Source organism: Enoplosus armatus, chromosome 2 (assembly GCF_043641665.1).
Source record: "Enoplosus armatus isolate fEnoArm2 chromosome 2, fEnoArm2.hap1, whole genome shotgun sequence".
Lineage (NCBI taxonomy): Eukaryota > Metazoa > Chordata > Actinopteri > Centrarchiformes > Enoplosidae > Enoplosus > Enoplosus armatus.
This window is the reverse complement of record NC_092181.1, coordinates 6372806-6494701: the sequence shown is the minus strand read 5'-3', so window position 1 is coordinate 6494701 and position 121896 is coordinate 6372806. Positions and strand designations below refer to the sequence as shown.

The 121896-nt window shown below is 43.3% G+C and overlaps 6 protein-coding genes across 7 annotated transcripts; 3 read left to right on the top strand and 3 right to left on the bottom strand.

Annotated features, from left to right (window-relative positions):
* The first annotated feature begins 4831 nt into the window (after window positions 1-4831).
* rasal3 (RAS protein activator like 3) lies at window positions 4832-11945 on the top strand. Its single transcript, XM_070915425.1, has 17 exons — window positions 4832-4943; window positions 5508-5575; window positions 5685-5764; window positions 6286-6415; window positions 6621-6719; window positions 6808-7482; window positions 7642-7786; window positions 7880-8024; window positions 8158-8394; window positions 8562-8763; window positions 8991-9082; window positions 9185-9298; window positions 9772-9958; window positions 10191-10301; window positions 10389-10579; window positions 10907-10991; window positions 11581-11945. The coding sequence occupies exons 1-17, from the start codon at window positions 4901-4903 to the stop codon at window positions 11689-11691; spliced, it is 2715 nt and encodes a 904-aa protein (XP_070771526.1). The 5' UTR covers window positions 4832-4900; the 3' UTR covers window positions 11692-11945.
* A 724-nt stretch (window positions 11946-12669) lies between these two features.
* trim25 (tripartite motif containing 25) lies at window positions 12670-32283 on the top strand. Its single transcript, XM_070926975.1, has 19 exons — window positions 12670-12721; window positions 13023-13626; window positions 15041-15136; window positions 15355-15588; window positions 16758-16926; window positions 17398-17463; window positions 17746-17895; window positions 18377-18472; window positions 18848-18979; window positions 19555-19614; window positions 19713-20242; window positions 24216-24500; window positions 25831-25926; window positions 26062-26295; window positions 26733-26901; window positions 27374-27439; window positions 27682-27873; window positions 29690-29725; window positions 31504-32283. The coding sequence occupies exons 2-19, from the start codon at window positions 13030-13032 to the stop codon at window positions 31644-31646; spliced, it is 3351 nt and encodes a 1116-aa protein (XP_070783076.1). The 5' UTR covers window positions 12670-12721; window positions 13023-13029; the 3' UTR covers window positions 31647-32283.
* A 2856-nt stretch (window positions 32284-35139) lies between these two features.
* On the bottom strand, window positions 35140-40512 carry dgke (diacylglycerol kinase, epsilon). The gene is made up of 11 exons (XM_070925292.1): window positions 40061-40512; window positions 39655-39814; window positions 39406-39525; window positions 39125-39268; window positions 38875-39032; window positions 38074-38122; window positions 37863-37976; window positions 37632-37703; window positions 37111-37238; window positions 36856-36967; window positions 35140-35394 (listed from the first exon to the last, which is right to left on the bottom strand). Exons 1-11 carry the CDS (start codon window positions 40510-40512, stop codon window positions 35173-35175), a joined length of 1731 nt encoding a protein of 576 aa, XP_070781393.1. The 3' UTR covers window positions 35140-35172.
* Window positions 40513-43366: 2854 nt separating this feature from the next.
* On the top strand, window positions 43367-47319 carry c2h17orf67 (chromosome 2 C17orf67 homolog). 2 transcript variants are annotated; one of them, XM_070925473.1, is made up of 4 exons: window positions 43367-43475; window positions 44608-44708; window positions 46159-46280; window positions 47131-47319. In XM_070925473.1, exons 1-3 carry the CDS (start codon window positions 43421-43423, stop codon window positions 46273-46275), a joined length of 273 nt encoding a protein of 90 aa, XP_070781574.1. In that variant the 5' UTR covers window positions 43367-43420; the 3' UTR covers window positions 46276-46280; window positions 47131-47319. The 2 variants fall into 2 exon arrangements, with proteins under 2 accessions (XP_070781574.1, XP_070781584.1); XM_070925483.1 differs by having other exon boundaries at window positions 46159-46292.
* A 1330-nt stretch (window positions 47320-48649) lies between these two features.
* On the bottom strand, window positions 48650-52134 carry cbx8b (chromobox homolog 8b). Its single transcript, XM_070919130.1, has 5 exons — window positions 51987-52134; window positions 51808-51851; window positions 51474-51539; window positions 51265-51331; window positions 48650-50309 (listed from the first exon to the last, which is right to left on the bottom strand). The coding sequence occupies exons 1-5, from the start codon at window positions 52053-52055 to the stop codon at window positions 49434-49436; spliced, it is 1122 nt and encodes a 373-aa protein (XP_070775231.1). The 5' UTR covers window positions 52056-52134; the 3' UTR covers window positions 48650-49433.
* A 6371-nt stretch (window positions 52135-58505) lies between these two features.
* Window positions 58506-65507, bottom strand: LOC139300163 (E3 SUMO-protein ligase CBX4-like). Its single transcript, XM_070923172.1, has 5 exons — window positions 65268-65507; window positions 65017-65060; window positions 64361-64426; window positions 62299-62365; window positions 58506-61183 (listed from the first exon to the last, which is right to left on the bottom strand). The coding sequence occupies exons 1-5, from the start codon at window positions 65334-65336 to the stop codon at window positions 59723-59725; spliced, it is 1707 nt and encodes a 568-aa protein (XP_070779273.1). The 5' UTR covers window positions 65337-65507; the 3' UTR covers window positions 58506-59722.
* Window positions 65508-121896: the final 56389 nt, after the last annotated feature.

Here is a 121896-nt window from a genome sequence, read left to right as displayed (position 1 = left end):
CCTTCAAGCTCCGTCATTCAAATTTACTCAGAATGTAAAACCACATTTCTCACACTCATACTGCAACAGACTGAATGACTCAAGAACTGAGAGATGAACAGGTTTCAGATGAAGTTGGAGCTGATAACTACCTACAGCAAGCCTACATCAGATCACACTTTGAAAAAAAAAAGCATGCGTGTGCTGTTCTGCGAGTTTGGTTGCTGCGCAAGTAAAAGGCTGATTTCTTCAAGACATCCTGGGTCATGTGTTTGAGAGGGCATCAGGGAGAGTCTCATTTGGAGGAAAACCTTAGACATAAAAGCAGAACAGGAAGTGAGGACGAAGGGAAGTATTAAATGAAAACATTACTGTGTGAGAATAAATTTGCTGTAAATAGGTGAACTTCTCTCTGCCATTTCATGAGGAAGAAAGCGGCCCGTGAGTAAGACGAGTTGGGCGCTGCAGCAAAGCAACCACAGTCAGAGCAGCTTGTTGCATGTTGTTGCCGGATGACATTTTGCAAGACAGGAAACGAGAGAAGCAGTGAGATAGAACCGGAGAAGGAACGGGCTACTTTGTCATCCTTAGCAGTTACAACAATCTCCAAGATAGAAGTGAATCAGAAGGGAAGCCGGCAAGGTCTCTTATGAAGGTATTTGAATTTAGTTTGATGCATCCTTGAGAGGAGAGACAAAACAGGAGCGTCACACACCCTTACAAAATCTGAAATGGGCACTGAGGAGAAACATTCAGAGCCTACAGCTCAACAACCACCGAAGGAGCAGGGATCACCTGAGAAGGAAAAGGAATCTGCTGTGGAGCCTCCTCAAGGACAAACATCTGAGATCCCCGACCCCCTCAACACATACAAGTGGCATACCGGCTCCAAGGGAACGCTCAATGAGGTGAAAGAAGAAGAAGGAGCAGCTTCTTCCACGTCTACAATCGATAAGATTCAGAAGGCCTCCACCAACAAATGGAGCAAGATGCAAAACTGGCGCAAGGCCCTGAGCGAGGACCCCGGAGACAAAAATTCATCCAGTGGGAAAGGTGGAGAGGGAGCCAAGTCGGACAAAGGCGCCGGAGGAACCAAAAAGAACCCGTTTAAGAGAGCCCTGTCCGAGCCTCCAGGATCCCTGTTTGCAGCCCTGTCTCCTTCCTCCAACTCTGCCAGCTCCGCTCATGCAGTTTCATCAGCAGCAGAGGCCTCAGGGGTCTCCTCCACAGACGCTTCACAGAAAGGAGGCGGAGGGGCACTCCTAAAAAAGTACCTGAGGACTGTGTCCCAGAAGCTCAAGAGGCCCAGGCTACAGAGTCGGAGCAGCACTCCGAACTTACTGCCAGGTAATGCAGCGTAATCAATCTAAATCAACTTTATTACACTTCCAGTTTCATGTTAAACACATCAAATGTTGAATCCCTGCAAAATGGCTACCCCATGTGGTTCAAGCATGATTTCCTTTTACTGTATGTAGGATCGTTCAGGAGGGGTGTGTGTGACCTTCTTCACAATGACACATCATAAATACAGCTGTATTACTGTCAGTCAGACTGTCAGAGTCTTTCAGCATTTAGTGGCATTTTAGACAAACTCAGTATTAAAAACTCAACCAAAGAGAACAAAAGACAACTTTAAAATAAGACCTTAACGGCATCAAGGAGGAACTTAAAGAGAGAAAGTATCAAAGGTATCAAAGTTAAAAGAACAAAAATAGAACAATATCTACACAATTAGAAATTAATTGAAGACTGAACTTGGAACTTCTTTATCTATCAATAAATGTTAGAGTGAGGTGAAACTTCAAAATTAGAGCTTGAAAAACAGCATTTGTATTTGTAATGGCATCTTAAACAACTTTTACCAGCAGAAAACGTTCAACTGAATATCATAAAGTTTATCAAAGTAGGTTTCCCCCGTAAGTTGAGGTGAAAGTGTGATCACACAAATCTGAGCCCGACGACTGTACAGATAACTGAAGATTTATAGACTTCAAGATATAAACACTGGAAACACAGAGTTCTGTTTAAATTTGTGAAGCAAGAGTGGAGGCGTTAAGCATGGCTGCTCCCATTTTCAAATGTATGTAAATTAACATTACCAGACCTACAGTCTCGACAACGGCTGGTCTCACTTTTTTAGACACAGACAAAGACCAAAGCCACTTTCCAAAAAAGGTCAAAACTGCCTCCAGAGGTTTAATGTAGCTGTAACTGAAGAACAACAAACCACTACCTACACTTACATAGACTTTACAAACCACTCCCTCTGGAAACGTCTGTTCTGCTGAGGAGGAACTCAAAGGTAAAGCAATACAGGTTTACTATTTACATTCTGAGACGGGCATGGAGCAAGAAAACGTAATTAGTTCCAGTTGCACTGTATGACACAGAGTGTAGAAAGAAAAAACAATAATTCAGGGCTGAATTAGGACAATATTTTCTAATTCTAATTCTAAGCAACCCTAACCCCTACCCATAAAATATTTATGTATATGAATTTATCATATTTAAGAGAGTTACCCTACTTCTTGTCTGCCACAACAATAGATAAAAATAAAAGAGGGGGCTGGTTGACATTTCATCTAGTGACATCAGAAACCTCGGCCAACTTCAGAGAATTTTACAAAGTTTACAACAAAAACGAAATACATATTTGGGCCTGAGCTGACATTATCCTTCAGCAGACCACCAGAACACAGAAACCGAGAGAAACATTGGCAACACACAGACTGGGCAACAATCATCCAACTGTACTAGAGATGTTATTTGGATTATGAAAATTGATTAAGGAGAAAACCTCATTCATTATATAAAATGTCACTTTGTGCCACCATCTTTTTATCTTTCCTTTCATCTCCCCCATATAAGAGAAACTCCTACACTGCTCATAGCTTTCATTTAATTGCTACTTGCAGTTACTTAACTGTTAGTTATTTACAGTCTATACATTATTTTACTTTAGCAAAACACCATGTAAATAAATGTTGAAAGACCAGTACATCAAGAAAAAACTACAGATAAACCACAGGATGTGCGCAGCTCATGTCATGAAAAGAGAGCGATAGCATCAGTAGCCCCGGCAACCCCACAAATGGGAGTGGCCAAGTGCTGTGGGAGATAAGTGCCATCATGCCATAATTACCAAAAAATGAAAAAACAAACAAGGGCCAGCATGTGTCTGCAATTATAGTCCTGCAATATTCATACTCATTTAACTATATAGTTGGTTCTCCAGAGTGAGAGAAATTATATCTGTTATTCATTTTTGCCAAATGTGTTTGTATGGTGTGGATAGACTGCTGGCAACTGTGTTTATCTGTGAGCTGTGTGGTGATGAACATCAGTGTGTTTGTTTGTGTGTGCACATGTCTGCTTGTGTAGCTGATGTAGGTGAACCAACACCAGCTGGACCCAGTGAACTCCCAAGACTACAATGGGTCCCACCTCAGGAGGTCCCATTATGGGACATTAGCAACTGTATCCTTGAAGACGGACAAATTCTCATTTCTCCAGAGGAAGAGGTACCGACACACACATACACACCACTCACCAACTCCCCATGGTTAATCAAAAGTCTATTACACCTGCAGACACAGTGTGAACATGAAAGAATTTAAATCAACTGAAAGGGGGTAGCACTACACTTCCACTAAAAAGAGAAAAAACATTTTAAAGTCTTCAGAGTCATTTTATTTTGAAAGAGTGATAAAAATATGTGTGTGTGTGTGTGTGTGGGTCTTTCTCAGCCAACGATGTGGACCCGAAACCGTGTCAGCAGCAACTTGTCCAACCTCAGCATGCAGAACCTCGTAGATATCGACCAAGGTTAATACATCACCCACCCATACACATACATACACGCAGATGTGTTTCCATCACTTTTGGGGACATTATATTGACTTACATTCATTCCCTGGAGACTTACCCTAAACCCTAACCATAACCAATATTTATATACAGTGCTTAACAAATTTATTAGACCACCTGTCATAAAAATGAGAAAACAATATTTGAGAAAACAATATTTTAGAAATCTGTCAAAAACTTGTTTCAAACTAAAAATTGTATTGCTATTTATTAGGCAAATAACAAACTGGAACAACTAAATAGTCCTTATTCACATATATTAACCAAAAATCTTAATATTTTGTATGACCTCCTTTGGCCCTGATAACAGCTTGCATTCTTGCAACCACAAAACAAATGTTTCTGTTCAGGAATGCAAGTAAATAACTGTAATTTGGCATCTCAATCAAAAAATTGTAATGTGCTTTACAATTTTTTTCAGCTTTTTTGTAAAACAGTAAATTTGAGAATTCATGGATAACAACAATAATTATATATTAGCATTAATGATATCATTTTAATTAAAGAGCTTGGCTTGCACATACTGGTGGATTAACCATTACAGAAACATCAAATATTTTGGTAATCAGCAGTACTGTTAATTTAGGGCAGCGGTGGCAAACACCTTACACTGGGTGGTGGTCTACTAAATTTGTTAAGCACTGTATATATATATATATATATATATATACCAAAGAAAATAAACAACAAATTCATGTATTTCAATTTTAACACTAAGCAAAACCATCAGGAATTTGGGCAAGTATGACCAGAATAATAGCTACTGACATCCCCTATGACATCAAGTATGATTCTGCAGACAGTCATAGAGGAAATAGCTGAATGTTTATGCGTGCGAGTGACTGTCAAATTGCTTCCTCTACTTTTTCTGGGGAAGATAGCATCGCGCCTGGGCGTTCTAGCAGTCCAATGAAAGCTAGTAGAGAGAGAGAGAGAGAGAGAGAGAGGGCATAGTCAGTGTCTTCCATCAACATATGTTAATGAAGACAGGAGGGAAATGTTAAAGGGTCAGAGATCGAAGTAAAAAGACTGTGGCACACCTCTGGACTAAATGATGGGATTTAGACGCTGGATTGTTTGTGGTGGGGCTCTGGGTAAGCAAAAAAAGAGAAAATCTTCTACATTCACATATTTGACTCTAAAGATATCATAAACCTTATAACTGAAGGGTTAAAAAAAGCGACACTGACGAGACCAATCCAGGGAATCATGGATTCAGAATGTGATTTTCTAATTCTGCAAAGCTTGAAATGCTTTTCAATAATAAGAATGTTTGCTTGCAAAGTATACACAATTAGTAAACGTAGATGGCTGAAGCTCCAGCTGAAAACCACATCCTGTATGGCCTAATCTGAAAGTATTTGCTAATATTACAACCTTGACTAATGTTTTGAGTCTTTAGTCTTTCTTCAGTGGAAGTGCAGAAATTAGTGTTGGTGGTGCTTTTGGGAGTGACAATCAAAAATGTGGTTTGGATATTTGATGCCTGGAAGTAAATTACTCATAAAAACATAATTAAAATTGGCCACAAACAAAATATTTCCATGTATATAATTGCCCAACACTAACAAGCATGTTTGAATGTTGAAAAAGATTGACATAAAAATGACATTTTCTGTCCATTGTCAATATCAAAGTAATTTCTTTCTGACACTTAGAATGTAGCCCTGACCATGTGGGTCTGCAGGGTGGTCCTCGACCAAAGAACCAAGATGGCGGTGTGAGGGTGAGTATTTTACACACCAGAGATAACAATCCTTCAGCTAACCCAACATTTCCTGTTGATGTAATACTTAATTGCTCTCATACACCATGCTTGCCTTCTTCACCCTTAGGCACTGATCAAGCGACGTCTTGAGAACAGGGCTAAGAAGAATGGCAACACCCAACAAAACCCAATAGGACTAAGAAGCAGGTAAAGTTCACTGAAATGTTTGTGAGGGCAAAGACACGTGTAGTCCATAAGTACTCCTCCTGCACTGTCCAAAACTTGGTGCATGTATAGCAAGAGTCATGCCAACAGGCTCACAATGACAACATTCTGATGTCTAGCTGGTATCATATTTACCATACTCCCCATCTTAGTGTGGCATGTTAGCATGCTAACATTTGTAAGTACAATTGAGCAAGATGGGAATGTCAGAAAAGTCCACAGGCTCCATCCTCTGGTCAATGTGATCTCTACAAGCCGTTCTTTTTGAAACTTACCACAATGACAAGAAGTGATTCTAATCTATCAATACATATGTAATATACATACATTCATAGTACCAGCTGTCTGTGAAAGTTCTACATAGAACTAGTGTCCCATGGCCGTAGCAATGGGTTGTAAAAGGTTAAAGAAAATGTTATTACCCTTGACAAATCACATAATCTAACACTTAACATTTTTGTCATTTCCATTTTGACTGATTCTTTCTACTCTTTATTTCGAAGGCACTATGGTTCCCGGGAGTCTGTGTCAATTCCAGTCAGTCCAGTGGGGAGTCTAGATCTGAGTGCAGACGCCAGCACTGTTGTCAGGCCGGTCCACAGCTCAATTTTGGGGGAGAAGTACTGCTTTGAGGTACACATTTTGTGTAATTTCCCCCCCGGGAATCAATAAAGTATTTCTGATTCTGATTCTGATACACTTCAAAATGTGCATTCTGTGTATGATGCTCCTTCAGCCTTCTCAAGGAGCATCATACAGTGCCCTCCATTGTGTCAGAAAAAAAGAAACCTGTCCCAGTAAGGCTAACATGGTCCTGTTGGTTTCAATGCACTTATAGGTGATAAACTCTGAGAACACCCACTGCTTTGGCTGCTCCTCAGCTGCTGAACGTGATCGCTGGATTGAAGACCTGAGACGGGCCGCCCAGCCCAATAAGGTAAGCCATTAGCCATTTGCTCCAAAAAAAACGTGTCATGCAAAATTAAAATGCTAATAAAATGAGCTAAATGCATCATTGTTCACAGGATAACATCGAGCGCACAGAGAACTCCCTGAGTCTGTGGGTAAATGAAGCTAAGGACCTGCCACCCAAACGGTCTTATTACTGCGAGGTACACCTGGACGGGACCCTGTTCGCCCGCACCAGCAGCCGAGTTGTCGGCAAGCCGTCTAACCGCTCCAGCCTGGCAGGGGACAGCTCTACTGGGTCTTTAGGAGGCCTTGGGGCCAGTGGAGGTGTGGCTGGAGGGTGTCAGCTATTCTGGGGGGAATTCTTTGAGCTAGACAACCTGCCCTGCGTCTCTCAAATCACCCTGCACCTCTTCCGCGAAGAAGACCCCAAGAAAAAGCGCCACTCCCGAGACGAGTCCAGCCTGCACCCACTGGGCAGCGTGGCCATACCTCTAGCTGAGATCCAAGGGAGGACCTATCAGGAGAAGTGGTATCCCATCACTCCACACAAGGCCTCAGGCACAGCTGGGAGCAAAGAACTGCTGGGGCAACAGGCTTCACTTCGTATCAAGGCCCGTTTCCAGAATTTGCAAGTGCTGCCCATGGAGAAATACAAAGAGTTTGCGGAGTATGTCACGGTGGATTATGTGGAAATGTGCAGAAGCCTGGAGCCACTTCTGAATGTGAAGGAGAAGGAAGAGCTGGCAGGAGCTCTGGTCCACGTACTGCAGAGTATTGGCAAGGCCAAGGTGGAGAATGAGTCTCATAGAAAACCCATATAAGCTAACTGCATCATAGTTTTGAAATCCCACAATGGGAAAACATAATCTGATTTTAATAATACAACAAAAAGGAATAATAAGACATGTTTTCTTAATTGAGTGTGTATTGAATGTGTATGCTTTCAGGAGTTCCTCATTGATTTGGGCAGTGCAGAGGTGGAGCGTCTTGGAGAGAAGGAGGCACTGATCTTCAGAGAGAACACACTGGCCACTAAAGCCATAGATGATTATATGAAGCTGGTTGGCCAGAAGTACCTCATTGACACGCTGGGTAAGGTGGTTCAGGGGTAAATGTGGCTTCTTGTAATTTGTATGGGTTGTTGCTTTGTGTTCACTGAACTTTGTCCTTTCTTTTTCACTGCAGGCGACTTTATCAACCGTCTTTACACCTCGGTGGAGAACTGTGAAGTTGACCCTCGTAAATGCCCTGCGTCTGAACTGTCAAACAACCAGAGGCACTTGAGGGAAACCTGTGAGGAGGTGGTGCAAAAGATTGTTGAGATCCATGGGTGAGAGAGGAGAGGTCATTATAGAGAAAGACATGAAATGACAAATATTAAATGTTCAGGCCAGTAGTGATATTTGAGCTGATGAAAAAGCCAAATTCACAGAGCTGATGCTTGATACGTTTCTTGCCTTCAGACCCTTCCCAGAAGAGTTAAACAAGATCTTCACCAGCTGGGTGGAGCTGTGTGAAGACCAGGGCAGACCAGAGATTGGCCAGCGTCTCATCTCTGCTTCCCTCTTCCTTCGCTTCTTATGTCCTGCTGTCCTCAGTCCTTCTCTTTTTGGTCTGACACAGCCTTATCCAGAGCCAAACACCCTGCGTACCCTCACCTTAACTGCCAAAGTCATCCAGAACCTGGCCAACTTCACCCTGTGAGTGGCCTCTTATCTGCTTGGACAAAATCAAATACATCACTTTTGTGCATTTATACCATCTTTTGACATACTGATAAACAAGTATTCTATGAATGAGAATAAAGACATCCTCTTAATTTACCTGAAGTGAACTTTAGTAAATGAAATCTTGTGTCCTGATTCAGATTTGGAGAGAAGGAGGAATACATGCTCTTTATGAACGAATTTCTGCAGCAGCACTGGGACGGAATGAGGGGCTTTCTACAAACAGTGTCCAATTTAGACACCGAAATCCCAATGACTTCCTTCGATGGTTATGTGGACCTGCCTCTGCGCTTGGCTGTGCTGCATGGCCTGCTAGTAGACATCATCCATCAGAGAGACCAGGTTCAGATCAGACCAGATCAGTTGTATGAACTTGAACGTTAAGCTTGTGTTAAGCATACCGTATAGTTTCCAGTGTCAATGAGTCAGTCACAGCAGACTAAATTCTGATTGATGTTTGCATGTACAGCTTGCCCTAATGGCATTTTAATCATCCATATCAAGATATTGACTACATGTTTACAGAGTATACTAAATGGAACCTAACATGCAGCTTGTTTCTTCCTCAGAACACAATTGACAAGCTGCACCCTCTGCCTTCAATTTTGAACCAGATAACTGAGTCACTGGGCCCTCAAGCACCTCGGATCATAGTTAGTAGGTATGTTTAAGGCCTATATTTTATTTAACTTGTCAGCAACTTATTATTATATATTACAAACTTGTGTTGCTATATGTTACTTAAGCATGGTCTTTCTTGTAGCCAAATGGGCCAAGCCAAGCCAATGTACATTCCTCCGAAAGACTTGGGCAAGTACAGCCCTCACCAATCATCCCTCCAGCAGCTTCTTGTGGACTCCAAAAGCCCACGAGACGGGTATGATAGTTGTATGTCTGTTTCTGGGCTCAGCCAATAATGCTTTTTAGGTCATAAGGTGATTTCTTACTGCCCCTCAAGTTTTAATTGGTCCTTCTAAATAACACGGAGCAACTGTTCCAACTATTCCAAGCTCATTCTGGATGTCCGAGCTGTTCACCCTATCCAGACACGTGTCCACAGGCCAGTATGATTGACACTTTAAATTTGATCTTTTGCATCCCAAACCATACACGTAGTAAAGGGTTTTCCTGAAGAACCTTTAAACATTTCAAATATCATATGCACCGTGTGCAAAAGAAATACATAGCCTAACATTTCACCATGTTTTACTGCAATAAGTCTGTGGTTAGGGAAAAGGTCTCTGTTGTTTTATCAGTAGACAACACTGACTGTCTCAATTCAGGATATATAGAATATAAAATTGAATTGAATTGAATTAAATAATTCATACATCATTCATCATTCAACAGGGAGGTTAGGACTCAGAGGAGAATGAGAGAAAGGAAGCCAGTCACCAGAACTCAGAGTGCTCCCCACAGACGTCCCGGTCACGCAAAACATACCTTGAAGAGGCAGATAAGTTCTGAAACTCTGCCGACAGCTGACAATGAACAAGAGATGGAGCCCAACCAGCCACTTATCTCATCGCCAAATACTGTGAGTACAGAGAGGAACTGTGAACCTGACTTGACTGTTTTGGTTACCGGAGCTCAGCAGGTCACGTGCTCATGTCATTGCAATGAATTCATCTTTTTCTAGTAGGCTATCATGAAACATTTGTCTTTTTTTTAAATCAATAATAATACACAAATTTTTGGCAGGCATGTTAACACGGAGATAATATGACTTTATGTAGTTAATTAGAAGGAGTCTTTCATCCTGTTTTCAGGGTGCCAGCATCAAACGTCAACCTGCACCAGTTCCCTGGATCAAAGTCAGCCACAACAGGGAGTCAAGTGAGATGAAGACCGAGAGTGAGCAGTTCACCTTATTGGATAGGGTATGTCAAACCTCTTACCCACTAAAGTGACATAATTGTGGCTGTATAGTGTATGATGTCACTGTTACATTTCAATTCACATACCAGCACGCTCAAGAGCTATCAGAGCTCCGTCTGGGGATAGAGCAGGTGACGGAGCGTGAGCTGGACATGGCAAAGCGTCTGGAGGACTTCATCATCCAAAGCCAGGACCAGAATGCAATGCTGCAGGCGGAGGTGAACGAGCTCCGGAATCTGCTGGCTATGCGTGATGAGCAGCTCGCCAGCGCCACCTTCAGGTAACATAGTAGAGATAAACAGTAATAGTGCAGTGTATTCGATTTCTGAGGGAAATATATTTCATTTTGCCTTCTTTTTGTGTGTTTATTATGCATATGTGTATTCAGTCTGCATATTCTGTATATTCCACACTTCATAACTTTAATTAGTCTCATAAAGATTAATGAAGCTGTTGATACTTCATTTGGACTGGGTGTAGAATGCAGTAGGCTATGCTGCGTTTTAATTAGTATTAATCATCAGTAAATGTTTTCACGTTTCCACATCATTTGTTACCGAGCTGCTCTTGCCAATAAAAACATCTCTTCTATCTGCGTCTGTCACAGGCTGGGTGTGATTGAGGAGGAAAGGGAGGAAGATGAGAGGAAGCTAAGTGTTGCCATTGCAGCAGCCGAGCGAATGAACGTACTGGTAAGAAAGACAGAGAAGGACAATTATCCAGCTTTGTTAAAAGGAGTAGTTCGCACATGCACTGCACTTTGTAGAACCATCAAACACTGAGCATGCTTGTGTAGTTTATTACTATACACAGGCTAACTTGCAAAGCTGAGTTTGAGAGGGTCATTTTTGCAGCTTCAAGATGAAAAAAAATATGCATTTAATGAATATTTGCACTATTTACGCCCCACACACAATCAGTTGTGCATGACCCCCGGCATTGTTAATGGGGAGAATATCGAAGATAATTAGATTAAATTTGGATCATGCTGAAGAGCCATTTCAAAACATCTAATCATGATGCCATTCTAATTTGGAGTCCTAAAATTTAAATCAAATGAATTTGAGAGTGAGTTGGGTGTGTTTGGTGCCCTCTTAAATGTTTCATCACCTGAACTGGGGTTTAATAGGTAAAGTTCATTTTAATGTTGTCGTTATCAGTTCAGATTCAATGCGTCTTTTCCAGAATACCAAATGAGTAGTATGGAGATATTGTGGTAGAAACCAGCACATGAGTGAGTCGATGGAAACGTATTCATGGCTGTTTCCTACGTGCTCGCAGGAGGAGCAGTTTGCAGGCCTGCTGAGGGACCTTCACCAGCTCAGTGAGGCCTACAACAGCGGCCAAAACAACATACAGCATCCCGAGAAGCAACACATCAACAGCAACTGAACCCTGGCAGTAAAAAAGATTTAGAGCTGCGGTATCACAACTTTGTGTAAATACATATATAAAGGTCCTGTGGAAGCCACTGCCAGAAGTCACAGTTATGGTTTCCTGATCAGGTTTAAGTTGACAGAGTGGATGTAAGTGGGCTAACTCGTACAGGATTTGTCTGCATTTCAGCTTTCATTGTATCTCGGCTACAGATGTGTTTGACTTGTAAACCTTTCTGATGAATAAAAGAACCTACAGTGTTTCTCTCAGTCGATTCTGCAGTGGGTCATTGGAACATAAATAAGTGTATCTACTCAGCTATGAGCAATTTACTAACTCAAAAAAGGGGATTTAGTGTCACTCTTTAAATGAAATTCATTTTTATAAGTCACATGATGGGATACGCAAATACAATTTTTTGTTTTAGTGAATTTCATAATTTTGACAAACCATGAGTGTCTTTTTAAATACCGTCTTCTTTTCTGGGCGAATGGGCTTTATAGACCAGGCTACTGTTTCACGTCAGAGAGAGGGAGAGAGAGAGAGGGAGCGAGAGAGAGAGGGAGAGAGGGAGGGAGAGAGAGAGAGGGAGGGAGCGAGAGAGAGAGAGGGAGAGAGGGAGGGAGAGAGAGAGAGGGAGGGAGCAAGAGGGAGAGAGGGAGAGAGAGAGAGAGAGCGAGAGAGAGAGAGAGGGAGCGAGAGAGAGAGATGGAGAGAGGGAGGGAGAGAGAGAGAGGGAGGGAGCAAGAGGGAGAGAGGGAGGGAGCGAGAGAGAGAGAGGGAGAGAGGGAGGGAGAGAGAGAGAGGGAGGGAGCAAGAGGGAGAGAGGGAGAGAGAGAGAGAGGGGGAGGGAGCAAGAGGGAGAGAGGGAGGGAGCGAGAGAGAGAGAGAGGGAGGGAGAGAGAGAGAGGGAGGGAGCAAGAGGGAGAGAGGGAGATTTTGCCAGTCACTCTTGATATCGGACCCGTCAGTGCCCTCTACGCCACACTGGGACAACATACTGCGTGAAGTTATCCTGCATTTCCTGGTCACTCGAGGACGGAAGGTACTGTGAGAGAGTTAGCTTACATATGTCAAAGCTTTCCGAATTGCCTGTTCGTGTTTTTTTAAATTTTTTATATGCGAATGTAAATTTGAATGCCTCGCCTCGCCTTAAGACACGTTTCTTTACATTTTACACCGAGTAGTTTTATTTAACGCTAGTGTTTGGCATAGAAAATTAAGCCGAACTAGAAGAAAACTCTCGATATTAGGAATTACTTCAGCTTTGGAGCGGAATAGAAACGAGTGTCTCTTTACTTTCGTTTTCACGCACTTGACAAGTTAAGTTTCGTTTCTCCCTGAAGTCTCGTCATGGCCGAAGTGGTCGAGAGTCCGTTTTCTCTGATGAGTCTGGAGGAAGAGCTGACCTGCAGCATCTGTCTGAGTACCTTTGACTGTCCGGTGACCATCCCCTGCGGACACAACTTCTGCCAGGACTGCCTCCTCGCCACCTGGAAGGACTCCTACAGCTGTCCTCAGTGTCGGACCCACTTCGCCACCAAACCGGAGCTGAAGAAAAACACGGTCCTCAGTACCGTCGCGGAGACCTTCAACTTGAGGTCGACCAAGAGCGAGAGCAGCCAGGACGCAGAGGAGAGCAAAGCCGAGAAACAGGATGTCATACGCTGCGATACATGCATGGAAGCAGAGGCGTCCCAGACCTGCCTCACCTGCATGGCCTCTTTCTGTGAGGAGCACCTGCGGCCTCACCGGGAAAACCCCATTTATCGTCTCCACCAGCTGAGCGAGCCTGTCGGCGACCTGTCGGAGCGTGTCTGCTCGGACCACCACAAGCTGATGGAGTTCTTCTGCAGCCAACACGGCCGTCCGATCTGCAGCCTCTGCCTCCAGCAAGTCCACAAAGGCTGCTCCTTTACGTCTCCTGAGGAGCAGAGGAACCTGAAAGAGGTGTGTGTGTGTGTGTGTGTGTGTTTCTGACTTATTAGCGAATAAGTGATATTCCCAAAATGTCTTGACTTTTCCTTAACCCATAAGAATCCATGGAGACACCAGTGTAACACACACTTCAATGGCCCCAGAATCTTCCTTATACAGCTTTGTGCTTGATCTTAACATCTCATTAAGTCCCCAAGCGACATATAGGAAACATCCTGGTGTGGTGGTCATGTCGGGACCTTTTCAAAATGGTGGTGTGACATGTAAACACATGTGAAGGAAGCAACTAATTTCAGAAAGCCTGTATTTTGATACTAAAGGTAAGTTAAAACCCATTTAACGCGTGCGTGCAAATCAAGACCAAAGGAATCACAATTAAGTGGCATCTTATCATACAGATAGTTTAAAGACATTTATGCCTCCATCTCCCCAAATATAGGAATGAATGTTTTTTGTTTGTGCTGCTCAAAGCATTTGAAAAAAAAAATTCAAAATAATATAGGAGTGTGTCTTTCTAAGTATGTTTGCTATTCTGGATATTCCTCATTTTTTGGTAGTCAGTAGTTCCCAGGGGTGGGGTGGAATTAATAACAAAAACTCAAATACCGTACTTAAGTACAATTCTGAGATACATGTACTTTATTTGAGCAATTATTTATTGCTCTACTCTTCTGCTCTGTCACGGCCTGTGTGAGCGGGGGGGAATAGGACCCAAATGCAGATGAAGGAGGCAGAGTTGGTGCAGTTCAATGAACTATTAAAGGTGCAAAGGCCGGACCATGGGGCAGGCAAGGATCTACACCAGAGAGGCAGTCCAAAGCAGGCTAATGATTCCAATTAGAAGCAGGCAGGAATCCAAAGCCCAAACAATGAGGCAGTAGGTCAGGCGGAAACAGACCGGTGAGGGGAATAAGGTGATTGCAGGGCAGATGGGAGTGAATGAAAGGAGAGCGGTCTGAAGGCATCTGGTGGACAGGTAAAGAATGACACTGAAGGGGCCTGGGAAAGTGGAGATGTGGCTGAAGAGAGGGACGGAGAGAAATGTAGAATATCACAATGTCCGTCTCAACTGTGTATATTCCTGCTCATTCTGCCTGAGTAAAATATTATACTTTTTACTCCAGTGGAAAAAAGTCAGTGTGAAAACTAAAAAGATTTCTCAGGATATGGTCTATCAAGTCCATGGGACTCAGCAGTGGTGATGCTGTTTTTGAGAAATTTGACTGGTGAGGAAGCAGGCTTTTAAAAGCGAACCCCCGTTCTGAAACTGAAAAACCAGGATAAAGCCCAAAGTTCGCACTTACCCTATAATGCATTTTTCTAAGGTAGTGCTTTGTGCAAAATGGACCATGATTCTCTGTAAACTGTAATTGTCTGTGTCTAAGTTAACTGAATGTATCGTGTTTCTCTGTTCTGTTCTCTGTAGTCTGACCTGAGAAGCAAGTTGGGTTTGCTGGACGAGAAGATTATGAAGAATGAGAATGTTAAGGCTCAAATGAGGGACATGCAGAACCAGCTAAAGGTAACTCTCAGCGTTTGACAGTTACTGTTTAATTCACACGAATGGGAAAAATAGTGACTTGAAAGAAGCTTGAATAAAGGAAGAAAGGAATCATTTGCAATCCATAACATTGAGCTTTTTTATTGTTAGGTATTTCTGTTTTTTTTGTGTAAACCCTGTATTTACCTGTCTTGTTACCTACTGATCTATTTATGGATCCTCTCATGATCCGCCCCAAGGACTCGGCAACCAACAGGAAGAAAGCTTTGGCAGCTGAGTATAAGCAGATGCGGGATATGTTGACCAGAGACGAACAAGATAATCTGAACACAGTGGACCGCGAGCTGGAAGGTGCTCAGACCAAACTCAACGTCCTCACGAAGAAGTTTACCAATAACATTGATAATATGAGCAAAGCTAAAGAAGATATCCACCGTCTGCTGAGTCAGTCCCAAACTCTGGCCTTCCTGCAGGTGAGACAGATGTGATGTCAGTCCGCACAGTATCTGGAAACTGATGGTAGGGGAAAATACTTTCAAATATGAAGCAATACAGCATGCTCTGTAAAAGGCTTAGCAAGTATATGTAATGTGATGCTCTGCAAAGGTATGAAATTATTGTGTGAAACTGACCCATGGCACCAAATTACTAGCTGAGCCCACCAGCACACACGTATGTACAGTACATACAGTACGTTGACATGAAACTAAATGATTTCCCAGAATTTGCACTGGAGTGAAAAATAGTTTCACATTTTTCAAGTCTATCTTAAGACAATATTCTCATATTCTCTCTTATACTGGCTGTGAACTTTTTCTTCTTTATAAAAACTGTCTTTGAACATGTGTCGTCCAGCTCAGTTGAAAATTGATGGCATTTCTGACTGGTCCCAACTTATGAAAATCACAATATATGGCTTGCCTGGCAAAGACATGTAGTGACTCATACAAAGACACAAAGCAGGCTGTCAATATGATGTGATGATGAATATTATAATGTAGTATAATTAATAAGCCAAAATGTGTTAAGTTCAACCCAAGCCTGGTGTGTTTTTTTAGGAAATGAGGTCCAAATCTTCCAACAGGATCAGGTCCCGTTGGGCTCTTTTTGGTTCTGGTTGCAGAGTTCTCAAGTGATTTGTACTAAATGGCTAAAACATTCAAAAACACCAGCATGGTCCTTTAGTAACCTGCACTGTCTGAATTTCTAACAAAACTAATTCAGCATATGGTAAGTAGAGTGATGAGCCCAACATAACATTACTTTCCCCCACTACTTCCCTACTAGTCTAGTCCATGCTGTGGATTGTCTTATAAATGAGACACCAGCCTAATTCTAGTTCAAACTTTAAGGATTGACCTGAGAGGCATATTTTCAAGTCTAATGACAAAATGGTTACTTGGTTACATGAGACAGGATGACTGATAAGAAACACAGGAATAGGCCAGAGGTTGTCGCTGTTATTTTGGATGCATGCTTTGTTTCACCCATCACACTGCAATCGGACAACTTTATTCGCACATCATTCCGATGATATTTAAATGCCAGTTTACATGTGAGTTACCTCATATTTGACGCTATCTTTTATCATGAAAAACCTTGTTACATCAAAGAAAATAAAAATGTGTTCCTCTCCTCACAGGCTTCATTTGACCTGCCCCAAAGCGCGACCTATGACCCTTACACCCCTCGAATCAGCCTGGACTCCAAGAAGGTGACAGCAACACAGCCCTTTGCTGCTGCCCTGAAGGAACATCTGACAGAGATCTTTAAACAGCCTGTTGAGACCAGACTGTCGACACTCAAACCAGGTGAATGTGCAGGATGTTTAGTGGCGGATGTTACATTAGGAGATGTATTATGAAAGTATAATGAAGACAATCATGTCCACGTTTGTTGCAGAACTTAACGCTGACATTGTTGCATCTGGTGAGTTTGTCTGATGTGGGAAATACTGGACATTAAATGAAATGTTGATTTTACCGATGCTGTGTTTTGTGGTGTGGGGCTAACTTCTCTGAGTGTATAGAATTGTTTCCCCTGTGTAATCATTGTACCTGGGATCTTCAGGGTCTGTGGCTCAGCAGGTAGAACGGGTTATCCACCAAATGTAGGGTTGGCGGTTCAGTCTCCTCCTGTCCTCTTGTGTCCTTTAGCAAGACACTAAAACCCAAATTGCTCCCGATGGAAGCATTGTAGCTTACTGCCATTGATGTGTGTGTGTGTGAATGAGAGGGAAATTGTAAAGCGCTATATAAATGCAGTCCACTTACCATTCACAGATGAAAAAGCAGTTCATGTCCCAGGACCTGCAGGTACTGGAAATACTGGATCTCATCCAAAATCTGGTATGTTCATCTAAATACAGTAGAACATGTACCTTCATTAAACATTCACACACTCATATCTGCACATGTAGTAGCTTTGAAGTGACAGAATATGTGTGTGTAGTGTGCATACTGAATCTCTGACGTTCTGATAACATGCCTTCATACATCTCCGTCAGGCACATATGTGCTTTATAGGGTTAAAAAAGAATTCTAAAATAATTTGACAAGCTTTTTGTAACACCTGACCCTTTACAATGTGATAAAACAAAATATCTTCTCATTTCACCCTCTGTGTTTCAGAACTATCAGATCCTCAAAAACAGAAAAGAAAGCCCAGGTCCCACAGTCCAGGTCGTCCACCCATCCGGCCATCCTTCCAGCCAGTTCCTGTACCTCTTTATCCCTATATGGGACCACATGGAGGCTGTTATCCATCCCAGTATGCACAGGGTAGGTCACCAGGCTCTTATAGAGGTCCTCCGTTTATGGCAGGACAAAGGACAAGTGAGTAAGATATGAATATACAATCATACATACAATATCAGATGGAGACTTTACAATCGAAGATGCATTAAGAAAGTGAAGCCAGTTAAGTCCAGTTTTGTTGCAGAAATGAATTTAGCAACTGGTGAGTCAGCTCATGTGGGAATGGGTGGAAACAGAAATCAAAACAATAATTTTAAAATATTCCTCAAATATGTGCTGTGTTGTGTGGTGGTGCAGTATTGGGGTAACTGTTTAAAGTCATGTGGATTGAAAGAATTCTTCTTCTCAGTTGAAAGAGCAGCTTCTGCCTCCTTTGAACCCTGCAACTCACCAGGAATCTGGCTTTATGATATGTGTAAAAAAACACTGACTGAAAAACTGATTTCATAACACATTTGACAGTAAAAGAATAAAATGCGTTTTCTTTTGCCTATCCCTGTTTCAGAGCCACACTGGCTTCCTGGGTATCCCAGACTTCCCAGGCCCAACAGTCCAGGTTCAGGTGCTCAACCCAAAGCAGGCCCAAATAAGAGAACTCCAAGTAAGAAATGTCACTTTTTTAAATAGACTAATCATAACACTGTGCAAGTATATTGGGTGCATCTAGCTGAAACAAATGCATTCTAATGCAATAAATCCTACCTTCATGAAGGTTATAAAGTTCAGTTTCTGAGAGGTGTTGATTCAACTTAATGATCGTTTTTGGAGGCTGTAGTGTCTGTATCATATTTTGTACACCCCATTTATATCAGTGAGGGAAGATGTGTGTATGTGTTGCTGCCTCTACCCGGTCATTGTTTGGTACAAGAACTCTACCTTTTAATTAATGCATGTTGATTGCTGTCACATAACACTTAACAGCTCTTCATTTTCTCTGCAGTTACAAAACAATCTTATGGGTTTTTTTTTTCTGTAGAACAAACCAAAAAAGCCCCCCAATCCACAGAAAACAATATGGGAAATACATATCTAGCCAGTTCAATGGAAAACCTGATGGAGTTGGGTGGGAAAGACAGATCCAGTGGCCGTCCTCCTGCAGCTGAACCAGGTAGACACCATCCACCATATATTAAAAAAAGTACTCCACCGATTTAGCATTGCAAGGTTGTCACACTCGTGATGTGTAAAAAATAATACATAAAAATCAACGTAGCAGAAGCAGAGATACTGTCTTTTCCACACATTCTTCTTCTTTGTCAAACCTGGGAGCCTACATAACCCACAATGCAACTCCACTGCCGACAGTTCAGTCAGATATTTGGCCGTTTTACGCTAGTAGAGGCTAATGGAGACTGGAGCGGCTAGCCTCGAGCAGAGATGAGGAGCGAGCTGCAGAGGTCTGATGAGCTCACTTCTTTCTACTCCACATTGATTGGACAATGATTTGTTTCATTTTCAAACTTGTGGTCTTCAGCCCCAACTGATGCTGACTCAAGTGACACAAAAGTCTTTTATGCAACTTTTTTCACATATGCAGTAGTACTCCTGTAACACCAGTAAATAGACCTTGGCATGTAAAATAAGATTGGAAATTGTAAAATCGGTGGAGTTACTCCTTTTTTTAAGCTTTCATTTCTTATCCCTGAGCCTGATGACAAATAACCTTTTTGTCTTCTGTTGTAGAAACTTCAAACATTCCCCCAAACATAACATCTGCTGAAAAGAGAAGCGAACTTCTGAAATGTAAGTGTATGAGTGTAGCAGGTATCCTCCCCATATATACGCAGTCTACGCAGTCCTGCTTGTTATTTGAATGGTCTTTTTTTGTCTGTTCCTACCAGATGGAACGGTGCTCACTTTGGATCCAAAGACGGCCCACAAACGCATCGCACTGAGTGAGGTCTTCACTAAAGCCTCTGTGTCGGATGAACCCACAAACTACCCCGACTGCCCTGAACGCTTCGCTGTGTGCTCCCAGGTGCTCTCCTCCAAGGGTTTCTCCAGAGGGCGCCACTACTGGGAAGTCCGACTAAGCAGCAGCAACTTCATCGGCATTGGCTTGGCTTACAGCAGCATTGACCGCAAAGGTCCCACCAGTCGACTGGGCCGCAACGCCCAGTCCTGGTGTGTCGAGTGGTTTAACGTCAAGCTGTCGGCTTGGTATGATAGCAGTGAGACGGTGCTGGTCAATCCCAATCCAAAGCGTGTGGGTGTTCTGTTGGATTGTGAGGGGGGCACTGCTACGTTCTATAACGTGGCAGACAGGGCGTACCCCTTCCACTCCTTTGTGTTCCCCTTTGCTGAAGCAGTGTATCCAGCTTTCTGGATCTTCTCAAGTGGCTCATCCATTTCTTTGTGCAAGCTGCAGGCATGAGGAGCACATGCAGGCAGGCACACACATACTCTCAGTCAGCCTAATTACTATCATTAATAATGGAAAAGAATACTTTGCTCATTGTATTTATAAAGCCAGTCTTGAATGTTTGCAACAGCAAAATTTTTCACATCAATTTCTTGACCAGTTATACCCCCCAGCTAACTGTTTTGTCAAGTGTTGTCTTTGTTTGTGGAAAACCAATGTTCTGTGCTGTTGGGATTGGTCAGGTGAAACAATAATTATCCACGCTATTAGTGTTGCTGCGAAATACCCTTCTGTTGGGTCTGCTTTAAACCAAGAAGGAAGAGATGGTGTTTCTGCTCAGCCTGAGAAAACAGCACACAGCTTGAAGAGTCACAACTGAAACAGATGTCAAGAGTTAGTGGCATGTCATAGCTCGTGTCCTTAGCTGTTGTCGTTGCTAGCTGTGATTTACAGCTGCTGGATTTGTGGTTATATGACCACAACAATGAAGCTGGCTTCTCGAAACACAGATAAAAGCAATATACTTTGTGTTTTCAAGTCTGTAAACTGCATCCCAAGTGACTGTGACGCACATTAAGTGTCGCGGTCGCTTCATGATGAAGTATTTAAAAACGAGATCAAAATATAGTTTTTGAAGCTATATTATATATCTTGTATGCAGAAGGAATAAACAGAGAATGCTGTGTTTGATGGCAAAAGATGAGCAGGATGAATGATAAGGCGGCCTTTTTTTTTCTCAGTAAACTTTATTGAAACAGAAACAAAATGGGACGAGTGGTATCTGGGTTTCCTTGTGTTGTTTTTTGGGTTTTTTTTTTTCAGAGGTTTGATCCACTTCCTCCCTTTTCACGGTTAAAACTGTACACTTACTGTACAGCGTGTGTGTGCAAGTGTGTCTCCGGTGCAGGTAATTTGTGGTCGTGAATGCGACTGGATAAAGAAGTTAATTAATCTCTTCACTCTCCAGTGTACAGTGTTGATATGATGTCTGCATGTGGGAAAAGTCCTGACTGCTGTTGAGCTGTCACTTTCTTTACTGACAGCCATGTATTCCATTTATCTATCCACCTTCTGACACCAAAACTGTAGCATGCTGTGTGTTAAGCCAACTCAACCAACACTGTTGAAATGAGTTGCCCATTCCCACAAGATTGCCATGTGACTGGCCAGAAACAGATCTGTTCCTGTGGTGGGATTGGCTGTTCAGTGCACACAAGTACGGACAACGTATTACAGCTTCTCATTTTCATATCATGGGATATTTGTTTTTATTGAGATAAGTGAAATATAAGGTTTGTATCACCCAGCCCTATATGGTCACTTTCTCAACTTTTTGACTGACTCGGCTGATGAGAACAGAAGTCATATAGGCTCTGTTTTCACCAAGTTCTGACTCTGTCTCTCTTTTTTCCTTTTTGATTATTTGTTTAAGGGAGGAGGAGGATGACATGCAGCAGTGGTCCATGGCCAGATTTGAACCTGGGATGTCATGCTTGCATGGTATGCCCCATAGAAATAAGATGCTATACTGTTTTATATCTGTGGTGGGCACATTAAGCCAACAAGCCATTAGACTGCTCTGTTGGCTTTTTGTAGGTGGTAGGAAGGTAGTAAGATGTATAGTTTCACAAAGTTTACCCCGGCATGTAAGATGTTACTGAAGCACACTGTTGCCATCCATTACAGTGGTTTATTTCCTGATGTGGCACCACTGGAGAACATTAGTGGTTGGCCAGTGTGCGTACTAACAACGTACAGTACATTTCCAGCAAAGTTTCTTTGTTCTCTTTGACAAAAGTAGCCTTAGTACTGACCTCGCTGCATTCAAGGAGCTCAGAAGACACTGCCGTCCAGAGTGACTTAACTGATAAGCTGGTAAAGGTTCAGACATGACAGCTGTGGTGAAAAGATCTCTGTGAGGCATTTCTGCCAATGCACTTCAGGTACCATGCCAATATTTGAGGGTAGGAGACATCACTGCATGTAAAGTCTGAACCTGTATAGTGAAATCTGCTGTTTTTACTATCTGCCATTGCTTGTCATCACAAAAGCTTTGTGAAACTATTGAGAGCTTACCCATACCATAATGAGTGTCCAAGTACTGATGTTCTGTTGACACTGGTTTACTCTTACTACCTAGCTTAAATAACACAATAACACACCCGGCATGTCTAAGCGTAGCATTAGAAAAAAAATTATGTTTATTTCATGCAACATTTGACTTACCATATTACTCATGGCTTCTGGACAATGTATCTGAGATCAGCTGCAGACTCCAGTGGCTCGAGAGATCATTTTGTTGTTTGTGCATTTCTGATCTGAAACTGAAATGTAGCTCATTGTTCTTTGCATCTGATATTTTCAAGGGTCACGTTGGATTTCACTCAAACCTAGTGCTGTCAAAAGTTAACATCAAACCAACCTTTGTGTAGCGCTTCAATGTTCAGTTGTCCTGTGCTCGGCGTTTGTGAAACAGGTAAATGAAGCGCTATGTTAGTATACCATGTCTGTGGTGGTTTTATTCAGTGTACCCAACAGGAGATGCATGGATGAAATATGAACATATGTATGTGATTGTCTTCAAATTAAAAAGATTATTTCTCTTTAATTGGGATCAGTTTGTATTACAAATGAACCAATGATTGTTATTAATAAAATGTGTTTTCTCTCTCAGACACAATTCTTCTTTTCTTTTGAAGAAGCCACAAGTGGTGCCGTGCAACATTTCGGGAAACTCCCACTACCAGCTAATTTTAGAGCACCTTTTAATAGTGACTCTTTATTCCCTACATTCACATTTTTCATGTGTTTTTCAAAGGTGTGTGTGTGTGTGTGGTACTTAATACCATTGCCACTGAATAAACTCAGTCTTAGTTGGCTGGCAGCCTTAAAATGATATATCGGGACACCTCAAACATAGTGGCAGATAATAGTTAAAGAATCGTCTTCAATGCAATAAAACATAATTTCACAGATAAAAGGAAGTGAAGCACTGTGTGACAAAGTACCTAGTACATCCTATGTTCAAGTTCAAGTCCAACAATGACAGTGAAGTGTTTATTTCTCAGGCTCCCTCCAACAATGCTCAGACAATATATATATATAAAAGGAAAGTCACTCAATAAAAGAGAATCTAAGACATAAAATAGTGCATTAGTTAACATTCAGGGACATAATGTAATATATATATATATATATATATATATATATATATATATATAATACTGTGGTGTGCAGGGGTACAGTAATGATAAAATGAAGAAACTGTAGGGTAGGCAGGTTAAAGACAAGTAAGAGCAGGATTTTAGATGTGATGGTTACACAGCTGGTGAACAGCTAGTAAAAATAAGTTACGTGATGTGCATGTGATGTACGCAGGTGTCCACGGTGGTAATAAATATACATAAACAGGTAGAAACCAGCCTGGTTGATAGTGTTATCAATAACGTGTCCCAGGAGGACTTTCTACATTGTTCTATTACTTTTTTGAGGGTTTCACGCGTAGACAGAGAGAGGGTGGGGGCTTTATCACTGGTCATGAGTTATCCAGCCAGAGACAACACAGTAACTGAACTGACCTGGAGTTAGCTGGAGTTAGCTGGAGTTAGCTGCACTAGCGCGGAAGGTACGTGAGAGTAAACTGAATTATAATGTTATGGTATAGACAGACGTCCTGTACAGATAGACAGTATGAGTGCGGTGGCTTTCACATTTATATATAACAAAATGGCCGTGTGTTGATCGTTAAGCTGCCATTCAGGAAAGGTGTGTTTTTTTGCTAACGGTATTTTAACAGGGGAGGAGGGTTTGGATTCAAAAAGCACATAATAGTAGTGGCATTAAGGGAGGGGGGGCGTACCGTTTTACATTTCTTTTCCAGAAACTGACAAGTTTCGTTTCTCCCTGAATTCCCATCTGAAGTCTCGCCATGGCCGACGTGGTCGAGAGTCCGTTTTCTCTGATGAGTCTGGAGGATGCCATACGCTGCGATACATGCATGGAAGCAGAGGCGTCCCAGACCTGCCTCACCTGCATGGCCTCTTTCTGTGAGGAGCACCTGCGGCCTCACCGGGAAAACCCCATTTATCGTCTCCACCAGCTGAGCGAGCCTGTCGGCGACCTGTCGGAGCGTGTCTGCTCGGACCACCACAAGCTGATGGAGCTCTTCTGCAGCCAACACGGCCGTCCGATCTGCAGCCTCTGCCTCCAGCAAGTCCACAAAGGCTGCTCCTTTACGTCTCCTGAGGAGCAGAGGAACCTGAAAGAGGTGTGTGTGTGTGTGTGTGTGTGTGTGTTTCTGACTTACTAGCGAATAAGTGATATTCCCAAAATGTCTTGACTTTTCCTTAACCCATAAGAATCCATGGAGACACCAGTGTAACACACACTTCAATGGCCCCAGAATCTTCCTTATACAGCTTTGTGCTTGATCTTAACATCTCATTAAGTCCCCAAGCGACATATAGGAAACATCCTGGTATGGTGGTCATGTCAGGTCGGGACCTTTTCAAAATAGTGGTGTGACATGTAAACACAAGTGAAGGAAGCAACTCATTTCAAAAAGCCTGTATTTTGATACTGAAGGTAAGTTAAAACCCATTTAACGATTCTAATGCTTTAATAGTGTGTCCTGTATACAGTCAACCTGTTTTGACCATATTTCTTTAATAAATTCATATAAAACAATAAAACAGTACATTTACCATAAACGCCCAATGTAACGTATATGTACCATCACAGATCTTTGACGTTAAGGGGTAGTATAAAAAGAAAAATGTCTTCAATGGGGTCCACTTGGTCATAATTTTCCTTTGAGGGGAAGTGGGTCTGGGTTCTTATGGGTTAAAGGTGGTTGTCAACCTGCTCAGCTAACCTTATCCAGCTATCAAGAAATGTAATAATCTACAACTAGCATTACAATGTGCAAAACCTAAATGGACAATAGAATGAGTCAAGACTATTACACTAGACTGTTGTTGTACACGTGTTACTCCCACTGCAGGTCACTAGCGTAATAAAATGGCCATCCAAAGGGGAACAAGTATAACGTTCTTTTATTACAACATCTGCTTTCCAGTTTATATTTGGCCTCCCCTGTATGCCAGCATGGAAGGAGGTGTGCACCTGCCTCACCCCCCCGGCCTAAACCATCAACGCTGGCAGCCCTGTATCTGCCGAAGCTCACTAATTGTTGCACCTCCTTTTTACTCGGTGCCACCTGCCACCACAAGTGTAACGCTGGTTACTCTTAACGTAAACTAAACTTAGTAGTTACTCAGTTAAAACTTTTTTTTTTATTAAATACTGTGTAACCTTGTCCACTTCAATGTCCGCTTCTACAGTAGGGCAACTGAACACCGACAACCAAACGTGATCCGTCCTTTCAGTTTTACAACATATCACTCAGCCATCTCTCACCATATCAAAGCTAAATCTGATCTTACATAAATAGCCATATTTTAATTGTAATAAGGCTGACACTTGCATTGTGCTCTAAGCCTTCCATTGAGACTGTGGTGAGCAAGTGAGCAGGGGTCTGTGCAAAACACAACATAAATCCCTGTGTACTGACGCTATGTTCTATGTCTGTCTCTCAGTACGACCTCAGAGACAAGTTGGGTTTGCTGGATGTGAAGATTGAGTGGACTGAGACTGTTATGTTCCAACTGAATGACACACAGTGCCAGCTGAAGGTAATTTTCACCTTTTTTTATAAGAATTGGAAACAAATTAATTAGTGATTCATTCACAAAGGACAATGTGATGGCAATTACACAATGTCTGTTTGTCTATCTATTTACATGTCCCTGTATTTGATCCTTGCCTAGGACGCAGCAACCAAAAGGAAGACAGCATTGGCAGTTGTGTATCAGCAGATTCTGGATCTGTTGGCCCAAGAGGAACGCGAGGCCCAATATGAGATGGACCGCGAGCTGGAGATTGGCCAGACGAAACTGCGCAACTTCATGAAGACTTTAACTGAGAATTCTGAGAAGATGAGAAAAGCCAGAGAGGACATCAACAGTCTGCTGAGTCAGTCCCAAACCCTGGCCTTCCTGCAGGTGGGATGAACATTGTCACAGAAAGATGAAGAAGGGGAGTGGAAAAGGGAGGGAAAGTGATGCTCAGCCTAAAGACAAATGAGATAGAATAAACTGCAACGATTTGTCTATTGGTCGATCAACAGAAAATCAGTCGCCAGCTATTTTGATAGAGGATTTTATGCTTTTTTAGATAGTGAATATCTTCGGGCTGTTATAATAGGCATTTTTTCACTATCTTCTGACATTTTATTGAAAAATTGAGAAAATACATTATTGATAGTGAAAATTATCATTAGTTGCAGCCCTAATTGTAACATTTCTGACTTTGCCACCCCCCAGTGGTACTATCAAAAAAGAGAACAATGCATGCCGCTGCACCCTACACGCCGTGTCGTGCACAACTTAGGAAAAACACATCCCATTAACGACTATTTTCTTTCCCTTGTTCCTCACAGGCTTCATTTAACTTGCCTAAGGCTGTAAAGTTTGACCCTCACACCCCTCGAATCAGCCTGGACTCCAAGAAGGTGACAGCAACACAGCGCTTTGCTGCTGCCCTGAAGGAACATCTGACAGAGATCTTTAAACAGCCTGTTGAGACCAGACTGCCGATACTTAAACCAGGTGAATGTGCAGGATGTTTAGTGGCGGATGTTACATTAGGAGATGTATTATGAAAGTATAATGAAGACAATCATGTCCACGTTTGTTGCAGAACTTAACGCTGACATTGTTGCATCGGGTGAGTTTGTGTGATGTGGGAAATACTGGACATTAAATGAAATGTTGATTTTACCGATGCTGTGTTTTGCGGTGTGGGGCTAACTTCTCTGAGTGTATAGAATAGTTTCCCCTGTGTAATCATTGTACCTGGGATCTTCAGGGTCTGTGGCTCAGCAGGTAGAACGGGTTATCCACCAAATGTAAGGGTTGGCGGTTCAGTCTCCTCCTGTCCTCTTGTGTCCTTTAGCAAGACACTAAAACCCAAATTGCTCCCGATGGAAGCATTGTAGCTTACTGCCATTGATGTGTGTGTGTGTGAATGAGAGAGAAATTGTAAAGCGCAATATAAATGCAGTCCACTTAACATTCACAGATGAAAAAGCAGTTCATGTCCCAGGACCTGCAGGTACTGGAAATACTGGATCTCATCCAAAATCTGGTATGTTCATCTAAATACAGTAGAACATGTACCTTCATTAAACATTCACACACGTATCTGCACATGTAGTAGCTTTGAAGTGACAGAATTAGTGGCTTTTTGCTACTCAATATGTGTGTGTAGTGTGCATACTGAATCTCTTGATGAAATATTTCTTTGATGGGGGTAAAAACAATTTGACATTATGTGGTAAAACACTTATGGGTTTACAAAATGTCTTCTCATTTCACCCTCTGTTTCAGAGCTACCAGAGCCTCAAAAGCAGGAAGGACAACCCAGGTCCCACAGTCCATATCGTCCACCCATTCAGCCGTACTCCCAGCCAGTTCCTGTACCTGTTTATTCCTTTATGACACCACATGGAGGCTGGAATCCATCCCAGCATTCACATGGCCAGTCACCAGGCTCTGGAGTTATGGCAGGACAAAGGACAAGTAAGTGAAACATAAACGTGCAGTACAGCCAACCAACTACCAATACACACAATACACTAAAGTACTTTGGATTCAGGGCGAGTGATGCTAGGCAAGAACAAATCATATGCAAAGAGTGCGTGAGACTTGTGTCTGCGCTGCAAAGCAACACAGCTAACTTTTTCCACCACTTGGAAAAACACCACAAACTGCAGTACAATGAATGCATGAAGGCCAAAGAGAATAACGTCGCAAACGTTACCTCACTGAATCCCCCGTCCTTGTTTTATTTTGTTTATATTTTGCTTCCAGGAGATGCACTGCGAGTACGGACCAGTCTTATTTTGCTGCAAAGACTTGTACATTGTACAAGTGCTCTGTTTATTTGAATGTGAAAGTGCAATAACAATATTGTCCCTAAAATCAACAAATAATTGTGATAAATAATCGTGATCTCAAAATTGTCATAATAATAATAAGTCATAAGTATATGTTGTTTTCTATCGGGGTGACAGAGTGTGAGCGGTACCAGAGGCTGCTTTACACATTTTTACTTGTTTTCTGTGACCAAAGCAGAAACTCCTGACCATGTCTAGGTGTGCTTTTTCTGGACCTGACCTCTGACCTCTCTGGTTTTCAAACATGATACCATTTGTCAAGCGTCTCATGTAAGCTGGTTAGTGGCAAATATGTATCAACAAACAATGATGACATACTTTCATAATTGTTTGAGTAGGGCGTGGACTTGTATCAGTACTTACCAAGAAGATGGTGGCCCAGTGAACACGTAGATCAGTGTGTTACTCTTGGAAGTTATGTTGTAGCGTGGCTTTCATTGACACGGAACATGGTAGCCCATTTGGTGGAGCTGCAGGTATGAGGGCAGGGCTAGTTTTAGGTGCGGTTGTTTTACTGGAAATATTCTGTCTCTCAGATTAAGATGTCAGATGAGTTCAATTTGCTTGGGTTACCATGTATCATGGGTGTAGCACCTTTGCAATCGTCCCTAGGACAACAGTAGTGTCGTAGCAGTGACAAGATCTGCAGTGAACAGCAAAACAAGCTTTCCAAGTTCTTTGCAATTTGGGGTTAAAAGAGTGTGTCCATTTACCAAATTAGCATTAGTATTAGTGGTGCTCACAGCATTGAAAAATAACAGAGACAGATTTCTCAAAACAAGTGCAAAGAAAGTTAAGAGTATGTATGGCTAGATATTACAAGGCACAAGTCCGAACATGTGCTTATTCATAACTAGCTGAACAATAATAGTCTAATATGCCGGATTTTTTAATATGGTAACATTCAGCATTTCATACATGCTAACCGTTAGCATTAAGCTCAAAGCAGAGCTGAGGGTAACAGGAATTGACTCATTCGTTTTTAAACCTGCATTAACTTTTTACACTTGGGGGCAACAGCAAAAAGCTGTAAACTCAACACTGACATATTATCACATTAAATTTCTTCTGGCAAACATGTTAGCAAACAGTTGCCCATTTACACATCCAGCAGATACTGAGCAACATTAACATTAACATAAAGTCCAATATTCACTCGTCTTCTAGCTCTGTTTTGGTCTCCACCAACTCCTGAAGGAAATCAGTAGCTGCTCAATGTCTACCAGCGAGTCGCTAACTGTCACTGCCCACCATTTAGTGCCGAGCAGGTAGCTTTCATTGGGGGTTTTTCTTTTTCAGTAGAAACAGCTGCCTGCTGTATTTTGATACAGAGATGACACATTTGAATAGTCAGGATATTTCACGTGTCTTCTTCAGTAAAACAAATGTGTTTCATGTCTTTAAATATGCATTGCTGTTTTCATTGTTTCTTTATACAGACAAGAGAAGTGATACCAGTCACCAGTCCCACCACAGTATGTCCTTTACCTTTATATTGTTTTGCACGCCGAAATCTTATTTCATGAATGTGTTTTTGTTGGCCATGCACACTATTACCAGGTTAGGCCTACGTACCTCTTAGGCTTAACTGATATAACATCTTAACCAGACAAGGATTCATCATTGACATATTAAAATAAGACAAATAATAAATTGAGTGGCTTAATAATAGTAATAATTCTTTCAGTTCTTGATTGGTGCCAACATTAAACTTTTTTTAAATGATCTGTCACACAACATTGAACAGCTTCTCTGAACTTTAACTTGTTTATGAAAAACGTTGTACCACTGGCCAAATAAACTTGTACTAGCTTGTACAAGCATATGTGAAATTGAACATCCCTGAGCTTTTGTTCCAGGTATATGGGCAGGGCTAGTTTGAGGTGCGGTTGTTTTACTGGAAATGTTTTGACTTCCTCAGATTTAGATGTCACATCAGTTTAGTTTGCCCAGTGATTACCATGCGTCGCAGGTGTAGCACCTGCCTGTCTGCAGTCTTCCCCAGGACAACAGAGGCCCGTACTACGAAGCAAGTTCAACGCACCCAGGATATCTTTACATTATCTAGCTTCATCAAGCCTAACAACCGCCATCGCGCTAAACGGTCACACGGCGGTGGTTATCAACTCTGTAAGTCAACCCAGGTTTTCCCAATCTAGCCACATCACATAAAAGGGGCGGTGTTTGCAGCACCTGACCAATCGCAAACATGGACACGTATGCTGGCAGCAGAGCGCCATATTTTACAAACTAAGAGCAAACTATAATATTAGACAAATACGAAGACGTTGAACACATCATCCAGGCTAAAAGCAACACAGCTGCAGCTGCCAAATGCAGGAAGGACAGCAGGCAAAAAAGTCACCACTGTGTGAATGCATCAGGCTTCACTGATACAGACTATCACTGCCCCATCATCAGGGCATCAGTAGATCTGACTGTAATTACATTTGTGTATTCCATTAAATGAATTTGTTGCATGGATGTATTCTCATGGCGTGGATGACAATTTTAGCCTTATTCTACCCCGGCGGTGTTAAACAGACTTTGGAGCAATTAAAAAATAAAAATAAAACCATAAATCAAAGCAGCAAGTGGGCTTACTTTCATATCTGATTGATAATAAAGTACAAGTCTTTAGTGCTTCAATCAGTCTCTGTTGTGGAATGATATTGGTCTACTAAAGCACAATGAAAGAATCTATATATCTCATATTAAAAAAAACAGTCAGGGAAAGCTAACAGGCTTTGTCAGTCTCTGAACACTCTTGCCCTCCTAAGAGACCCTCTCACAACCCATGCACAGAGATCTAGTTACCATGCCGATGTACTCCGGTAAGAAGTGAACCACCGTCGTAACCCTGAAACCCCCAGAGTTAAAGTTGAAGTTACCTCGCTAACCCCAGATCCTGCCTCGTAGCACAGGCCTCAGTAGAGTTAGCAGTGAACTTTCCGACAAAGACGGCCGCTTATAGCCCTTCTCATAGACCTGCTCTACCTGAATTACCTGTGTCAAGATGTTGGCAAACTCTGAAGGCTTTTGGCAAGTTGCATTTGTAATTGTAGCTTCAAGAGCAACTTTAGAAAACATTCATTTTCAGTAATAACTATAAATACAGGTGTTATGATTGTTGATCCTTGACAGGATCCGATTCAATTTGAGCGCATACAATTTCGGATCAGTTTGGCATGTGGCACAGCCCCCACACTATGGGCGAACTACTGAAGAAACCTTTTTGTATATTTTCCTTCAGAACAAGACAAAAAGCCCTCCAATGCTCCAGGAGGAAGTAAGTCGAGAGCGAAAGGATCTGAATTCACAAAGAAAGACAATCCCAGAAGCCATCCTTCATCAGAGAAATCAACTAGACACCATCCACGGCCTAATAAAAAATAAGTAGATGCAGCAGCAGATGTATTTGCTTCTGCAGTCCTGATACAACGAGGAGCTGCGAGACTTTTGAATCCAAAAAATGTGCAGATTATCAGTCAGTCACATGATGACACTATGCTATTGCTTTATAAGTTCTTACATGAACAGTACACACATGCACACACAAAGACAGCCTTTGGTACTTCCGTGCATTACTTTACATAATAATCACTATAGACTCTCTGTATTCTGACTTTTTACACGATGACACATTTATGTGTAAATGATTAATTGAGTGTGGTGGCAGTTGCTTGGAAATGAACACAACATTTACAAGCAACGTGAGCTCAGCATTTGTTCAATTGGTAAATGATTAACACATCCCAATCCAAGGACGTAGGTGTGGATCATAGCAGCTGCTTCTTTCCCCCTCACAAGTTTTTATAACATAACTTACATAAAACACAGACACGTGGCTTATATATGAAAATATTTATGGGAATGTCTTCAAATTCAAAACGTCGCTTCGATACATTCAGTTCAATCAAATTCTGTTTTTTGTTACCTGCAGTAACAATTTCACCAAAAACCTCTTTCCAACCATTTTCGTAAACAGCTATGTTTTCCATGATTGTTATCAATAAAAGCTCATTTTCTCCCAGACACAGTTTCTTTCTATTTTTATTCCCATTCAGCAGAGGCCACGAAAGGCTTCCTCTTAGGACCATATCGTAGTCAAAATGAAATTAATTATCATGTTTTCTGTACATTCTTATCAGCCTTTAGGGTTCTCTTACTTTTAAAGATATTCAACAGCAAAAAAGTAAGCATATTCAAATACTAATTAATAATGAAAGCATTTTGGTACACACAACACAGTGAAATCTGCCTTTCCAAATTGAGTCTATATAAATACTGTTCTATATCTGCCAAGATTTAACAAATCAATAACTGACAGCTTTGAATTGGCAGCATTCAAAACAATAACATCACATTATGTCACTCCAACCCAACAATAAAACAAGTAAAAGTCTTTAGCCACGCCAGCAACCCTGTGAGGTGTAATAGTCATTGCACGGCAGGAAACAAAATTAGTTGGAGACCACTTTGAACTTTAAATCCAGACCACTAGTGGGGGGAAAAAGAAATTGATGGTGGCGCAAAAAAAGAAATTATTAAGCAAATCAAAAGGGTCATCCTCTGTGTTTTCGGACATAGGCTCAACTTTCAGCAGATTCTGATCTGATGAGAGTTGCATAATAACTCCACAACACTATTTATGAGTGCAGCTTTAACATCTGTATTTAGCTCCAACTCTGATTTAAGATGCTAGCATGTTAGCATGTGCGTACAGTAGGGATGTATTATGCTAATATTTAGCATGTTAGCATGCTAGCTAGCATTAGTATTAAACTGCAGCTAAAGGTTGAGAGAACTTGTGTCAGTAGTTTTAGAACGATGATCAAGTGTTTGACCAGCACAGTTCTGACCTGTTGGCGGAGTGCAATAAATACTCAGGATCAACAAAACCATTAGGATTCATTCTTTGGGGACCATCAATAGCTGTACCAAATCACAATTCCTCAAACAGTTATCAAGGTATTTCACTCTAAAACAGTGTTTTGAACTAGCGCCATGCTGCCAGCGTGGCTAAGAACCTGCCAATAAACCCCTGTTACATTTAAGCAAATTCAGTGTAACACAACACACACAACTCTGGTAAACATGGATGATAAGGTAAAAGATCAAACGGGTGTCCTTGAGCAAGAAGACATTCACTTAACAAATAGAGGGTGATGAAACCATGAGGCTTGGTTACCTGCCGAGTAGGTGCATATTCCAAAAGCATAGGCATCACGCGGCTAAAACCTGATCCCTGTTCAGCCTTATGAGCAGCAAGTTGGCTCCGGGTTCCTAAGAAAGCATAAACTAACATTCAACAGACTTTTCTGATATGGCTATGAGTGACAGGCAACCATTCTGCAATAAACAGGACCACCCCAAACGTCGGCTGATTGACAGACAGAAACACAAATGACCTCTTGTACACATGTAGAGTACAGGAAAGATGCAACTAAGAAAACTCAACAGTTAGATCAATGTTACCTGAACATTACACAGAAAAGTACATGCAAGTAACTCTGATGGTAACATTTAACTGTCGAGGTTTGAGAAGACCAACTCTACTTCACCTGACCTCAGAAAATACTTTAGTCTGCCACCTTGTGGTGACTATTTGGTAAAACACAAATGATGAAATGCAAGAGGACTAACCTACTTGGAAAAACATAAAGTAACAACGTGGAACAGCTTAATCTCATCAGCAGTTATCACTATCGGCATCAACATTATGGTTTCATGTATGTCCTATGTCCTAAGCAGTGTAAGGTATTTATCAGTGTAAGTGCCAAAACAGTGCAGCACAAAACATGTAAACAGGAGGAGCGATGTAAAGACGAGGAAAAACAAACAGGTTTTATGCGTCGGCAAAAGTATTCCTCTGAACAACAGTTACTTGGCAGTACTTTCAAAATAAACCACAATAAACACGTTAGATCGTTTCCCGTAGCCCTTACAGGAAAGATAAACAGTTTGAAGACTGTATCTTGGTACAACCTAAATGTTTTGAGTTACGTGTGACAGTGAGCCATGAAGTAAACAAACCAACATCAATGTCCAGTGATTGACAACACATTGCAGTTGTAACAGAGCCCTTGCTCCACCGAGCTTTAGAGACCTTTTGGCCTACACACACACACACACACACACACACACACACACACACACACACACACACACACACACACACACACACACACACACACACACACACACACACACACACACACACACACACACTTCAAAGCCTTATCTTAGGTGACAAATGCAGGAGACACTTAAAAACTATCAACATTGTGATGAGGAGCCTGAAAGGGGACAGATATTCTAGTCTACTAGCTGTTTGTGCTCTTTCTGGAATAAAAAATGACTAATGGGCAATAAAGCTTTGCATGTGCCTTCAGGCAAACCTCCACTTCAAATTTGTTGTGACAGTACTGACTTTCCTGTTTTACTACTTCATCACCTGCTGTTGATTTAGAGATAGCTTTGTGGGGGTTTGGTCAATTGAACCCAGGAAACTTAAAATGGCTCACTGATAGCTGCAGGGCTGCACTGCAGGTAAATACAGTATAATAAATACAGTATAGTCGACTATAGATATCTATGGCACAAGGGATCAGTGCAAATAAACAGCAATCTTTCACCATAACATTCACCTCCTCCTGACTGTCCCACCTGTGGAGAAGGAACCGCCTGTGCTCTGGGTTACAATACGTTTGGAGTGTGGAGATGAAAGACCGAACTAACTCTTCTAACCCCTGTGAGCTCTCTGAAAAGAAATGAAATGATTACACAGGAAAATTAAAAACATCTGTTCTCATCAACACCAATCGGGGAAAAAGTGTATTCAAAGATCTTAGAGGATCTAAGATGAGGGATTAATAGAAACTGGGCTGCAGTATGAAGACCATGTGATGTTTGGAGCGGGTCATGCACGAGCGGAGGCCAGCCCCGGGGGCCTGGGCGAGTCGTGAGGGGTGGGGCTCTCCGTCTCGGAGGCGCTGGATTCGTCGTCGTCATCGTCCGTCTGCTCTGCGCTGTGGTACAGCATGAGGGCCTGGGTCTTATGGGTGATGGTGATGGTGCAGGGACCCTGGGCCCACGGCTCGCCGTCCACCTGCATGGGCATCTTGGAGCTCTTAAGAACCAGCTGGAGGGGGAAAGATTAACACCCGACACTTGAATAGGAGATAGTGTATACTGAGCAGAAGATTTACATGGTGCTCATTGATTATTTTAATTTGGTGACAGACGATCACAACTCTGTAGCTGTGGCTACATCTTTTACCTCCTGCTACAGGTTGCTGCTATCCACCTGAACTTCTCTCCTCATGTCGTATTTTAAATTGCTTTAAAGCCTAACATTGAGGGATGGTTAACACATTCCCTTTTATACTCTCTAAATCTCTTTACAGTGTCCTCTAAAGGTGCCAGTATACTTCTTCATGCTTCATGCTCGTCTTTCCGACTTCGGTCTTCGGTACTGTCCAGCCGCCATTAGCTAGACGAGAAAAGCTCTGAGGTGATAAAAATACAGATATTGCCTATCATTGCTCACAGCAATAAACTTCACAAGCAGCCCTGAGTTTCGCCTCTCAGGCTACAGGCTGCCCTGACCATCTGAGTGGTAAAACCTGTTGGGGCTGAAGGTAGCCAGACAGGAAGCTCTGCAGACACTTGTCAGTGCTAAAAAAAAAAAAATATATATATATATATATATATATATATATATATATATATATAAATAAATGCACCCTCTGCAATTATTAGGGAAGAACTATTACATTTTTGTTATGATTTACATGTTACATGTTTAGTTATATAAATTATAAAAAGACACCTAAAACAATCAAAGGTAAGGCAGTACAGGACAGGTGCTCAGGACAGGTGCTCTTGATACGACAATTCATTTTTGGTTCAGGAAGCAATTATATTATTATTTACTGTTGGTTTCTGTCAATGAGTACATAACTTGTACATAACAATGTAAGGTATTCAAATTACAGTAAAATTAGTTCCTCCATCTTTTTCCTTGTTGTGCTTCCTGTGGTTGTCGTGGTCACACTCGGGCGACAGCGGCAAACACCCATGGAGGTGCACAACAGTGGCAACTATCTTCTCTCTCCTTGCCACTGCCATGTTTACACTGAAAATAATGGAGGTGGCAGCGGTTCACTGTTTGAAAACACTTGTCAGTCTCTGTAAGGCTAAATTTCTACTCTTTTTTTTTTTTTTTGATCTTGAAACACATCATAAGTTCATCATCAGTCGCTGTTTTTTAGTGTTCTCAGTAAGTGGTTAATGGTGGATTTTCTCCTGAAGGGTTTAAGATCCATGTGTGAAGAACAGAATGAGGCGCGGTGAAAACAAGCAAAGGATATGAGCACATGCAGGAGGCGAGCAGCATATGCTCAATCGGATCAGTTAAAATTAGATTCTCAAGCGCTCTGAGGAGGCAAATGGCAGTGAAAACTAAATTACCTCATTGTCTGTCTCCATACCCACTTACTGTGGTAAACAGGAAGTGCTGTGGCGGAGCCACGTTCGTGTGTGTGTGTGTGTGTGTGTGTGTGTGTGTGTGTGTGTGTGTGTGTGTGTATTATTGCCTCACCCTGACAGTGTGGGCCTGTCCCAGCCGTACAGGATTGGCCAGCTTGACCTGGATCTGAGCACAGTGGAAGGAGCCAAACACGCCCACCACCTCCAGCAGACCATCATCCAGCCTGCAGGGCGAGACAGGAAACAACACTGCTGCTCACTGTCAGTTGCCATGGTAACCCGGAGACCTTGCTGGCTAAAAACTGCTTAATTGATGCTCACAGCAATAATTGTCTCTAACTGTCCCATATGCTGGTGCGGGTCTTACCGTGTGGGTGGGCAGGGTTCATCCCCCATACCCTCCCAGAGTCTGCAGCCTCCACCCCAGTAGCCAATGTTACAAACGATGATGCCCTCCAGACTGGGCAGAGCCACCCTCTCTCCATCCAACTCCAGCTGTGGTAGGAACACACACACACACACACACACACACACACACACAGTCAGTCAGTCAGTTTCAGTCTTTCCTGCTCTGCCCTGGCAATATTCACACACAGTAGTTTGTAAACTAATATTTCAACTTGGTCACACAATGTCAGATGTAAATGGACACTTTGACAAACAAAGCTAATTTATCCTCTGCATTGTCCAACATGCTTGTAAACTGTTGAGGGATTATCAGTGAATGTCCGTTCTAGAAACTCAAGCTAAAATGCAGAAATAGTCCAGAAAAATGATAACAATTTTCAGCCAAGAATATCTCAAAGAAAACATCGGTTTGTTTCTCTTTATGAACTACACAAGACAGAATTAACATGAAGCTTCGTCACGTGAACGAGGCTACTGTACCTCAATCCTCTTATCCAGATCTTTACATTCCTGCACTAAACAGTCTTTGGTGCCATACAGGAAATAAACAGCCTGGGGAACAGAGAAGAAGGCATTAATACGAAGCTGTCTGACAATGAGCAAACATACAGCCAGCATACCCAGAGGCAAAGGGTTTGTATTCATATTCAAATTCAGTAAACATTTACACATGACTTATGTATTCAAATGACGCGGTTCAAACTCCCTGACCTTGTTGATGATGCGGCTGGAGAAGAAGGAGGGCGTCTTCTCGCGGTGTGTGTGGAAGTTGAGCGCCATCAGCGCATCAGGCCCCACAGAGAAGTAGTTGTTCATGGACAGAACCTGCGGAGAACAGGTTGTGAACAACAACAACATGTCGGCAAGTAAAGATAAGGCTGCATCTGGATAAGAAGAATTCAAAACTAGAGATCAAACTCACCTTTGGTTTACGAAAGTAGAGGCCTTTTGAAGCCACCTGCACTTTCCACCTGAAAATGATGATGCAGGTAATTAGCAGGAACAAAAGAAACACTAACAAGGTGATAACTGGGATTTTAGAAATACAGAGGTCACAAGTCCAAGACTGCCAAAATGTAATGTTTCTGCCTCAGAAAACTGTGACCAAACAGCAAAATGTGTGTATTGTAAATTGTATTCATTCAGTTAGCAGTTCAGATATATGTTCTATAAATTCTATTTCGCTAGGTCTAAAAAGTCTTCTCCATACTGACATGAATACAGTTCTGGTGGAGAAATACAGAATTCTGTATTTCATTATTTTTTTGTTGGCTTAAATGTAGTACATTTTAAATATACTGATATACGAGTCTGAAAGTACTGGAACCAGCTGGTAAAGTATCCACAATGTCTACGTTTAAATTGTTGAACTTCCCACTAGTCCGTAAAACACCCAAATTCCCAGAAGAAAAAGCTCGGGAAATATGACCTTAGTGTCCTGAATGTTAGCGACGACACTAAACACAAAGTAGATCAACCCACCTAAACAAATTCTAGGTATCCACACATGCCTTCAACTTGAATTTCAGATATTTTGAGACCTTTTAAAGCCAGCAGATTCATCACAAAAACACAAGCAGCTGGCATATCATATATCATCATATCATATTCTAGACTGAACATTACATAAAGAACACATTTGTAAGACTAATAAAACAGAGAATTTATCAGCTGATGAAATGATTTCATTCTGTGTTGTTCCCAAAGACAAAGACTGACCCACCTGTCCATTTTGACCACCTCGGCGTCAACAACGTTACGGAGAACCTGTTCCACAGGGATCTCTCCAGCATACCCGGCTCCCCAGCCCAAAGTGTTGGAAAGGTCATTTCCCGTCCCCAGGGGCAGGATGGTCACCCTCGGCATAAACTGGTCTTGGCCCTGACACAGGACGAAAGAGGCAATGCCATAATGCAACACTTAAAAAAAGATAAGAAAATGTCCTAAAGATCCTTCTCATAGTCCCATCTCACCTTCAGCTTCATTGTATCGATGGCATCCAGCACCCAGCCCACTGTGCCGTCACCCCCACACACCAGCACCCGGACACTGCTGGGGGGCAGCAGGGTGCACAGTTGGAGGGCCTTGGAGGGAGTCAGCTCAGACAGGTCAAACACCTGGAGGAAAGAAGAGCGAGAAGACGGGTTTAAAGTCCTGACTCATCCTCAGACTTTTAAACACAGGATGGCAACTGTTGAGAGTTGAAGGGTGACTTATTCTAACTGAGACAAAGTCAGAGAGGCTCCAGTCTGACCTGCACAGGATTCAGAAGGGTGCGAAATTCTCCCAGCAGAGCCTCCCCCATGTTGTTACCACTCCGTGTGTTGGCCAAGACCAGCACTGGGGTCCAGCCACTGCCAAAGGAAGACGCCAGCTACAGAAACACACGCACACAACACCAACATTACTCAAACAGCTCTGGGACACATAAAACCCACAGTATGAGTCCACTGTGCACTGTGACCCCCCCCCACAAACATCTCAGTAGTTGTATCCTCAGCACCTTGCTGTACTCGTCGGGGTGCCTGCGGCGGAGCTTGTTGACAAGGTACAGGTAGTGAGGAGGGATGATGAGGCTGTGGAACTCGCCCAGGTCACACTGGTCTGCATCCGCCAGGCTGTCCATGCAGTCATCGTGCACTGTGGCCTGACACCACACACACCTGACGGAGGGACGGGGGGACACAAAGCTGTTAGAAAAGTCACACCCTCTTTACTAGCTGCTGGTCTGCCTCTGACACTGACCTCTGACCTGTGAAGCTGTCATGATTAGGATTTGAGTCGTTTATCTGACAGTATGAGATTACACCAGTGCCCTGCCATCCCAGAGAGCAGCAGCAGCAGCAGCATAGGTCTACACACTAAAGTGGGTCTCTCACACACGCGGCTGCACCTGTGGCACCACCTACCTGAAGTCGCAGAGCTTCGGCTGGGTCCCACACTGCTGTTTGCACACTGCACAGTAGCTGGCGAGGGGGACATTTCCGCGGACCCAGCGGTGCTCCATGGCTCCGCCGGGGCTCGAGGGGGCCATGATCTCCTTGCACTGTAGGCTCCGGTCGGCCCGGCGCAGGCACTGCTCGTCGGCGCACACGCCGCAGCAGTCGCAGAAAGCCCCTTGGAGGATGTGCTGGGAGCAGACGCAGCAGTAGGTGGGCTTGTTGAACAGGTCCGTGTAGTGCCAGCCGTGCTTGCTCTTGCGAAAGAAATCCTTCATGTGCGTTTTCCGCTTGGAGCGCTGGGCGCTGCACCACAGTGTGATGATGACCGGGACGACGACGGCCAGGGAGGTCCAGAACAGGAGCGTCCACTCCTCCCGGGAGCCGCAGTCGTCCTGCACCTCGTCCCCCTCCTTGTACATCGCCGCTGGGCGGTAGCGCGAGCGGTGGGTGATGCTAACGAGCGGAAACCAGTAAAGAGAGGATCTACGTAAACAACACGGGGTGCAGACAGGGCGCGCGCCACGTTTTCCCTGCGACACTCATGTTCACGGACACCGGCCCGACGCTGCCACCGATTTCAGCTTAAATCTGAACATTTTCCCGTGGAACGAGCTATGAACAAGAAGACGGCGGTGTGACGTTGAACCAATGAGCTACCTCGCTTCCTTAGCATCATCAGAGAGCGTTGACATGGCAAGAGAAGTCAGTTCACCGACGGGGAAAACACGCATGCGCACGACTGAGAACGCGAGTGCATACAGCTCGCTGCGGAAGAGGTATTCAGGTCCTTGTAATCGTTTCACTAAAAAAAACTATTTTAATATTTTTAGAAGTATTGGCAACAAAATATATCAAAAGTATGTATTAAGAATTTCCCCTGTCAGTGGTGGAAGAAGTATTCAGACCTTTTACTTCAGTAAAAGTACCAATAGAACAATGTAAAAATACCCGATTACAAGTTTCAAAATAAAACCACGTATTACTACTCCATATACTTAATGTATGGAAAGTAAAAGTACTCGTTCTGCAGAAAAATGTCCCTGTGACTGATATGTTATTATATGTGACAGAAATAGATTTGACTTCTAATTCTGATGCATCGGTGTGTAAGCAGCATTTTACTTTTCGCTAATCTTTGCTTTTTGTGAAATTTTCGAAATTTACTTTGACCTCTTTAGGCCTCAAATTATTATTTAAATTCTAACATCTGACAAATTTAGAGAGGAAATGTCTGCTTGGTTGACTGCTCACAATTCATAGACATCTGAAATGTGTCAAGGGGCTCGAGTGGATACTGCTTCTCTCAAGGGGTTTTGTATTGTATTCAATAAGCTTATCTATAATATGTTTTTAATGTAAAATCAGAATTTGAAAAGTGACTACAGCCGTCAGATAGATGCAGTGGTGTAAAAAGTACAATATTTCCCTCTGAAATGTAGTAAAGTAGAAGTTTTAAAAGGCTTAAAATACTCCAGTAAAGTACAAGTACGTCCGAATTGTACTTAAATACCTACAGTACTTGGTTACTCTCCACCAGTGGCCGAGTGCATTTAATGAACATGGCCGTCACACTTGCTGGTGACAAATGTTTTGCAGATAAGCTTTTATGTGTTTTTATGTGGCCCCAACACATCGACATCATTTAAAACAACTCTCTCTGGACCAAACGTGAGACACCTCAGCGAACACGGAGAGTAACAGACCATCTCACTTTTTCTATCGTCTCTGATTCTGTGTTCCTGACGCGCAGACTGCTGCTCCACAGCACGCATGCGCCTTGCGTTGCATGGTGAGCTCATAGCGTGTTAGGTAATCACATCAGGGGGACAAAAGCTTTCTATGCCCCAGGAATTAATCAAAGTAACATTATCATAAAGTGCGCGCGGAGCTGGAGTCACGGGGGGGGGGGGGGGGGGCAGCAAGAAGCGGAAACGGAAACAATGACGGACCATGACGTCTTTCCTCAGACGTCACTGGCAGTGCTCCAATCCAGCATTGAAATAAAGAAATAAAACATGAAAACAGTGTAGGGCGATACTCAGGCACGTACGTGATTAAACACTAACAAATAAATGAATGTTTCAAATGAAAATAAACGTTGTGGTATTTTAAAATGAGATAAAAACCTTTAGGAGCATTGTTCAGGTGGCTGTGACAGCAGGGACTTGCTGTCATGTGTTCACTTCATAAATAGGAACCATGGCCATAGTCTGGGGGGCCAGGGGCAAAAAGTCCCCATGAATTCCTGTTCAGCCAGTACTCCTGTCCTGAAATAATACTTCATTTGTGTTAGTTTGTTGTAATTGTATTACACACAACTTTATTTTACATGTACACCATGCGAGTGTCATATTAGCTAAAATAATAAAGCTCTTAAAACTACATTTTCACACCAGGTCCCTCTACAACACATGGTCACATTAATATATAATATATATAATATAACAGGACCCGCCTTGGTAGATGTTGTAGCAGTTAATGAAATTACCAAAAACAACTGGCCTGCAGTGAACCTGGGGCTTTTTGGGGCCACTCGTAGTCTGCGGCCCCGGGACAGTTACCTGCCTCGCCTGGTTAGGAAGACCTCATTGAGATAATGTGAGATAAGATGAGCCCCAGAGGGGAGATGCAGATGTTGCAGCAGCACAAGGACAGAAATAAGTACAGAGAAATAGAGAAAAGTTAAAAAGAAAAAAAGAAAAAAAAGAAAATAAGAAGTGTATATGAAACAAAAATAAGAATAGAAATGAAGATAGAAACTATACAAAAGCAATTAAACTCAAAATGACAAGGCAAGCAGTGTACATACAGTACCCACGGCCAGTGATGTACTTAAACTAATAGTGCAGTACTGTCTCTAAAGTAGTAAAGTAAACAGTGTACACCAGAATAGTATATAATCTGTTAAGTAATTGTACTTAGTGTTTGGTTATGGTTAAAACCCGCCTCAAAAGCATCCCTCATGCCGAAATGACTTTGTTTGCATCGCCATCTAGTGGACAGCCTCCTCCTTGCCTCTATTGACATATCTTACTGTAGGTGCTTTTAATAGTTCTGCCACAGTAATCTGGAAACTTTAGCAGTGCAATATGAGGAAATGTAGATTATATTTCCATGTAGATAAATGTGTCATCAGAAATGGCTATTTCTGTTAAATATGTCCTCAGTAACGTGAGCAGGTATGTGACAGTTTGTGGGTGACGTGCAGGAGGAGGAGGAGGAGGAGGAGGAGGAGGAGGAGGAGAAGAATTTCCCCCCTTCACCCCCTCTGGACTCTGGTCAGGACCTCAGAGCAGAGAAGACTCAGACAGGAAAAAGGTGAAGAAGATGAAGAAGCTGGTGGTGATTCTGCTCTGCCTGGTCCTGCTGACCGTCTGCACAGGTAGGAAACTCTCTGAGGAGAGCAGAGAGGATTTACAGCAGCCAGTAAGTCAGTGGATCCAGGTCGGATAAGTCAGACAAGGACATAACAGAATAATGATGATCTCTTTTAGTTTTGCATAAATTTAGTGCATCTTTCTTTTGTTGCATGACCATATTTAGAAATGGGAAATGGTGTTTCATCATTATTTAGGCTGTATATTACAGTACCAGTACATTTTACAGCCTTTGCATTCTCATGTACAACCAGAGTGCATTTTTGCTTTGAACACAGGATTGCACAAATCTTCACAATTGCTCATTTTTCTGAAAACAGGTTCTTAATGAGATAGTTGGAGTGAGTGTGTGTGAGAGTGTTTTGCCACGTCGCTGTGAGGGCCGAGGGCCCAGGCCTCAGCAGCAGCAGCTCTGGCCTTGTGTTGACAGAGCTGGGTTCATTCACAGCACCTCCCTGTGGCAGGAGAGGAAGAAGAGAGCCAGCCTGGCTGCCTGCTGGGGTCACGTGCTGCATGGGCCCGACTCCCTGGGGAGTGAGGAGGATGAATGGGCACTTTGTTACCTTCCACCAAATACCCTCCCAATACAGGCCTGGGTTAGAGAGAGGGAGGCAGAGAGCTCCCGATCTGCTGAGGCCAGTGTGTGTGTGTGTGTGTGTGTGTGTGTGTGAGCAGCTCCCTTGGGCCTTGCGTTGGGGAATAAACAACCTCACATGCACTAACTAAACAGATTGGTTCAGCCACAGCTCACCAGCAGCAGATAGTGGTGAGAGGTTTATTCATGGGTCTTGAACGCAGCTTTCAGGGAGAGGAATGTTTTCCTGATTAGCCAATACCCAGCCAGCAAGCAAACAGCTGTTGTGTTGATAGAGAAAAACAAAATAACTCGGGCAGAGGTGAAACCCAGAGCAGACAGTCTTAGTTCCTGAGTGTCTTGTAGAGAGGAAGTAAAAAGAGAGCAAACTCCTAACACACTCACAACTGCAAGACCAGAACAACGTGACAATCAATACATCGGCTTTATTGAGTCTTTTCTTTCCCAGCGCCAGCAGATTACTTGGATGTGTGCATCTCGAGACACAAGAGTAAACATTTGATGTCTTTGCAGTGGAACTCTTATCTTCCTCTCTCCCTCAGATGCCAACCCTATCATCAAAGAGAGCTTCGCTAAGCAGCTGCTCCGCAGCAAGAGGCAGGAGCGGCCAATGAAGGCCGGCCACCCTGATGAGCCAATGAGGGTAAGGTTCATCCAGAGCAAAGAGCACACATACCTGACCTGACTATTGACTATTGACCCTACAGAGTTCTACAGCTTTGTGGGTAACACTTTATTTGAACCCAATCAGCATTTATAAGCACTATATAAACATGTATTATAACACACTGTAATGGAGCTATAAGCAATTATAAAGACATTAAAGTGCTCACACTTCCTCTTATGAAGCATCCATTACTGCTATATTAACCGTTAATGGTAATGGTAACACTAAACATTCACACAAGGAGTTATAAAGCAGTTATTAAGTGTTTATACACATGTAGACTGTACTGTATCACTTTATGTCATTAAGCATTCATTAATGGTCCATAAGGGATGCTTCATATGGGGATTACAGTTGTTTACAAACACTTAAAAACAAACACCTTAGATCTGCTTATAAACGTTTTATAAACCATTTATTAAGTGTTTATATTTTGCTAATAAATTCTAAATAGAAGGGTTGAAATAAGGTGCTCCATCAGTGTGTACAAAATATTCATTTACACACAACGCCAGTTTCTTTTAAAAACACATCATTTCATAATCTTATTATTCATTCATTGGCTTTTTTGAAAATGTTTTCTTTAAGTGTCAGTTACAGTTGACATGCAAACTGAAAACATCAATAAAATATCAAGTCAACTAAGGGTCAAGCAATATGACAAAACAAAAATCATAATGCCAAACAAAAAATTCATAAATAAACACAAATATTACCAAAAAAATAAACACAGAAAGTGTTCAGAGGTCTTGCGCAGAAACGTTCTATGATAACTTCATTAATAATTGAACTTCTAATGTGAAATCAGTTAGAAGTCTATCATGTACCACAGTCAGTTTCTGTCGGAGTACATTTACACTTAATAATGCCATCCGGACATCACTCCCTATCTTGTCATCGAGAATATAGAAAATGTTTACCCTGAAATTTCAGAAGGCCTTTCAAAGTATTAGAAGATATGAACAGATACATTACAAATGTGTCTTTATACGACCACAATCTGAATCGCTTTATATCATTTTGCAGAGTGAGGCATCTCCCTTCAGCCTTCATCTCTGTTGCTGTGTAGTTATTGTGACCTGAGGAACATCTAGTATCTATAAATCCATCTCTCTCCACGCGCTGTGAAGGCATCCATTCGTCATTGCACAAGTCCTAGCATGTTTCCCTCTGTTTGGCCATACTCATCTTTGTAATTTCACTTTGTGCTGCCATGTGCTGTTTATTGTGCTGCTGTGTTGTAATGCAAAAACCATTCGAAGCAGAAGAATCAGTGGTTCTGAGTCAGTGCTGTGGCTCAGTGATTCCCCTCTGAAACATTCAGTTTCATTTGTGCAAATGAGGTTAGCAAACAAGATCTACATTCACGTTGTTTCATTCATCTGTCAGCAACCTTATTCACCTTATTACCCCCCCCTCGCTCCAGGAGCATATGCTCCACATGCAGGCGCTGGATCAGAGGGCCCAGGAGACCAACCTGGAGAACTGGCTGAACCCCCACTGCTACCCTCGCTGCGACAGGAACTACGGATACCCCGTCTGATGATGGTGATGACAGAGGTCACCGTGCACGCCATGCATGAATGCAACGCCGTGCATGAATGCAATATAATCATCCATTTTAGACAAGACACTTTCCACACTTGCACAAACATTTGGGAGACGACAGATTTCTAAATTCAGAGCTCAAGTCATGTTTTCACAAGGACACACAAGCAAGTCCAGCTTCAAGGAGTAAAGTCATATCATTCATATGCCACTGAGTCTCTGAGTCTCTGAGTCTCTTTAGTCCCTGATGATGATGATGATGATGATGTTAGCCCTTTTCTCTTCATTCATATTGAATGACTTATATTTATAGGTTGGTAATTAATCACTGCTGTTGTGTTATTTCTCGTCCTGTTTTCTTCTCAGACTGGCTTAAAATCACCAGACGTCTGCAGACAATAGTGCAGTTACGCCTATTCAAAACGTTGGGGGTGCTTTTTAATACAGCCACATCAGCTCTGTTAACATTTGAATGTCACCAAAAAAAAACACAACGCTGACTCCACATTTCTTTCTGTTTACATCAGAAAGCAAAGTGACGCCCTGGGGGTTGTTTCAAAACCTAGCCAAAACACACTGAATTTGAATATTAGCTTTGGAAATATTACTCAGTCATGCCTTATTGTACAGTATTAAAGAATTCAAGAGGATATAGAATCAAATACCCCCCTGATAAATACTCACCTCACATTGGTCTCATGAGACCACCCCGCTCTGTCTCACATGTCCTGTCTGTCTTGTCTGTTCCCACCAGGTCCGAATGATGCTGAAATGTGCTGCATGTTTAACATCATCGCCTCTCAGACTCACACTTGACTCTGACTGAAACTTTACTTTTCTCTCTTCACAGTAAAAGACCAGAAGGGACCACATGGACTCCACAGTGGCAACAATGAAAACTCTGGAAAGATAAAAAGATGGAAGGACTCTCTCTCTCTCTCTCTCTCCTTGTGACCATGTGAACACTGCTGAATAAATGGTCGTGCATATAGTCGAACTGTATTACAGGCAGCTGTGTAGTTTACTGTTGTCAGTAGTTCCCCCCCCCCCCCCCCCCCCCACACACACATTTATTTCCTTAATTGTGTATCATGTATCATCACAGAGTGAAATGTATTAATAGCAAATACAATCACAAATAAATCTATATGCATGGTAACAATGGTTATTATTATTATTATTATTATTATTATATGAGAGGGGGTGCTGTGAGGCTGAAGGCTGCAGACCTTAACTTTCAGTCCACTCTTGTGTGTATTACCCTCGCGGGGAGCCAGGACCAGGAGCCTATATGGATCCTGGTTTTTAGTTGGTGACAGGAGGGCTTTACGGATCGGATCTGAGTGCCGTCATGCGTTTAGTTACCGGTTTGAACTCTTTTGCACTTCTTGACAGAGTTACCTTTTGGAGGAGACCCGGATCAGGTAGGCCTGCTACAGGGTTCAAGCTCAGTAAACATTTGATTTCGGCGAAGTCACGTTGAGCCTCGGCGCGTGCCTGGGCGTTGGCAGGTAGTCCCCCGCGCGGAGGGATGGACCTCGTGTGTCCTGGAGAAACAGGGCAGCGTCGCGGCGAGAAGTAGGTCCATCAGGAGAAACAGGCCTGTTCATAGAAGAACCGGATTTTAAAAAAAAAATTAGCTTGTTTAAACCCTGAAACATGTATTGAAATATATTTAAAAGCCCATCTGCAAACCAGCGTACAGCGACATGCTATTGGTTCGTGCTGTATATTGTCCTCATAGAAATACAAATTAGATCAATAAATGAAACTGCCGCTTATTCGGATGGATAGAAACTGAATAAAACAACTGAATAGAATACGGCAGTTGGGGCCTGTTAGAATTGATAGCTTCATTTTCTTTTTGTCATTTATTAAAATGACGTGGCCTGTAAAAAGCCTTGGGATAAACGACGCACAGGCCTACGTTAATATTAAATACTCAGTTTGCAAATATTTCACAGATTCAAGTCCATGGCCTACGGACTGCTGTGTTTAGGAGGAGCGGAGGTGGATGTGGGCCTTCTATTGGCTAAATTAGGTTACGTGTTTCCGTCCAGGCCTGAGGCCTTTAACTCCTGTCGTCAGAACACAAGGGCCTCTTTATTTAGCTCGTAGGAATTTAAAATAACGCATTTCCTCATATTTTGCCGATGACCTATAACAGAAATCAAGGCCATTAAAACACGTGAGGAACGTGAGAAAACAACCCATAATATTCAGCCGGGTAATTGCGTGACAGCTTTCGATAAAATGCATGATTTCATTCATGTGTTCAGGCGTTTCCTTCAAAGATGGTTTAGGCGGGTGAAGGCCGACAGTAATGAAAAGTGGCTGCTCAACAGGACAGACAGTTAAACACAACGAAATGACAAGATTCCAAGGATTTATTGAAAAGCGTCTAAAAAGCAATTTGACACCAACTCTGTAATTATATTATTACATTAAAGCTTCATGAAGGTTTTCTATGAAAATGTAAAATATACTATGTTAATGGAAAAATGTAGTTAAATGCACATTGGGGGAAACTCCTCGAGTGTCCGTGTTGTATTTATTAATTCATCTTACAATTAGAAATGTTAGAGACACCACACACTCCGAGACTTACTCGGTCTTTGACCACAACACAAACTGAATATTTCTTAATACTTTTCAATTCAAAGTGCTTGAGTACATTTTTAAATATTAACCCTATTGAATTGAACAGGGTTTATTCAGTCTAATCGGGTCAAATTATAGAGAAATATTCCATCCACAGACTGAATATAATATCTAAGCCTCGCCTCACTTCTCACAATTTGCATGAGCTCAGGCTGGAGGATATGAGAGTGCAAAAAATACATTCTCGTTAGTTACAGTTGCAAAATAGTAAAAATTCACAAGCTCTGTACAGAAAGTAGCCAACCGCTGCAAAGAAAACAACTCTTTCATGTTTAACCAATGCAAGTTGTGAAATGGACTTCATTTGATTTGGTCGACACATTAAACAGACGTCCAACTTTATAATATATACACATATGCACATTATGTAATTTGCTTTTATACATTACATACAAAACTGCTTAATAAACACACTATGTCCTATAAACGTCAGAATGATCCTGATGCAAGTCAGGGAAAACAAAGCGTGGTGTAAAGAAACCAGTCAGGCAATCATCTTTTGTCTTTGAAGAAGCCTTTAGAAGTGCTGCTCTCCTTGATGGTGACGGTCAGGAAGTTGGTGGTCACGTCTGTCACCAGGACCTTCTCCGCATTGCCGAGAGAGGGCCTCCACGTCACCTCACCCAAGTCGTCGTCGAGCCTGGTCGGGGACGGCCTGTCCAAGAAGTACGGCCTTTCCATCTGTGGGAGCTCAGTGGGGCGACTCAGACTCGGGCCCATTTTGGACTGGTGCTTGAAGTGTGGAGGCGCCAGGTAGCTGGAGCTGTCCTTAGTCCTGTGTGTGTCCATGTCTGTCCTGTGTGGAGGCAGGCTGCGGTCTGAGTAGAGCTGCTTGTAGGAGCCTCCTCCGCCGGAGATTCCCCGGATGTGGGCGTGGTGATGGTGGTGGTGGTGGTGGTGATGGTGGTATTTGTGACTGTGGCCGTGGTTCTCTGGATGTCTGTGGGACACTTTGACCAGCCTCATGTCTTCAACCCCCTGGAGCTTAGCCAGTTTGTGAGGGCTGTGGCTCACCTGCTCCTCTGCTCTCCTCTTGTGGGGCTCAGAGACAGCGGGGCTGCAGCTGATGTCCTTGAAGCGGGGCTTTGGCTTCGGGCCTCTTTTTTTGGGTAGGTGGATGAGTCCGTCTGGACTGGTTTGCTGAAGGGAATGGTGCTGGTGCTCACAGGTATTCAGTTCTGGCGGTCGGACGCGTACGCTTTCTCCCCGGTTGACAGTACTGGGTGGGAAGATGGTGGGGACAACGGCCCTCAGGCCCTCCCTGGCCCTGGGGGTGACAACCGGCTCTGGGGTTGGGTAGGTGATGTGCATCCCTCGGACTGCCTCACTCCTGAACTCATAGGACTTGGCTTTAACTTTAGCCTGAGCCTATTAGATGATAAGAAAATGAGAGGGAAATCATCAGTCAAAATTATCCCAATAAACCACTATTTGGTTCTGTGTATTACATCTTAGTCGACTTAACAGGCTTTTTCTACGCAGGCATTTGGACTTCAGCCATGAGGCAGCATACACAATAGCAGGACCCTGAAGCTAAATGGAATTCAGACATAATTCATTCTATTACTCACACCTTTTCCTACTGTGACATGTCAAAATGTCCTCTGTGAAAAAGGCCTGACTGATTGTATAAATGGCTGCAATGGGCACAGCTATTACACTCAGCTATCGGCCAATTTATAAATGTGAAAAATGAGTGGCATGGACAACTCCAACATTCCTGTCAGGCCGCTGTATTTATTAGTGAAATCCCACCACCCTATTTTTAACGACAGCCCTGTCGACGGAGATTCTGGTGTTTAGCTGCAGATAAACTGTCGGTCATTAAGCACATTTTCACGGTTCGTTGTCCTCAAGTCAAGGCAATGATGCTTCACCAACACACAGGGCAGTAACATTTTAACATCGGAATTAAATTCCGGATTTGGCGATAAAAAACGGATTTTACAAAAAAATAAAAATAAAAATAAAAAAATGACGGATTTTATAATAGCTTCTAAACAAGATCAGGCTGTTTGTTAAAAGGCATAGCCATTAGCTAATACACGAGCTGAATACACGCCCATTAATCGATTCACCATTTTGAATATGCATAATTAGCATTATTAAGGAGCCTCACGAATTCAGGTGAAATGCAGTGAAGCCGAGGTGCTTTTAGTAGGCCTAAACAGCTGACACAACCAGAAGGCATATATATATATATATGCTATATGATATAGCCTACACAATGTTGTTATGTGCAAACATGCATGAGAATTCAACGTGATGCCGTGAGCATGCATTTCATTTACAAAACACAACTAAACAACACTGCTAAATTTACCTTGAGCAGAAAGGTCTTGGGTTTTGGTCCTCTCTTTTTGGGCCCATAGAGCTCCCTTTCACGCTCCCTGCGAAGAAACACACAGTGACAGTGGCAGCCGTTTCAAGTGTCACTCGAGCAACGTGCACCGAGGACACCGTATATTTGTTGGACGTGTTAACGTTCACTGGCTCAGCCCGTATATAAAAAGGCCAGCCCAGACATCTTACCTCTGCTCGAAAGCGGCGAACAGGCGGGAGTCCAAAATATTCTCCTCTGGTTCCCAAGTGCTGTATCTGGACATTAAAACATTAAGTTAGACAGGGGGAGCGAGCGCCCGACACACACACACACACACACACACACACACACACACACACACACACATTATTTAGATGGCCATAGCGTTAGCCTGCGAGCTAAGATCTCCATCGTGCTATGCACTTCAGTTTTAATCCCGGTTGTCTCGCTAGCTTTGGCGTGCTAACGACAGCCACAGCGGTAACGCAGACACCACAGCCGCGGGCTGAAAACATGCAAGAGACACGGTGTAGCAGGACTTACTTGGGGGACCAGCCCTTCCATTTCACAAGGTATTCAATCCGACCCTGCATGCCATCAGAAACAAACAGAAATTACTTCATTAGCTTGCAGGGCAAAAGAAGCTAGTATTAAGAGTGCGGTGTTGGTGCATTATATTCAACGCTCTGAGAGAAAAGGGGCACGTTACATCTCACGCCTACCTTCCTTATCCGCCGTTTGATGATAGACTCGGCGGCGAACACCCTCTCCCCGACGGCAGACAGCTCCATGTTTACTCCAGTGCTACCTACCGTTAGCTTGGTGGACGCTAACGTTAGCAGAGCAGATATTTTCTCTCCAGTCCCAGCCACTCTGAATTCCCGACAGACCATAATACCCCCGAACAGAATGGACGTCAGCGCAATTTTTTTTACAGCGTTGCTAAGGAACCGCAGTCGGTGGAACCTCTAGAAGAGTACCCATTGGTCCAGCCGTTGCTACGTGCTCTGGTTGCTAAGTGAGGGGAGGAGCGTGCGCCTGTGTGAATTCTTTCGGTGAGGAGGGAGGGAGGAGGGAGGAGGTTGGCTTTTTTTTTTCCCCGCGCGGCGAGTGAATCATTTCGCGCAAGTTATGCGAGATGTTCAAAATGCACGTGCTATCAAAAGTAGCTTAGTAATGTGCACGCGACAGTGTCGTCAAGCAAATGGAGAAACCAGGAAATAACCGCGCTGTTTGATTCGTGCCACAGCGCGAGAAACGGTAGACATGAGACATCCCTCATGTTCGTTTAGTCTATCCAGCGACGTATCTATCAGCTAATGCGGGAAAGCCGCCCGGCAGAGGTTATTATAGTCCTGTTAGTCCACCAGCACACACAAACTGTCTGCGTTACAGACGGAGCGCCTGCCCGCATTCACTTGGTTCGCCCTCGCTGTCTCGGGCCGAGCACAGGAGATCGGTGCGCTGCCGGGCAAAAAATGATGGGCTGCTTGGTCTCACATGATTTCATCTGAACTCCCCGTGCAGGTTAATTTTGAGGGCAAAGTTTTAAGACACGCGTGTCGAATTTGTTGCCAATAGTTACTAATGGCGCTTCGTAGATTGAACCATCTCCGCATTGGGCTGCACATTTAAATCAAAGAGCTGTCATCCACATCCAGCAGAGAGGTGGCTTAATTGAGAGTTCGACTTAAAAAAAGAAAGAAAAAACAAAAAAAACAACCTTTCAGTCGGGTGAGATGACAGTGACGCGGTATTATTTATACAAGACGTTTAGTGACTGTGATTTATGAAATGTTGGGGGAACGAAGCTGTTCGTCAGGGCCCAGATCAAACAAGAAAAGCTCCGCATGTAGGACAGCTCTTCATATTTATCTGCGTCCCGGCAAGGGTCCCGACGATGTTAGCTGTCAAAGCGGGGTTTCGATCAGCTTCTGTGGTTTTCTAAACCGTCACCAGCTTTTGTTTGTGTCGGTGTGTTTTGTTTTGTTTTTTTTTTGTTTTCTGGTGACGACATTACTCCACCAGAACGATCTGCAAATGCGCGAACAGTCTGTGCAGGCTTTCATTTGGCCTATTGTTTTTTTTTTTTTTTTTTTTTTTTTTAACGCAGCCGACGCAATAAGAGAGCCAGAAAAGAACCGAAGTCAAATCTTTTATTTTAGTGTCTTCAACGCTAAGACTTTGATTTAACAAAATAAAATAAATGTTGCTCCAACCCTAATAGTGCCTGTTAAAAACAACAACAACAACAACAACAACAACAAAAAAAAACCATCTCAGTCACAATGACGTGGCTGTGTCTCATGAATCAGATCCTGCTTGCTCAGTCTACGATCCACAGGCTGAGAGGCAGGCCTACATTTTCATGCTGAGAAATAAAGACCCCCCCAAAAAAAGGTTTAAGGGGCCAATGGCTTAGCAAAGGTAGACAACAGGCGGAAATAACAAATAAAATGATTTATTGTCATTTATAAGAATATAGCATAATAGGGCCTAATAAAGCCTGTCAATAATTTTAATAGCAAGGCAACAGAACTGGCAGGTTTATAAAATAAGGCAGACACGCCTGAATAGAATTCAATAGGGTATCTGACAATAGTCCAAAATAATCAGGCTATAAAATAAGAAAATGATTCACAATGCTAGATATTAGTTTAATTGTCTGAATGAGTGAAAATAAATATATACCTCTGTTAAACCTTTAAGCTATTCATTATTCATCCAGTCACTCGCTTTAATTTTATTTAGATTAACGGAAAACAACTGTGGGCGAAAACGGATGGAAAAAACAAAAAAACACGTCTTATAAAGCGACTTCGCTCAGCCGATGGCGGATTTTTGGACATTAAATTGATCATCTGGACTCGGAGTGTTTCTCAGCGATTAGGCCCGTAGATTAGATCATTAGGTCTGACGTGCCTTTATTAAGCGAGGGTCCGAGATTATTTGAAGGGGCTTGCGTCGATGGCGCAGAGAGAAAATAACACATCCAGCGCAGAAATGGAAATACAGACTCTTACAGAGACGCATCTGTGTGCCGTTTTTTCCCCAACGTAACTTAAATACAGTCTAATTAAATACAGCCAATATTGCCCGATATTTGAACCCTGTCTATTTAACAACATGTGTTTCCCTCCTCCCCCTGCTTGCAGCCAAGAGCGAGAGCGAAGTGGAACGCGTCCAAATCATTTTTAATTCGCCTTTGCTGACGTTTGTCAAGAATGTCAGAAATGTTCAAATGCGTTTCCAGAAAGCCAACGAGATCTGTCCGGTCAGAGCATGATGATGACGTCTTCAGGTGAAACCAGCCTCAGGAACGGCTTTTAGAGCAGCCGGCAGTGGCCGACGGTCTAATCGAAAAAAAAAACTTTACCGCGTCTCCATCTAATATAATGTAATATTTCATTCGACTGAGCGCAGAGATTAAAAACCTGCACTTCACATTGTGGGATAATGATTTATTACACTGACCACTGACTTCCATCTGGTGTAATTCACTTGTCATCACAACAAATGATTCATGACTGCAAACTGCGCAGGAGGAATTGCTTCTTTTATATATATATATATATATATATATATAGTTATAGTTATATATATATAAAAAGAAGTCTTAATTTACACAGTTTCTCTTCTCATTTGTTTGTAATGCTTCAAGCCGAACTCGCGCAGGCTGTTTGTGACAGCGAGAAATCCTGTAGAGAAGGAGTGACTGCGCTCATCACTCTCTCTGCCAACTTGTTTCACGTGTGACCAAAGTCACCGAAGAGTTTTGCTCTCCTCCGTCGGAGCGGGAGCCCACAGGGAGCAGCATCCATCTGAACCCTTTTCACCAAACATTCGATTTTTGTTTTTTTTGGGAAGATATCCGCATTTGAATGGAGATGGACTGTGAAGTTGTAACGTCACGGTGAATTATTTAAAGGGATGCTTGAAGGGACGCAGAGCGCACGCACACACACACACACACACACACACACACCTGGAAGCCTACAGTTTTTATTCCCTCTAGTGAAGGACGGCGTTTGTCTACTTCTGATGTGATTCATGATTGCGCTCTCTCTCTCTCTCTCTTTTATTCTTTCCCCCCTGTCGTATCTTTTGCAATGCACAGACAGAAAGCGAACATGGGCGCACCTCAGACTCTGGATGCGATTGGTCTCGGCGCGCCTGCAGTGCAGCAGTGCCGCCGCCGTTAAACCACCATTGGTTGGCTTGTATCCGGGCAAGACGCGGGTTCCTAGTGCGCGCAAGAACGGGGAAGCCCCTGCCACACCACGGAGGCAGTGATGTGGAAAATGCAGTAACATGGAAGGAGAAAGACGGAGACGGGTTGGAGCAGTTTCCCCCCCCCCCCCCCCCCACGTCCCCATTGAGCCAGTCTGACCAGATCTTTGTTGTGGGAGGTGGATAAAACCGATCATGATATGAAACAACCAATAACAAAGTGAAATGTTCCTCCTCTGGGGGCTTCCTCATCGCTGTGAGGTTTCAGTTATTCACTATTTATAGGTAATAAGAAACTAATGGCAAGGCGAGGCAGTGCAGTTTTAGATCAGACCCCCAGGTAGCCTGGCCGCCATGCACACAAGCTCTACATCCAGCCTAAGGTATTTGCAGTTCGTTTTATACAAGGGGCTTCTTTCCCGCCACTGCCTCAAGAAACATTAGATTCTCACGCGGGGTTACAAATCCTCAGTGCTGACCAATCCTGACAGCACCAGACACGTGGAATACACGGCGTTCCGTTTGGCTGTTTACAAACAGGAACGGCCACGTGGGCCTCGTGGACACCAACGCGCGCAAGTGCCACGCACAAACGCCCAACTAAGTCCGCGCGGATAACGCCGGGGATGGCGGGGATGAATCCTGTCCCCGCTGAAGCCCACGCAGGCCCGCGTTCAGCGCGGAGCCCGCTGAATCGTGCATGTGGCCCGAGGTCAGCACTAACGCCCAGCAGCCGCCGCGGGATGATTTGGTCACTGGCCCGGATACAGCTGGGTGATCCCGGCAGGTTAGTCACTGTAAATAAAACGAGTGTCCTGTTTTCCTCTCCAACAGCTGATCACCGAGTCATTAAACACGGAGGGAGATGCGCAGGCTCTGTGTCTGCAAACACCTGTGACACTGGAGTCAACACATGCGTTTGAAATGAATATGTCTGATAGTGCACCTATGTGGTGTATTATTATTTTTTTTTTTTTTACAAAATGAATACTTAATTTTTTTTCTTTTTAACAAAATAAAGGAGTCCTGTAGCTCAACGTGTAAACAACTGAGTTCACAATTAAGGCCATTTTTTTTTCTCACCTCATTCCAGTCAGCAGAGGCGGAGGTTATTTTGTGTTCAGCTCCTGACGGTTAAAGAGACTCCACTGGAGCGACGCTCATAATTAAATAAAGGATGCCTGAAATGTTTTTGTTTGTTGCAAATGTTGTGTTTAAGCCTCCGCCCTTATTCGACTGCTGCGACTTGATTTATGAATCTGCGCTGGCGTTTTAAAGCCTGCTCTGTGTGCACTTCGCATCTCCGTGCGTCTGGCTGCGGAAATAAAGCGTCGGCCTGCTGAGGAGGACTCTGTGGAGTACATGTCCGGCTCAGCCCTGACACGGTGTCCCCGTCAGAAGCGCCAGTCTCCCGTCCAGAGGTTCCCCCCGAATGAATCCGTGATTTTGGAAATCATCAGCAGACTACATGAGCGTGGCGTTTAAAAGCCGGTCAGTCAGACACCGATCACAGGCCTGACCCGGCCGCGCGTGAGCTGCCAGATAAGAAGCGGAAGAGAGGGTGGACCCTGAAGAAGTTCATTACACCATTTAGTGCACTTGTTGTTTTATTTATCGCACAACAAGACCAACTTTGCCGGGTTGTTTTTTTTTGTTTGTTTTTTTTTTTTGCTCACACACAAGCAAACGAGCCATGTGATAGTTGGAGGAAGAGACTGCGGTCTCAGGTCCAGCGGGGAGTTTCTTTCTTTCTTTCTTAGCCGAAACGTTGTTGTAAATGATTCGTCGGCTGCAGCAGCGGCGAGGCGTTTTTAAGAGAGACGCGATAGAAGAGAAAGTGGATGGAGGACAGCCATTTTCTCATGGCGTTGCTCACATTCACGCGCGCAGAAGGCGCTTTTTTATTGGCGGGCTGCAGCCGAGGAAATGGTCGAGAGCTGCCGTCTGCTGTCATCGCAGCCGTCGAATTAAATCGCGTCTCGGGGCGAGTCGCGTGTTCACAGCGTCGGAAAAGGCGGATCTCAACCACCCGCCCCTGTAACAGACAGCGGGCTGGGGAGGCGTTCAAATGTCCGCGATGAACCGGGAGAGGACGGGGCTCCTCTGCGCATCCTTCCTCCGGTCATTCAGAGGGACAGCGACTGTCTGAATGGCTGAGATGTGAGAAACAGGAGACCGTGGAAACAAAAACCTACACGTTATGTCATTCAAGCTGAACCTGTAGGTCAAGCAAAGGAATCAGTCGCCTTCCTGCTGGGTCTCTCCCCGCGTGTCAGCAGAGATTTATTCAAGAAACATCTGACACGAACAGCTGCTCAGGTCACAGTTACGAGCTTTAAACGCCTCATGTCCTCTTCAAAGACACAAGTCCGAGTGTTGGCGGAGGCATAAAGCAGTTCCTTATCCAATCATCTGGAGATCTTTCAAGTTTTTTCTTGGAGCTACAGTTCTATAACATATTTATATTTCACACAGCACAGTCCTGAAATGTTTTTTTTCTTCTTTTTTTTTTAACCACACTATCAGTTGCTCATATAAACAGCAAACTGCCTTTTCACTCGCTTTGAATTGAATTCGTTGCGAATGTTTAAAATGAACGAAGAGGCATTGCTTTCCTCATGCAGCAGTAAACAGGCCTGACCTGCAGCTGCAGCATGCATACAAGGCAAATACTGAGACCGGGCAGCCCATCTGAAAATAAACTCACTCAGGCTCTGTAATAATCCTCACGGCCCGCAGCCTGCACACACACACACACACACACACACACACACACACACACACACACACACACACACAGAGCCAGAAATAGAGCCATGCACAGATTTAGACACTTCTGAAGTAAGGTTAGCCATTTAAGAGCATTATAGCTGCGTCCTTTCCGGTTCTAAAATCTTTGATTCTGCGTGGGAAGCCGGGGTCACACGTGATGTAGGAGAGCTGCCATGAGGTCCCGTTTCACGAGGTTGGTAGAGGGCTATGTTAAGTAGAAAAAGAAACAAGTCCACATATACCACTTGCAAACAATTTTATTATTGCAAAATGTGTCATTGGAAGCCTTCATTTTTTTTCTTTTTAGTCTGCACACAAAACATCAAAAGTGCATCTGGTTAACGTCCTCACAGAGCAGTTCAATGCACCTCAGGTCACACAGTGCTGGAGGGGATTTCTAAAAAACAAAACAAAACAAAAAAAAACACCGGGACAGATCTGGTTATGACAATGTGCTTTTACATACTTTCAGTTACCGCTTTGTTGCACAAGTTACTCAAGATATGACACAGAGACAAGCCTTTCAGTCCCATACATAACTGCAGCCTGTGTCGGGGTGCCAGGGAATCATACAGCAACCGGCTGGTGGTATTAATCTGCTGGATTACACAGCTCGACAGCACCGTTTTGTGACTACTTGAATTCAAATGAAAAAAAAAGACATTTGTAGGAACATAAACTAAATAGGGTTGTATATCGACTGTCTTAATGGAAGTGACTTGTGCTGGAGATGCATGACTCAAAAACACTTTACCTTTGAACAGAGACCAAATAAAAAGGAGCATATATCAAACATTAATAATCTTTCACAAAAAAAAAAAAAAACATCCCATGGTCCTTCTCAACAATGCAAATCACATTTATTGACAGAAAGGCGCTTCATGTTTCTTTATCTGCTTGTTTAAGCATGCCTAATGGCATAATCTGTCCAAGCAGCATGCATCCTTGTTTAAATCTGTCCATCTGTTCACACACACACACACACACACACACACACACACACACACACACACAGACGCAGTGTAATTTACCATGTTTCAATATAATTTTTCTTCCTTACAAAATTCTCCGTATAGCCTACATTTGTGGAACATCATCTGAGATGCAGACAGCTGAGTTTATAATCAAATTACATCCATAGAAAAGTGGAAAGAATATTTACAAGAATTAAGTGCATCTTCCACAGACTGTTCCCACATTTTTATTTGACCTAATTTTGCTTTTTTAAACTAAGTTTGAAAGAGCTGAAATTAGATACTGCATGTGTTAAAATCTCCAGAAATAACAACAGGTAGAGCTTATAAGAAGAAATATGCAAATAATGCAATAAAGGATCTTTTTTTTTTTTTTATCTGAACTATACAAAATGAAAACAACATCAAGGGTCCATTTGTACATTCACGCATCTGAAAATACAAATATATTGTATGTACATTTATACAGTTACACAGTTCAGTTACACTGCTATGTACTCCTTGAACGTGACTGTGAGGCAGTTTGTAGTAATGTCTGTGATCACTATATTCCCCAGGAAAGGCTGGATGGAGGGGAATGTCTCCTCTTTCCCCTTTTCCTGGTTAGAAACAGAAGATGAATCCACTTTCTCCTCCTCTGTAGGTTTTTGGGTTTCAGTCCGGGGCTGACTTTCTGTCTGTGTTTTTGTTTCAGCTTGTGTGTCCGTGTCATCCTGCGTGTGTGTTTCAGCTTGTGTTACAGTGTCAGCCTGTGTGTGTGCTTTAGGCCGGAACTTGACAATGCTCAAGTCAATAGGTTCCTCTTGGTCTGCATACCCACAGTCCTGCAGTCCAGTGTGACTCTGGTGTCCGTTTTGGTCGATGCTGATGCTTTGGGTGGGTGAAGATGCCGCGCTAGGGGCGCTAATACTCCTGGAGCTCAGAAACCTCTTACTACTCCCGTGCTCCTCGCTGTCAGAGAAGTGCCGCTTCAGTCCTTGAAATCCACCTTGGCTTCCTCTTTTGTCCAGTGGGGAGGGAACTCCCCTATCCAAAGGCAGGGAGAGCAGATTAGGCTTGGTTGTCAATTGTAAAGGCTGATCCGCTGGAAGCTGCCCCTGAACCCTGACCTCGACATGTTTATCCTGTTCCGTCACAGTTGGCTCCGTTTTAGGGGACTGCTCCTTTTCTTTGGGGCAATCTCCGTTAAATCCAGAACTGGGAACAGTTGGTTTGTCTTTGGGGCTTTTTGCAAATCCATTCATGAGGCCGAGCTTCTTGACGAGCTTCATCTTCTCGAGGTGGTTCTCCGCGCTGTTGTCAGTCCCTGGCGGCGGCTTTCCAGCACTTTCAGAATCGCCGTTTTTAATCTTAGCCGCTTGCATTCCGTTCTCCATGTACTTGCTCATGACAATAACAATCCGCCCGTTCTTGTTTTTGTTCTTAACGATCTTTAGCTTGCTGTTGCTGACACCGTTCGACTGCGGTGAAGCATCCTCTTTAGGTTTGGCCCTCTCTGGATCTTTGTGGCCATTGAGGTCTGCTGGAAGCTTCTTCAGCTCCATGGTGATGTCCTTGACTTTGGTCAGGCAGCCTGAGTCCTTGTCCCGGACCCACTTTTGCTGCAGCACCGGGGGAAGGTTGTACCCCTTGTTAGCCAGTTCCGGAGCGCTAACCTCACGGGGTTTAGCAAACATGGGCTCGTGCACCTTGAGGTCCGGCTGGTAGTGGTGGTGCTTCTTGCTGTTGAGCTGATAGTAGAACTTCTTGCCGTTGGCCTGCTGCTCGGCCTCACGCTCCCGGCACAGAGGCTGGTACGGGTGGTGCTTCTTGCTGTTCAGCTGGTACTGCTGGCCCTGGGGACGGAGCATCTGTATGGGGCCGGTCTTCTGACAGCTGTCCTCGTCCAGGGACGCCTCATGAAGGTCAGCCAGAATACTCGATCTCCGGGCAAAGGAAGGAACCTGTGACACCAGACAGTAATTTGTGTTATTTAAGAAACACATTCCCACATAACTCCATCCAAATTACATGAAGCATTAGGGCATTTCTGGTGTTCTTCTGTAAGTAGTTAAAGTAAAGGGCGTCCCTCTCTGCAGGGCATTTGATTAATGGTTAAACTGTCTACAGTATCTACACATGTGCCTGTGTCAGGCTGCAACAAAAAGCCATGGTTCATTGGGGCCCACGAGCTGCACTAAAGAAACTGTGCTTGGAATGTGTGAAGGGGCTCGTCTGAGGCCCCAACGAGCACACAGCTTATTTCAGGGGCCTTCGTCCATGTTCACACAGCCCTCCTACAGTTCCTGTGCAGCTCTTTCAGTCACCGGCCCGGCCATCACCGTGACATTTCAAAGTGTCTCCTGTGGCTGTGACCTCAGCTCGGAGGAATGCCACTGGCTGCTTTGTGTCCCGTCATTGACTTTATCCCATGTGTTACCACCAACGCCCTCCTGAGAGGAACAAAAACACTCCTCTGAGGGGTTCCCCTGGCCTTTTGGGCCAGTGATTGATGCACTAAATGTACGATTCACAGTCATTTAGCTGGAGCTGTTAGGGCAGGGAACTGGTCCCTATAACATTTAATGGAGATGACATCTCTGTGCATACTTATTGTTTGTAATAAATAATACAATTTTCAACAGCTCAGTTAAGGGGGACTCCACTGATTTCAAACATAAAGATCAGTTATCTCATCATATTGGGAGGTACTACTCAGCCTGTGAAAATGTCTTCTGTGGCTCTGCATGAGCTTTTTAAAGTCTGAGAAAATAAATGATTAATTAATGCTTTTGAGTTGCATTAAGGGAAATAAAGGATCCAGCATTTCCAGAGCTTGACCCAGCCTTTTACTGCTTTAGTTTTGACGATTCATTTTTAATCTCTTAACTTTATGGAAGTGCAGTGTCCCTTTAAATCTGCCTTACATCAGAAATTCAACATTTTTTCTATATTGCTTTCTGGGATTTAAGAGGGAATCGCGCATGAAAATGAAGCTTGATATATCATAGTTGTAATCCATCATTTACATGATTGACAACCAAGAGAAGAGAAGAATAAAGTCTCATTTCTTTCTCACCTGAACAAGAAGGTGCTTGGGCTTGGGTCCTCTCTTGCGATATCCCATCAGCTGCTCTTGGCGTTCCCTGTGGGAGAGGAAAACAGCAGCCAATCAGTGAAACCATCTCACAGAGATGAGTCGCCGTTGCATGGCAACACAAGGCTCAATTAGAAAACACTGAGCCTGTGTTACAGGTTGGAGTTACACTTCCTGATGCAGAGTGAAATTCATGTAACTTCATTATTATGTATAAACCTTTTGACAGCATCCTAACCTTTCTTCGCGTTTAATCCCTCGCTGCACTCGTCCTCACTGCGACTAAGATCCTCAATAACACTCATTATCCCATGTAATGTCTGTATCCACAGTAGAAGATAAAGGCCAGCCCCTCTCTGACTTTCCTCGGTCTCCACGCAAGTCTCTCCAAGGCAGTAACTCAATACCGCAGACAGGAGTGATGTCAGTCCCCTCCCCCACCCTCCTCCCTCACATCTAATTACAATGACGACTCAGTGTATTTTCATAGCCTGGCATTCAGACGATTTGGCTCCCCGGGGAGACACGCAATTAGTTTCAATAAAATCTCTCCTCTTTAGAGAGAGAGAGAGAGGTAATTGCAAAAACAGACACAGAGTGATGCCGATGTTTTGCTTTAGTGTGCGACCTGCACCTGAAAGGTTGCTGTAAGCACAAACCTGAGGGAGACTAGGAGGGAAGCCAGTGGCAGTTTAACACACCGTGCATTTAAGGAATTCAATTGCACTGTCCTTCATGTGGAGCCGTGTGGTCAGTCACAACAGACAACAGACTATTTAGCAATTAGCCAAGCAGCTGGTTTACCCTGCGACACAGGGTCCTTTACTAACAGGGAGCACGGGGAAGGCACCTCTGATTTATATCAGTCACTAAGCTGCTATTTAGTTCCCTGCTCACCTTAAGCTTCATTTCCGCTTGCCTTTCCACTACATCATGAGCGAGCAGATTTGGAAAAGATGTGCACCATAATTTAAAGCCCCCCACCCCCCCCCCCACCCCACCCCCTCCAGTCAAAACTCTGTTTTGCTTGTTGTTACTTCACTTGGATGTTTGAGCCACACTGTGTGATGTATCTGCAGAGTTTGACACCCGAAGGCTGTTTTCATTCACCTGCTGGAGGGGGAGCGTCCGAGTTTAAGACCTGGACGTACAAGCAGGATTTTGGTTGAGATGTCAATCATGGTCCAACATCCAACTTACACAAGTGTGATGTGGAAACTCGAAACCTCCAGCGCACACACACTTTTCAGTGGAGTAGGAGACAGTGTGTCTCGTAGTTTAACTTTTTTGTAATTAACGATATTTGCATATTCATAGATTCTGGATTTTTTTAATGAGGAAGAAGAAGTAGATGTAATTTTAATCCTTTTTAACTAGGTAATTTAACTTTTTTTGTGGAAAAAACATTATTATTCAAAGCAGAGTATATTTTACGTGTCTTCAAACATTTCTGGAGGGGGTCTGAAGTTTAGAGTTAAATCATGGTGCAAATGAGTAAAGTCTGAAAAAATGTTGCCAAATTAGCCAAACAGAACTTTTGTTTTAGTAAGTTTATCATTTTGCGTAATCAATTATAATTGGTTTATTGGGTAATACGTTGGTTGCCATGTCCTGTGGAAGATGACACAGGTGCATCTGGTGACTGGGTGGTGGGACAGCAGGCAGCACTTCAGCATGATAACCTGACGCTGACACTCAAAGAACTATCAGGTGACAAGAAGCAGATGCAACAAAGTGTCACAGTTTACTCTGGTAACCCTGGCCTGAGTTTCACCCTAACCCGACCCTCTGATGACACCAGTGTTTAATCCTAATCCAAACCTCCAGGCGCTGAATTTCTGCACCTTATACTGACACATTGTGTGGACAGGTTATTATCAACATGGGATTATCCAGACAGTGTGACCAGGCAGCTTTAAACATGTGGATGACTGACAGGAAATTCAGGCATTGTGCAAAGAACTGGAAATGTAGGAATCTGGGAATTCAAACGTTATGGCGTGATTCGTATCGTGGCGCTCACCACTCTTGACTCATAACGTACCTGTCTTGGAAAGCATCAAGCAGCCTCGGGTCCAGGATGTTCTCCTCTGGCTCCCACGTGTTGTATCTATTCAGAGAGGAGACAGTGAGCAGGGTATCAAACAGGGGCAGACATGAACAGGCACTGGCTGCACCAAAACGACCCTCAACTGGCCCTAACCCAGTCCTTGACTTGTAAATCCTCCCATAGCTCATATTTGTAGGCATGTACATGTGTAAACAACATGCTGAGACACTTGCACTCCCAGTGAATGCACGTGTAATAAATCATGAGTAACTTTTACGCACGGCTGTGCGCGTGCGTGTGTGTGTGTGTGTGTGTGTGGGGGGGGGGGGGGGGGGGGGGCGTACAATGGCCCAGCCTCCACTCAACTGTAGATATATAGGCATTTAGTAAACACAGGGTTCAATTTTAGACACGTCTTCCATTAATTGGCACACTGGGGATTGCGTACATTGTAAACCCGCATCCATCATCGAGGCCAACGCGTCGAGCGCCCAAAGCAAGAACGCGCAACCGCCCATTTGCGCGCCCACGCTCGCACGGATGCACACATTGACAGAAAACACACTTCGGTTTTGAATGTTGCGTTATCATTATAAGTATTATTGTTACAAAAAAAAGAGAGGGGGGAGGGGGGGGGGGGGGGGACTTACTTTGGAGACCATCCTCGCCACTTGACCAGATACTCGACCCTCCCCTGTGAACGGAGAGAAACGGGATAATCAGCGTAACGTTACTTTACGCAGCGAGATGCACTCTGCGCTGCACCGTCATTTTAGAAACGGTTTCACAGATCAAAGCAAAACATGTAGTCCGTCAGCAGGAGAAGGAGCCCCAAAGAGAGGTGCTCCTCCTTCCCATGTGCATGTGTGTAGAAATGTCCTTCAGTGCTCTTGTGACAAACCTTTCTGCTGCGCTTCTTCTCGATGCTCTCCACCGCAAAGACGTGCTCTCCCGCGGCGGGTAGCTCCATTTTCCGATCCAAGAGATACTCTTGCTGGTTTTTTGTTTTTTTTTGCCCCCCTCTGCTTTCGGTATCCCGACACCTTATCCTCGCTTTCGGGACGTTTTGTTTTTCTCCTGATGTGACACACAAGAGGCCCCCTCCTCCTCCTCTTATTTTGACTGCGTCTCTTCCCTCGCTTTCCCCCCTCGGAGAGACTCGTTCTGCAGGCGAGCAGAAGCTGCAGCGAGAAAACACTTCATGCAAATAGCCGTGTGCGTGACGTCAGACGAGGGGGAGGTAATAGGGGCGGGGGTTGTTCCCGTGCTGCTTTCGGGTGCGGTCGGAAAAAGTGTAATCACGACTTCGGTGGCGTGTGAGCAACATCCAACAAAGCTGTAAATAGTTATGATGAAGGATTTTTTTTTTTTAATGAAAAATGATCCACTAAAGTGTGATATTTAATGAGGAGAACGGAAACCATGGCAACGACTTGTTTTTCTATTAATGTAGGTTATTTCAGCTGTTGTTTGTCTTTCTTTGCAGAATAATACATGAGCCTTTTGGTGTTTCTATTTATTTTGCTCCTTATTTAACCTTTAGACATTATCTGCACAAATAAGACCTTTGTGCTCAGCTAATTCAAGCATCAATCAACACACACTGTGCACACTTCTTCTTTGCTATGTTGTTGTAGCACAAAACCACAAGGAAACACACTCGTTACAGGCAGTACTTCCTCTAAGACAGGGGGTCCAGACTTCTACCATGGAAGAATTAATGGGTTTTTTTCACTGGGTCTTCTCTCTCTGGCTGAGAAGGTGTGCAAATGTGTGAAGTCAGCTGCGGTTGTGTTTGGTCGGAAACAAACCCTACACGTGCTTCCACGGCACAGGAATCCGCACACAGATAATAACCATACATAATGTTCTTTCTAATCTTAAACCAAAGAGCGTAAAGGTGCGGACAACTGTTATGTGTGACTGCGGTTGTTTAAAGTACGGGCTGAGATGAGACCCTGAATGCGACATGTCTCCCTCCTGTGTGGCTGCGTGTGAAGCGAGATCTAACTGCAAGAGGGTGCTGTGAAAGAAGGGAGCGCTTTATCCGAAACCCCGATGGCCTGGATGTGCAGCTCAGCGACTCAAATGCTGCAGGCCTTTTGCTTAATGTTGTCTTTTCAGTCCCAACACATCGACAGGCTGGGCTCGTTTGGGATGTTTCTCTCTCTGTGAGAGCTATATCCAAATATATCCTACATCCAAAATGTATTTATGCGCTGGGGCACGCCATACTGTTGGGTTTACTTGTGATTATAAGACAACCAATATCACAAAACAAATTCTTCCACCTGAAAACTCACTACAGGCCCAACCAACGTCAAGGCCAGAGCCTGTTCGACGTTGATGTATCGCCTCCACCATGACGAGGCCTCCTCTATAACGGGGAGTCCTGGTGAAAGAGGAAAACACAGTCCCACCCGATGCTCCCACAGAGCCGCCTCTGCAAGATGATAATGCGGCACGCATCATTGCCTGTGTACAGTTAAATTGCGGGCTGATCCCGGCCGCTGTTATGCGCATTACAATGACTAGATTTCCATATCCTCTCCGAGTCAAGGTCACACAAAGAGATGGCACCTCAGATGGCGCCGTGTCGCGGGGATTTTCTGGGGGATTTTCGCGGTGTTAACAGATAGCCCCTGGTTTGTGTGGCAGCCGATGTAGGTCAGCATCCTCTAACCCCGCCGGCTTTAACTCCAGCGGGGTTATTTCTGACTGCGGAGCCCCGACAAGGACAGGCACCAGCCGGTTCCGTTATCACTTGGCACGGAGAGCGCGCGGACATGACTCGCGGTATGAACCAGCTTAGGCCTGACGTTCAAGGGACACACAGACCTCTGGCACCAAACCCAAAGTTTCATCTGGAAATGGCAGCGGGTTGCGCCTAAGTGAAGATTAAAAAACGCTGACATAGTGGGACAAAGACATACAAATCACATATCCGGTTGTTTGCTGCCATTGGCTCGTGTATCCACTTGTTTGTTACTCTTCTATCTACAGCACAGGCACATTGTCGATGCGCTGCTTTGAAAATGAAAAACCTTAAAATGTCTGTGAAGCCCTCATTGCATTGTTTCATACGGTTGGACCAAATAAAATTCAGCAGTGAAGGGGTTAAAGTGCAGAGTTCCCGCAGGCTGCAGCGCTCGGCCTATTGCAGGCAGGCACGACTGTCTTTCCTTATAAGGCAATGAGTGCAAATCGGCGGTGAAATATCACATGAAATGGACGACCATAGCACATTCACACTCGTCTATCTGCTTCAAGTACCCTTCCATAAGCATGCCGGCGGGCAGAAACACCCACTGTCCCTCCGCCGGTTCGATCTCTGCGGCTGGGCTCGCGCGCAGAAGCGGCTCCGGCGCGCGACCAGGGGCGCAGCGCCGTGCAGAGAGTCTGCTAATTCAGCGGCGTCATTCCCAAATTAACGACGAGCACGAGAAACAAGGCGCTCGGTTAGAAGCAGAGGGGTTGGTGGAAGCTGTGACTCTCAACTAATGCCGGCCAGGGAGCGTTTATCAGGCGACCGTCCAAATGTCACCTGTCCGCTCCTCACCCCGCCACGCAACACGATGCGTTCACAGACAGATAATGGCATTGATCAGATACGCCGTTTAGGCTGATCGTGATATTGTTTCTGAGCAGTGGAACAGTGGCTGGCGATGCCAAAGGTTGATATACAGAGCGCTCACGCGACAGTTTTGTCTAAATCTGTAAATATGTAAAGAGCTTTGGGACACGGCACGTGCTCCCGGGGCGCATGGAATGTGATGTAGCACGTGCGCGTGTCGTTAATGGCACCGTGCGCACAGAAACTTCACCTGAGCAGCGCCACACCGAATCCCGCTCACAGTCCACAGTGCTTTTTTTTATTTTTATTTTTATTTTTTTTTTTACAATTTTAACAACGAGACGAACGAAAGTCAGCTCGGACAGAGACACTCAGCTCCAGAGCAGCCGGTGTCTCTGCAACTCTTCAAGCCACGGTTCATTTAATGATATTTCGATGTGAGATGAAGCACCGTGCACAGGGAAATTATTGAAATCAAAAGGTGACGCACAGAAGCGAACAAACAGGTCTGGTGTCTTTTGAGTGCACTGATAAACAATTCCGATGTAAACCCGCATTCATCCTTATCCAGGCTACACCTGAATCTCCTCCTCAGGTCGTCAAGTTCGTTCTGTCCGACTTCCCTGTCTTCCTTCTCTCTATATATTATATTCTTATAGACTTATTCTGATTTCTTTCTTTTACACGGAATGGCACAACGTGTCACAGCTGCCACACTGGTGAAACTGACTGCACTAAAGGACTGAATGACTGTATTAAAGGACTTGCTGAAGATGATCACTGTCCCTCAGTAAAAGCAGCACATGTGACATGAGAAATCCACGGGAAATTACAGAGAAAGGAGCTTATTTTAAAGATGATTTTCAATGGAGGAAATTTAACTGTAAACCCTTTTATATTAGGTTATATCCTGGTATTAATACTCTATCAAAACTATTATAAGGTAAGAGAGTTATAACAGGAAAATCAATCATTACCTTATTCATTATTTAGCACAATACTTTTGTAGTCATGGTGAGTCATTTGTTCTGTCTTAAATATGTAAACTTTCCTCGACACCTGCACCTTTTCCAAGTTAGATAAGACAACAACGTGCGGTGTCTCACCTCTGCTGACTAACTAATCGAGTCTTCATGTCATTAAGGGAGAAGTGTAAACAGGAAATGATATAAAATCTGATGATTTTCAATAGTGGCATGGTGAGGGGAGGAAAGAAGTTGGTGATGACTTTAAGGAGGAGTGAAACAAACAAAGGAAATTTGTGATTTTTTTTTCTGTCTTAAATGTTTTCAAAATCTCTGTTCGAGGCAGCTGTGTAAAATGCATCACTTACAGTAAATGTGTGGAGCTGGAAAGGAACACAGAAGTACATTGTTTCAGACAAAACACAAAGAAAGAACTGAAAATCCCAAAAAGAGTGTGAGTGAAGGGCTATTTTTGCTTTTTGCTGCACACACAGGGAGGAGCAGCAGGTGAACATCAGAGCTGATGTTTATGGACAAAAACACTTGGATCCATGGACCCGATGACGCCACTGCTCTCCCCGTAAGTGAGGACACCTGATTAAGATGACATTTCCACGTAGGAAATAATGACGCTCATCTGCGTCACAGCGCCGGAGTGCAGATCAAATGACAGCAGAGGAAAAACAGGAGGACGGAGGGGGAGACGAGGTGTCACGAAACAATGTCCAGTGGAAGGGACGTGATTAATAACAGAACATGTTTGTTCCTATGGAAAGCAGAAATACAGACATGTAGCTCCAAATCAGCAAGAATGTTTAACCTCAGAAGAAAGAACTGGAGAGGAGACTCACTTCGTCTTCTGATTGTTAGGATTCATTAAGTACTGAATTTACTGAAGTGGCATTTAATAATCCTAAATGAAAAGATTTTCTGTAATCAAAGATTCATTTTAATCTCCTACAGGACATTTCTTATACTGCAAACAAGTGGGTACAAAGCCGACTACTCCTGACATCTTTTAAGCACATCTCAGTACTGGTAAAGAAGCTTTCTTGGTATTAAAAGCTTTCACATAACTGAATCAATTGAAACGTTTCCACCCGACTGAGTACCTGCTGTAAATGGAAGAATAATGGACTCCGTTATGCAAACCAAATAATTCCAGTCTTTTAAAATTTTCCACATGTTCGTATTTTAACATCAGCCGAAATACTCCACACTCCTCTACGGCTTTGGGAAATGAGACTTGCCATGTTTTTTTAATGAATCTCTTTAAAAAGATAGATAAACTCAAAATGCCTAATGCTTCACCTGGGAACGAGAGAGTTTCTGGAACAGCTCCTAAACAAATTGACAGTTTACATTGATGTTACACTGAGTGGAGTCAGGTTCATGTTGTTTTAAGTATTGGAACAGCGCAAAGGTTACAGTTGTGGTTCATTGATGGCCACAGCCGAACAGCCCAAACTGTCATCGCTCCATTTCACTGTGCTTTTTTATTTTCAGCTGGGACTCCCAACAACTGTTTCAGCTTTTTTTTTCGTTGTTTTACAAGGATCAAACAAGTGAGTCACTACTGCACTGCCGGCAGGTTTGAATGCACATTTAACAGCGGCTCAGCCTGTGCTGGTGACGTGTTTTATTGGTTTTGGTAGCAGTAAAGAGAGAGAAAAGGAGAAACTGGATTAATAATGTCGTAAAACAAAGAGATGCTTGAAATTGCAAAGAAAAGGCAAACCAAGTCCCTTAATCTTTTTAACACGGCACCTGTCATAGCTTCTGTCATTAAAGAGACTTCCACCATTTGATGTGACACGTCACACATCAAACACATCCACGTGTCTTTTTATGTAAAACATGAAATGAGACAATTTTGATCACTCAATTGTGAGTATTTCATATTCATTGGATGACTTATGGGCTAGATCTTTATATGTCGTGCCAGTATACGCTGTTGAAATTGACACGATTGTGTTTTAGACTGCTGATGAAAAGCAGCAGTGTGTTTAATGAACACGTGCCTCTTCTTCTTCTTCTTCAGAGGTTTGTCTTTGTAGCAGCCATAAAAGGAAAATGCAATCTCCTCCAAAGATTCTGACTCCTCACTGCGTGTTGGCGTGACAAATGTTTTTAACCTGTCGAGGTGACAGATGCAATTCTTCGGGACTCATGAAGTCACAGTCATTATCTCCTCCTTTGAGCGAGGACTACACAGAAATCACCAGCTCGAAATTAGAGATTCAAGACGCAGACCTGATCTTGAAGTTATTTTCATCTGAATGCAATGACGTAGAAGCTAATAGGCGCACATGACTCACGGGTGAAACGAGTCTTGTGGGAGGTTTTTGCTCAAGCTTTCTAAAGAGGAGTCCGCCCGCTGACGTCAACAGCGCTCTTGCTCACGACACAAGCTGTTTGCCTCTCCTGTGCATTTAGACATTTAGCGGGGGAGGGGGGGGGGGTGCCCTGGCATCACAGTGACTCAGACTCCTATCTAGACGTGTCACTGATGAAGATGTGTGTTTTTGTGTGTGCGCGAATGGCAGAGGCAGGTAGCAGTCATGAGTGTGTGAGCAGTGGCCGCTGTGCTCAGTGACTCACAGCAGAACAGTCAACATAATGGATCTTGTGTTGATAGTGACGTGGGTTAAGCCTGCCTCATACATCATGCACGCACACACACACACACACACACGTACATTTAAAGTACGTATCATATCTATGAATTTTCCAACTATTTGTGGTCAATCGGCAGTCAACAGTGCCTCTCCTACCCTGCCTCACTCACAATCAGCTGTGCAGGATCATGTGAGTTCATAAATGTGAATATTGACTTCAGTGTTTGGTTTATGAAACCAATCAGCCGCCGTTTCCATTACCAGATCTCTTCCTGGCACAGCAGATGAAAAATAAGAAGCCAAGTGGACGACAACAGGTTGAACCTGAAACTGACGCTCACTGGCTTGTCATTATGTGTCAGATGTGGTGCAGCAGCATCTGACCACCAGTCTGGCTTTAGGAGGGGAGCAGACGTGTGCCATACAGACGGACACACACTCACACACACACACACACACACACACACACACACACACACACACACACACACACACACACACACACACAGGTGCATAGGTAAGACAGGCAGGGAATTGAATTGACTGGCATGAATCCAGGGAAAATAAAGGCGTGCGAGGAAGTCACACGAGAAGCGCCAAGCAAAACAGAGATGTAGCGTGTCATGACCAGAAGGCCAGTTGATTTAAAGCTGAGCAGCCTCAAAATACTTGAAGGTCGTGCTGGAGGAGAGCCTTTAAAAAAACCAAAGAGCTCAAGGTCTGGCAGCCTTTTTACATTGATGCCTTCTCCCATCGTTATTAAAATGGTCTTTACAGCTGCTTTAAAATCAGCATTCAGATCCACATGGACTGATCTGATTAAGGGGCCAGAAAAGGGGGATGGTGCTGCAGTCTAAATGTTTTATATGTATACAGATTTTTTCATTGCAGATTTGTGTTTTATTTCATTCTTCCCCCGTGACATTGATTTACATTCTTTTTTTAAATAAAGATAAGCACTAAATAAATGGTATAATCATATTTCAACCAGCTACCTTGAAACAGTTTGTAGACATAAACGGTGAATTCCACTTGTTGAAGCTTTGGACAAAGTATGAGGCAATGAAAGAAAGTAACACTGAGTCATCCTGAAATAAGATACTTTTTGCCCGATTTTCTCTCAGGATTTCTAACATTATTCTTCTATGAATTATTCCTCTAAGTGACACTAACCCAGCTAAATGGAGTGGGGCCAGCACTTTTCATTATCTATATGAATTCTGTGGACAAAAATATTTGGATTGAAGACTTTGAGAAAGTAGGTTAAACGCCAGAATTGGAAAAGGTTGGAGACAGAAAGCAGGACAGGCGGCAGAATCAGGTGAGCCACATTGAGGAGCAGCTGAAAGTAAATGAGACGGACCTCAAGAGGGCGGTCCCACCGTCAGGACCTGACCCTTCTGAGCCAGAAGGTGGAACCTCTGAACCGGAAAGGGGAAGCGTGGAAAAACCGCTCGTGATACTCTGGAGAGGAGCTTCCAGAGAGGAGGCGCTTTCAAAAAAGGAGCCCTCCTCAAAAGAGCTCCAAAACTCACTGAACAGCAGGAGGACTGAGGAGGACTTCAGAGAGGAGCTGGCTGGCCAAGATCAGAGATTCGAAAAGGAGCAGAAGAAGAAGGGTTTCAGGTGTTGTAAGAAAAAGAATTACCACGATGGACTATTCTGCCTGACATCCTCCACACACACCCCATCATACACCCACCCCCTGCTACATCCACCACCATCCCTCCTGTCTTATAATTACTATAAAAAGCTAATTGAAATAAATACAAGTAACATATATTTAAGACCGAAATTCACAATGTTTTTCAGAAAAACATAGTTTCCCTATTGGGTAGTGGGTGACAGATTGGGCTACACTTGTTTAGCAGCAAGAGATGTTCTGCCTGCAGGGTGATACAGCCAACCTATCTCCTGTTGGGAGGACAGCCTCTAGAAGGAGGCGCTGCAGGTCTGCAGTATTTACTTTTTGGCTCGCAGCGTTAACCAGCAGCGCTGAACAAGTTGTTGAGTTTGATGTGATGGTTTGGTTTAAAGTGGATAAAATGAGAGACAGTCTCACAGATAGTAGCTGTTTTTACACACAGCTTTAGGGATGCAGAGCCGGTAAACACAATCCTGTCATACTTATCATTAAACTACTGTTTTAATGTGAAATGGAAGGAGAAAGAGTTGAATTTGGATTAATGGGGCACTCCAGTGATTTAAACTTTTGTGACCCGTCAAAATTGAAGCAAAAGAGGCCGATATATTTTTAACTTTAAGTCCATATGTGTCAAGCTCTAAGAATGCTGGTCATGATTAACCTGTTAGGCGGCCAAAAGTGTTGGAGCTTGGAAATAGTCACACCTTACAAACAAGGTTAAAAGAATCCACAAAAGAAGGCCAGGCAGCTGCCTTTTTTTCTGTCCCTGACTAAACATCCAAAATGGATCCATTGGCCAGCGATTGCTCTTTAACAAGTCAATAAGTCTGCCGCTATTGCACGATGCTCACCAGTTCCAACTGGCCTAATGGATCAGGCATCTGACTTTGGATCAGAAGATTAAGGATTCAAGGCCCTTCGTGGTTGATTCAGCCTGATTCAGTGCTTTACAATAAGCTATTTCCCCTCAAAACATCAAAAACCGGTTCTGGTTTCATTCAGATCTAACCCTGAACCCCAGTGCAACCAGGACCCCTATGCTGGAAGAAAAATTTATTTGTTATGTGATTTAGGAATATGCCCCATGTTAAAACAGGACTTTGACACAGGGTTCATCTACAAGAGGGGGCCACAAAATGCAGGACCCACCTGAGTTGATATTGTAATCAAGTAACACATTTTCAATTATCAAATTACCAAAATCACTTCTGGGGCCAGTATACAACTTTCTACTGCATCTCACACTCGTCCTCAGTTTGTTCAGGTTCTTGCCCTGTCACTGATTTAGTGTGCTTCACGAAGACGTTTTTCAAATTCACTTTTTTTCTTCATTTTTAGGAGTTTGTTAAATTCAGACCCTGGTCTACTGTAGCTCCTCTTAGTGGATTTCCCTCCAATGTTAAAGTTAACTGCAAAAGTGTAGAAAGAAGGCCAGGTTTTTGATTCAGAGGGACTGACACTTAAACCTGACGTTTCTTGTTGTTGTTTAAAGATGAAGCTGAAAATATTTCCACTGTAGCTGCACTGGAACAAGCTCTGCGTCACATCACACTTTGACCAGCTATCCACAGCAATAAGAAGAACACGCTATCAACAACGACGAAATCCTTCAAAATGGAGAAAACTGTGCTACAATATGTGCACTTCTGACACCAATGTATGCCAACTGTGTGTGTGTGTGTGTGTGTTTGTGTGTGTGAGCCGCACTGTAGACTTGACTGAGAGCTTGCCTGAGAGGAACCTTGAAGCCGGCCACATGAGAGGATGCTGATATAGGAGCGGCCTCCCTCCCGGCTCCTCTGGCAGCCTTCTCCCCTGTCGGAGCTGGTGGTGAGACAGCTGGAAGCCAGAGCTACTGTGCAGGCTGATGAGACTCCAGCCTGGAGATAACGGCAGGAAGGCGCAGTGTGAGGAGGTGGTGGAGGAGGAGGAGGAGGACTAGCTTCCTCGGCCCTCAGGACATAGCCGCAGCCCACTGAATCCATCCAAGGTGACAGCGAGAGAAGTGGTGGTGTGTGGTGGGCCTTGGGCAGGACGGAGGGAGGGAGGGAGGTGAGGAAGCTGAAGGATGAGAAAAGAGAAAGAGAGGAGTGAGAGTAGATGTTCTCACTTATTGGCTTGTGTTTATTGTGTGTGTGTGTGTGCGTGTATGATCATGTGGTGTAAATGTTAAGAGCGGCCTGCAGCCATGCTGACAGTGCACTGCAGGGGGTGATTAGGGCTGTGCCATCCATCTCACAGGCTGACTACAGCAGCAGCAGTGGTGGAGGTGGTGGAGGGAGAGAAGGGGCCTGTTTGGAAGACATGACGGAAAGGGTGGGTGGGTGGGGGGATTACTAGCCAACGCTGATTAGCTGGCAGCTTAACGACACGCTGTGTTTTCCATCTCATTGTCAGTACATGACCTGGGGCTGATTGGGGGAATGAAATGGTATTTCTGATTATTTGTAGGGAGACAGAGAAAGTGGAGTAGGGCTGGTAGCTGGGACATGAATATTCAATTCAGGCAATTACAAGATGTCCTACTTGGAGAAGGATAAGTGATGTGACACTTTACTGCCGTAAATCCAGTCATTTCATATATAATATCTTGAATGATTGGTTTATGAGTGTAACTAATTTACTCATAATATATTTCTTTTTGTATTTTTCACTACGCACAGCAACCTCAGGAATACAATACTTAAAAAATCCAGTTAAAGAATCCTGATTTCTTTTGGTTGTCTTTGTTGAGGTGACTTTTTAATGAAAACGCATGGAGAACTTTGTGTTCTTCATAATACTTGGCAATACTTGTATGCATAGTTTTGATCTGTTCTTAATTTGTTAGTTGGTGTGTTCTTAGTTGTATTTGTAAATATTACACCTCATTTCATTTTTTATGTTTTTTGTTGCTGCCTTTGGGTTTTATTGTATGGAAAGCACTTGTTTTCAAATTGTTTTATAAAAAGTGCTATACAAATAAAGTTGTCATTATTATTATTATTAAAGAGGACATCTCTGTCATGTAAGCAGAACATTTGGAAATGTCTCCTTTTTTAATTTTCAATACTCTACTTCATATGTGATCATCTGGGTTGTGGTTTTTGTTGTCTAGTGTCCTTTAAACCCAGACTGGCTGGGCACCATGTGGTGATCAATCAATCAATCAAATATGCACAACATATTATTTATTATCTTTATTATCTCTAAATCACGGTATTAGCAAAACACATTTTTACAAATGCACAAATAATTCTTTTGAACCAATTCCAGTATAAGTGGAACAGGAGAGAGCTGCACTGCCAGAACTGCACCATCCACGTTTCTATTATTTCTTATGAATATGAGTCACGGCTTTTGAATGGGCTGTTTTCATAATACGAGCGTTCTGCCATACATTTTATTAAGCCAGTACTATTCTCTCGGAGATGAATGTGATTGTGGCGTGCTGGTGACTGAGTGTCGTGCTTAGGAGGATGAATGGCAGCGGCGGTTCTGCGTTTTCTGGCTCATTGCTTCGAAATGACTCTCCCAGTGTCATTGTCAACGAGTGCTGGGAGAGGGAGGATCTTTATCTTTTTTTCTCTCCTGCTCCTTCTCTCTCTCTCTGTAGTGCGGCAGCTCTGTCTTTTCTCTCTCACCTCACCCTCGCTCTCTTTCAAGGCTTTCTTTCCATGCCTCTTTCTCTCTCTGTTCTCAGAGCAGGGAGCTCCCACGTCACAGCTTCCCCGGAGCTGCTGGAGTGGGGGATGGGAGAGAGGGAGGAGGGCGGTGGGGAAGGGGGGAGGAGGGAAGGGAGGGCGAACAGATAGTCTGCCAGGCTCGTGGGGAGGCGGAGGAATTCTGCAGGTTGCCACGGTGAGCTAGTCAATAGTGCATTGAGCCACTTAGCTGCCCTTCACCTGCTAGATAGAGGAGGAACACAGGAGTGTGTGTGTGTGTGTGTGTGTGTGTGTGTGTGTGTGTTCTGTATCTGCAGTGTTTACGAGGCTCCACCTCCCTTAGTTACTGTTGCTATGCCTGTCAAGCTTTCCTTTCTAGCATGGCACATATGCAGCTTACATGATAACAGTGGCAGGTCTACCACTCGAAATTTAAAGTAACATTTGAAACAGCGGGTCCTTGATTTCAGACGGAGGTAGACAAAGGCAAACTTCTCATTTGTAGCTGGGAACTGTTGATTTAGCCAGCTGAAAGGAAAACTGTTGCTGGCAGATTTGATCAGCTGTAGCTAGCTAACTAATTATGGTTAACTCCATGAGTTGGTTTCTATCAAAAAACCCAACACAAAGATTCATTTTAAGCTTCATTGTCAGTATTTCAAACAATATGGTTTACTTTTCCAAAAGGAAAGGTTTTAAAGATGAGGACTGAGCATAGTTTGGCAAACATGTTTTTGGATAAACTCCCTAAATTCAATAAAGTGCAGAGCAGCTAATGTTACTTCACCCTAAACTCTGGTATAGTAGACTGGCACCAACGCAGTGGACCTGCTTGTCCCATATTAGGCCTTTTAGACTTAACCCATTGTTATAAGCTCACACACTAACTGTATCTTGCCATGTGTAATCATAGGTTGACACACGTCAGTGAATCAGGATATGCCACTGCCCTATTTCCCATCGCCCAACACGCATCAACTCTACATTTTTCTAACATTAGCTGTCCTGATGTGCACATGACATGACTACTTGTTAGGGATGCTAATCCAGAATTACTTTTCTGACCGATAGCCGACCCTTGTAAACATTAACATTTTAACCGTTAACCGACAAGATTAAAATGTACCATTTAGAATGGATGAGATGAAAATGGCCTATAACAAATGTTTTTTTTTTCCCATAAGAAAGTGTTAATTTTTCTACGTGCAATAGCAGCACAAACAACAGAACATGAGGATTTACACATCGTAGGCTGACACACATTGAATCCTCCAGTGCTTGGACCGCTGTATAGAACATTTAACAGCCTAGAACTCCTGTGTAGAACAATATTTTATAACTTATTCAAACAGATAGCCTCACAAACAGGAGCCAGGCTTGTAATAGGCTAATTACTGACCAAAAACAGCCGACAGGTTAACAAAACGGAAACTTGTAGTCCCATTTTTCAGACCCCAAATAGTCCTAAAATAAAAGAAACAGGGCAGGCCTACCTCAGACCTCACTAGCGGACAGCTTGTCTACTGGTTTTTTATTTATTTGTTGTGGGGTTAGTCTGGTGCGCGAGTATGAGACCTGCGTCGGAGAATATCGGCTCAGATGGTACCGGGGGGTGTCCGGGGAACGCAGAGATAGCACCTCGCTAGAGTGGCCAGCCTCGGAAAGAACGTCTGAATACTTTTCAACTAGTTAAGAGTATCCTGAGGGGGGACTGTCTCTCATATAGATGTCCACCTCTGCCTCTGGGTCATTAGCTTGATGAGTAATTATAATTATGAATTATATGACACATGACAATTGCTGTTAGGGGAAGGGGTTTAGCAAACAGTAAATTACACAACACTCATAGACAAACTGATCATTTGGACAACACACATACACATAAAACACACATACACCCCAGTCCAAGTCTATTATCCGCCCAGCAGCAGCAGCAGCAGCAGCGGCAGCGGCAGCGGACAGGAACCAGAGTACACGAGGGCTGCAGTAAGTTGGATTAATGTTCAGTGGAAACTTCACATCAATGTGTCATAAGGACGAGCCGCCTCTGTTTTTATTGTGCTCTTTCTGCCTCACTTTGTGTGCGTTTGAGCCCTCGTGTGCCAGCATTGTTCCCGTGTGAATATCCTTGTCTTTTGTGTGTTATGGAGTGCAATAAGTGTATGATTGTAATATGCATGCAATTGTGTTTGTGGCTGTGTAAGAGAGAGAGAGAGAGAGAGAGAGAGAGAGAGAGAGAGAGAGAGAGATAGACCTAACCCGTCCAATGCCATGCAAATGCAAATTACGAGCTCCGGGCCTGTGTTGAGGGAACAAGGCCATTGATTGGAGTACCTTGCACTGTTGCTGCGTGCCACTCAGTGATGTCCTGTGGGGGAGCAAATTTGCTTATTATGATTGAATGTTAATGTTTTTTTTTTTTTTTTTAGGGTGCTACGTGGTGTGGGGAAACGAGACTGAAGGAAGAGAACGAAAAGATAAATTACACAAGAAATCTGAATGAAAGAAAGAAAATGACGCCACGCTGAGAGGGCTTTTGAGAGCCATTTTATGGAGAAGGGTTATTGCCATGCTAGATTTTTTTCTTTTACTGGTTTTCAGTAAATAGATTTTTTCCAGTGCAAAGGGAGACAATACAAATAAAATAATCTCCTTAAATAATTGGTTATATGTTTTTACATAAATAGCACATTTGAAGGACAAGTCTGGAGAAATTCTATATTTTCCTTATTGTAAATAAACCCCATTAAAAGACCAAAACCAACAATGAATTGATCCTACTGCCTATCTGTGTATCCAAACCCTGACATATCTTCTTCCTCTGTGCCGTAGAGCTCCGCTGTTTGTGTCAACTTTTAAAAACACATCAGCGAGCCACACCACTGTGACATGTTCCTTCATTAGAATGAACATGGGCACTGTAGTTTATTTTGAGTCAATCAGACACACAGCGTCCTGCTGTAAATACTCACAAATGTGCCAAATGTGTATTTATCCACCACTGAAAATAGTCCCCAACAAAGCGCTATTTTCTATTGCTGGAGTTACGTTTGCTGAAAACTGCAGTCCCCAGCTGTTTTAGGAAATTACTGTGCCTTTTTAAAAAATGAAACTATATATTTGTGAAGCATTTTTAAAATGTTACATCTTCGGTACGAAAGAATAGGCAGGGTAGGGAAAGACACTTGGTTTCAGTCTTTTACTTGGATTTGTCGACAATTATTAAAATATAAAGTAATGCAGTCGTATCCTTTAACATATAGTTGTTTATTTTGCTAATCAATAAAAACACCTTGCAGTGGTTTGATAGTATGTGATGATACTAATTAAAAACACAGATAAATTTAAAGCAAGTAGACCCAATGCACTGATCTACATGCAACATCAAAACCTGTTTAAATTTCTGCGATAGTTATCAGGGCTACAACATCAAAAGCATGGCCCTAACAAAAATGAAGCCGATTCTGAAACATTAATAGAGAAGTGCAATAAGTGGATATTTCAAAGAGGAAGTGAAGGACAAAGCAGCGCAGTATTGGTTCCCGTTCTCAGTGCCCTTTCAGCCCTGCCGCCTCTCTGCTGCTGGTATTAATCACCCTTCTTCACAGCTCTGCCCTCATCCCACTATCCTCACCCACTGTATTCAACTTGACCTTTTCCTTCTCTTGGCCGCTTCCACTCAGAACCCAGGAGCCTTTTGATATGTGGGAACATTTTCTCTGACCAGACATCTTGCACCCTTGGTTACACACTGGAGGAGGAGAGGATGGTGGGGGGAGAAAGGAGAAAGGGGTGGTGGGTGAGAGTTGAAGTGTGAGAGGGACAAAAAGAGAGAGTGACGGGAAACAAGGGAGAAGAAGAAAGAGATGGACTGAGAGTGGAAAAAAATGTCAGATAAATTAGTGTCAGAGATGTTAGCTTGAATTTAAACTGGTCTTTTTAGAAAATAGCCCAGGTTTTAGTCTAAAAAATGCTGAAATTACGATAATCAATTAAATTAGAATGATATCCATCTAATAAAATGTTTCTGCAAAGATCTACCTCAAGGGTCTCTATCTTTCATCATATAATGTTGAAAATTCCACTTTGAAGTATTGCTCTCACCATTTGCTGGAGAAACAGAGACAAATAGATGAGAGAGGGGGGGATAACCAGAAACAGAGAGAGAGCTCAGCAGAGAGAAAATAAAGCATTAGATCTTTTTAAATGGACATTAGTGTGAGAGATGGTGGGAAAAATTAGATTTGATTCAGTGGGAGATTTTAAAATTACGCTTGAATTTCATTCTGAGTAAAAGAGCTGCAGAGAGATACGAGAGGAGGAGGAGAGGGAAACAGGATTGAAGCATTAACGCCAAATTAGCAGGAGTGGACCTGAGAGAAATTAGATTTGATTCAGAGGCCGAGGGAGGAAAAATTGGAATTATCCCTCAGATCTGTGGAAAGTATTGGGGTATGGAAGAGCAAGAGATGGAAAAGGGGAAAAAAAAGGAGAGGAGGAGCTGTAAGAATGAGAAGGAATTTTGTAAAGGGGAAACTAAGAAAAGCTGCTCTGCTTTGGCACTGACTCCTCTCCATCCAACACTCTTCTCACCTCTCCAGCCCTCCTCCCCGTCTCCTCAGCGCGTTAAAGACCCCATAAATAACTCACAGTCCCATCCAGACACACAAAAGACAACAGGACGCTCTCCTGCTGCTGTTTCATTTCAATGCTCTCCGGCCTGTGCTGCTGTATGGAGTCAGTTAGAGGCTGAAAAACATCATTAAAAACCAATAGCTTCTTTCTCCGTCCTCTGCCCCCCACATTGTTGTATGTTAATCATGCTAAACAACACAGTGTTTGGCTGCAGCACGTTCCCCATAGGCCCGGAACAGGTGGCCGTTAACGGGGGTCAGGCTCATTTGGGGATCAAAAGCTTGTTAAGTGCAAGTTTAGTGTGTATGTGTCACTGAGGAACATAAAGAGGGCACGAGCATGGAGAAAATGGCGGCAATAAACATCTGAGTAAAGACACAAGTGCACAAAAGACTAATATGGACATACACAAACAAATGCACGCATGCATACACACTGGCACACACACACACGACTGAATGCTCTGTCTGTACAAAAGCCGTGGCGGAGCGGAGAGTAGCTGAGGGGCCAGAGAGGGAGGGCTGTCTGCAGATTCATAACTTAGAGGCCTTGTGCAAGTCCACACAGCCCAGAGAGAGAGAGAGAGAGACAGAGAGAGAGAGAAGCCAATCTGGCAGCACACATTCACTGGACACACACACACACACACACACACACACACACACACGCACACGTTTAACAGACACAGATAAACGTGCACGTTTGTGAGAGCTCACACGGGAATGAGCATTCAGAGGCAGCCATAAATATGGACAGACACACACACACACACACACACACACACACACACACACACACACACACACACACACACACACACACACACACACACAGGGAGAGAGGGTGGCGTGGGACCAGGAGGTCTTGGCTGTGTCTGCTCCACGTGTCTGAGCTGTCCTTGGGTTTCCGGCCCTCTCAGAGAGCCTGCTGATTTATGACACAGATCACCGTGCGTCTAAGTGTGTGTGTGTGTGTGTGTGTGTGTGTGTTACAGGTTGTTTGAGGGAAAGAAAGTGTGTGAGACAAATATACAGTGTATACTTTATATATGTAGAGAGAGCGAGAGAGTGTAAGTGTTGATTATTTCCATCTCTGACTTTTAGACCAACCAGCCTTTATTACAACTTGGGTCTTTGACAAAAACAGTCTTACTGCAAGGTCCACTCAATAGCTGTCCTGGAGCTTTTGATTGTATCACATGACCTTCCTCAGCAGATGGATCTCAACTTTTAAGCCAACATGGATTAGAAGCCATTAAAGTGGTCAGGAAAAAAAATGCCATTTCATCGTAACAAGGCAACTCGATTTGCCAATGATGATCACGTGATGCGATCGAAAGCTCTAGAGCAGCTGTGTGATGACCCCTCCCACTCTTGTTTGTGGCTTCTGGTGTGTTCTCTTGTGTTTCCTATTGTGTAGGATACAGAGGTGTGTCAGGAGGATGAGCCACATCTGAATCAACTCTTCCTGATTGCCATATAAGGGGGCTGGATTTGTCTCTCTCTCTCTCTCCTCAGCCAGAAGGGTTTTGTTTGGTTGTGTTTTGGGTTCTGTTAGATTTGCTTTATGTTATCCATTTTATTTACATTACTTTTGCCCACACTCATGCACTCCCTACACCACTGATAATACTGATTTACCAGTTTCTTTCTACTTTTGTGTATAGGTTAGCATCGGTTAAATAAATTAGTTTTGTTTAAACCATCATTATCTGTGTGGTCTCCCTTGTTTTGTCTGAACTCTGAGCCGGTTCATGGCAGCTTCTAAATGGACCTTGTAGTGATGTCGTTTTTTGCTGTTTACAAGGCTAAGAATTAACTTTCAATCTCAACTCGCATCTTATTTTTCACAGTTTTGCAGTTCCATCACTTCTATCCGTTAGGATTACAATGTCACAACAAAGTGAAATGTAACATCGCTACAATAAAGACTGACAGAGGATCAGACAGGTTGTAAAGTTGGAGGTAAAACCAAAAGTAAGCACAACCAAAATCTCTGTAATTATCCCTCATTGCACAGAAAGATGATGTGCAACTACGCTAAGTAGGTCAAAGCTGTACCAGGAAGTTGGTAAAAATGGTAAAAATCTTACCATTACCACCAGTGTGACGAACCTTTCTGGACTTCTTGCAAGCGATTCCCAGATCTCCGCAATGAACTTGGCCAAAACTACAAAAATGAGACCCAAGTTGTAAGAAAGCTGAATTATCCTTTAAGAGAGAGAGATGTAAAAGAGGCTTGTATTTTCTTGAAAAGGCCGACATTTATCATCTCATAGGCCTTCTCCTATTGTGACGAGTCAAAGTGTGTGCTGTGAAAAAGGCCTGTCGTGAATATTTATATGCGTAAAGGGTTTAAGACAACTTGTAACCTAAATTCAACAGTGAGGTTTATTATCATACTAGTGAACTATTTTGTCAGAAAGTGTCCTATTTTAAAATAACACTCATGTTTCTGCTACCAGCTGGGAATTCGTTTTTCTCATACATTAAATAAAACAAATTTAAACAGCAAATGAGAAAAACACATTCTGGCAAAATATTCTACTTTGAAGCAGCTTTGGTGTGATTTTTGTTGTGTGCTGAATCTATCCCAAATGACCTGCACGCCCAGCAGGTTTTGCTGCACTTTACGTGCATTTTAATTTGTGTGCCATGGATTTCTCTTTGATATGCTACTATTTCTCATGTGCAGCATGTGTCAGTGGGAGTCTCTCTCTCTAATTTGCATGCAGTATCATTAAAATATTGTTCCTGCTTTGCATACAGAATCATTAAAATGAACAACTATTTGCATAAGAGTGTAATGTGTAGTGTGTGCATGAAAATAAGATGTGTGTTTGTAAATCTGCGTGAGAATATGTGAGTGTGTGTGTGTGTGTGTGTGTGCAGAACCATATGTTTGTTAGTATTTTTCCACAAGGGGTTTGCATCTGCATTCAGGTCTCTCTCTCCCTCTCTCGCTCTTTTGCGCACACACACACACACACACACACACACACACACACACACACACACACACACACACACACACACACACACACACAGAGGCCTGCAGAGGGAGAATTGGTGGGAGATGAGAGAGGGAGAGGAGCAGTGAAGCGTGAATTATGGATTTTTAAGGATTTCCCATTGCTGCAGGAGTGTGGATATACCGAGACAGAGAGAGAGAGAGAGAGAGAGAGAGAGAGAGAGAGAGAGAGAGAGAGAGAGAGAGAGAGAGATGTTAAGCCAGATAATGAGGGAAAAACAAACAAGAAAAGAAAGAGAAAGACAGAGACAGTGGGGAAGTGGAAAGAAAGCAAATGTCCATGCAGGTTGAAAAAACCTGGAAGGGAAAAGAAAGCGCTCCTGTGTATTTGCTTTAGGGAGCTCTGGGGGCAGGTAAGAGCGAGCGGGGAGGTGAGGGCAGGCATGCCTGACCAGTTCAGCACCTCTTTTTCCACAACTTGGACTTTCTCTCGGGCCGCCTCCCCCTCTCTGTCCTTCCCCCTCAGGCCGCTGTGTGAAATGAAGCACAGTCAGGTGGTGAATGCTTAACCATGTGTGGCAGCGGATCAAAACATTTTTCTGGTGGAAGCGCTTTAACGCAGGCAGTAAAACTCTGGATAGCTGATAACCTCCATGCACGTCTGCTGCACACACACACACACACACCCACACACACACATCTGTTCACGTTCACACACACACACACACACACACACACACACACACATCTGAGGTGTTAGCGGTTACAGATAAGATTTAGTGCCGTACGATAACTGCCAATCTAAACACATTCCTCTCTTCTCTGTTGTTCTCATCTCCTTCACTTTTCTTTATTATTTTCAGCTTTTTTGCAACAGCACCTCCCAACCTTTGCCAATACATGCACACACACACACACACACACACAAAAGCACAGGTCTCTCCTTACAGCTACGCTCAAGGCCTGGCAATACATCAGGGTGTCACTGCTGCTCGATCCCAGCAGGTTATCCCCTAGACACGTACATACACACACATACACAGAGCCCATGAGGACTCTTTATGTCCTTAACAGCTGTCTGCAGGGTTTCTGCATATCTTAGTATCAGCCCACGTCTTCTATGGGACAGGTAAATTAAATATTTTGTTTATTTGACTGGGACAAAATGAAGGTGGATGAGGGCTAACTATTTGCATACTTGAAGTGCAGCAACAAGAAGCTGTCATGCCCATAAAATCTTCATCATTCATCAGCACCTGTGCTGAAAGCATTTCTCATAAAACCTTATGAACAGGAACAGGAATGCAGGCTACTGGCAAGACTTCTCTTCTTTCTCTATAGGAGCTCACTTTTTCAAAACTTGAAAAGAAATAAAAAAAAATGAAAAACTTGTGCCAGGTGGGGAAGGGGGGCAAGTGAGCCGGAACCCAGAAGGTTCTATAATCGTATGGGACGATGTGGCGTTTCACCATCTCTTCCAGTCACAGAGGGGTTTACGGCCCATTCCGGGATGGTGTCACTTTTCCTTCCACCTTACTCTCCTTTCCTCAACCCCATAGAGGAAATGTTTTCCTCATGGAGGTGGACAGTTTATGACCAGCAGCCACATGAACAGATGTCCCTCTTGGACGCAATGAATGCTGCAGGCCTGGACGTATCTGCAGAAGACTGCAAGGGATGGATCAGACATGCAAAAGGATCCTGAATTACAAGAGAGGACACAAGGCGTGATGAGGATGGGAACCTGTGGCCAAATGTAGAGGACAGAGTTGACACTGTTGTATTTCTATACCTGTAGATATCCTAACAAGTATGTTTAGTGAATATGTATAGTTTTGTGTTGCTTTACAGGAATTACTTTAGTTTCATTTTGTGCTCTTGGAATAACTCTATGCAGAAATGGCAACAAAAAAAGAAAGACATATTCCTTTGAATTTATTGTATTGGTTATATTCATTTACTGTCAGTCAGCACAATCCATCTTCTTCTCGTTTGTAATAAATAAGCGTGCTTACTGTAGAACTGTGAAGAAGTTTTGATTGTAATATCTGAAAGTATAAAAAATAAATAAATACATTTGATTCCCCAAATTTACTGGTGGGCTCCAAGGGAAGCTTGCCAAGGGCACTGAATGTGGTAGGTCCAGCCCTGCTATTATGTGCATAAAGCGTTTTGGTTGCATTAGTGCATTTTGTGCTGACCTGCATGTTGCTTAGGAGAACTGTTTGAAGAGTTTTGAAAAAGTGAACTACAGATAAATGTGATTTAGCAATTGTAAAAAAAAAAAAATGTGGAAGAATGGTTCAACATTTTGGGAAATACGCTTATTTGCCGTACAGAGCTGGACAAGGGATGAGGTTAGCTTAGCTTAAAGGTGCCCTGTGGAGTTTTCCTGCAACCAAATGAAAGTTATGCTCAGTGTTACTCACCAAAATGCATTGTGTCACACAATGTAACAGTGTGTAACAAAAATCTTACATTTCCTATCTTATAAAACATTTGCAAATCCATTTTTCAAAGTATTTTAAATCCTCACTTGCTGGCAGCTAGTTTCGCCCTGTCTAAAGTGTGACACAGTTACAGCATAAAACTCTCCCCAAAAACCACAAATTGTCGTTTTCCATTTTTCTGTTTGCGTACAGATTAAACAAACAAAACACAACGTGTTAATTAGAGAGCTTTGGAGGTGTTGAGGTGTAATTGTGACCTCTGTATCGAGCCAGACAAGCTGTTTCCCCCACCTCCAGCCTTTATGCTAAGCTAAGCTAATTACCGCCCAGCTCCTGATTGATATCGATCTACTCTCATTTTCAAAAAGAAAACAAATACTTTAGTGTATTTCCCAAAATGTTACTAATGAACCTGCTTTGGGGGCCCTGGGGCAAAAATTAGCTGTGGGCTGCTGGGACCCCCACCCCCTGTATCCTGCTATCTTTACGTAAACAATAAAAGTTTAATTCATGCTTTACAATCACAGGTTCATTCATCAGCTGTGTGACTACCGATGACAGATGACTGGTAACATCCAATTACATACATACATATATATATATATACATATATATATAGATATATGTATACATATACATACATACACACACTCTGATACGCTCATGCCAACTGTGTTTTCTGCTGCAGCTCCCTCTTTTTCAAAAATATTTACTTTACTTTAAGTCATATGTGTGTATTTATTAAAGAGGGATTTGCTCTCTCAGCAAAATCCTTGTTTGGAGTCTTTGAGAGCTCCATCGCAGAGCAGAGCCCTTTCTGCCAAATCTAACTGTATAACCATCAACTAGAAAAGGTCAATTCCTTGACGGAAGTGTCTCTGACTGAACTTTAGGCTTTGGACTGTTGGACAGCTGCCTTCTTTGCCTGGTTGATAATCTAGCTTTGCTATGCATCATCATGTATCAGCCTGACAAATGTAAAAACTTTATATCCACCAGCTGACAAGGTGCACATACTGTATATGCAAGAAAGCCTTACATGTTGTTTTCCAGCATCGGTATTATTGTTGGAATGTGGCTCGATTCTCTCCACAGAGTGTGCCACTGCCTGCAAACCTGTTAGCAGACAGGAAATTGTAACGGAGAGCTTGTAAAAATATATTCCTACGTCCTCCAGTGAGTGGCACGGTATATATGTCACCATCAGCAGGTGTTGCGTCATTTCTGCCAATAGCATTTTAGTAATGACAGCACGCATGCCATACACACACACACACACACACACACACACACACTGAGGCAGACAGAAACGCATAATGTTTGTTCTGTTAACAAAGCTGAACGGGAAAAATGTGTCACTGTCTCCCACTACTTATCCAGTGTCACTAAGTACACAGTCACATGCACACACACACACACACACACACACACACACACACACACACACACACACACACACAGAACATATACTCTATGGATCATGCTGTTTGTCCCCCTAAATGACCACTTAAGGGAAGATGAACAGTCCCAGACCTTGGGACACTTTGTCCTAAGGACATATAGTTCCTCTCAATGCCTGTTACTTCCACCTGTGAATGGACAACTAAATCTTCAACAACCCTCTGTCTTTCACCAGGGTGTACTAATGAAACAAAACTGCATACAGACACCTTCCAAACAGCTGAACTTTCAGCTGCTTCCTGTTATGAAACTGATGCTAATCTGCTCTTCAATAATTCTCACTGCTGTTTGCTGCAAGTGATGGACATCATCATCATTTATTGAATATTTGCACATACTGTAAGACAAACTGTATGACAAGATCCCCCTAAAACCCAAATTAATTCATTGGCAATGTATATTTCTATTTCAACACAGTGTATTTCTGTCTGATTTTTAATTTAAGCAAAAAGACAAAGCCTCAAGCCTTTATCTAAAAAACATGAATGTAAAAACAATCCTAGCTTTGGCAGTGACCTTATTTTAAAGACAAAATATAGATAAATGGGAGGAACACACAAAAATCATAACATGAAATTATAGATTTGACAGCAAAAAAGGACAATCAGCGCCAGAGGGGGCAAACCACATGTCAAGTTTACACCAGAGCCTAATGACAGATCATGTAGTGGAATCAAAGATAGCCCTCAAAGAAGTTAAAAAGTGAGACGCTACAGGATAAAAATATCAAAGTCAAACTATGGGATGGATTACCAATATCAACAACAACCTTTATATAACAGGAAAATGCTTGAAAACAATTGTGGAAAGGCGTACAGACGGTGTAAAGTACACCACCTGTGTTGTTTTTTTTGTCACAGACCAAACCATCAAAAACAGAGTATTCCTTGTCTCATGAGTCCTTGAAGTGAACAGAGATTGCATCTATATGCGTGTGTGTGTGTGTGTGTGTGTGTGTGTGTGTGGCAGGTAGAACGATCAGTGGAGCGAGTAGAGAGTAAGCACAGGTCTGGATCAAACTGGCCTGAGGCAATGCTAAACCGCTCTGAGCAGAGTCATCGACTGCAGCCCTCTTACTGGATGAGTCCCCAGCTCGACTGAGGCTCTCCAGAGAAGAGTGTGTGGTTTGTGTTTGTGCCTGCGTGTGTGTGTGTAGTGGAGAATAATAATCATAGCCCCTTAGATACACTTCAAACTCAGCCAGACGTGACATCTCTAAACCACAGAGAAAAGTGTGTACACGTGTGCGTCTGACAGTGTGTGTGTGTGTGTGTGTGTGTGTATACATGATGGGGGAGGTGGAGAGGAGTGTGAGTAGCGTTCAACGTCTCTCTGTCAGAGTCCCTGGGAGAAACAGACTGTACTCACAGCTGGGGAAAACATCGGACAGGTGTGTGTGTGTGTGTGTGTGTGATTCACGTGTCCTCCCTCCTTCCTCTCTGCTTTGTTTACTTCTCTCTCTGGGCCAACACATCATCCACAGAGCTGGAGCAACATGACTGTGCTGGTTGGAGTCCACAGCGAGTCAACACTTTTACGTACACGTTTATATAACGACAACCTCATGTGCAGCGGGTCCTTATCTCAATCAATCCGCCACGATAAAGGTTTTATCACAAAGCTGCACCACGCCTCATCCTGGTGCTGTGGATAAATCTGCTGACGGCACGTTGATGGTTGGAGGTGTAAAGGTGAACGGATCTGAAGACAGGAAGAAGGGCCAGTGGTGGAAAGAAACTAAGAACATTTACGCCAGTACTGTACTTCAGTAGAATCTGGAGGTACTTTACTTGAGTATTTCCATTTTATGCTATGTTATACTTCTACTAGCTGTAGATATTAGTTACTTTTCAGATTCAGATTTTACAGAAACAAGACATAAAATAAGCTTATAAAATACAATATATTGCTAAAGATTAAACCAGCATTTTCTAACATAAATAAAGTATTTAAAACTAGCTCCACTACACAACTGATAGTACTTTCATTTAAGCAAGTTTTTGAATGCAGGGCTTTTTATCGTGTTCTATACTTAAGAAAAGGACCTGAATACTTCTTCCACCACTGGGAGGGGCGGGGGTCAAGGCGACACAGCAGTGTGTTTTTGTTTGAACATGTCCAAATAAACCCTATTCTTCATTGTTCATGGTGGGGAAATTTGGTTTAACGTCACATGGCCCCCCTTAGAGCTTGCAGGGAGTCAACCTTACCAAAAATAAAATTGTCCCTGACAAAAAAGCACATATGAATTAATCAGACGTGAAACTTATTTCACACTTGTATTTCATGTGGAAAGTCATTTTCCCATAAAGCTTGGCGATTTTCAGATATTTCACATGTGAAATGACATCCCTTGTGAAAAAACACACATGCGAAAAAGAATTTCACATTTTGTAAATTCATGTTTTTTTCATATTTATATATATATATAATTTCACATGAAAACATGAATGTTATGTGCTTTTTCGTAAAAAAACTGAAATATAATATTGTGTAGTTTTGAAAAGAAGCAGAGAGAATGGAGGAGGACACTTGAATGCGGCATACAGCAACACAACTGGAATGGATAAGGAGGATGTGAGCTATCATTTTAATGTAATCACAAAATCAACCGCTTTTCGTGAATCCTTCACGTTCCTAAATTCTTAGTAACTAGTAAGTAATTTACTAAATCGTTTTGCACTTTAGACTTTAGTCATGTGTAAATTGGTTGCATCTGTAGCGTTGTCCAATTAAAAGCAATCAACTATGTAAACTGGGACTTCCTGTAGCATCATGAGCTGTAATATAACCTTAAAAGTATTTTGAGGGGCCAAATGATACAACAGCCAATCCTTTGTCAATGTGGGTACGACTTTTATGTATATATGCATTCATGTAGAAATCTGTGTGTTGAACATGAGTGGGAGTATTCGATTAAGCTAGCCTAACCGACAGAATATATTATTGGCATAATGGTTTGTAATTTGACATACATTGTGTTTTTTGTGAGATGTAATTTCAAGCCTTCTCAGTTTCAATCACTATTTGACAGCATTTATGTGTCAACAGTATTACCTCTTTTACTCCTCAATCTACAATATATTAGCAGGCTAACCTTAGCTTCAGTTAACTACCAATATGTAAATATTACACCTGGCAGATAGTATGTATAAACATTTAGCAAAAACTAATCTGAGTTTGTGAGGTCCAACCTCTTTTAGTGATGTGTAAGCAAACGTGATGTGTAGTAAACACTTGTTGTACACTATGTTATAACTAGGCTAGCTTTGAACATCAATTGATATTGTGCAATGCCGGCTCACCGTCATACTGCTTACAGGGACACTTGCATTGAAAAGAGCCTTTTGTTTCCTACAATGACTATGAGTCAAAATGTCTGCTGTGACAAAGGCCAATCAGATAACGAGCAACATTAGCATTCACTTGGAGCCAACGAATGAATGTAAGTCCAATATTCTGTCTCCTTTTAGCTCTATTTTGGTCTCCAGTGACTCCTGAGGAAAATATCTGGCTACAGTAGGTAAATGCTCCTCTGTGGTAACCTGCTAGTTGCTAACATCTGTCTGCTGTTTGGTGCTGTGCGCGCCGGATTATCATTAAAAAAACTGCCTGCTGTGGCTGGAAATACGGCGGATTAGAGTGGAGTTTGTGGGTTACCAAAACAATGAGCTAAAAGAGACCAAAAAGCTCTGTAGAGCTGCACACCAGGGAAATAATTCTCAGTGGGTTCATGAGCGACACCTTTTATTGTAAATATGAAAACATAGATTAGTGCAGCTTTAAGTTGAGCTTGTTAAGCACGTCAATGTTCATCTTTCTTTCTTTCTTTCTTTCACATGAATGTAGCCGACTTTTGGACTTTACATAAACACAGCTGTGCTCAGTGACAGTGAGACACCTGGTTAAAGGACAGTCCTCCTACTCACTGTAGCACTGCACAAACAACACAGTGTGCATGCTCAGTGGTAAATCACACTCAAACACATAAACACACCCTCCACATTGCGGTTGGTGCAGAATCACATGTGCACTCTCGCACACGTCCGTGTTTTCTGAAACAACACTGACGTGTGAAGGGATTCGTGTTTGACTCCACCATTCTTTCATTCTCTAAATCACATTTCTTTCTCTTCGCCCTCGATATCCCTCCATCGTTGTTAGTGATGACTCAGAGGAGCGGTGAGTCACTGCATCCTCCAGGTCTCTCTCTCACACACACACACACACACACACACACACACACACACACACACACACACACACACACACACACACACACACACACACACACACACACACACACACAACCTTTCACACCGTTCTTTCCTTTTACTGGAAGCAGGTTCTCCTTTTCAGTCAGAGAAATATTTTTGTTTTCCTTCCCTGGTTCCCTTTGCTCCCCTGGACTCTCTGGGGTGCTGTGTATGTTTGTGTGTATGTGCATGTGTGTGTGTATGTGTTAATTAAAGTTGGGAGGAGAGCTTTGGAGGAGAGAGCTGCCAAAGGCTGCTGCATAAAGTAAACAGGCAGACGCACACAGTCACATGCAGACAGCGCATGCACACACACACACACACACACACACACACACACAGACACACACACACACACACACACACTGCAAACTTCCTCCATGTTTTAACCCACTCTGAGTACTGTAAGAGTGTGATCCACTGTAGATCAGAACAGTCATATAAGCGTAAAATACATTATTTAAACTTTACTGCACCAATTACATCCCTCTCACCCTAAAACACACTTCTTTAGCCTTTGTAGGACAAAATATAACAAAGCAACTCTTCCACGTCCCACTCTGTCTCTTCTTTTTTCCCCTTTGTCTCCTTTTTTAAAGAGTCAAACTTGATAAAGAGACGTAATAAGTTCCAGCATTTGTAACATTTCTGGCAGGGCTGGCAGACTCTCGGTGAGAGTTATTCGACCACAGTTGAGTGTCATGTAACCAACACGGTAAACATTCGCACCGCTGGAACAGCTGTTCTGCTGCAAAGATGACTTGTCAGAAATCTTCATCTTTAACATTTTCCACCACGGAAACTCCATCCTGAAACTATCTGCAGTATCTGTTTTTATTAAGGAATAAAAAAAAAACCTGCACCCTGTTGGAAAAACACGAGAGCTAAAACGGCCCTGCTGAGTTAAATCACATGAACACCAGACAATCAGACAACACTCCCCCGAGAAGCGATCGGTTTGACCACAAACCTCAAAAATGTGGGGGTAATCACAATGTGTAAACCATTTTAATCAGATCTACCACACCAAACACCCATATATCACAGACATGCTAAAGGATCTTAACCTCACAAATAAATCCCACAGAAAGCAGTTACGTGGTGTGATCACAATTTTGAACACAACACAAAAACCAAGTCTGGTCATTTGCATAGTTTTACTTGGGGGCTCACATGTTCGCTGAGTAAAGCAAGCATCAAGGTCTTGGCAGAAGCCTCAGCAAAAGTAATGATACAATTTCAAGAATGCGTTGCAGTAAATCAGAAATTAAATGTGTTTTTTTTCTTAATTCCTGAAAGGATATTGAAGATAGATGGTTCTCATCCTACACCAGACATTCCCCCTCTCAAGTATCTCCCCTCTGCTCTCACTCTCTTACTTCCATCTTGCCCTGCAGGCTTTCAACCATTTGTTCCAAACTGGTGCTTCATGTACTTGGACTTACAGGTCCGAAAGAGTGCGATTATGCATTCAACCCCTGTAAAGAGTGTGTGTGTGTGTGTGTGTGTGTGTGTGTGCATGGTGAGACACTCAGCTTTCAGTGAGAAAAAAAGGAGAGGGAGAGAGAAGGGGGCTTTAACATGCAAATCCCTCCTCCTGCTTTATCTGCCTCCTCTCATATCATCCATAGCAACACGGATATGGGCCGTAATGAGGAGGACACACAGGTTAACAGCACTGAGCTGTCTCAATGGGTGTAGGTGACACGTCCTTCATGTGCACATGCACACACGCACGCACACAAACAGCGGTGTCTTATCAGAGAGAAATCAAGGAGGTGTATGTGTTAGCTTAAAGCCATAAACAGACGGCAGCAGGACAGGGTGATTCAGTTGATAAGCCTCGTTGGACTGTTGGCAGCCTGAGACTTTACACACTTACTTGCACACACACACACACACACACACACACACACAACCACACAACCTCTCTCCCTCTCTTTTATTTGACACTGCTGGGCTGATTTCGATTTATGAGAGTATTAGCGCCATTACCCAAACACGTGTCAAGGCGCTGCTTTACTGAGGAGGAGGGTCACGTTTGACTGCACTCACACACAAGCACACTCTCGCACACACTCAAACACACACACAAACATACACACCACAGCCGTTAGGGAGAGTGAATGAGAGAGAGGGTGAATGGTGTTTTTATTTGGATCGATTGCGGGTCGGTTGTAAACAGGCCAACAATATGCTAGACGACTATGTTCATATTTTTATTAGCTGTTTGTGTACTTTTAACTGAGCACAAACACAGCTGGGGCTAAACAGGAATGTACTGTACATATGCCTCACTTACTGTAAGAGAGAACCAGGCACAGGATTATACTTCACTGGTGTAAGGAATGAAGGGTCATCATTGTTTAAGAGAGGACTTACATACTTTTTAACACATTATTTATATTATATTTATTTTGGTTTTTGGTTTTGTAACATCTTTTCTGTGAAGGGCTTTGTGCTGTTCTGTTTTTGCTCTGCATATTGTCAGTGTCAAAAGCTATGTACATCACTTCATTTAGCACATTTACTACACACTGAAATATACCATGAATGAAAAGAAACCAAATAATAAGCCGTTACTGTACAGAAAGCAATGCTTGGCAAGAAAAGGCTGATCAGCTAAATTAAATGAAGTTAACTAGTTAACTTAGGTCGGGAGCAGGGCCACGCCTCAACCACACCTCTAATAACCTGTCAAGCCTACTTATACCCGGCAAACCATCCAGCACGGTTTGCCTCAGATTTCTCGAGGACAGACAGCCCGTGCTTCACGCAAACGCCGAAACTTCTTTCAACCTTGATCATGGATCCAGAACTGCAAATCAACTTGCCTGATTCTGATGACGATCTGTACGACGATCTTTTTGACACCGGTTATCCTCCAGCCGCGACACAGCAGTCTGACCACAGCCAAGCATCCCAGCAGAGCACAGTTTGTTCAGTTTCTCATCAATGGTTTCCCACATGGTTTCCATCCAGGCATAGAAATACTCCCCGACACTTCTGCCACAACCTTCAGTCTGCGCTCAAAGAACCACACACCGTTGACGCCCTCTTGGTTAAAGAAGTTAAAGACGGATTTATGCTAGGCCCATTCGACATCCCTCCTTTCCCAGTGTTCGGTATCAGCCCAATAGGTGCTGCCACTCGGAAATACTCTGGAAAAAAGAGGCTCATAATAGACCTGTCCTCCCCACACGGCTCACACATTCCGAGCATCAACAGCGTCATTCCTAGTCCAGACTTCTCCATGCAATATGCAACCATCGATCATGCTATCACCCTCATCCGTTCGGCAGGCCATGGAGCCTGGCTTTCTAAAGCAGATATCATCAGCGCATTCAAAGTCTTGCCCATCCATCCAGACTTCTGGCGTTTTTTCGGGGTTTACTGGAAAGGAACCTATTATTTTTCTGTGCGCCTCACTTTCGGTTGCAGAAGCAGTCCCAAGATCTTTGGCTGTCTTTCAGAAGCCCTGTGCTGGATCCTCACTAACAACTACATACTCCCTTACATACTCCATCTTCTCGACGATTTTCTCGTCGTCACTCCGCCATCTTCCCCTCCTCACCTCGGGCTCACTACTCTCACTACAGCTTTCTCAGACCTTGGCGTCACTCTTTCCAATGAGAAAACCTTGGGGCCTAGCACATTCATAGAGTTCTTAGGTATCACCCTGGACTCAATCTCCTTTCAGGCATCTCTGCCCTCAGAAAAAATACAGCGCATCACTCTGCTTCTGTCGAACTATCTCCTGGCAGACAGATGCACCAAACGTCAGCTACTAGCCCTCCTTGGCCACCTCAATTACGCCATTCGCATAATCCCACAAGCTAAATCTTTCCTGTCCAGCCTTTTAACTAAAGCTGCGGCCGTCCCCTCTCGACGATGCATGCAAAATGGAAATGCATCTGTGGCAACATTTCCTGTCTTCTTGGAATGGCATTTCCTTCTTTTACAGCGACTTAATTACTCAACCCGAGGACATTCAACTCTATACGGATGCAGCTCCTTCCATAGGTTTTGGTGGCTACTATGGGGGGAGATGGTTCGCTTCCGCTTGGCCCCCAGAGTTCAAATCTCTCGACAAAAAAAAAAATCCTGTCCTCCACTATCCAGACTTACTTGGCAGGAATCAACTTCTTCTTCAAACTAGTTACTGGCCTTCATTGTCCTTCTACCTCCCATTCCCACATTACAATGTTAATCAAAGGCTTGCGAAAACAGGAACCCCTTCTCACTGCTAGACGCCTGCCACTCACATCTGACCTTCTCAGCCTCTGTATCCACTCGCTATGCTCAGGCTACATATCACCTATGGTTGACTTAATCATAGAATCCATGTTCTTGCTGGCTTTCTTCGGCTTCCTGAGGTGCTCCGAATTTGCCCCGACTTCATCAGCCTATAATCCGTCCCTACATCCCAGACTTTCTGACATCACCATCCACACTTCCGACTCTCTCATATTCACGCTCCGAAGGAGTAAAACAGATCAGCTGGGAGTTTCTTTCCCTATCTACATTTTCCGCTTCAACTGCTATCTCAGCCCATATGAACCGCTGACCAAATACATCAGCTCCAGGTATGCTGCCCAGGCATCACCACAGCACCCTCTTTTTCTTACGGAATCAGGTAAAATGGCCACTCGATTCTGGTTCCAGAAGCATTTACACAAGGTCCTCCACATTTCGGGCATAACATCAGAACACTATTCAAGCCATTCCCTCCACATTGGCGCAGCGTCCACAACTGCCAGACTGGGCATCTCAGATCAAACCATCCAGGTTCTCGGCCGCGGGTCATTTCAGGCATACCGCTCCTACATACGCAACAATCTTAACGATCTCCGTCAAGCTCATGCTCAACTCGGTTCAACTTAATCTGACTCTTTTGGGGGTCTGTAATCAGCTAGGGTGGAAAACACACAGAGACGGAACCCCCACATTGAGTCTCCCTCCGCCCTGGTCTTCACTACGACCTCCCAGACCAGCCTAACAGACCACATCTTTCTTCCACCTCCACCCCTCCCCTTTACATTCATTCATCAGTCTATGACATTCAATACTAGAATGTTCATTAAACCCGTAAATGACATTGTTGTGTGTGCTGTGCTGTACTTGTAGTTTTCTGCACACATTTCATTACAAAATACTCTGCTTTGAATAATCATTTGTCTGATGTAGTTTTTTCCACAACAAAAGGTTAAATTAAATTAATTAAATTAATTAATAAAAAATCTATGAATATTAAAAAGTTTAACTGTTGGACACAAGATGTCTCTCACTTCAATGGAAAGTCCATTCTCAATGTATGTGTGCTGGAGGTTTAGGGTTTCTTGTGAAAGTAGCATTTCGAACCACTATTGGCTTCCAAACTAGTTCTGATGTCACAAAATCCTGCTCGTATGTCCATGTGTTCAACTGAGATTTAATGTGAGAATGGAAGAACTTTCCCTCTTCATCAGATAAATGTGAAAACAGCCTCGAGTCAAACTCAGTAACGGTCAAACATTCAAGTGAGGTAACAATTAGCAAAATATATTTTTGAGAGGAGGGGGGCTTAAAGTACTTTAATGTGTTGTATTTTCTGTATTTCTTAACGTCTTTGATGTGTGAGTTTTTGAAGGTTATCTTTTTTGGCTGGTCATCCACGTTAAGGACCCCATTTTATTCATCTACTTTTAACAAAACTGCTGCAGGTGGAAACTACAGTAAGTGCATTATTTCCTGTGTGCCAGAGAAGTTTTCCTGGAAACCCCACCTATGTTTAAACCTGCAATATATACGTTTTCATACGGCATACAATCATTGATATGAAAACGTTTTGGTTTACTACTCAAAAAATCCATCATTTGGATCAGTTATATAATATTATAGCTTTTCAAAGTGACAGAGGTCTCCTCTTTGAATGAAAACAAATACACTAACACTTGAATACCACCATCACTTTTTGCAGCTCTGGGGACTAACCAGCCTCCCTGATGCCGCTGCCTCCATTCAGACACTGAAACATCAAACATCCAGAGGATGACAGGCGCACGCTAGATACACACTCGGATGTGTACATGCTAAAACAACAGTGTGGCAGCTAGCGACCACCCTGCTGGTAATAATGAGGGTGCAGAGTGGCGCCTCGGGCCGTCCCTCCAGCCTTGAGGGGGGACGAGGTCTGTCTGTGGCTCCCTCGGTGCGTGGGGATGCATCGCTGGAATCATTTAATTCATACCATAAACGTGACAGGGTTAATGAGTGGCAAAGAGAGCCTAGGGACCAAGGGGGGGCTGGGTGGGGGGCAGTATGTGTGTGTGTGTGTGTGTGTGTGGATGGGTTGGTAGTGTGTATGTGGGTATAATGTTTGCGTGTGTGTTTGTAGTAGGAATGGTGTGAACATGATAGGCTGAAGCCAGGTTGCTGCACCCTGCAGTTATAACTAATGCTCTTTAATTCTGGTTGCAATGGCTTACAGAGAAACTCCTGGAAAATGGCCGAATGGCAACATTAGCGGTAGGGTTGGGAGTGTGTGTGATAGGTGTGTGTGGAGAGAGGTGGAGAGAAAAAAAACAGCGGCAGAGAGACAGAGGTGGTTCAGGAGTATCAGGTTTGGAGGAGACAGATGGCAAAGGCCGGGTGTAGTTTTTTTTTTTTTTTTTTTTGGGTCGTTATTGGCTTTAATTACCAACAGAGTCCAGACACACACACACACTCATCGGTACACACACACACTAACTTTTTACATTTATTCAAAACACCCAAAAAGCAGACTGCATAGAGAAAAAAAAAAACAAGACACAGAGAGCTGTCATTCAACAGCCTCTCTGACAACAGACTGCTCAAATTTTGCGATCAGACACCAGCAGAGGGGAGAGAGCGGGTAAGGGAAAGGAGTGAAAGAGAGGTTAGGATGGAGGACAAAAGCACGGCACTCTGCGGAGGAGAGAAAAATGAGTGAGGGCTAAATTGGCTGGGTGGTGTGATGGAAGACGGAGGGGAGAGGAGAGCGAGAGGCGATGGTGATGGATGAGCAAATGGTGGGCGCCTGATGGGGGAGCGAGGGGGCAGAGGAAGGGAGGAGGCGATGTGATTCGAGGGTCGGAAGCACCAGAAAAAAAAAAAGGGGGAAAAAAAGCACACCTCCCCGCCCTGCTTCTCCATTAACACACTGCGCAGCCTGGTAACACTAGCACTTATTGTCTGTGAGGCGTGCAGTTTACACTCGCCTTTGCCCCAGACAATTAAATCTGGCATCAACACACAGGACTGCTTTCAGCGTGGAGGTGCACATGATGCTTCTCCTGTGCTTCTCTGTCAAAATGGCAGAAAAACTGGCTTTGTTCGGTGTTTGACTTTGCAGCTTCCGCTTCGAGTAAAAAAAATCTTAAATAAATGAACAAAAGCTATGACATTTAAGACTCAAAATAATGTTTCGTAGCATAAATATGAAACATACACTCATTAATCTGCATCACAAATCAGTTTTATCTCCCGGGTGCCAAAAACAAACCTTTATTTACGTGTGTTACAAACCTAAGTGTACGTTTTCAAGCTGGGGTCACAAAGACAGCTTGTTTGCTTCATAAAGGCTCAGGCTGTGGTGACACTAAGGCCTCCAGTGGAAAAACAAAGGCCCACCCCCCCTTCACTCCCCCCCTCCTCAGCCTCTCCCCCTTCCCTCTCTCCCCAGGGATGCTATCAGGACATGGAAAGGTCAGGGGTCTGGTAGCACCGCAGTAACCACAGACACACACACACCCAAACACACACACACACACCCAAACACTGAAAGTCACACACACCTACCTGCTCACACAAAGCACCTGCACACAAAAACAATCATCTCTGCCATGTCGCGTCTTGACTGATCCATTAAAAAGCCCTCATTTTCATTTTTGCAGAGTGTGGTAATTGACGAGGTTCATCAATAAGTCAGTCTGACCTTTTTAAGGTGTTTCCACTGATTGGTTTGTTTGTCCTCTCTGTCTGTAATGGAAAGACGCTTGAACATCATTTTCATTTTTTTCCCCAGTTCTTTGCTTTACAGATGAAGATGTAGTTTCTAAACCTCATTTAGTAAGCTTTTGAAAAATAAACATTTAGCGTATTTAAATTGCCATATTTTTGCATGCGAATGAATACTCAGTCAGTACTCAAGTCTCCAATAGAACTGAACAGCATCTAATTTTTCTGAAAAATACTTTAAATACTAAGCAATCATCGCAAAAGCCAGAAGTTCATTTAACAACACGTTTCACTGCTCTCAAAGTGTTTCCAGAAAAATCGCTTGTAACTGTCTGGATGAAAAAATATTCCATCCACTGCACAATAAAAAGCATTTTTAACATATATTTTTATCCAGGTGGCCAGTATGACTGATAATGAAATGTTTCATTTTGTCATAAAATTGGGTAAAGGCATATGGCATCTTTGTTTGGAACAGAGTCGGGTTTAAAAAGCTTTTTGTTTTGGGCCGCAGGTTGAATAGTATTTCATTCAGATGGTTAGATGATTCTGGAAATACCTTCAGTACAACAGGTAAGTGTTTCTCAGAGATTACCAGGTATCTATTTTTCAGAAAATCGGATGCTGCATATAGCTGTGTGGCTGTGTGAATGTAATGGTAATTACATTGGGGTCTCTTTAAAGGGGAGGTCAACCAAGAGAGGCCCAGAATCCCTCTTCTGCACGGCTCTGTCACAGCCGGGTTTAAAAGTGGACAAATGGAGGCGCACTGGACCGTGATGCAAAATCTGCATCTCACATCTCAGCATTCCCTCTGCCTATTTTCCAAAACCAATTCCACACTTGTGACTCTCAGGTGTGTGAAGAGGAGCTCAGCGGAAGCAGTCAAGAAACTGGTCATTGGTTTTTACTGTTTTCAGTTTACGGCAATACAATCCCCTGACATGGAAAATTAAATATTGCAGGCACCTGTCTGCCTTCTGCATCTATCTAATGTTTCTATACTTCTGTCGGAGCACTGATTGTCTCACGGTGGAGCTTTTCGCTGCTTTAACGTGTACATGAACGTCTTTCACACTCTGATGTACAGTTATTGAAACTGTTCATTATAAAATCTTTTCTCTGTGAAACCATTAGTGTGTTTGTGTGTGTGTGTGTATGTGTGTGTGTGTGTGTGTGTGACATCGATGTTGATAAAAACCTCCCTCTCTCTCTCTGTTGTGTGTCGGCTCCAGAGAAACAGGTCCCCCCTCCCCTCCCCTCCTCCATCTGATACAGTATCTACTTAAATAACACATCTCATTAAGCCTGCTGACTAATGAGGTGATTAGCCCCGGCTACCAATAACTAGCGTTAGCCTAGCGTAGCGTTAGCGGCTCTCTCCAAGGGTTTAAGCGCAGTGATTCAGATGGAATGGCTAATGTGGCCGGTGGTTCGGGCTTTTAATTGCCTGAAAGCTATTAGAACTAATGTGCAGATATGTGAGGGACAAATTACTTTAATTAGCCTCTGTTAATGTGTTTGCTCGCAGAAATATTAGCACATAACGTCAGCAGGAGGAAACGCAGAGTAGCAAAGAAAGGCTGGGTGCCCTGCTTTGGATTAAGGGTGGAGAGCCTCAGAGTGTGTGTGTGTGTGTGTGTTAGCAGCTCTTTGGGAAGGGCAGGGGGGCCTGAGCAGCAGTGAAGTGTGCCACAGCTATTTATAGGCCCAGTTGATTGCAGATTTATTCTCCTGGGAGGGAGAACTCGGAATAGTATGTGTGTGTGTGTGTGTGTGTGTGTGTCGTGGGGAGGTGCAGGGTTATGAAGAAGACCCACTGTGGGAGGAACAGCTGTCTGTCAGGAGGAATCCGTCGGTTAATTTCCTTTGGGGAAGAGGCAGAATTGGAGGCTGAGACGAGACGTCTCTGGCAACAAAAGCTGGTCGTTTGTCTTCTTTTGGTCGAATAAAATCAAATATCTTCTCCTTTGGGTTTCAAAAGAATTTAATTTTCATTTACTGCTTGATCCAACTTTCATCTACAAGAATGTCAAACAAATGTTCGGCCTTTTAGATTGATGACTGTGCAATGAATAAAAAAAAAAAACATCAGGTGTTTTGAATGAGTTTCACAGGTCGGAGAATTGTGAAACACCTCCTATAAACCACTGTGTGAACTTAACACCCAATTATACCTCTTCCTTCAACTGAAATGCTGTGTCTTTATACTTGCTTGTTCAAAATAAAGGCCCATGTTTCTGAAAAAGGAGAGGAGACGGTTAAAGAGGCTAATTTGAACTGAGCCGAGACAAACATTATTCTAAAGGAGGTTCAGCTCAGTGTTTACAAGGTGGCGTTAGCGTTTTGTACACTGTGTTCCTACACAGACTTGTGTTTGTGTTCACTGTGGTCAGGGCTGCATGTGTACGTTGAGGAGGAAGAATAAAGCAGCAGAGTAAACAAGGAGGTGCATGAGGCTGGATCCAGCTTTTGACAGGGGGATGGGAAATACTGCGGCTGGCGCTGTGAATTAGATGAATTCCTGACTGCTGGCATTTATGGTGCAGACAGCGGTGGGCAGGGCAGGAGGGGAGGGAAAAGTAAAGCTGATGTTGATACGGTAAATAAAAGCAATGTATACATGTATACGTGCCGGCTTGACAGTGACACATTCATGGTGATTCTTTCTCTCTGATTGTGTGTTTTTGTGAGTCTCTGTCCTCTCACTTGTCTTGACAGCTGTATCTCTCTCTGCTTCTTATTTATTTCTCGGGAAGATTTCAGAAGGAGAAAGCCGATCTAACAGAGACAAAGAGCCAATAACGGCCTCAGAATCGTTTGGCTGCTTTCAGGGCGGCTGAATGAAAAAAAACAAAAAAAAACAAAAAAAAGTGTTTCAGGCTTAACCCCGTCTCTTCCTGAACTCTGCGGACTGAGTGATAGACGGTGCCAAAAAATGTGAACAATGCCAGTGAGCTCAGCGCTGGTTTAAATGAGCCATTCAGAGGACGGGAGGCAGTTAAAAATTAAAGGTCTGAGACGTATTCACAGTGTGATCCAACACAATGCACTCTTTTGTAGCGTTTTACGAGTGACTAAGGTTTTCTTCACTATACAGTTCATTGGTTTAGCTTTTGATACGAACTGTATATGAAAGGTAAACAGAAGTTGTACATATATGCTGATGCTGATAAAGGTTTGTTTGAAATATCTGATAAACTGCTCTGAAAACTTTCATTTTGAAGAAAAGATGTGAATGTTGATCGTGAATCAGTGAAGTTGCAACAGTAATGAACACTGGTCTGTGAAAACACACACCACTGTGGCTTGCGGGAGGACAAAAAGAGTGCTGTTTACAGTGACAATGGAATGACTAACAAACTGGGCTACAGAGCTACACACACACACACACACACACACACACACACACACACACACACACACACACACACACACACTCTACACCCCTGAGGCTGTCCCAGAGGACCAGACCTGTGCCTGGGTGCAGGATCATGTGTGCTGGCATGGACGCGGGTGATGGATGGCGTGAGGCTGGCAAGGCTGGCAGAGGCTCCTCAGAGTGGAGCGATATGCCAGCCAACCGCTGCCAACAAAGGCAGTGTTACAAATACCTCACATTAGGGGAATTATGTCTTTATGTGCCGTCCAAACTGGCGCAGGGGCGAGACAATGGCGTGAGGGAGATGCTGTTTCCGTTACAATTAGCTGCATGTTAATCTGTTTTTCCTCATCTTTTTCTTCTCTCTTTCTTTCCTCATGCCTCGCGGGCCTCAGCGCACAAAAAACAAGAACAGAACGGGGCAGTGTAACTGCAAAAAGCAAGACCACGGCAATAATCTGAGGAACAAAAAGGCTCTGTAACGTAACATAAATCTGTTTTACTGAATGACTTAAGGGGAGAGATGAGCGGATACTGAACTATGTGTCTGTACACAGAGAGTCTGTAACATCCCCTCGGTATTACAAATGTCTGGAGATGTTATCTTTTCAAATGTCTGAAACTTGCTCTTTCATAAGCTTTAAAAAAAAAAACAAACGAGGATGTACTGTAATAACACACATGTACACAGACACACAGGATATTCCCAAACAGACAAGTGTAGGTGAAGGTTTCTCACCCCTCACTTGAGTGCAAAAAAGACCTGCTGCCCTTTAAAATGCAATTTCCTGAAACAAGACACATGGATCAAAATGGGCTGAGTTTTTTTCCCCTCCTCTGCCCGCCTATTACTGCTCGTAGAGCTCTGTGAAAGCCCTGGCCAGGCTTTCCGCAGGCACTTTGGCAAGCATGAGCATCCAGTCTATTTTTCTCGGATAAGGAGGGAGGGGAGGGGGTGCTGGGGGAGGTGAAGGGGGGGGGGTGGTGTTGTGTTTTTGTCTGCCCATGTAGGAGGGAAGGAGGAGGAGGAGGAGAAGGAGAGAAAGGAGAGGAGGGGTGGATAGCGAGAAAGAGGGAGGTATGTTAGAGGGAAAAGAAGAAGACGATGCAGCAATGTGGGAGTGGGGGGGTGATTGTAGGAGAAAGACACGCAAACAGCTAATCAATCAGCATAGAGAAGAGACGGGGACACAGGCAGCGGAGCAGAGATGGAGACGCATAGATACTGAAAGATGGGGACAGGGAGGGCTGGGCCTCCTCTTCCTCTCTCTGCACAGCTGGCTGAGGCTGGCAGGACGCCGGCTTTTTTCCGTAAGCACCGCTGTCCTCTCCCCTCTCCCCTCTCCCTCTGGACATCCTATCTGCCTGTCTGTCTGTCTGTCTGGGCCTTGGCGGGGGATCTAGGTGGTGCTGGGACATGAGCTCAAACATCCTCTGTGTGGTCAGACCACTGCCTGCCCCCCCCCCCCTGCAATTTGAACTCCCACTAGAGTCTAAGTGTGGTTGTGTTTTTGTTTTTTGGGGGCCTGGGGGTCTCAGAGGAGGGGAGGGAGGGGCCAGTGAGAAGAACTGAACTCCCACTGCAGCTCAGGTGCTCCCCACTGACAGACAAACAAACCTCACACACCTGCGTTTGTCTTTCACACTTTCTTCCAGATTCTTCTCTATGAAACTGAAAGTGAAATGATATAGACTTATATATGATCCCTGCAGAATAAATTCTGATGCGCATAACTCTTTGTTTCATGGGCTTTGAAGGGTTTCCTTTCAGACAAGAACACATGACCTTTAACATGGCTGCATCATCGCCTGCTGCTCTCAGAGAACACACTGACTGAAAGCCCAGTGGACTTTTATAGCCTGAAGTGTTTCTATTTTTGCAAGCTAAATTAGGAGGCCAAAAATGGCATGAGGGGCTATATTATTGTCCCATTTTTCCTATGATAATGTTTCTTCTTTGTCCTTTGAAATTTGAAAAGGATCTGTTACAGCTCTCTGACACAAAACAACATTTATCCATCCTTAATGTCAAAGCGCAGTCCTGCTTTTCCTGCACAGCGTGAGTCAGAACGCACCTGACATTTCACAACAGGACGATCTCCTCCAGTTTACTGCACACGATGAGAGAAACAATTCAGATCCCGAAGAGGCCAAACGCTTCTCTTTGATAGAGACTGTGAGATCGTTCTGTACAGACTAAGTATAAAGTGTAACTGACACCTCACATGATGCCACGTCCCAGTGACTCAGCAGGAAATGTACTGCACTCCGAGTTTGACTTATTTAAATGAACGTGCTGAGAATAAACTCAGCCTTGTGAGAGAGCACACCTATAAAGGTTTACCACAAGGTGCTGCAGACTCCTTATGAAAATACTTTAACATGCAGTCCACCTCCTTATATCCTACACTTCATTCTTAGTTACATTTTTCCTCTAATTGATTGAAAATGAGCACACAATATGATTTCCTTAATATATATATAAGATTATGCAGATATTTTTGGTTCAATTTACTAAGATGGTGAATTGTTATTTTTCATACATTAACAAAAGGTCCTGCACATTGACTGAAGCATTTTAAGAAGAGACACTCATTTAAGATTGTGTATGCAGAAGATATTGTTGCAGATGTTTTCTATTTCAAATGGTCTATAGTTGCATTACAGCTGCAATACAAATTGTTTAAAATAGGCAAATAACATGAGCAGGTTCAAGTCTACTTAGATCAAGCAAAAGAAGAAGAAAGCAAGCAAAAAAAAAGCAACCTGAGCAAAAAGAAGAGAGACATGCTTAGGTCCTCTTTAACTATGCAGTCAGAAGATTTAGATGAAAATTGCAATATCAATGCAAATGCCACATAAAGCAATTTCTTAAGCTTTCTTCCTCTATAGCCTTGAGTGGAGCTCAATCTAAAACCAACTTGAACTCTGTAGAGCGCGGGGTGCATTAATCCCTTCTGGAAATGTCCGGTTAGAAAAGCTTGAATAGATGTAAAGTCATGGACGGAACCCTGTGTTTTGTCCACCGAATGAAGCGTGTGGTTGTGGGAAAATGAATGGCTAAAAGCTTTAAGTGCCTGAATATCAGACTGCTAAAAAGATACTGGGAATTAATTCAGTTAATACATATTGAAGGGTAAAAGCACCTTAACCCACTTTACCCATAGAGCTCATTTATTCTCAGTCTGAGGTTGAGGAATGTCTTTGTCATTTAGGGCTTCATAATGTGGGAGCTATAAAGCCTTTTGAGACTCCAACAGTGAATACAGCCTATTGAAATAAAACATGACTTTAATGTAACTCTCTGTCTTTAGGCGTTGGTTCAGTCTGACAAGGCTTCCAGGCTGGAGGTCAGGGTTTACCCACCTCTTTATCTGCCACTGTATCACTGCACCCAAGCAGATTTACAACAGGTGGAGCAGCTTGTCTCGGCTTGGCACGGCGCCTGGTCAGGTTGACGGCACATGTGACAAAGCAGAGTGCGGCTGCCTCTCGGGTCACGTTTCCTACACAGCATTTCAATTTGATTTAAAACAAACATTTAGCAGAGCTTCTTCATGTCTACTCATTACTTCTCGGTGGTGTCACCCTGATAATGTGCCTCTACATAGAAAATGTGCCATCATACTGCCCTGTGGATGTGGCAGCCTCTTTCTAATTCGGTAATTTACTTGTATGCTGGTGCAGAGGCCACGCTTATTTCTGTTTATTTTTCACATTTCCCCTCCAGGAGACATTTAATGTGTCTCATCTCCTAAAAGGGAAAAAACAGGATGTGATTGCCGGCTGCATTTTAGGAGCAGCTCTCATCTGTCATGCAGTGAAAGGACAAAGGGAAACCCCTCGCTATCTGTCCCGTTGTGCTTTACGCGGCTGCTATGATGGCATTTACATGTCAGCCAAATAAAACAGGCTATTTACATGTGAGCGCTGCTGACATAATGTCATGTGGCATCTCTTTATAGGCACGGTTGGCAGGCACAGTGATTTGTTGACTGCATGGCCTGAGAGGTGCTGCATTCATATCTTTATTTCATGTAGGATAATCCAAACACTCTTTTAATTTTAACAGCTGAAGCTATTTATTTCCACACACAAAAAAAAATCTCCTAATGCAGCAGAATTTTTTCATCATCAAAAATGTATCTTTTATAAAGGAAACTTAACCTCCCATCTCTGTTGTTCTTTCAGGTAACTTTAGCACTCTCATGTGCGTAACACGCAGGTGTTAGGACAGCTACCTTCAAGTTTCTCAGAAATCAACAGGATGCCCACCTACTGCACCTAGAATAAACAACAGAGCCAGTATGGACGCCTGCTAACATTAACCTCAGCAATATAACTCCAAAATCATCCATTAGGCTATTTATTTGTTTCAGGTTTTTTGGAGGAGATGTCAAACGGAAATTTGAAAAAACAAAATTCAATTTTTGCACCAATTATATTAATGCACTGCAGTGAAAACATGGCCATAAAAGGAACAGCACAACAAAAAGATGTGAAATATTCAGAGTAATGATATGCTGTGAAAGAACGGGCACACTTTCAAAAGGATTAGCTGACAGCATCAAAGATGACCCACTCAGTAAATACAGGCACTGTTTGTCCCCTGTGAGTGTGTTTGAATGTGTCTGTGTGTGTGTGTACCTTATGTCTATGGTGGTGGACGTTTGAGGTGTGGGATGCAAAGTGAGCAAGAAAACGCAAGAGAGAGATAAAGAAAGATGATGAGGGGATCAAGATGGGATGGAGAGAGGGGAAGAGAGAAAAGGAGAGGGAGGGACGGTGGCTTTTCTTTTGTCTTGAGCTGCAGCCTGTTTCATTAGCGCACCAGCCAGCTCCCCTCCTCCTCCTCCTCCTCGCTGGCTCCCGAGCCCCAGACGGAGAGCCCAGTTACTGTCCTAATGGCAGCTCTGTATTCATTATCACCTCCGCATACGCCTCCACCCCCCCACTCTGCCCGGGATGGGGGGCTGCCGTAATTGATAATTAAAGAGCAATAACACAGCGGTCAATGCAATCTCACCGCAGGAGCGCCTGAGACCCCCACCTCACACACAAACACAGAACACAAGAAAAATGTTGCACTGATCATTGCGGTTAACGCAAAGATGACCTGTATCATAGAAAGAAACACACACAAAGAAATATTTCATCTATTGGCACAACCACTAAGAAACACATCAAAATATGCATGCAGAAGTTTGAAATGCAAATAAACACACGCCCACACACATATGCACACACACACACACACACACACACACACACACACACACACACACACACACACACACACACACACCCCTGGTAGCCATATCCATAGCCGCGATCACACACACCCAGACACAAACACACAGAGAAACAAGCAGTGGAGCGCTGAAGAGCAGAGCCTTAACAGGAGAAAGCAAAACAAAGAGACACACATGTTAATTTAGCAGCGCAGGCAGATCAATACATAGACATGGAAGCGAGGCCACAGTGCTATTGATTATGAATAGGGACTATTCTCTTCCATTGGCAGTGCCAATGCCTGTGTAGAGGCTTATTAACATCTCGTTAGTCAGCATATTTCATGAGGCACAGATACCTCCAACAATTGCTGCTAATTAAAGCGCCGCTCACACTCATTCAGGACACAACAAAACCTTCACACTGGATTTTTGCCAAAGGTAATGAAAACACACAGGCAACAATGCTGCGATCAAACACACTGTCTGTGTACATTTCAGTGTTGAGAGTGAGTGCATGTGTCAGTGTGTGTGTTTGTTTGATCAAGCCGTCATATAAGAACCCCATTCTGTCTCACACACACACACACACACACACACACACACACACACACACACACACACACACACACACACACACACACACACACAGTGACTGAGAGACAACAGGGATGAGAGACAGACAGAATTCATTAAACAGGGTGAGCTCTCTCTCACTGTCTCTCAGTCTCTCCTCTTGAAACTCGTTTAGTGCGGCGATGAAGATTCAATCTGCCGCTGGATGCTGTACGTGGGATGTAATTACAGAAGGAAAGAACGAGGCAGAGCTTCCACTGATTAGAGAGAGAGAGAAGTAATGATTATGCATGTACAGTACTGTATGTGTCTGTGTGGGAGAGACACAGGTGACGTTTCCTCTGCACTGTGAACACTGCAGTTTCTGTCTAATGAAAAATAAACAACACATAAATTAGATCCCCTTGTGTGTGTTGGTTTTGTGTTTCTGTAGGCTTGTTTGTTGGAATCTGTCTCCCTCCTTTACAGCAGGTCAGCTGGAGCCTCTTTGTGCTCCTGAATCTGCCAACTTATTATATTACACTGTTCTCCTTTAGTTCTAGTTAATCAAAATGCACAACCTCTACAACATACTAGTAAACATGCAGACAAGAGACAACACTGAAAAATTGTGAAACATAACTTCTTATTATGGTTTAGTATTTTGGATATATATATATATACCATATTAATCTCTTGTACAGGGGATCTCCGCACATCCGGTGCCACAACAGACAGAGAAATGGGATGAGATATGGAGGGATGAGAATCTGAGCACATGGTTATTATTCAAGCTTTAGATGAGAAAAATATTTTGACAAAAAGCATGTCTTCATCAGAGTAAGAGGAGTATGTATACATACGTCAATATACAGTACAGTATCCTAAAAAACAAAGGGACATTATAGTAAACAAGATGGGTTCACACCTTCATTTAGTCTGTTTTAGAGCTTTAGCCTTCACATAATGATGCACTCGTGCACTTCCTGGTGTGAGCAACTGAACCGAAGGTGTGAGTATAGACGGTGTCTTTTGCTGCATGGATTGTAAAACCCTTTTGGTTTGTCATTTAGGCCTAAATAAATAAAATGGATTTGACTTGCTTGGCTGCATGAATTCCTTGGCAAAACATTACAGTAGTTAATACACCTTATTTAACTCTTAATTTATACCCAGACGACATCCCTCAAGGTCTCGCCATATTAATTCTCCCTTTAACCGTTAATAATCCTATTCTGTTGAGAAAAAGACCACAATTATCCTTCACCTACACTTTGAACCTTAATTAAATCAGTAATGACTGAGGCCTTAAAATGTGTAGTCAGCATGGGTCGACAGGCACGACGTTTAACTGTCTGTGTGATCTGCATTACATGTGTTTCAGATTTTGGAAATGTGCAGCTGCTTGGTGAGCCAACATGTCAGGAACCCCCCTCTGTGCAAGATGTTACATGCTTTAGCCCTGACACAATGGGTACACACATTTTCACCTGCCCAGCACAACCAGTGTCTCATCAAACGACTCTGCAGGAACACCGGAAGGCTGGGTGACCAAACTGTACCAGAAGTGGGCACAGGAAGTGAAAGAGGCCGACAAATCAAATCAAATCCTGTGTGGAGACATGAGATTCCACAGTGACTGACGGCTTACGGACGCCTGACGGACAGCCACTCCAGCCAATCAAACAGTCAGTGGAAACATCAAAAGACAGAGAATGAAAATTTCAGACAGACTTAAAATCATCTTTCCAATCACATCTCCTCTTCTCCACCTTGTTACTTTTTCATAATTAGCTCATTTAAATGCGAACGACTTGGCTGGGCGCTATTTTAATAAAGACACACAGGAGAAGGAAGAAGAGCAAATAAACAGGAGGAGAGAGGGAAAGACTGCGGGTGAGGCTGTATGAGCAAAACGCATATGGCAGTGCATGTGTGAGCACTTGTGTGGGAGAGCCATATGCTGCAAAATGGCAGCCCAGAGGGGGTGAGAGACTGGTAAAGATGGCTGGACTGGAAAGAGAGGGGAAAGACAGAAGAGTGTGTGCATGAAAGAAAGAAAGGACAACGAGGGGAGAGAAAAAAGTGTGTGTGAGCACTGACAGAGATAGTTTTGAGACTAGATCGAGTGTAGCAGAGCTGTCAGAGCACTGCGTGTCACACAGGGCAAATGAAACCTGACATACTCCGGCTATCGCCCACTCCTCCCTCCATCAGTCCTGCTCTGTGGCGGGGGGCGTCCCTCTCAGCTCTTTTCTGGAGAGTGGTATTGACTGCGTCGGTTCAATGTTGGCTATTTCCATTTTCTCCTGCAGGGGAAAGAGAAGACAGAGCCATAGAAATGGGATTTCACTTTCACTGCGGCCAAGGCTGAAACCAGAAACTCATCAGTCACTGTGACACTCTCTATCTTTTCACTTTCCACACTTTCCACTCTGTGCGTGTGAGCCGTAGCTTTTTTCATACGCACTTAAAACTGCTTCTAACACACACACACACACACACACACACACACACACACACGGTGCTCTCTGTAGTTCATTCCCAAGAGGAGCCCAGATTGGAAGAGGGCATAAACAAAGCCAGGTACAGCAGTCCATCTTTACCTCACACATCAAACACACACGCAGAGACGCACACACACCTCTGAGCTCAGCTGTGTGGAATGAGGCCACTTTGAAGTGCTTAAAAAACGTCCTCCCTCCATCTCCACCACTATCCGCTCCCTGCGGGATGTCTGCTATGGCAACAAACACACACACACACACACACACACACACACACACACACACGCTCACACACATTCCTTCCTCACTTTTGGTCCTCATACACATATGCATGCATGAATGTAAACATGCATCAACACAAAGAACAGCGTCACTCTGCATGACCACGGCACTGAAATGACTTTGTTCTCGTCCTATAGCATCTGACAAGAAAATGCACACACACACACACACACACACTTTCAAATTTTTATGTATGTAAATGTCAATGGTCCATCCTGTGAGCAACCACAAAACAAATCTATATTCACCTGAGATAAACCAGATCAAAGGTAAAAAAGATAAAACCAAAACTATCGACGTGGCCTGATACTACTACTTACGACTAGATAATACTTTTTGAGCTGACACTTTAAAAACACAAGGCCTTATTCTGGATTTAATCGTATTTTGATTTAAATACTCTCAACATGAGTCATAGCAGTAATTCTTTCTGGTTTTTCTCTGATGTGTCTATGTCAGGACGATTCATCATTCTATTAGTTATCTGTCTCTCTATTTAAGCCACTTGTTTAAATCACTTAATCTAATAAATACACTTACTTGTACGTAAACTTCAGTTTAAAAACAAAATGGTGCTGAATATCCTTGATTTTATAGCAATAAATGACACCAGGCTGACAGCCCAGATGCCAATTCTACGCACAGTATGGACACACTGACTGTTGTTGGACTCCAACGTGTGACATTCAGAGTGCAGGACGTCACTAACCACCTGACCACTCTTCAGTTCTGGTTCAGCTTTCAGGCTCTGACATGGTCTTAAATCACGCAACACTGCCCTGGTTGTGATCTCTGCCGTTTGCACTGTGATCAACCCTCGTGCCCCCGTACACACATTCCTTCCTAACAAGCAAGCGGAGGTCGATACGGCATCCTCTAATTCTAGCCCGCAGGCACACGCCATGCCCGGCCCCAAATCTAATTTTGCCCCGGGGCTTTTTTTGGGGGCCATGTCTGTCAGAGCAGGCAGCTAGTCGCCTCTATTTCACAGGTAATCTCTCCTGTGTTGACTTAATGGGTTCAGGCTCTGTAATAGAGGTCATTTAGTGTGATAGTTTAGTGCTGTGGAAGATTAAGGGCGAGAGTGGGGCTTACCAATCCTAATGTTGCATTTTAGCTGCAATTTGGGGATATTTACGCTTTTCCTTCAATCCCGGATCCCCCATGGTCACCCCCTCCCCAAAAACCCCTGGAGTAGCACTCAAACAGCCCCTGGAGACCACAGATTTACAGGATCATCTTCCCCTGTGTGTGTATGTGTGAGAGTAGAGCGGGTTTGTGGATGGCTGAGGGTTATAGATTGATTTAGTTTTGTTAGGCAGAGAGGATTTGCACCATAGCGAAGCTTTAGCTCTTTTAAAGTCTCTCTCCTCTCTCTCTTGATTTCTCTCTCGCTCTCTTTCTCTTTTCAATAGGGACGGCGCAGTAATTAAAAACTACTTAAATTCCCTTGATGGATTTTGTGGACAGAGGAGAGAGGAGAAGGGGGCAGTGTGTTGAGATACGTGCTTGGTCCTCTGAAGCTTAATGCCGCCATTTGCGGAGAGTAATTTTGTCCTAGATCTTTTTTTTTTTACAGATTGGTTACGAATCTATTTCCTTATTCAGTAATGAAGCAGGATAATACAAGGAGCTAATAATGCATTATGAAAACCTCTTTGCATTTAAGCCCCTCCTGTCAGAAAGCAGTTCAGCATAGAGCTGCTTTGTCTCACACACATGCTTTTAATGCCAATCAATCCCCTCCCAGCATATTCTATACGTCAAACTCTATTTCCTATTGTTTACTCTCTAACCTGCTACCAATATAGGCTGGCTGCTGACTCTCCTCCTGTTCCAAAGTAGAATCAATTCCCAACACATTAATGATTCACACCACCAGTGTAAATCAACTTCCTGTTGACTTGACCCCACTTGTCAACAGGAAGCCAATAAAGTCTTCATTGCTTTCCACCACTATTTTAAGGTCAATCACAAGCGTATTTCACTCCTTCATTCAAACAATACTCCCCAGATGGAAACGGCAGCACTTCCTGTCAACATGGTTGAGCTTCCTCTCCGGTCCCCCTGTGCTAACGGCTGTGTCATGTGTGTCAGGGCTGCCAGATCAGATGTCCCGTGTCCTGCGCGGATATCAAACCAGACAATGGACCTCCTGCTGCAGGCAGAGAGAACGCCACCTACCCAGAGAGCATTCATTTCCCTTCTCTGGCTAATCCTCCATCCCAGGAGAGATGAGCGGGCGGCTAATGAATATAGAGGAGGAAATGTGAGTCTGCAAGGCGCTGCGTGCTCCACGCCATCATGCGTACGCCGTCTTTATACACTCAGACACATTGTTTAGATAGATGCATGGATTCATCGACACATCCACACATCTACAATCGCTAATACACACACACATACACACAGCATTTTGTTCCACTCAAATGTTGGTCAGCATATAAATATTCAATGCAATGTAAGGGGAAACGCCTGAATGCTCAGATCCACACACACACACACACACACACACACACACACAGTTTGCAGTGTACAAGCTATCCAAGACGGGATCAGCGGTTATATAAGTCTCATTATGAAAGAGTGTGATTATGGAACTAACATGGCCTACTTTCCACACAGGTGTGTGTGTGTGTGTGTGTGTGTGTGTGTGTGTGTGTGTGTGTGTGTGTGTGTGTGTAAATTGCATAACTGTGCCAATGAAATATTCACTGTCCATCAGCCTCAGCTAACCTCATGCTGTTAAGCAGGCAGGAGCTCAAACTCATCGATTTGTCCACCAACATACTTAATTATTTATTTTTTTGTCTCCATAAATCCTGCAAAGTGCCTGATAACATTCTGATTATGAACTTCACTTTTTTACTTTTACTTGTCCAACACAGAGAGGAATACTGAATTTACTGGATACGACTAACAACAAGCTTGCATATATTCGCAAAGCAAGGATGAATCCAAAATCAGTGGTGCCTTCTTACATAAAAAAAGCTAAATAAATGATCAAAACGTCAACATATACAGCTAAAATGACGAATGAAGAAAATAAGTTCAGATCTGTATAAACCTGTAATGCTTCTATTTTATCATTTAAAATGAATTAATATACATGATCATAGTAATATTCTTTCTTTGTGTTAATAATATCCCTTATTACTTTTTCTATCTGTTGATTCACTAATCTTCATCTCTATTCTGTGTTGCTGCCCTGACCATTTCCAAAAATTCCCCCAGAGTGACACCAATCATTTCGGTTTCCTTCTGCCTTTAACACAGCACACTGTATATCATCTATTTTTCACCCCTTCCGAGGAAAAACAAGCTTGTCTCAAAGCGGTCTGGTGATATCATGGATTAGCCGTAATGTGAGGTGGCAGGAAAAGGAAAGAGTCTTGATTCTGTAAAAGTGAAGGCTGACACCTCTATAGCTACCTGTCCAGCCACAAGCCTGTAATCTGCCTCCATCAGGTGTCTGATAGCTCTGCATATAAATACCCACCATTACTAAGAGCCTGGCAGGGGACCGATCGAACACAGGCTGGAGCTGTGGCCCTCGTTATCACACACACACACACACACACACACATATATATATAAATATCACCTCTTCAACAATCACAAATCAGCAAATGTTCTCAAAATAGAAGTGATAACTTCTACTCAAAGCCAATATATAGATCTAGTGAAGTGTAAAAGGCCTTGGTAATGCTTTTAGGCCCTAACAGAAGAGGTGTGTGTGTGTGGAGAGACAACCTGGGCCTCTCCAGCTGAGGGACAGATGCCTCCCGACAGCCCTTCCCCTGGATCGATAGCCCTCGCTCTAGGTTTTAATTAGCTAATCAGTGGAACATGGGCTTTTAAGCGTGGTGGGAGAACGCGGCTAAAACCTGGCGTCAATACCTATTAAAATGGCTGCCTCAGCTGTGGCTGCGCAGGCAAGGCCACTGACTAACACCCATTGTCTTTTATAGCATTCGAACCAGCTTAATGCTGTTATGAAACTCACTGAGTAGCGGGAAGGGCAGGGTGAGTTAAAGAGCAGAGAATGGACACAAAACTGTACAGAGGTATCTGCTCATGGATATTCTGCAGAACACGTATGAGTAAAATATTTCGGATAACTTTTATATTTTGCATGTAGATAAGCTGTTAAGCTTTCTGTTGACATAGTTATGTTGACATTCATGAAGTAACAACCGGTCGGCTTACAAAAACAATGTTACACAATAAAACTAGTAACGCAACTGCACGCAAGGAGGATGTTTGTTGGCTTAGAAAACAACAGAAAAAAAAAAAAAAACCCCGCCCTGTGAATCCTGGCTGAATCACCCCATGCCGCTGTGTGCACTTGTCACATGCTGTAAATACTGAACCAGAGGGATTAAGATGGAGTGACACGCCGCCAAGAGACCGGCCGAGTATTCAGCAGCCACTTTAAACTGTTTTGCTTCTGTGTGTGTGTGTTAATGAGTTGGGATGACATATTTGCTTTGTGTCCATATGCCACATGTGTGTGTGTCAGTGGATGTGAATGCCCACGTCAGAAACCTTAATTTACGAGCTCACTAGGCATGTCAGCAGACCCACTGTGTGTGACTTTGTGCCGTGTATTTGTATAAGCATGGGTGGGTGTGTGTGTGTGTTTGTGTGTGCTGGCGACATTCATGTTTACCTTGAGCTCAAGCTTGGAGGTGGTGTCTGAGTTTGGGTGACAACATGCCGTTGGTTTTCCACCTGTGGTCACCAGTCAACTTCCAGGACAGTGCAGGGGCCTCTGGATGAAAACACCCTGACTGGAGGGCCCGAGGAAGAAGCACAGAGAAAATATTAGTAGATCCTGTGAAGCAGGAACTGTTTATTGCAGCTGATGCAACTAAAACAATAAAAAAGAAAGGAAAGGTCAACCAGATCCAGAGCCCAACCACCAGGCTTTGTTACCTGTGTGACACTTTCTGTTTCCTTTCTGCCTCCACACTAACCACTGACTATCTCTGGGACAACTCCCACACAGCCACCAGCGGCCTGTAATTAGGACTTAAGTTTGATTTAGCTCTGCCGTGATGATATGGCGCAGAGTTAGAAAAACACAACTGATGCAAGCCAGGGCAACTGTTTAGTCTGTCACTGTTCCGACGCCATCTGCATCCCCAGCTACAACTGAAACCAACTGTGCTTCCAGACACTTCCTGTATGTGCCTCTACATATGCGTGTCCAAACACACACACGAGCACTTGTCTGGTGCCTCTACTGGAGAAGATGACTCTACAAGCAGCATGAGATAACCTGCTATTGACAGCCAATAGAACATAATTGTAAATGGTCATTGAAATAACATCCACACTCTATGAACATAGTCTCACGCACACTGACTCTTTTCATTAAGTGCTCTGATGAGGTGAGTCCAGTTTAAAGCCATTATTCCTTATTGAGTTCCCTTTTACCTTTTTATAAGCACCACAAAAGAAGTGATGTAGATAAAAAAGAGAAAGCTGAGGTAAAGTATGTTTTTAAGGCTTTGAGATAACGGACACGTGAACTGTGAACTACATTAACATTGTTGTACATTCAATGCAATGCTTTGTTTTATTGCTAAGTTTTTATATTTGACAGTAAGGTTATTCTCACACATGTATGTAAACAAACAGACTTGCTGTTTATACTCATACTCTCCTCATAACAGGGTGTCACTATATGATTGCAACATTTAAGGCCATCAGTCCATCAGCTGCTGAGGAGTTTACCCTGTATGTCATCATTGCTGTCCAAAGCACAAAGTACAGATGCAGCCACTATGGAAATCCCTGTTTTATTACAAGCTTTCAAACAAACAAGGCGCTGCCACTGTGAGACGTGACTGAACATTTAAACCTTTGGACCGGTCAGCTGTCACAAAACGCTGTGCTGTGCTGGCTGGACTGACTGGACTGAGTTTTGTTTCAGATATAGCAGTCTGGCTCCACTGAAATATTAAAGAAGAAATGTCTGTAGTAATCTGGGATAAAGAGGACAATTTCTGAGAGATGGTTGGTTTGCAGAAATATTTTAAGACACATTTTGAAGGTCTTGTCTTAGCAGGCTAATTACAATGTTCTTGTTGGATTAAATCCTTTTCCCCAAAGCAGCAACAGCTTAAGCAGGAGGTTTTGCTGAAAGGCTCAGACCGCTTTTTGTGGCATGAGAAGAAATGTCTCTCATTTGACAAATCCACTTTCTTGTCGTGAAGACGGCTGACCTTCAAATGTTAGGATTTTAGTAATTTTCTGTTCAACCTCATAGAGTCTATGGAGACATTTTGCCAAAAGTCCCTGTGGCTCTTTTTTATTTTATCAGTAACTGCTTCATAGGTTTACAGTTATGTTGTTTATTTAACCACAAAAACATGGAAGGGGAATTTTCTGACAACAAAGCATTTCGTCACAGCTTTTTTTTTTTTAAACTAGGATTGAATGTAAAAGACGAAAACCCTTCAATTAAATGTTTTCATAGTTCCATGCACCAAGATATAAGCATGCACAAAAAAAAGAGATTAAATTAAATGAAAAATGACTTAAAATCAATTATCTGAACTCATTCTGTATTCTACGGGTGAAAAACTACTACAATCACTCCCTCACAAGCACTTAAGTACAATGAAGTAAAAACAGTCAAAACAAATACCACATAAAATACTGAATTGAATTCCAGTTTCTGTCACCATACTAACTCTATATTCTGCAGGCGTGCACACTGTTTGCTCTGCCACATCATCCGTCTGCCACGGTGCATGAGATCACCAGCACATTACCGCTTTACAAATCCACAGCTGCTTTTATGAGGTGCGATGGCTTGGCCCTGAGAACTCGGGGGAATTCAATATTTTTTTCAAAAGGCATAATACACACTGGTATCGAGCAATAAAAGAAAGAACAACAAAAGTGTCCATTTTCACTAGAAAGGAGTGAAGCTGGAAGAATATGAGGGAATTGGTCAGAGAGGGAGGAGAGGGAATGAGTGTGTGTGTGTGTGTGTGTGTGTGTGTGTGTGTGTGTGTGTGTGTGTGTGTGTGTGTGTGTGGAATCGTTCAGTGCTTTAATATGATGACACCAGGCCGGCTGAGGCCATTATCAGCCTTGTAGACTGCTCTGAACACAGACAGAGAGGCAGAAAGAGAGAGCACCCCCACTTTAATAAAAGGGGCCCTTTTGCAGTTGTCTGATTAGAAATATCATTTCCTGATGCCCGTCTTTTCCCCTCCATTAAATTGGTCGAAGCTGAGCAGGGATAGACTGTATATAATAAGCTGCAGGAAAAGGAGGACTGTAAAATAACTGAGGTGATAGACAGGGAGACAGGCACAGGCTAACAGGCACACGCACACACATATGTACGTGCACACACATCCACACGCCGCCGTGCACTTGCTAAACCTGGTGAGGTGCAGGCGCTTTAATCTAAATCGTCTGCCTCTGCTTTGATTTGCTTCCATGAGTTTAATCTCCTTCCTCTTCAGCATGTCCCTCAAAGAAAACACAGGCATAAATAAACCAGGAGCTTTCAGCGGGACGACACACACACACACACACACACACACACACACCCACAGTTGGCCACACACACACCAGGTGACCTACATAACAAACTTGATCACCATCATTACCTGCAGTATCTTCTGGTATTGTGTGTAGTAAACAACATAACAATATTACAACATTACTCATGTACTCACACTGTCACTGAGATGGCTGTCATGTAAAGGGTATTCCAGTGTGACATCTTTTATTGCTATTGCTGTGATTGTTACTATCAATTAGTATCATCATAACTATTCATGAGGCTAATTATCATGTCATTTTTCACACATGTACGTTAGCATCACTGCTACAGGAATTACAAAACGATTACTATTATTAAATGGCTCATCTCCGTGTGTGTGTGTGTGTGTGTGTGTGTGTGTGTGTGTGTGTGTGTGTGTGTCTCTTTGCATGATCACATTATCATCACGAGGAGAAATGGTCGTTTTGGAATGAAACAGACACTCCTTCCCAGCTGAGTGAGGGAGATGGCCTGATAAGTGGGGAGGTAATAAATAGCCTGATCCTGCCAAGAACAGCATGTAGACAGCCGCACACACACACACACACACTCTCACTCTCTCTCTCTCTCTCTCTCTCTCTTTTTGTCTCTCTCTGTTTGGCCCCTGTGGCCAAAAAGGCATCTGCTGCTCATGCTGATGTCATCTGGAGATAATAACCAGGCCCAGCGTGGCATCGGGCCACAGCCAGCGTCTCAGACCCCCTCCACACTGCATGGGCTTACTACGATCTGGCAACCCGCATCTGGGGGGGACAGAGGACCTGGCAACCCACAGCAAGGGGGTGTGGATATGCAAAGCATAGCCGCTGGGCTGGGGTCGGGGGGGGCACCAACAGTGAACAGTTAACAAGTTACTCACACTCATATTCAGGGTCTGGCAGCCCACAACTGGAGCAGATACACAGCTCTCTCCCCTGCTACGAGCCAACAGCCTCAGTAACTGTACAGCTGAGGGAGCAGCACCGCCTGCAGCTGAGGGGGATATTTTACAAACAACAGTGATTATAAACCACTAACAAAGCCAACATGCAACCAAAGTGCTCCAATCAACACAAAGTGGACTGTTGCTTTTTGGGTGCAGATGTGTGTCATGTTGTGCGAGTGTGTTGCTACACAGGTGAGGTGATTGTGTATATTGTGTGCTTTGCTATATTTTCAATTTTCAATGTACAGTTTTTTTAAAAATTCAATTTTCCATATGCTTTACTGGCACGGTGCAGTTTTCATACACTGCCAATGTAGAATATCAAAACATTAACAGGTCACAATGTATTACAATACTCAAACAATGCCAATGTTCTTCAAGGTGTGACAACTGTGTATTTTGTCACTGATAATATTGCACAATATTTAGATATTGAATGATTTCAAAAATGTGGAGCATATTTAGGGTGTATATTTCTTTACTTAAATATACTTTAATAAGTGTTGGATTGGATAAGGAAGTCAAGTTCAGTTTCCGACTGCTCCATGATAGCAAAAATATATAAAATCAACTATTGGGCTAATAACACCTAAAAGACTCTTAAAATATATTTGACCACTTAAAATCCAGTTACCTCTCTTACCAGAAGCAAAGGAATGAGTCGAGTGACGTTATTAGGGTGACATTAGAGCCAAATATCCAACAAAAGGCTTTAACACAGGAGGCCGCTGTTAATGCCCCCTTTCCTACAAGCGTTGGTTTCTTTAAACCAAGACTGCGGTCGTTCCCTAACCTTAATCAAGTGTTTGATTAATTACTGTAACTATGATGATGAATGACCCCTGACCTTAATGAAAAACATATTGTAACCCAAACTATGATCTTTCCCTGAACCTAA

Bases quoted from the DNA above. Each gene is read 5' to 3' on its own strand.
- rasal3 (XM_070915425.1), top strand. From the start codon at position 4,901: ATGATGGGATTTAGACGCTGGATTGTTTGTGGTGGGGCTCTGG. The intron at 6,416-6,620 runs GTACACATTTTG...ATGCACTTATAG, and splicing joins GGGAGAAGTACTGCTTTGAG to GTGATAAACTCTGAGAACAC. The intron at 8,025-8,157 runs GTGAGAGAGGAG...TCTTGCCTTCAG, and splicing joins AAGATTGTTGAGATCCATGG to ACCCTTCCCAGAAGAGTTAA.
- trim25 (XM_070926975.1), top strand. From the start codon at position 13,030: ATGGCCGAAGTGGTCGAGAGTCCGTTTTCTCTGATGAGTCTGGAGGAA. The intron at 18,980-19,554 runs GTAGACACCATC...CTTCTGTTGTAG, and splicing joins TCCTCCTGCAGCTGAACCAG to AAACTTCAAACATTCCCCCA. The intron at 26,902-27,373 runs GTGAATGTGCAG...TAACATTCACAG, and splicing joins ACTGCCGATACTTAAACCAG to ATGAAAAAGCAGTTCATGTC.
- dgke (XM_070925292.1), bottom strand. From the start codon at position 40,512: ATGTACAAGGAGGGGGACGAGGTGCAGGACGACTGCGGCTCCCGGGAG. The intron at 39,815-40,060 runs GTAGGTGGTGCC...TCCCTCCGTCAG, and splicing joins CCGAAGCTCTGCGACTTCAG to GTGTGTGTGGTGTCAGGCCA. The intron at 35,395-36,855 runs GTGAGGCAATAA...TTCCCCCTCCAG, and splicing joins GACAGGCCCACACTGTCAGG to CTGGTTCTTAAGAGCTCCAA.
- c2h17orf67 (XM_070925473.1), top strand. From the start codon at position 43,421: ATGAAGAAGCTGGTGGTGATTCTGCTCTGCCTGGTCCTGCTGACCGTC. The intron at 43,476-44,607 runs GTAGGAAACTCT...TCTCTCCCTCAG, and splicing joins CCTGCTGACCGTCTGCACAG to ATGCCAACCCTATCATCAAA. The intron at 44,709-46,158 runs GTAAGGTTCATC...CCCTCGCTCCAG, and splicing joins ACCCTGATGAGCCAATGAGG to GAGCATATGCTCCACATGCA.
- cbx8b (XM_070919130.1), bottom strand. From the start codon at position 52,055: ATGGAGCTGTCTGCCGTCGGGGAGAGGGTGTTCGCCGCCGAGTCTATC. The intron at 51,332-51,473 runs GTAAGATGTCTG...GTTTCTTCGCAG, and splicing joins TTCGCCGCTTTCGAGCAGAG to GGAGCGTGAAAGGGAGCTCT. The intron at 50,310-51,264 runs GTAAATTTAGCA...ATCATCTAATAG, and splicing joins CCAAGACCTTTCTGCTCAAG to GCTCAGGCTAAAGTTAAAGC.
- LOC139300163 (XM_070923172.1), bottom strand. From the start codon at position 65,336: ATGGAGCTACCCGCCGCGGGAGAGCACGTCTTTGCGGTGGAGAGCATC. The intron at 64,427-65,016 runs GTAAGTCCCCCC...CTCTCTGAATAG, and splicing joins TGGCGAGGATGGTCTCCAAA to ATACAACACGTGGGAGCCAG. The intron at 61,184-62,298 runs GTGAGAAAGAAA...CTGGTGTCACAG, and splicing joins CCAAGCACCTTCTTGTTCAG to GTTCCTTCCTTTGCCCGGAG.